Consider the following 132,287-nt stretch of genomic DNA (forward strand, 5'->3'; position numbering starts at 1 on the left):
AGAGAGACAACACTTGACAGGCATTTCAAAGTGCAAGAGGCTGACAAAATATTTATATGTGACAGGAATTTCAAATTAGGAACAAGTCACTGATCCTCAGTGGCAAAGGTTGGAGACTGGAGTCAGGTCACCTCACTTGAGTTATTTAACAAAGCTGTTGATGAGTCATCAGGACCAGATTGTTCACACAAACTTAGAAGGACAAAAAATATTAAACAGCAGTGGTTGCTGCCCCTGACTCCAGCTTCCCCCAAAATGGTCAACAGTTGAGTTAGAGTCTGCAAGAGCAGAGAGAAGATGTGAGGAATAGTCTACATCCATGTCAAGGCTCTTTGGAGCTTTTCCTGGGTTTTGAGATCTGGGACAATGCACAGGCCAGTGACTTTTAAAGTCTGATTTCACTCATTTTTTCTATAGTCTGCACTTCACACAAATCAGGACATATACAAGTCAGTTAATTATCACAGTTTTTAAGCCTCCAAAGACAATCTGTATGGCCAAAATGTGAGTAGTCTTTGAGACATGAAAGATTAAAAAAATAGCTTGAGTCACTGCTGTGTTTCTGTAAACAGCAACAAAAATTAAAAATCAAGAAAAAAAAGGTCTAAATTAAATATGCCTACAGTCCTGTACCTAGTGACAGGCAAATAATGGGAGTTGATAGGTGAGACTGCATGGAAGAAACATCTGAAAAGGAAAGAACTAACAGCTTTCAAACAGTGATTGAACCTTCTGCTTAACTAGTATTTTATCTGATCCTTTTGTAATTATTCAAATTACCACGTTTTTCAAACCACTCTGAGAAATAATTTGAAATACAAAAGTGGGAGCAGAAGAAGGAGGAAAGAACTGCAAAAAAAGAAAAAAAAATCAGAACTTTTTGTTTTATACAATCTGTCAGAGTCTACCCTGAAAAAACCACCTCAATTTAAATAAAGGTGTCAGTGATTTCACATAGGACAGATTTTATTTATTAAACAGGTTGGGGGTGGAAATGAGTGGGAAATAAATACACAAGGCATTAAATACAACAAAAATAACCAAGTCTTTCTTAAAATAAACACTATGTCCTGCTTGCTGGTGGAGCAGCTCAGACTACATCATTCTCCCAAGACAAATAAGGAACAGCCAGATTTCCCCTCTCCTCTCCAAAGGGCTTCTGATGCCTAATAGATCAGGCAAGAGCCAGAGTATTTATATTAGTACTAATTAAATGGCATTTTCCATATATGCTATGTTACCTAACAGCTTCTAAATACCAGAATCAACATTTCCAAATACAACACATTGTTAACATGTATTTCAGGCCATTCACACAGCACCTGTTGGGAAGCAGGTTGTTAATCTACAGAAAAAAAAAACCTGTATGGCTTTTTCCTCCTAGTACCCACAGTCACAAAATGGAAGTGTTCCTAAAATCTGTCCACTTGAGCCAGGAGAAATTCAGTCTCATATCCACAGCAAATGTTTCAAGTTGAGGCATATTTGGTAGAGCAATGATTGTAACCCAAATGCTTTCATCAATAGCCCTTAATGCACTCACCTAAATCTTCATGTCTATTCTCCCACCACTCAACAGCAGAGCACTCTCCCAAATCAAAAAAGAAAATAGGACATAGATATTAATGCTTAACATGTGAGTGGAAATACAATGGATACATTAATACAGCATGTAGATATTTTGTTCCTTCACTGATGTGTCAACTTACCAGAAAGCTGCACACATCCATTTTAATAAAACCAATCATTTTCAGAATCAAAGGTTGCCTGTCAAGAACTGGCCTATTGTAATTTAAAGCTGGTGCTTTCTATAGGGCAAGTAAGTGCTGAATCACTTTAAATATATGCCTTTTATTAAATAAAATGGTGTTTAACATGTTGCAGTTATATTTTTCCAGGCAATTTACTTGAAAAGGGGAAGGGAGTGACATTAATTTAAGAAACACACTGAGAACCTGAAACCTGTATACGAAACCCAATATTTTGCAATACTTGGCATCAGACCTGGGAATCCAACTTCAGAATTCAAGTCTCAGTTTCTAATTCAAGAAGACATCTGTATCAGAACCAGTAACTAATCAATCTTTCAGTGGAGAAAGGATCCATTCTCCGACCTCAATTCAGATCCAGGTTCTGGGACTGCCAAATATGCTCAAGCACAGTGTAAAGAGTCTTCCCTCATACCAGTTCCTTGAGCCATTGATCCAGTTTTTGGTCCATTTTGAGATTGAAGAAAGCAAAAGGGAAGTGAAAAGAACTATGTGCAAAAAGTGACATCTGCAAAAAGAAGACACTTCCATGGCAAAAGACTGGGGATCTGGGGTTACTGCCCATCTCAGTTCAACAGCAGACTGCTGGCAGTGGGAAAGGAAGTCATTCTCCCAATTTTTGTAAGGAAGTTTTCAGGTTATACATTGATTGTTCCTAATCTGTCCCAAACTAACATGGGTTCTTACATGAAAAACACTTTCTAACAGTCTGAACACCTACACAGGTAAATGTGGCCCAGAACAGTTGAGTTACCCTTCTCCAAGCCCTTCTTTAAGCAGCTGTTAATGATAAACTACACAGGGTGCATATGTTTCATACAGTGTTTGCGTTAGCTTCACTTTGCTGGTGTCCGTAAGCCCTTACCACTGATGGGCTGTTCCAGGCCTTGTGCAAACTGACCCTCATTCCCCTACAGAGAAATGAGCTTTGCAGAACTGAAAATCAAAGGTTTCATTCATGAGTACTTACTAATTCAGGATAAGAACTTGATTTTCCAGATAATATTCTTAGGAATTGATTTCCTTCTCGTTGCCATCTGTGTAAACAGCTATGCTAGAATTTTCAAAAGAAAAAAAACCCAACAGCCAATGTAGCCAAGTAGGGCAATCAGAAGTCCAAATCAAAGTACTGCTGCAGCACATACCTGAGATTACAAGGAACAGGAGTCAGCATGCTTAGCCACAAGCGTCCAGTGAGAAGGAACAGGAATTCTCAGCTCACTCATACCAAGGAAAAGACAAACACATCCTGTTCAGCTTTGAGCACTTACAGCAGAGACTGAGAGCAGGGGGAGGTAGTTCTGCATATTCATGTTGACAGCTGTCCCAGACAGGATGGATGACATACAATGTGTATATGCAGTAATCAAGATTTATTCCATACAACGTTGAGGTTTTAATTATTACGGACAAGAAGCATGAGTACAGTAAAACTGTAGGGAAACTGGGAGATAAGAACAGAAGAGCAGTTAGGATGCAAAGGGTATAATAGCAGTGAATTTACTACTTATAATTAAATCAAACAACAAATGTTACTTATTATCAAATCCCATACTAGGCCTAAAACATCAACCATCATTTTTAAAGGATCTTACAGTCTTAATAATGAAGATTACTTAATGTTCAGTTTGCTAATAAAGACAGAGAATGAGTATTTCTCACCCATGTCAGGCCACAGCTGGGTGTCCCTGGTTGGGCCACAACTCCTGAGAATCAGTCTCTCTGGCAGGCATCCCCACTAGAGGAGAGAAGGTCCAGCAACCTCCTGGAGAAAGTGTACAGAGATCATTTTTGATCAAAAATGGGACCAGGCTTTTATAGAATAAAGTGGATTGGCTGCTGTCATTTAACCATTAGCCATACCTCTGACATCTCTCATTGGACAATAAAACAGTAGGAAAAACCATGAAGGCCTTGTTCTCACCAAACAAGCTCTTGTTTATCTATTTGTTATTACTTTATTTCCGTTTTGGGCCTGGTTGAGGCTGGGCTGAGCTCTGTGTTCTTCAACACCAGAGAGCAGCTGGTGTTACGCACATCCCCTTGGCCCTCTGTTTATACCTTTCAAGGTTGTTACCAGCACGGAGTTTGCTAGGCCTTTTCCCTTCTCATGGGAACCTTTCACTGCAGGTCTGTGCCTGCAAAACTGAGAGACAAAAGCGCCTGAATCATAAAAGGGAGCTGAGGCAGGTATATTGAGAGATGGAGCACCTTGCTACAGTAGCCTTGCTCCTTGGCCACAAGGTTTTGCTTTAACCAGTTTCTTCTGGCTCTCCCAGCACTGCTCAGGGCAAGCACCATGAGGATACACAGACAGGGTTCCCCTCACAGTCCAAACCCAAGATATGGCCAGCTGCAGGATGTAGCTTGCACCTTGACCATCCCCAGCCAGCTGGACAGCAATGAGAGAGTCTAAATGTGTTAAATGTTGTCAGTCTAAAACAGAGCTTGGCCAGGAGTACCCAGTGTCAGCAGACCCCTGGGGCTTCAGGTCCAGTCACCACTGGAAATGCTTCCTCACGTCGCTTATGGTCACTAGTGTCATGCATTCACTGTAAAGAGCACAGAAATGGCAAAAACTCATCTAGGACCAGTTCCTGGACTTCCAATAGACCTGATCCACCTCTAGTAAATCTCCCAGCTACTGTAAATAACACTGGTATAGCTGACTGCAGAACTAGGTGCACCTACATATCTAGTCAGGGTTTCTCAGTGTCATAGCAAGGCCCAGGTCCCACCATCCCTCACCCAAAGTATGTATTAAGCTTTTATACACTTTCCACAGAGGAGAAAAACAGACCCAGAGGATAATTCCCTCCAAGGTCTAGACCACATATGCACTATGAACTTGAACCATTTGCATGGCTTGATGCAAGGACAATGAGACACAGTCTGGCACATGTACAGCACGACAGTCTGGCTATTCAGAGTGAACATGTCTATTAAACATCCCACAGTTTCCACCCCATTTCTGGTAGAGATGGTGCCAACACATCATCTGTTGGAGGACAAAACCACAACCTCAGCCTATTCCAGGAAACTCCACTTCCTTGCTCCAAGCACACTCTGTGCAAGAGGCCACAATCCAGCCAGCAGCCTCCAGCACTGGCCCAAAGTACACTTTACAGACTCAAACACCCTTCTGTCACCCTGTCACTGCCCTTCTGCCTGGACAAGAGCTAGCAAAGGACAACAGTTGCTTTCCAGCTCTCTGCTGCTACTTACCTGCTTAAGTCTCCATCAAACTCCCAATATGACTTTCTTCCATGCTTCCCAGTTCCCATCCAGTACTGCTGATGGTTGGCAGTGGAAGGACACAGAGCATTACTGCTGCCATGGGGTGCATCTCCCAGCTGTAGCAAAGACACTGGTGTGTGACAAATCTGAGCAATTCATTACATAATAAAACTTTGGTATCCAAAGGCAAGATTCTCTTCCAAGCATGCAATCTGTTCTGTTTTCTGTATATGAATTATCTATAAATTGCCAGCTCAGCCCACAGATGAGTAAAATTTAGCTTATACAATAGCAGATGCTAGGGCTTACATTCTTTTTTTTTAGGGATTTCACACCAGTACAGTGTAAGATAGAGACAAGTCCCTGTCATGCTGCATCTGCTTTCTGATCCCATCCCCCCACTGCACATTCCTCAAATAAGGTGGCACTTATTATGTCAGTAAAAGGGTGATGTTACATACGCCTCTGTGTACACAGTGGGATAAGAAATTTGAATTCTTTCTAGATGCTCTGATGCAGACAAATGTTTGAAAGTTAACTTTCACTCACCCTGAAGTTTTTCAATAAACTCCCAAGTTCACTGGGCAGTTGCACTTTCCTAAACCTGCCCACTGCCTTGTAAAGCTATTTATTGTATCAGAATCCAGGATGTAAATTACTTGTGCTTTCCTGCCATTTACCTTCCAGGCTTTCAAAGAAAGTCCACGGGAGAGCTGGTTTTCATCTGTAACCACCCGACCATCACTGTCCTAAGCCTCAGAGTGAGGCTACCCTGAAGCCTGTCATCTTTCAGGGAAAGCATAATACTGAACTCATCAGAACCTATCCAATTTTATATTTTTTTAAGTTGCACTTTTCTTTAATTCTACTCCCCCACACTGAAAACATGTATTTCCAGAGGTACTCCTTACAAATATCTATTTAATAGCCTCTAATTCTTCCATCCTTACTCTGTTTTGCTCATTCTTTTTGCTCTATGATGTTAAATTCATCTTTCCTCTCAAGTTAGACTGCAAAATAATGTTTTTCATCTGCAAATATGCATAGTTTCAACAGAAACAAGTGGCTAGTAACCCACAAATTGTGTTTTGTTCCTCTTGTCACTTTAGCATAGAACACGTGCTATCCCAGACAAACTACAGAAGGTACTTACTGAACAGTACATGTTTCAGCACCTCATAACAAATTTAATTGCTCATAACTCAAATTTTAGTATAGTTTTCTAATTTGACGTAATTAAAACAGTTTTGTTTACAGCAAGAGGAAACAAGGAATTCTTCCAAGCTATTTCCTAAAAACAAGCCTCAGGGCAGATTTTAACACACATTTAGATGCTGAAAAACACCTACTGGCATTATTTCACACTATTAAAACCCAGACAACGATTTGCTTTGTTGGGTAATTAAATGCCCCCAAACTCCCACCCTCCATCCTGCAGCACATATTAGCTTGGAGAAACTCCATCACCCAAATACTTGCACATAAATATGTTCCATAACAGCTGAACAACACCAGAAAACCCACTGAAGCAGCAGTTACATTTGGCAGTGACCTGCTGTGTGGGACTATCAGAACGAAGGAGGCACATACACAACACACTAATGGTTATGCCCAAACCCTGTACTGGCTGACAGGATGTTTTCTCATCACTGAGAGCACTTCTGCCACGTTAAATACTTCAAGAACATCTTACAGAAGTATCAGCTACATCACATTGTTTTGTTCTTCTGATTATTAAGTCGTCAGGCTCACAGTCAGGGCAGGAGGAGGTCTGACTCTGGTAGAATGTAATGTCACTGCCATAATATTTTATTTAATTAACATTTTGTATCAGGACAAATAGGTAGGACACAAGAATTACACAGATAACGCAGCACAAGAAACCAAGTCAAGTTTTGAATCATACAATCTCGCTTTACAAAAGCAAGATGTCAAAGACTTGTGGATAAACCTATATTGCAACAGAACATCCTGTCATGCCTCAATTCTGTAGCATCTCTGAAGACATCATGCTCTTACACAGAACCAGTTTTATGCTATTTAGGGACAGCAGAGAATTATTCAATGGAAGTTTCAGCCCCAAAGCAGATATTCTGATGTTGATGCTGGTTTACATTAGGCATAGTTTTGGAGATAAAAACAAAGGAAATAATTTTCAGAAGTTCTGATATTCTGTATGAGAAACCTGAGACCTGATTTTCAAAGTGATATGTATGTTCAACTCCAGGAAAATTGCTAAGAAGTACATGTACTCAGCAGCAATGAAATCAAAGCTTATGGTGTCTAAAACAGGTTTTTATGAACAGAAGCACCTAAAATATCCCTTTAAATTACTTTGGTTTATAGGCACACTTAAATTAAATAACCATTCTAGTATTCTCTGAACTTCTTGTCTCTATGTACACACATATGCAGCCCTGATGCTGCAGCATCTATAGGCAAAAGCTACAGAACTTTTGTTGAGGTATAAAACTGAATTACTGGTAGGTAAAGTTAAGCATGTCCATAAATAAGCATTTAAATTGCACAAAATGGTGCCTGCAAAAATCAGGCACTGAATTTGCTTGCTTTTGTAAGAGCCTTTAATATATTAATAGAGGTTTTCCATATTTTATACTCTCAGATATATACATATATTTTATCAGTAATGTGTGCTTACATACAAACATACATATGCACACATGCAAACATAGGTGTACGCATACTACACACACACACACTCACGTTCTCTTATTTACACACATTCAAGTCCTTTTTTTAAAAAGAAAATGCCACCATTTAATAAACACTGAAATTAGTTCCAGGTTTCTTCCAGGATTTCAGAATTATAGAAAAAGGTAACTTACATCTGTCATTGTATTTGAAAAAAAATTAAAATCTGGACTTTGCAACCAAATTAAAGATCACACACCCCCCTTGTGCTACCAGCTTTCCAATTAGGAATCAAGATATTGGAATGAATCTGGTATAAATGCAAGAAGCAATTTATATGACTGTTGTGGTTTTTTTTACAATAAATGTGAATCTTTTGGCAGATAAATGAATGCAAACTTATGGTGAGCAAAGAGCTCTGTCAATGCTGAGCCCCTTTCTTCTTCTGCTCCAGCTCCTGCAGGCGCTCCTCCCGGCACTGAGCGTGCTGTGTTCCCACCTTGTGGGCTGTCTCCGTAGCTGCAATGTCAATCTGTGCATATCGAGATGATCCACTCCCTGAAATACCAAATGGATTTATGTAAAACATTATACAGCTCAGATATTCCTAGGTAAAACTGACCCAGGGTTAAGATATTGAGACACTTCCACAGATGTCCCAGATGATCTTGGTTTGGTCTTATTGCAAGCTCTATCAAGGGAGTAAGCTGGCAATCACAACTGAAAACATCCTCAAAATCTGTATCTGCACAGTTTAGCTATTTGGTTTTCTTCAAATAAGCAAATTAACCACTTGTATTTCTGCCCCCAGCTTGAATCTCTATTCCCACTCCTCCCAGAACAGAAAATTGAACTCAGGTCTCCACTCTGGGAGGCCTCATCACCAGGCTACTAGTCAGGAAATTAAAAACGTTTGGTATTTGAAAAGAAAACACCATTGGTAGGACAGTTGGGAGGGATTCTTCTTTGTCTGCCTTAGACACTCTGTAAACATTTGCCAGATCAACCACCTTCAGCTTTAGACAGAATGACAATTTAGTCCAGTAATTGGCAGTAAGGGAGATAAAAGCTGCTCAGTCTGGGAGCAGAACAGTTCTGCAGAACTTCGGTAGTGCAGATATAAAACTCCAGAGACTAGGATAACTTTAGTATGAAAAAAACAAAACATTTATAGTTGTTAGAGGCACCTTGAAAGTTATACAAGTTGAGCATGGGTTGGTGGTTGACATTTAGGACTGTTTATATCAGTTTATGGAATTCTTACTGTCTTGGTTGACCATCTTAAAATAAAGATGAAACATCACTCCAGCATTTTAACAGAATGTTGTACAGAGAGCTACAATAAATTCTGGGAGACGCTTTGAATTACTTAACCAGAGCCATATAAATATTAAAAAAACCCCAAACCAACAACAAACCAAACAGCAGGTAAAGTGCTAGCATTTCAAAGTTAATAAACTTGCTGAAATGAAAAGAATAAAAACTAAAATCTCACTAGCCAAAAACTAGACAAACAAAATTCATCAACACCAAATGTGACCAATGAAATGACAGATCCTGATTAAAGGCTTCCTCTAAGAAAGAATACATTGCTAACTAACAATACATGGCAGCTGTAATGCATGCTTTTTGTGCTAATTGTCCAAGTTAAGCATTAGAAGTAAAACACCCAGATCCAGACAAATTAATTAAAAAAAATATTTAAAACAAATCAAGTACTTGAGCTGCCTTCCTTTCTGTAGCACTTCCACACATCTTCATAGAGAGCAGATAGAAGAACACTGTGTTCTATTCTGAAGTATTTGCTGCCTGGCTCCAGAGTATCTCCAGGAGCAAGCCCTGAACACTCACACCCACAGCCCTGTTTCTGAAGCCAAGCAAGACAAATTAGTTAAGTGTAGTCTTAATATGTGCAATGAAAATCTGGAGAACACGAAGCAAATTACTGTCTGTCAAACTCCACAGACACAGAAATGTTCATTTTAGGAGTGCATACACAATACACCTGTCAGAGGGATGCAACATCTTATAGAACCTCATTACTTAAAAATCTTTTCCAAAGAGGTGGCAGTGACAAGAACTGCCTCACAAACATACCAGGGTTCAGCTCCTCTGTTAGCAAGAGCCTATGGGTAGATGAGAAATTAAGATTCTCAATACAGTCTGCATTAACGCTTCCTTTGCTTTTTAAACAGTATTGTAGACTTCCTTACCTCTTATGCTTGTGCTAGGTTCTTGAAGTTCCAGTTCCATGTAATGAAGTTGTTTTTTGGAAGTGGGGCTGACAGGAATATTAACATAGGTGGCCATCTCGCTGTGGGGTTGGTCTGATGCAGGGACATCAGCAGAATAACCTACTGCTCCTTCTAAAATAAGCAACATGTTATTGTAGACACTGTTGGCAATGACCAATGATGCATTTCATAAAAACATGATGTTCTGTCAACGGTTCTGATAGTAATTGGCAGTGATTCTTGCCAAGCAGTACATTCCTCAGTTGTAGATGGAACATGAGAAGGCTAAGATTTCAACAGAAAAGATCCTCAGAGACTGATCAACTCAGGATCTGTGCAGAAGAACACAGGCCACAGCCAGTGATCCGATCTCACAGAAAGCAAACAGACAGAAAGCAAACATTATGCAGAAATTCTCAAGACAGAAGCCATGTATGCAACACAACCTCACAGGGCTTTCAGCTCTAACGAAGGTTAGTAAAGCCTTATATAAAGCAATCTGTTCTAGGAAGATGTAGACTATGATATCATTCACAGGAGACCAACCAAAATCACTAGAAGTTCAGAAAGTATGTCCCAAAAAAAGGACTGAAGAACATTTTAAAGCAAGGGAAGGGCAAGATTGAGGAGACAACATTGACATTTTCCCTGAACTGAGTTGAAAAAGACAGGAATGATGGCAAGGGGGGAGAGAAGAAGTAATAAAAAACTGCAGTTGCAGGAAAAAAGTAGAATATTAGACAGAGGGAAAACCTTTTTAATAATAGAGATCACAAGAACACTAGAGGAAATCCCACAGAGGCTGAAGAATTTCTAAAAATAAATAAATAAATAACTAAATAAAAGAAATTGACTAACACCTACTAGAAAACAATTTTCTATAAAGTTATTCTGACTTAAAAACAACTTTGCTGTCTACTGGATGAATTATCAAGATATCTTCTAGCCCTACTTTCAAATATCCTAATCTTACCAGAAATGAAACTGAGGGAGAAGGTAGAAGGTTCCATTCACTGGCCAACTAGGCATTTCATTTCTCACTGTTTTGCTCAGCAGGCTAGTAATCACCTGCTTCCCTGGTTCAGTTGGGGTTCTTACCCTCCAACACTTCCTGATGTTAAGTCAGTTTGGGACAAAGAAGTGCAGAGGAAAAATGGTATCACTGTCAGGTTCTCCCCTTCCCTGAAGTTCTCCCATTAAGCCCTTTCTTGTCCCCACCTAAAACTCTTACCCAAATTTTACTTGTCCAAATCACTGCTTTTCTTTTCTGCCCATTCAGCCACTGATGAGATATGAACATAAAGGCAGTAAGTGATCAAGTCTCTTTAGAGCCCAGGAGAGAATGACTTCTCATATCCAAACATCAAGGGGAACTTCTTCTTTGGTTGTATTATGAATAACAGATATAGCTCATCCAAAGTCAGGCAATGATAAGAGTTGTCAGAGCAGGTTCCAGGTTAATGGAGTGTCTCCAGAATTAAGCCATCTAAACTGAAGAGACTACTATGCAGTCCAAAACTTTAAAAGACTGGAAAGTTTTCCAGTTTTCTGACATATTTTCATAAAGAAAACACAGGAATATCCACAAAGTAACATAATGGTTTTCAGGTGGCCAGAGTTCAAGTTACTCTTCCAAAATCAGGTATTAGGAACAAAATGGAAATGTAAAAAAATAATAATAAATAAATAAAACACAAGAAATTTCTGGATGTTCATCAAACATAACTCTCAGAAATCATTCTTAATTCTTCTGTCTAAACTACAAAGTAATTGGGCCTGATTGTGCCAAAAGGGATTCAGCAGAACCACAGCATTGAACAGTCTTTCTATGCTGTTAAAGTGATGTAGCAGGAGTTTCAGTGAAGTGCCCTCAAAGGTAGATAGCAGAAAAATTAGCAAACTTCTCTACAGAGTAAAATAGTTGAATAGTTTCAGGAAGCTGAATGTGCCATCTGATGCACACAAGGCAAGTGATTCTCCTGAGAACTAGAAAAAACACTTATGGAGAAAAATGTATTAATTGATTGGGGGTTTGTGCAAGAAAAGCAAAAAAGAAACACACAAAACAAGGAAACCCCTGTCAACAATCAAATATTCTACTCAAAGGAAAGAAACAAACAAGAACAAAGTTGGGCAAACTGGAATGGAAGGAAAGGAAGAGCTTTCTGTTGTTTTGTCTGTGCTGTCTTAATAGAAACTGCTTTCCCTGTAAACAGGGAAATTCTTGGGTTTTCATTTTTCCTTTGAATTAAAATAAATAACAATAACAATAATAATAATAAAAACAAAAAAATGTCCCACGCCAACAACCCAAATAAAAAACCCAGACATTTTGGACACTTAAAACTGGCTTATATTTGAAAAGAAATATTAATTTGAAACGCACAAGACAGTCAAAAGCTCCTACTTAGAAAACAAGACACAGACAGGAAGCCATGGACAAAGACAGTCCTTTCAGCAACCTGCTCTGGGTGGAGAGAGGTACAAGATGCTTAAAAGAGAGGTCAGAGGACCAGTATTTGAGATAATTATGGAAGGAGAATTTGGAGGAAAAACAGAACAAAATGCATTATTTCAGCATTCTTAGATAATTGGTAGAAAAAGGGAAAGGCAGAAAGGATCAGAAATAGTTGAGCAAGTAACAGGAAAACAGTAAAAAGAGAAAATACAGTGGTACTGGAATGAAGAGGGAGAGTAAAGGTTAGTATAATTCAGGAGGGAAGAAGAAAATTATATGTGGAACAGCTGGTTTAGCTTTTATTTCAGCAAATGTTATATTCTCCAACCAATGCATACGCCGCTCTCAGAAACATGATAAATAGTGCAGAAAGAAAACCCCCACTATGAACACAGCCTTGAGATAAACATGTGTGAGAGCATGTAAAGCTGACATGTTCAAAGGGCACCATCTCAAAAAGAAACGTTTAGAAGAGATCACAACAAAAAAGGAAATGGAAAAAGCAACAGATGTTAGTGTCTTCTAATGCAACTGGCTGAAAAGATCTTACTCACCAAGTTCCTCAGGGCTAGTAGGAGTTCCTGATTCTGCAGGAAGTGTCAGCATCTCGTAACCACCTTTGGGAACTAGAATATAGCAACACCATCAACAGCTTTGAATTTAGGAATTTGCACAATGAAAACAAAGTGTATCATTTTTTGGGGTTGACTTGTAAACTTCTAATATGAATAATCATACTGGAAAATCCCACAAACAGGGGCTAATGTTGACTTTTCTGAAGTGGTGATGCCAGCATTTTCTAAGCAGTGCAACAGTAAGGAAATAAACATTAGGACACACTGAAGGCCACTGAAGTCAACAGCATGTTTTGCTGTACATCAACGGGGGAGCAAAGCTGTCTCAAATGCATCAATCAGGGAGACATGTGTGGGTGATCTTGGGAACATCTGGAAGACTATTATTAAAATTCCACCTCCAGCACAATGGATAACTTCTTGAATTCTGACAAATCACCACAGAAAATGCTTAAACTAGCCTTCCCAAAGGTAACTTTGCTTTCCAAGTGCAGATCATCATCTTTGCAAGAAGCCAGGTTGCACATCACCAGTGTTTCCAGAGCACTAAGCTGAAGAAAGATGCCCAGATTCTCCTCATGATCTCAGACTCCACTCCAGTTACAAGAAAGCAAGCTAAAAAGCTATGCCCATAGAACAAACATATTTGGGTTACACTTGTATGACAAACACTCAAAATATTATCTGCTGTTTTGGGTTTTTTTTCCTCCGTTATCATTAAGAAGTAACTTTAAATGTGGTGGGGTCTTTGTTCCCACCACATCATTCCCAGGGTTACAGGACTTCTCAAGGCCTGAGGTGGGTTAGTTTTTTTTGGTGGATGCTCTTTGTTAAAGTGCTGGCAGCATTCTGCTGCTGTGAGTGAGACTATTGCCTATGCTCTGACACTTATCTCATTTGTCACTCCCTCTTCTAAACTTATCCCAGCTGTCAAAGCCTTTCTAGCAAAAACCCTGCCAAGCAAAAAAAAACAAACAACAAAGAAATACATAAGTCTTACAAAAGGGAATCAAGCAATACGTTACCTTTAACATTTTCTGAAGTTTAAAGTAAGTTAATTTAAATATACATGCATACAAATACCTCATAACCACTTACACTTACCAGCTTGGAGGCTGTGCCCTCTATGGACTTTCAGAGACCCAGAAGCTGCCATCACAGAAGCACCACCTGTTTTCAAAGAGAGAGATTCACATTAAATCTAAATACCTGATGATATTATTAGACATCTGCACTGCATCAGCATTTTTAGTAGAAGTTCCTGAAACATCAAGAAAAAATTCAGTAAGAATTCTAAGTTACTGTTCTTCACTTAAGCAATGGTGGGTTTTATGGTCTTCTTTAATTTTTTGCTGAAGTTTTATCCTGAGATTGTGGCACTATAATATAATTTTGTCATTTTCTTCCTTTCAAAAGAAAGAATGCTTTCTATACAAGTTCAGGATACTGACCTCCCTATTTCTGGTGAGCACCACCTTACTCACAGAGACAGTTGTCTTGAACTGAGAAGTAAAATGCCAAGGAAAACTGAGTGGGGAGTTGCCTTTGTAATACCTAACATAGGTTTGGCAATGGCAGAATGTAAAGGGTTCATTAAAATCTCATCAGACTGGATCCAAAACCTATTAAAGTTATTGGGTAGAACCATCTCACACTTCAGAAATCCACCATCTAGTTTTAGACAGGCATAAACTGGGGCAGGGTGAAGGGCAGGTGAAGGATCTTCCACAGGGTTTGAATCCAGATCACAGCTGGTTCTTGTGAGGCACCATTCCAAGCGTTATGGCCCAAGGAGCTTTGCCAGGGGTGCATCTGAGGGCACAGCCAGTCCCCTTTCCCAGCACAACTCAGATCAGCAGGAAGCTGCCCCAGGTACAGTGACAGGTATGGAAGCTTGAGGAAACAAGAGCTAGCAACTCAGAAACCTAAAGAGTGGTAGGCATGGAGTGTGGTTTGTACACCCACACATCGCTTCTTTAATTAACCTGCAAACTAATTAGCATTATACCCACCTGTTGAGTTAGCATTATCATTACCCAGCCATGAAATTCTTGTCCCTGTGGGCACCTTAATCAAGATGAGTGGTATTTGCTTCCTCACATGAATAATTTTGGGAGAACTTGTGCCAGTAAATGGTATTTAACAGAAATCAGGTAGGAGGCTGTTTGTCAATAACCCTGCCACCGGTGACAGGGCAGCAGTGCCATGTGCTGCTGGGTGTTGGGCATCAGGTGTAAAATCAACACCGTCTTCTCTGAGCAGGTGAGACACTTCTCTGCAAATTGTTCTTAAAATACCATCCAAAAATTACCATAATTCTTATGCAACATGAAATTCCGTCAAATAAATACTAGTCTCAAACACCTAAGAAGTCTGCACAACCTAGGAACCTAAAGAAAGCGGTAATTTCTTCTTTCTCCCCCCATTTAAAGTATACATTAATGCAATTATTTTTCTAAGTCTAGTAATTTCCAAGCTTATAGAATTATTCCTACGCTTTTCTAAAATAAGCCTAAATAAAAACACAGATTATTTCAATTAATGAGGACAATGGATTAAAACAATAATAAACACCGATTTCAGAAGTGCCCATCTGAACTAAAACCTTTAGTTTTGCAGTCTTTGTGTACACAAAAGCATATACAGGGTAATCCAAGGCTGAAACAATAATTTTCAAGCATACCATACTGAGAAACTGATTTTGTATTTTAAAAATAAGACCAGATTGTAGAACCTTTACATGCTGTGGTGAGGACTTAAATCACTAGAACATTATTTGAAATCTTGTTTTTAACAAGACTGCTGATAAAAATAAATGGAAAAACAGGACAGCCCTGGACTAGCTGATTTAGTTATATTTTCACTGTAACTTATTTTTTCTCACCTCAGAGCATCCTGTCTCTGCATTATTAAGAATATCAGAGTATACTTTATGCAACTGAAAGCCTTACTGTACTTTGAAGAAAGACTACACAGCTTTATACTAATTGCAGCTTCATCCCAAAAAAAGAATTATTTTCTCCCTCAAAAACTTAATGTAATTCAGAAATTTAGATTTTTAAGTAACATTTTTAGCTTTTGTGAAAAGCATAAAGGCCAGGAAAGGAGATTTAAAACAAGAAGATATTCCAGTCCATTTCTGGTCAAGGTGAAGTTTTCTCATTCGGAGCTTGCTTCAAAGATCTGTGTTAATGCTTTAGGATTTGACTTGTTATGTTTTCCTGATTTTCAAATCTGGCAACTAACAAATATTTACACTGTCAAATGTCTCATGGAATTTTTCTGAAGCTTTGAACTGCATCATATAAACACATCAGCTGAGACTGACCAAGACATTTTCTTCCTTCGTCTTTACAGCTACCATATAAACTGGTCTGCTTGTCATTTATGAATCCCGGGATAACACTTGCAGGAATGGAAAAAGTGAGTTAGCAAAATAAAATTCTGAACATATAAAGCATCCAGCAGGAGACAGACACTCCCTTCCATCATTCTTTTCATTTTACAAGGAATTGTTAAGAATATTTTTTCAATTTCCCCTGGTATCCAGTTCCGTAAGGCTGCTCAAGTTAAAACTGAGTAACTCATCGAAAGAATACTTTCTGTTCTACTTTCCCCAATGTGTAAGAGGAAAAAGATATTCAAAATGTGCAAAAGTAAAATATAGTGCAGAGTATTTTGCATGCCTACATATGATTAGACTCAAACATCTGATGTAGCTCAATGAAGACAACTGGTATTTGAAACATCTTTCTAACTTCACAGTCATTTATTTATGCCCATTCGTCAACAATAAGCACAGTTCACAGCACATCTGCTACAAGAAACAGCCATGAAAAGAATTAACAAACAAGAGGGAAGCTGGAAAACACACTATGAACTGAGCCCAGACAGGTTATATTCTCAAACCCTGTCACCCATCCTCACATGGCCAGTGAGCAGACACAGACAGCACTACTCTGCATTTACCAGGACATCACTTCTTACTGCCCAGCCTCTGCTTTGCCTTCATGGAGCAGGTCACAAACTCTGGGCTAGCTCTGGACTGGTAAACTTGCTGACAAGGAGTCAAGACAAAGGAAAACCCTATGCTCTATGATAAATTCTTGCTTCTTCTTAAATTAAAACTACCTTTACTATGAAGTACTTTGATTTCCTCAGCCAAACAAAATTTCCATCTACTCCTTTGGAAAAAGATACCTTGCTTAAAGGGGCGTCCAAACCCCAAGGTTACTGATTGACAGGACAAATACTGCAAGTGCACCAGAAGGTTTTTTCATGTAAGTGTAATGAAATACTTCCCAGTGATGTATAATTGCACTATAAAACTTCCCTAAGTTTGTTACTCTTCAATTTTTTAAGTGATTAGTGTGTCCAAAAGAATCACAGAGGCTCTAATTACTTCTAGTCACTATTTATCTTCCCATGCTGTAGGGCCACTGCAGCCCAAAGTGTTGAGCTGGAGTCATTACCGTGTTCCTGTACCAGGAAACCCAGTGGGGATTTTTTTTAAAAATATACCTTCAGATATACTTTACAAACATTTGCTAAAACAATCTTCATGCATCTGAAGCTCAGGATCTACACTGGCCATGAATGAAGGTGGCAAAGTATGTTTCCTTAATAATAATAAAAAACAAATTAAAAAGAAAAAAAAGAAAAGAAAAAGCGGAAATAATCAGTATGTTTGCAAATAAAATTCCTCACCTTTGTGTTGTAAAAGGCTGGGATATGTCATTTCCCCTGATTTCAATGTCAGAGAAGGCATGGGGAAGCAAATCAGGAATACAGAATAGGCAGGACTAGAGGGTCACTGTGACATGAGTTTACCACCCTCTGACACCCCCAAAAGAGGAAACAGGAACCTGCTGAACCCGCTCAGCCACAAGGATGAAGCAGCAGCACTTGGATCCCAAGCATATGGTTTCACCACTGTGACTTTTTTTTCTCTTCCTGTCAGGGACCTAGTATTGCAGAGTCACTTAGGCCAAGGTTTAACTTGTAAATGCAACCTGTATTTTAATCATCTTACTTAAACCACTTTTTCTGAGTTCCTGCTTTTATTCCCCTACAGAATTATTCTGACTGCACTTATAAAATAAAGCACAATCAAGGAAGAGCATGTCATATTATAGCAGGGTTTTATTAATCAGTTTCTCATTATAATAATGCTCTTCTATTATAGTGTTTAGCCCCATGAGATACGGCATATTTATGGTGGACACTGTTCAGCACACAGTCCTTTATTGGCTCAATAGAAGTATCATAGTGCACTTTGTTTTCCTGCATCTGAAGAGCTGACAACACATTTCCTGGAAAAAAAAAATTGTGAATCATAAATTATTTTCAACCTAAGCAGCAACAACCAACACTGTATGGCCCAGATTCTTCTTTCTCACTGCTCTCGATTACTTCCTTGAAAGCCTATTCCTAAGCTTGGAACAGAAGTATCAGGCTGCATAGGTTTGCAATAAAATTTTTAAAAATGCATAAAAGAAAGCCTGTTTTGCCATCATAAAAGCTAAACTGTCAGACAGCTGAGTTCATTTTCAGCACCTCTCTTCTGCTACATAATTAATTTTATTCTTTCTTTTTATCTCCCTACCTTGACTCCCTATCTACCAAGAACAATTTAACAGGGATACAATGTTCATAACTAGCATTCAGCTGACATTTCAGCTGAATTCCAATCCACTGCATTGTTTTACTTTTATTCTTCAATTCATCCTCTCAGAACATTTCACATCAAGCATCATGTAGGTTTGGTGTTACAAGCAAAGAGGCTGTCAGATGGCAAGCGTGTCTGTTGCACTAAATTTGCTCCTGTGGAATATGGAAAAAATGAAACTGCACAGACAGAAGATAATTTGACAGTCACAAAACTTAAGACTATTAAAGTATGCTGCTTCCATGGAAGGGCATTTTTAACTTGTTTTCCCAGTCAGCTGTTGATTTTTGTAATGCCAAAGCCTGTGACACAGAAGCACAGGGAAATCCAGCCTTCCACTATAGAAGTTTAATTTGAGTGTTGAAATGGCCAAAGTTGGGTCTGGCTCCTGGGAATGCCAAGGCAATCAGCTTCCCTGTGGTTAATGGGAAGGGACATAAGTTTCTGAAATATGGTGCATAAAGTCTGCATGAAATGCCTTCTCCAGGGATCACAGAGGGTCCCTAAACACCGCAATCCCATTCCAGCTCTCAACTTACCCTCTCTAAATGGGAGTCCTGGAATTCAGACTGCTCAGTTCAGTTGGAAGAGCTGGCAACTAAGGACAGAAATAGTGGCATTTTTTCTCCCTCACAAAACAACTTCATGGTTTAAACATCATTCAGAAAACAAGAGAGCTGGGATGAAGTTATACTCAACTGAGGAAATCCAAATACTTTGAAGAAAAGCATGAAGACATTACAAGTGAAAGCTGGAGGTTGCTATCTGAGGTGTTGCAATGAGCTAGAAAGGAGAACAAGATTTAAATAACAAGCCTAAATCATAGTGACAAACACAACTGTTGGGAAATACATTCTAAATGGAAGAACAGCAAAGGGTGATTTGAGGTGGATTAAAGATTTTCACTGCAGACTGTGCTAAACACACATGTCAGACATACACACAGAAATACATCCTAACTTCAGGGCAGAGGCTTGAGCTAAACAACTCCTTCAGCTCTGTTTTTCCAGCACTACTCTGATTTATGGGACCAGAAAGATAATTAAGATAACAATGAGTTCTTCAGCCCACCCTTCTGTGAAGGAATGTGCTGTCCTTTGGTTCCACCTCTCAACAATGAATGTGCATCTCATTCATGGCCCCTTAGTTCAAAACACAAACAGCTCCCAAGGAAAGGACCTACACACGTATCTTTGAAATTGCATCCACTAGATCATGCTACAGAATTTCTTAAACATTCATGAGAAACTCTGTGTAGGTCTCATGAGAACTTCTTAGACCTTCATGATAACTTCTTCTAAACCTAAGTGCCTCCAGAATCCAGCAGTCTCAGAAATCAGGAAATCTGAATCATACTTTTGAACCTCTATCCTGTCATGGTATTTTAAGGTACATAATAACCATAAATACTCTATTATTCCTAAGAGCAGGCATTCCCACAGCACACAACTCCAAAGAATCCCTTTCCTTGATCTGTACTGCAAAGCTACGACAGCAATAGAAACAATTTCCTCCCACAAATGCAAGCCCTCTATTTCAGTCTCTCTTTCCAATCTTTCCAGAGTTATTTATAAAAAGGTAACCAAATTATTTAAACCAGAATTATATCATTCACCCCAACTTGTTGGGTTTTTTTTCCACCTAGTAATGCAATTCAGAATTGCTATTGCATTTATGAACACTTTAAAGCTTGCCATTAGAATTAGACACATTTTTCTGAAGTTATATACAACTAACAGTAGAAAGAGAATATAATCACTCACATGCTATCAATAAACTGAAAAATATTTAAACATTTGATCCTGACACTTTGACTCCATTTCTCACTACAGAACTGAGGCATTCAACTGCAAAAGGTTATGGTTGGTGGATTTAGGTTATGGCTGGACTTGATGATCTTCAAGGTCTTTTCCAACCAGGATGATTCTGTGAAAAATATTGTACAGAACATACAGGCACCTGTAGCACTGGCAGAAATGGGTTTGCATTCATACAGTGTATTTGAATGAAAATACAACACAATCCTTTCTGTGATAAAAGAAATGTGTTTATGACTAAGCCAACTGCTGCACTAGCAAACATTGTAACCATGTATCATGTCAGCGTTCAATCAGTCATGCTAGTAGAGGTATCTTGCCATGTACCTGCACAAGGCAGGTTTTGAAAGTAGTTCCTCACATTAGTGTGCCCATATGTTATCCTTGACAATGGATTAAAAAAAAAAATAAAATCACAATATAGAAACATAAAAAAGTTCTAATCCTTTTCTTTTAGCCCAGCACATCTGTCTGAATGATTGCCCAGCACCCAGGGATATTCAGTCAAGGGCTCGGGTTAAAGATGGTGGAAGGAAAACATTCAAAGCCTGCAGTATTACTTTGAAAGCTTTGCAATGCCAAGTTCCATTGTACTTGAACTGTTCACATATATAAAAGACAATAATGTAAAATTAAATATCTGAGGATAATGAAAATGCTACAAGACAGAGAAAACATGGGTTTCTTTTGCATTCTGAAAAATAGTGTAGTACTGAAGATTGAAGTTCCACAGGTACATAAATGAGAGTATTTGAGAGATGAAACCCCACAAAGATAGGTAAAAACTTCAGTCACTGGCTTTACATGTTGCATTTACACCTAATGTAACAAGTATTCAGTTCTTTTCTTAAGCAATATTTTTTCAGAGTACCAGACACAAAAACTCACCCACTCAATTTTCCTCAGTCTTGTGTCTTCCCTTCCTGTTGATCTAAAAATCTGTCCTGTATTTCTGCACTTCCAAATTGCTTAATGGAAGGTTTTATGAAAACAGCTAACTCCTTCACATCTGTATGAATAGTCTGAGAGGAAGTTTTTGTCAGCTTTGTTTCCATCCACAAATAATGTGCCACTGAAATTAATGCAGAAGTAATATTGTGCCCACCACATACAGCTTTAGACCCAAGTTCCTCTGTATTGACACACACTTTAATCATATGTGCTTGTTTCCTTGGGTTGATTAGAGAACTAGAAACCTGAGCACCAGAAAGAAAGATAAAATTAGAGTTAATGATCCAATTTTTGCTTTTGCTTACACCTCTATAAATCAAAAGTAGTTCCACTGACTCAAGTGGAATAACTAGGAACAAGATCTGCTAAATTCTTCTGGATTTTCTCCTGCTGAGACAGACAAAGGAATAGAGTTACTTGTGACCTCCAGAGACACCTCCTGATCCTAGGTATCTTACTGGATTCATTCACACAAGCATCAGTCAGCTACACTTCTTTATGTATTTGCCAAGGTTTTTAAAAGTCATAAGGAAACCCAACCACAAATTGCTGTTCTATGTCTATTGGAAGCAGGTAACCTGAGAAATTTAATGGATCTACTTTATATATTACGATGTAATTCATAATTGTCAGTCACAAATTGCATTAGCAGAATGAACCACAGACAGTATACCTCTCACTATAGTCTTTAGCTCTGCTTCCATAAATCTTCTGTCTGTCTCATCATAATTTTGGACTTAAACATTATTCCTTAACAAAGCAAATGACTAAATGGCTCCTACCTGGTATAGCTGGTAAGACTCCAGACTGTAATATTGCTGTTCCCTAAAGAAAACAGAAAATTTTAGAATGAAAAATCTTTACAGGGAACAGAAACTTCACAAAACAGAGGAGGAATTGCAGATAAATCATTCATAATCAGAAAAGCTTAATTCTTGGTTTTAAAATCCAGAACAGATAAAAAGGTGCTCAGATCTGAAGGTGTTCAAAACGTGTTAGTTACAAAACCTTTGTGTACCTTAGTAAAGGATAACTAACTTGGCTTGAGGTGCTTTGCAACAAATGTAACAGGCATGGTGAAGCTTAGCACTATTGAATCAGCCCTCAATTAAACAACAAAAAGCAAAAAAAAAATTATTTATACCCAGAGGAAGATGATATCACATCCAAACAACAGGATTAACACACATAAAATAAGGCAATGTCTGTATTTTCTAAAAATGGTAGGTGCTGCAAGCAGACCAAAGCCTGCTGTGCTTCTGACTCAGCCTTGTAAGACCAATATACTTGATTCTAGAGCTTAAACTGAATTTCAGAGTGCCTACAAATACCATCCGTGGCATCCAGGCCTTTCTAGAAAAGCTTTTTACCATGTCAGATGCTTCACATTGTTCATAGCATGGTGGTACAAGGACAGCTGGAGCACATCAAAGCAGTCAGGCATACCAGCACCCATTCACAAATAAGAGTGTTCCAAAACATTCCTGCACACCAGGATTCTCCTCAGCTATTCTGCTTATGTCATTCAAACCGACCTGGAGGACACTCTGGCAGTTCTAATATCAAGGGTGCTCCTGCCCAGCAGCATCAATGTAGAGCGTGAAGTCAGTCTGGTCTGTACTGCTGACCACCACCCTGCCAAAGAGAGCTCTCATTTCCGTGGTCTTGGTGAGAAGAAGAATTCATCATGACAATCCATTCTTTTTCATAAATAAATTTGTCTTCTGGACTTTGAAGTGGAAGAACACTATATAATTACTGGAGCTGAGTGATAACATTGCTTAAATCCAAAGCAACAAAATTCCATTTTATATTAATACCTGACAGTAATTTTCCCCACCAAAATGCACAGACTTGTGACCTGTGATAACTCTCAGTTTCCTATGCTTTCTTACAAAGTGGTGGCTTTACAGTTGCGATTAGAAGTTGACATCTACAGATACAGCACTGACTTCCTAAAATTACTCAATAGGAAAAAGAATGGATTATTTACTTATCCTCCATGTAGAAGTTCAAGTCATAGTAATTCCTAACCATACTAACATTTTCATAAGGCAAACATGTTAGGACACAGAGCTCATTCCATGTGAGCATCAGGAAAAACTCAGAGCTAGCAATTAGATCCAACTTTCTTTTTGGTTTTGATGAACCTTGCCATGAATAAGAAAAACATTAGAAAATATTACACTGCTTCTGTTTCAGCCAATAAAATATACATTAGAAGAGCTTAGTGGGACCAATGGGGGGGCGTAACTTTTTTTTTTTAAATACAGTTTTGAAATCTACAATACAGAACAACTTGGAACAGTGGAATAACACCTGCCACACAGGATGTTTCTGCCTGATGCTACTGCAAATGAAGAATCTAGAGCTTCAGTATTTACTTGAGCTTTTATGCTACTTGTATAGTATAATATATGAGACACTGGATTTGATCAACTGTTTAGAGTAGAAGGCAAGGGGAAGAAATCAGAAACCTGGCCAACATTTAATTAATTAATAGAAATAACGTACCACAGCATTTCAGAAAATGAACATCTTATTAATTTAACCATAGTGTCTGTTATTTGTTTCTATAGTTACCATGGGCCACCACAGAAGCTGCTGCTTTCATTTGGGTAATATGAAGAATTACCCCCACAGATAAAGGACAGAGGACTTTATTTAGATACAAATATTTTTCAGTTACAATGGAATTTCTATTAATTAGATACAAATATTTTTCAGTTACAATGGAATTTATATTAATTAGATACAAATATTTTTCAGTTACAATGGAATTTATATTAATTTTTTGTCACTATTATTTATAGCAGACTTTAAAAAATTGGGCTTTTTCCTGCCCCCAGTAATTTATTAGGGGTTTACTAGCACAGATATTAAAAAAAAATCATTTCCCTGACTTTGGTCATGTCTGTGCAGGGACAGCAGATGATGCTGCCTCTGAAGGCACTATCAGCTAGCTCACTTCACGGCACAGCAAGCAGCAGCCTGCAGTGCTGAAATGCATAGAAGTCAAATCTTGCTAATGAAAAAGGATCTCACAACTTTCTGGCAACTACTTTGCTTTTGAAAATGGAGCCTTTTTTTGTCACTTGTGGGATATGGATGGGATGGCTGCATGATACTTAGTTCACAAAGTCAATCAAAAAACTGTTTTGAGAAGGGAAAAAAAATAATTCTTTATCTTCCTCATCTTCACCTCTAGATTCATTAACCTGCACAGCCTTGCTGTCATTCAGGGCTTGGGCTTGATGCATGAAACTAGACAGCAAGTCAGAAAAATATTTTTAACCCTCTTTCCATAGATGCATTACACATCAGAATATCCTAAATGATGGCAAAAGCATGGATAGAAATCAAGTCTTGAAGGCAGAAAACCTGAACAGAGATTAAAGGCTCCTTGAAGAAAGAATGGCACTTTGGTTCCTTGTTTATACATAATCTCCCAGAGAGGAGTCCTCTTTCATCATTAAGGATGTTACAAGCAACAGTAATGCAAAGAAACCAAGAATAATCTAAATGTTATTATAGTGATTTGTTTTCTCCTCACCTTACTGTAAAGTTCTTACTGGCAAGGCAGCATACACTCTTACCTGCTGAACAGCTGCCCCTGCAAAGTCAAGTTGTAACTACTTGATGTACTTGCAAATTAAGTTGTGCTGTTTTCCCTCCTTAGTGTTGCACAAGTATAGCACTTCTGCAAGGATGGGGATTAAGAAGTCAGCAATGCCCAACTGTTAAAAACACTTCAGCTGCAGAAACTTTTTTTGGTGATTTGCTGGCTAATGTAAGTAAATATCAATCAGCAGGGCTTTCTGATCACTGAATGTGAGTGAGAATTCAAACCACCTTTTGCCTTTTATTTAAAAGGAAAACTAGGCTGATTAGGAGTCTGGAGAACAGGTCTTATGAGGAGAGGCTGAGGGAGCTGAGGCTGTTCAGCCTGGAGAAGAGGAGGCTGAGGGGAGACCTCATTGCTCTCTACAGCTACCTCAAAGGAGGTTGTAGTGAGTTGGCCTCTTCTCCCAAGTGGAAAACAATAGGACCAGAGGAAATGGCCTGAAGCTGTGGCAGGGGTAGTTCAGATTGATATTAGGAAGAATTGCTTCACAGAAAGACTGGTGAGGCATTGGAACAGGCTGCTCAGAGAGGTGATGGAGGCACCATCCCTGGAAGTGTTACAAAAGCAGGTGAACGTGGTGTTTTGGTGGTTTAGTGGTTAAGGGTTGTAGGGCAGAAGCTGGGACTTGATGATCTCGGAGGTTTTTTCCAACTTTGATGATTCTATGATTCTACACATTGTATATGACATAGAAATAACTGAAAAATTAAAGAGAGATCATTTTGTTAATATAAGCACAATTTGTTCAATGATGGAGCCTTATTTCATGCCTGGAACTCTTAGCCACCCTTAGAAAATAATTTCTAAGAAGTTTTTCATAAAAATGTACAAATTAGGTAAGATTAGAAAATTGAGAATAATATCAAAAATTGACAATAATATCAAACATATTTTCAAAGTCCTTATTAGAAGATTAGATTATATGTGATAAAGAAAAATGCAGAAAGTCAAATAAAAGTTAAATGTGTAAAATTACATTAGATGTGGGACACTGATAAAATACCATTGACATTATAATGAATAGATTAAAGACAACAAATAGCTAAAAGCATCAGATGTGATTAGATTAAAAAATGAGTCTGAGATCAAAGAATGTCAGGGGTTGGAATTATTCCAGACTATAAGATTGTTGTCTTCATTTCTATTGCAATGTATCATATTCTATTGTTTCTGCAACTCTGAGGCCTCCTGTTGCAACCTGTTGTAAGAGAGAGACTTCACAAAGTTACAGTGGCTACCACTAAGGCAACTTAGTAGAAATAATGGTATCAGAGACTGAAAATCTTTTTTAATTCTACAAAACTCAGACAAAACATGTTTTTGTCTGTAGGAGAAACTTTTTAAATTATTATGGCATAATGTACAAATGTAAATGCATGGGTTTCAAATGCAAAGTACATTACGTATCTCAACCTATCATATGATTGCACGGAAAAAAAGGGGTAAGTGACCTCACTCGAATAATATGCCTTTGTTATGCCTGCTATGATATTCAGACAATATTTAAATCCTGCATATTCCATGATATTACTCACAAATATAAGTCAACTATCTTTTCAACGTAGATTCTTTTATCTATGACCTAACAGCTGAGTGCTGAATTATATGATGCTTGGTTGTTAGTTCCAACAACCTCCCCACTACATCAACCCCAGTAAGGAAATATGCACCACTTGCATATCACACATCATGAACTACATACCCAGGGCTATTTTAACTCTGGTAGTGATCTGGCTGCTGCCAGATGACATTCGTTTTTTATGTTCTCCTTCCAAATATCTTGGGTAGGGTTCAACGACAGAGTTTAGAAGAACCCACTAGTTTGATATGCTGGATCATTATTCATAGATTAGGTCTGTTGCCCTAAGCAGCTAAACAGAACCTAAGCCCTGGTGTTTACTTCTGTGTGTGCAAATACTCACCACACCATAACCCTTTTTACAGCCAAAATGGGATTTCCCCCCCTGTGTATCTTTGTCTTTCCTTCCCCTTTATTTTTCTTTTAACATTTTGGTTTGTTTCATTCAAAGTTTCATTCATGTGAAGTTTCATTAAATGTATGATTGACCAGATCAGTTCATCTTTTAAAAAATTACCAGGCACAAATGCTATCCCACATAAAGAACAGTATGTCTGCTTTCTTTATATACTCAAATCACTACATACCCAATTCTGCTAACAGGACTTTCAGTTTTGGATATGAGATTAGCCCCAAAGTTCAGGTCTTTCACTAGAAGGTCCAAAGCACAGAGTAAAAATTACTGTACTGAACAATTTCCTTCTGTTTCCTTCATGTTCATAGTGACCAGAGGCATCACAACTGCTTTTTAAGCTCATCTCCATGGTGTAAAAAAGGAGCCAGGAGTCAGATAGACAGAAAAAAATAAATGAAAGAAAATACTGTCTTAAGACTAATACCTCCCATTGCTGGCTCTAAGGCTAGGAACTCATGGATAGCTGTTCCATACTAAGCAAATCTTTTCAAAGAAAAAATATTTTTGTTTCATATTTTTCCTCCTAAAAAGGAGGAAACCACACTTCCAAGAAAAAGGAGATCAGCTTCTGTAGATTGTAATGCTGAGCTGAGCACTGGCATGAGGAATGAAATGCCATTTGCCTGATAACTGTCAACATTTCAGACACACCCCATCAGTCACAGCTTATGTTATTCCCTTTGTGTGTCTTCTGAAATAAAGCTCTTCTTTCAGCTCATCTAAGTTTGGCAACTTCTTATAGGTCCATTATTCTGAACTTGGTAATAGTTACAGTTTTGTGTGCAGGAAAAACATGGATCTGTTGGAACTAGTACAAAGGAGGGCCACAAAATTGATCAGAGGAACGGAACTCCTATGAGGAATGGCTGAATGAGTTGGGGCTGTTCAGCCTGGAGAAAGGAAGGCTCTGGGAAGACCTTATTGCAGCCTTGCAATCCTGAAAGGAGGCTCATAAGAAAGACGGGGACAGACTTTTTAGTAGGGCCTGTTGCGATAGGGCAAGGGGAAAGGAAAAACTGTTTTTACAATGACAGTGGTGAAACACTGGCATAGGTTGCCCAGAGAGGTGGTAGATGCTTCACACCTGGAAACACTCAAGGTCAGGTTAGATGGGGCTCTGAGCAAGCTGGTCTGGATGAAAATGCCCCTGCTCATTGCTGGGGGGTTGGACTAGATGACCTTCAAAGGTCCCTTCCAAGCCAAACCATTCTATGATTTTTAGGTGCCATTTGCTTTAATCTAAGCACGTGTATGAATTTTTGCCCCAATCTGGGTCCTCAGACTGGAAGAAGAAAGGCTCTGCATAAATGAGAGGCTCCTAGATTCTTCTTGTTATGAAAGAGGAATTTATACTCAACAGTTATAAAAGCAGTTGTTTGGAATTTATACTCAACAGTAATAGAAGCAGTCGTTTGCACTGTGAGACTTTTATTCAGCATAAACCAAAAATTAACTCATAAAGAGAGGATGGATTGCAACATTGGTCAGCTGCTTAATTTTAACAGAGAATACAATCTAGATTTTTTTTCTCCTCTCTCTTCCTTTATTTTATAACTGTTGAGCAGTATCAAGACCATTAAAAATATTCAGCTTTTGAAGAGAAAAATATCAAAATCATGACTCAAAATGCAGCAGATGCTCCCTGAAAAGCAGAAACTGAAGCAAACTTCTCTAACAAAGAACTAACACTCTCATGCCTGCTGTCTATAGCTGGTGGCCCTTCAAGACAATCCCTCTTGATTGCTTCATATAGTTTGTAACTAGAGGGAGGCAGCACTTTACAGTTACATAGTTTATGACAATAATATCTTGAACTGTCAGCAACTTCACAAAGGAGCAAAGGACGCAATGAGAAAATTTTGAAATTAGCATAACAATTGGGAAAGTGTCAATTGCTTTTAGTAAATGGAAAAGTCTTGAACATGTTGGAAGTTCTGCAAAGTTCAGATATTTCAGCAAGAAGAAACCAGTCCCTAGAGAAACTGACAGTTTAAGTACTTTCCTCAGGAGGATTACGACTATGACTTATTCTTGGAGCAAATCACCAGACAACTTTAAAACCGGAATGCCTAGGCTGCCAAAGGAAAAAAATTTCCCAGGGAAGGTTAATAAATACAGACACGTGGAGCAACCTCTAAAGTTCATCTGATTTAATGGGCTGTTTCACAATGCCCAGCAGTTGATCAGGTTCTGAACAAAAGATTCAAAGTAATTGAATTCTAGGACCCTTCACTACAACTCCAAATGAAACAGAGACTGCTGTCCATGACATGCTTCAGGTTCAGGGCTCCAATTTCAGCCACAAACTTCTGATTACTCAGCTTCATCTGTCACAAGCCAACTGCTGGCTTACAGAAAGATTGCTGAAGTCAGTTCAGAAACATCTCGCTTTGCTCAGCCAAGCCCAAACATCAGCTATTTTCTGAAGCATGAAGCTGGCAATTTCAGTGGCACTGGCAAACCATGCTGTGTGTCACATTAAAATACACCTCCTAAAACCTGTGGGATAATCAGCTCAACTCATCTACAAGTAACAGGTGTTTAAATGACAAGAGATGAGGAAGAATATACAGTATTTTTTAGTTCTAGTCCAGATTGGCGAACCCATCCTTTCTCAGGTTTTTACAGAGGAACTCTTCAGCTGTGATTCTGATGTGCTTCTAATTAAAGAGGCCTTCTGCTTCTTGCTGTGAGCTTCCCAGCTACCTGCAACCATGAGTCATTTGTCACCCCATCCAGAATATGACCCTTGCCATCAGAACATGACCATTAGCTCCAAACATGACATGCCTTCCCCTTAGCACACCCTGAAACTGTTCACTCAAGGGAGAGAAAGAAAATCTGGCCTGAGTCCTCTGCCACTGTTACCACAAAAGCCAGTACCTGGATCCAGCTGCCCAGCTCCCACACTGAGATAAAAGCCATCGCCAGCTGAAATTCAGATGGTAGAAGTCTTGGTGTCAAAGCTGAAGGGTCAAATTTCAAGCTCTGCTACTGATAACGTATGTGCACGGGGAAGATGACACAGCAACAAGGAACATGATTTGCTCTCGTCTTTTGGTTTTCAAAAAAGGACCTAGAACTACTATATACCAAAGAGTCACACTAGGAGTGTGCTGAACAACTGGACTTTAACACAATTACATGGTCACATATCATTTTTTTCCATGGGACATCTGCCTTGTTCACTGCACAGGAGGGTCACATGTGGGCGTAAAATCAGGATGGCACAAGCAACTGTAAATCTGTCAATTCCTCAACAGTGAGGAGTTTAACTTTTCAACCTAAATAATAACCTTTTAACATCAATTACATACATATCTCATTACATACAAAAGCATTCAGACAGAATTCTAGAGGAAACAGCTGTGCAATACCATCCAAGGCATATAAAGTATCTGCTGTAAACACATCACTGAAGTTTGTGTCTGTTTCCAGGCACTACTACAAGTCAGCCTTGCATACTTGCTAGACAAAAAACAAAGTCAAGAGCATGTACAGCTGGCCCACAGCAATAACACTCACTCCAAGTAGACAGCAAAGTCTGAAGGCCCACAACACCAGACCCTCATAAATTGTCCTAACACCAGTATCAGCTTAGACAGCTTGTGGTTACAGAGAACTGCCCCAAACCACAACTCAGAAAACATAAATAAAATTAAGACATTCTGCCACCTCCCTCAAATACAGATTTTGGGTTTATCTTAACATTTTTAAACTAATTTCATTAGGTTTGAGTTTCTCACTGATCTTAAAGAAATGGCTATGACGGTTCCAGATCAAACAAGATTACTAAATATTGGTTTCTATAAAGGTGGAAGCACTTCATTATTTCATGGAGGTTTTGTGAGGACAGGGACAAGCTGCATAGAGAGAGACATGGCAGTAGCAAACACTCTAGGCAGATCTGTATAAGCTACTCAAATGAGAAGGTGGGCACTAATGATTATGAATATTGGTGAATAGATGTTCTCATCTAAGCTTCCTGACAGACCTCAAAGCACAGAAACACTGGAGCACCATGAGAAGACATTTCACCCCTAGTTCATGGTACAGGAGGACTTTCCTAGCAGGAGGCAGGACTAGGCTGAGAAATTCAGCCAGCCAGAAGTGGCTAAGCCGGATATAGCAAATTGCCTCTGCAACCAATTTTAATTCAATGTATTTGATAAACATGGCCATAATTGGTGCATGAGTTAGAAGGCAGGAACTAAAAACAATTCCTCATGAAAAATAAAACCACCATATGCAAATGTCATTGGGTATATTCATCAAACATGACAACTGGAGCATAGCATCTCCTGATTTCAGAGCACAGAATCCTGAACAAACACACCTGTGAATTGATGCTAGATACATAATAAAAGATACTAACAAAAGCCTCCACTGCCTCATCTTTCACCAGATGTATCTTATAACAATTATTCTGCCATTCAGGACACGAAAGACTCCTTGCAGTTGCCATTAAAATAGACCATTAAATACAATGAACTCAGAAATTATAACTTCTTTTTCTCTAAGCATGAGATTACACCTCAGAAATACGGAGGTCTAAGATCCAGAGCACAATCTAAGTTCAGTGTGTCCTATATTCCTAGGGCCAAAATACAGATAGACAATTCCTTCAGGTAATAAAAATCAGATACATTGCCTTCCCCCTAACTCCTCAGTTGAGCTGTCATGATTTACAGTAGCAGAAGTTCTGTTCTGGAGTTTTATAAAAATGAACAATTTTTAATTTAGATATAAGACAAGCAGCAGATTTTCTAATTCAAGATGGTGTTGTCAACTGTTTTTAGAGATGTTTTCATAGCAACATTACATTCCCTTTTCCCTTTTTTCAGAGCCTTGTTCAGCTAGGCTCTTGTTAATTAAACCACATTTCCAAAGACAAACAAACTCCACCTGTAATGCTTAAGCAGAAGAGTTCAGAGACACATTTGTCCTGACAGCTAAAGGCTCAGCAGGGCACCCACAGCATTGCTTTAACCATTCACATTTGCACAGGTGAATGTAAGTGCTGTTATTCATAATGCAGCACAACCATGCATACAACAGCTTTAGCCACACAGGAAGACGGAATGTGTTCCTCTTTTAGAAGCAGTAATAATAGAAAGATGTTTCTAAACAATAAAAATCAATAGTAAATATAAGTTGCATATATTTGTAGTCTTACAGAATGAGAGCAAAATTGCAGGCATCTGTGCCTACAGCTGTATTTCAACATGAAAAAAAGATTATTTTAAACTTAATTCAGTTCCATAGTAACTAGGGCAAAAAAACATCTGTTCTATTTATGCCAAAAAAAGTCTGTCTTCTTTTTTTTTTTTTAAATAAAGACTGGCACTTCTGAAGTCCTATCCAGTGTAACAGCAACAAAGTCACGTACACAAAGTCAAAAAGGCTTAAATTCCATGCATTCCTGTTTATATTCCATATATTCCAATTTCCAACAGGGGGTAGCATTACACTACTATAAGAACACTCAGTTTCCCCACATTTGCTAGTCTGAGCTTCCTTGTACAACAGATCTGTTCTTTTGAACTGATTCTGCACCAAGTGAAAACCACTCAAGGTAGAGACTCCAGCAAAACCACTGCACCACTGAACATAAGGCTTAGATTGGGCCCAAACATGTATGAATAACAGCAGACTTGCTCAGCATGTAAAAGAAGCAGAAGAGGTAAGAGGTGCACAGACTGGATGAAACATCTCATGTGATCCATTTCTTTTGTATTTTCTAGTTCACAAAACCAACTGTGCCACCACTGAACACCTCGGTACTCCAGAAATACCTGTGAAATTAGGAGGGCTTGACATAAGGGAAGTGTTGTTCTACATTTTCTTAGAATTGCACATCCCAGTAGAGACAACAGATTTCTGCTGCAATAGGAGCCTTAGCCCATGTCAAGACTTTAAAATTCAATACAAAGGTACAGTTTAGCAGGAAGCTTGGAGAGACTGAAAATAAATGGATAATCATTAAGATATACACATGCACACACGTATTCACACAGGGATTCAGATATACTTGCTCTCTTGATTGGCAAAGGAGTGATTTATGGCAAATTTACACCAGAAGAGACACGTAAAACAAAAGGACTAATAATCCATTAATTTCTTGACACTGAGTCATTCCTTCTTCCATGAGAAAAGGGGATGAGCTTCAACCAACATGCATAAGAGACATTATACAGTTTTCAATGACAAACAGCTCTTACGCTGCTCTACTGTAAGAAGAATCCTAACTTACCACAACTACTCTTACCAAAAACTTCCTGATTAATAGAAAATTAATTCCAGCAACTATAGAAAATTGCACAAAGTATCCCTTTTACTCAGGTTTTCTGCTTCAAACAAGACTTTAAATCCAAGTCATCTTTTCATGAAGGGAAAATTTTTGCTAATGCAGAACACCACAGTGAGAAACAGTAAAGGGCTCAAATGTGGAAATATTTCAAAAGCTGGCAAAGGGGAATCTCAGATGTTAGAGACAAATTAAACCTGCCTCTACAGATTCTTAGATATGTGGAAAGTTTATGTTAAGCTGTAATTACCATTTTGAAACCTTCACCTACAGACTGCCCTATGAAAAGTCTGTTCCTTCTCCTGCGTTGTTCTTCAGTGATAGCTTAGCTTGTCCTTGCACTAAAAATACACTTGGGCATGTTTTGCAGCTGATGAAGTTATGCCAATTTACATTAGACTAGTTATTTGATTCCTTCCTTCCAGCCCATTCCACACAAAGACATGAAGGAAAGAATCCTTGTTATAACCTATGCATCCTGCTCCACAGACAGAGAGAACTAGAGTGGGCTTAATTACGAGGCTGCGAAGAATAAAAATGAAAGCCTTGCAATATCATCTTCACATTCATTTTCCTTCTTTTTTTCAATCTCACATTTACAGCTAAGGTTAGTCAACTTCTCCCAGAAAAAGATTATTACACAAGGTAATCAGTGATCATCATTAGAAAGAAATAGATGGAACTAGAAGGACAAATAAGGGAGAGAGAGCTTAAAATAGTAAAATTAAGACAAGTATTTTCCTTGATCCCCAGCCCATCACTGAAATTATGGTTTGTCAAAGGTAATGAAACTATTATTAAGCTGCACAGCTTCAAAGGCTACAGATCCCTAACTATGCATGGGGGCTGCTCCCAGCCTTCTTCTGTATCAGAGAGAACTTCTATAAATTATTAGGTATAATTTCTTCTGTAGTTTTCCAAAGCTTTCTATTGCACTTATCTCCATAGCACATGTGTTCAGCTTGACTTTGTGTCTCAAGGAATGAGAAGAATTGGCAAACTTCATCTGGAAATGTTTTCCTCGTGCTACAGAGGATTCAAGTATACAGTTACTAGCCCTGATATAGCCCACTTAGCACTTCTCTGTCCTTGTAATAAACCAGATCTGGAAAAGGTTTATATTTCCTTAATATTTTCCACGCTCAAATTTCTTGTACATTCAAAATTGCTTCCAATCAGCATTGAATTAGCAGAGGATTCCACAGAATCCAGACTTCTGCAGAGGATGTGGCTAGTGGAGAGGGAACACAGCCAGAGTTCATGTCCCACTGATTCCCAGCTGTTGAAACAGTCATTTCAGTTGACTGACAGCTGGCTTCTGCAGTTTATACTGTGAATAGCCCGATATCCTCATGTGACAAGACTTAGGAACACAAAGTGAACTTTAAAGTCCCTTTTCTATCTATCCTTTGGACTCGTGGGATTGAGCTGCTTCAGAGAAAGTCTCAAGGAATGCTTTCTTCCACCTAGCCTGCTTTAGGGAAGGAAACATGAAAATACATGAAAGATGAGGCCAAGGAAGACATAGAAGCAGAGCTTGTATGCAGTAAAGGCACTTTACTGCAGCCTAGAACCTGTTTGTAAGACTCTGGTATTCACTCCCCCCATCCTGGCTGTCATTTATCACATGGATCACATTAACAGTCACTTGTTTTGATCTTAACATCCCCATCCCACCCCAGGAAGCTCAGTCTAACTTTTACACACGCACAAAAATTACATGTTGTTACAGATAATTGAAGCATCAAATTTTACTAGAGTTGGAGCAAAGCGGATGGAAAAGCAACAGTAGCTCCACATAACATTTTTCCTCACGTCTGTCCTACACCCATGGTTTGAATTACTCCTGAATCAAATAATATTTTTCAAGGGACCCTTCAACTGTCAGTATACTACTACACTAGCAGGGAGGCCCTTCCCTCCACAATGTCATTTAGGAATGGAGCGGTTACAGCTGTACACAACTAGTAAAAAGTGGGATAAAGGGCATTTTTTACACCATAAAAAAGATTTGTTCAGCTGCTCAGTCACAATAATTTCAAGCTTTGATTGTGATAACATGGTTCTGACCCAGAGCTCCTACATTTTCAGCTGAGTTTAGCCAGCACCAATTTAAGATGAACAACTGACTAGCTGAAATACTTAACTGCAAATCCTCAGCTTGAACTACTCCAGAAGTTCCCTGTGGTTATTAGCTGCTCTCACACCTCTTACTGGGAAGATCTCAGAGTTTTACACAAAATGGTTTTTTACCTCAAAAAAAAAAAAATTGCATTAAAAAAATCACAGAATTATATTTGATGCAATATGCCTCTCCATAAGAATTGAAGAATACCTGAAGAAAACATAATAAAATTATGTTTTTCTTTTGTTTCTCCATTATTATAACTAGGCTTGAATGTCAGTCATATCCTCAAACATGTTCTTGATGTTTTGGTTCTTTCTAAATGCTAAAAAATTCCTCAACCCTCCAGCTAATCCCATCCTTAGAAAGAACTGATTTGCAACTGCCATGTCCTCAGTTGTAGCCTTTCTGGATCTACTGTGTAAAGATTCCTACATTACTGACTTCTTTACAGGAACTGCAGTTCTAGAAATATACCATACTTCAAGGTCAACTTCACACCTAAAAAAAAAAAAATCTGTTGAAATAATGTATCCAGTGCCACTGCTCTGTGACCTTTCACTAAATAGGAAAAAGCATTGAAGTATTTCAAGTTATAAAAACTACTGATAGACTTCTCAGCATTTAAAAAAACATCAAAAAAACTCCCATAATTGTAGAGCAGCTACTCCACCCTGGCAAGTTGACTTTGTCCTTTAATAACTCTTGTTAATGTGTTCCCTTTCTGTCCACAGTTCACTTAAAAGGCAAACAACTTCCACTCACCGCAGTCTGGAAAACACCACATTTATCATCAGCTTTAGCACTTGGATAGAATTGTCCACACCCAAAGTACTGTAGAAACATCATTTTACCAACCCTGACAACAGGGTTAGGTAAACATTATCCAGATATAGATATTATACAACTTGGTAGCCTGAGGTAAGCTGGTCAGAGGCACAATAATAAAATCATGACACAAAGTTCCCAGATCAGTCCAAATCTCAAGCTTCTTACCTCTCTTGCACCCCCTGGGATTTGCCTCCTATTTAAAGTGACACCATGTCCAAAACACCATCATCTGCATTTTGCCATCACAAATTCCTGCCAGGAGCCTGCGTTAGACAACTAAAGTTTAGTACAGATTTCTGTATTTCCTGAGGTCCAGAACATCCAATCAACCCCACTCTTCTAGTCCCTACTGTGTGCAGAATTGCCCATCTTTTCTTCTCCAGACACATTTCCTACCATTTCAGCAGAAGCATTCAGACCTATGCATCAGAAAGCAATACATAAACTCGCAAGGCAATTTTGGAACAGCCCATCATGAAAACTGTTTGGCAAGCACTTCTATACCAGAATGGCTTACCCACATTTTCTAACCCTCCTGCCTATGGGAATTACTCATTCTGCTCTGAACACAGAAATATTCTCCAGTGATTTATTCCTCAAGTTGTTTTCAGTTTATTTTTTTGTCATGCAGGTAATAAACAATTTTCTATTCAGTGGATTTGTTGCCACATTTACCATTTTCTTGCTACCAAACACCAAAATTGTGTTACCTGTATGAAGCTGTTGTTACCATATTAAATTTACTAAGCCAATATTCAGAAAAAAGACATTTGCTTTTTATGCACCAAGTAATATAACCTGGCATATGTTTGTACAGTTGTTAGAAACTGTGAGAATTTGCCAACATCACAACCTCTACAAAACAGATAACGTTAAGGATCTAACCCAATTACAAATCCATACGGGATATTACCAACCAGACTGAAAGTATTTCCACAGATATCTTGAAGTAATAAGTACACTGGGCATCTTGAATTACCAAAACTAATTCCAGTCATATGTCTTGTCATGGGCTGCGGACAAATTTACGCAGTTTGTGCCATTTTGTTGGAACACACTTCATCCTCCTAACTTGCATACTCCCAGCTTTAAGTGGCTCTGTCAAAAAGGATTGCTAGGAAAGGTTGCACCCCTACTGAGCATCTATTTTCAGTCCTCTCATCTACTCACAGTGAGCTGCTGTCAACCCTCCAGACATCTCATGCAAATGATTGTTATCCTACTGACAGTCGCCAGTTCCTTCTGAGCTGCACAATTACTTTGCTACCAGTGAGTGTTAATCAAAGCAGAGTCTTTTCTGCATAGCCTTCTTTAATCCGTGATCTTAAAATTATGATGTTGGCAGACATTACAGACATTTTGCAGAAATAGAAGCCAAGGAATTGAGGGGTTTTTGTAAGTGACTTTATGATCTTGCAGGAAGAGATGAACCACATGGGAGTCAAACCTAGGAATCTTAATCCAGGGCTGCCACTAGAGCGACTTGCTTCCCTTGGAGTTCAGCTCAATGTAACCCATGCTTTCCTAATTTATTTTTGTTGTTTCTTCCTCTGCAGGTGAGTTCTACTTTTTCCCTTTCAGAAAATGAAGATAGACATTCTCTGCTAACACTTTATAGGATTCTGTAGATTTTTTTTTTCATAAAGAAATTGATTTCTATTTAGGGAAAAAAAAAAAAAAAAAGACAGGAAGAAACCTTCTATTTTTCCATTTTGACCACATTCCAAGCAATCTGATGAGTTTCTTTACAACTGGATCAAAACCAAAAACCCCACAAACCCTACATTCCAAAGGGAGTAATTTTTTCCAGCTTTTATTGTCAAGACGACTCCTCCTTCAAAACATTTCTTTCTCTCTCTCCAGAAGAGCCATTGCTCCCAACAGAGGAAGGAGTAGCCATCAGTAGTAGCAATCACAAAAGCTATTCTCCAGCTTGATTGGATGCAAGGGAGAAAGTAGTTTTTTCATTTGTTCATTCCAATGGGTATAAAAGGTCAATACTCTGGTTTATAAATATCTTCACTGGCTCTCTGACAGAAAAGCAACCCAGCAACATTTCTATTTAATACAGAAGAATTAATTCTGCTGAGCTACACTGCCTACATTCCCTCAGGTGGGAAAGATGTTCTCTCCTTGTGACATTATTATTATTTCACTTACCAGTGCTTCTGTGGCGAGCACTTCTTTCACCATTACAGACCATAGGCTATCTGTTCCACTCACTGCCCAATCCCAAAAGATGAGAGCTTAATTCTTATTATTCTGAACTCAGATTAGAACCCTTAATTTTAGCACAAACACCGTTGGGATTCTGTCGTGATAGATGGAGAGTGTCTTCAGTATTGTTTTTTAGATAAGAGGTAAGAGAGCTTTCTACAGTTCTCAAAGTCAGTCAGTTCTGAGCAGTTCTGGTAGGGTTGGCATGTCTTGTGTTTATTTTACTGTGATGTCTCAAATCCCAAATCAGAACTATTATGTGACCTCCAAGCAATACTTTGGAAGAGCCAGGTGACATACATGAGTCCCTACCAGCAACAGCAAAGTAACATGAAGCTGTGTAAGTTGATTATTTGGGGAGCGAAGCCTACTGTAAAGATGCATTATCATACTGTCCTAAATAACAGTGGTAAACTGAGAAGAAAAAAGTATTTTCATTGCCCTGTGAACTGCTGAAAAGCAACAACTCGACACAGGGCATAAGCAGATCCAACAGCACCTCAGTAAGAGAATGGAAGTTAATTCTGTGATAGACCTGGGGTCCTGGCTAAAACTACAAAAGAGGAAAACAGAACAAATCAAGCTCTAAGCCTGACACTACATCCATCTCTTTGATGTCCCTTTCCTTTGCCAATTTCAACTTTTGCTCCAATGTCCAATTTGCACAGTGCTCGGTGATTTTCTCAGCACAACCAGCTCCAGAAATGACTGCATTTCATTGTCAAGGACAGCAAAGATCATGGACTTACTTTATTTCAGAAAGACGTTGTGGGGAAATTGGTGTTTTTAAAGATTGTCATTGTCCTGCACAGTCACCTCATTTAGTGGTGATACAGATTATGGAAGATGCATCTCACCAAAGGTTAATCTATCACAGTCAAGACTTAAAGAAAAACCATTGGAATTAAATCTTAAAGTAAGAGATCACAAATGCAAATTTTATGATTCATGCCAAAAGTCAACAGTGCCCAGAATCCATGGTCATCAAAGCATACAAGAGCCTCACAAACACACTGGTTATTAATACTGATGACTGACTTCCAAGTTCCTCTGAGGTGCAAACTGTCCCTTGTTACAGTTTGGACAGTGTGTGTGTTGCCTAACTGCCCAGAGCTCTGAGATTAGAGAAGAAATACATGTAGAAATAACGCTGCAGAGGATGAAAAGTGCATCCTTCTCAAACACATCCTCCTCTAAATTTAGACAGCCTGTAGGTTTTTTGAAGGTGGGAGGAAGCATAAAAAGTTACAGCATCACATGTCAATAATGTAAAAAATTTTTTTTTTTAAATTCTTTTAAAAGAGATGTAAAAGGTGTGCAACTCCTAACAACCGTGTTCCTGTACTTTCAGAGAAAGCAAGAAAATAAACACACTACAAGATAAACACATAAGGTGTTCAGCCTCACTGAAAAAGAAGTAATGGCTCCAACAGAAAAAAAAAACAGCTGCATCAAATGTTGTATATAACTATATATTGTGATTTCTTTAGCATCTATTTCATTATGTTAGAAAATTGCCTGATTAAAAGAAAAAAAAAAAAAAGGAAACCATTATCAGTTATATGGATGTGACAATATAGTCTAAAACACTGTTTCTTAATTCTCACTGCACAAGTTTACACCTTACAGGCCTTCTCTTTTACCACTTTCAAAAGCAGTGTCTACAAGGAAAGAAGACACACCAGTTAAATCCAGGGCTAAGGATTTTGGACAGGATTTGGAAGACCAAGGCTATATTCCCAACCCAGGTTAAATCAGTCCAGGCAAGACCACAACACAGACCACAAGGCAAGTTTTTCTTTAAAGTTCAAGCCCCTTCTCTGCCTGAGGGCACACTAGCCTTGCTTCTCTCTAGGCTTGTCTCTCCCTGGTCTACAGAGCTCAATGGAAGCATGGATATGCATAGCAGCTCTCGATCTACCCAGAGGCTGCACTCCCAGAACATTGCATGTGATTAACAAGCCTTGCTGGGACATGGTGCTGCATGATTAAATACAGAGTCAAATGCCTGCGCAAGAGTCACAGCACAGACATGCACGTGCCTCCTCTTAAAGTTGTAATGCAAAATGAAGCAGTTTCTACAAAACAGACCAAAAGACATCAATTTCCTATCAGCCAATCAAAGCAACTCCCCACTTGAACAGAGATCCACGTCCCCCCAAAGCAGGTACCAAAGCTCACTAAATTGTGTCAGGATGGGTTCCTAGTCCTTCAGCACTGTGGATCCTGCTACCTGACAAAATCCTTAAACTCTTTTGTGCATCATGACCACAGCATTCCCTTATTTCTGCTTCCTACAGACATACAGATATGCTAGGAGATTCCAAGTTTGAGGCACTCAGTTACTGTGGTAGCAGGAACTATATAAATACCCCACAGAGAATTTGAGTAGACTGGCTCCTAATTTGGCACCATTGTCTCCAAGGAAGCTTTGGTATTTTTATATTATCAATTGAAATAGGCAGCTGAATACCAATACAAGATTGATGACAACAGCCACACACACAAATTGACACTTTCTTTTCTCATCATGCTCAGTTAACTACCCAAGCAGTAAGCAAGTCTGTATTTGTACATACATAAGAACTCCCACTCACATAAATATGAGTTTAGGGATAGCTAGAAATACATAAAAGTCATTCCTACTAATAGGCACATTTTGAGCTGTCAACAGTGATTTGAGTATAACACCGAGTAGTGTGAAGAGACAGCCATAATCATTCCATATTAATTTAGCTTGCAAGAAGATGAAGGTCAGGGGACAAAAAGAAAACCAAAACTAAAACCAGTACTTGTCAGATGGAAAAGGACAAAACCAGTTGGAAAATAATTTTATTTTTTCAGACTTCTAAGAAAATTTACAAACAACGGTGCTATAAATAAAAAAGACACCCTATAAAAAAGGTTGACAATTTTTCAAACTATAGCATCAAATGAAGTTACAGAGCAACAAGTGTACAGTGAAATTCTATTTGTCAAATTAGTATTAGCTAAATAGTTGAAAATGTAATAAATCTAATAATAAATCTCTACAGCTTACTGAGAAATCCCACAAGAATCCAGCATTCTGAGCTTAAAATATAATATACAAAGAATTCATCTTTGCAATCAACTATAGCACTGAAATCACCTACGCAAAAATCACATAGGAAAGGCACACCTGATGAAGTTTGTGAAGGACATCTTGAGCACACTGCAATAACATACAACACAGAGCAAAACACCCTGCACACTTGCTTATTAATCCCCAATGTCTAATGTGAAATACAATACAGAAATAATAGAAACAATATTTAGTGACTTTCTTCATGCTGGTTCTATTCTTCATCTGGAGTGAAACAGAATGACTTCCTTGCCCTATTTTCTGTTTGAACCTTGGCACCTTCTCAGGGTATGTTATTCCTATGTTCATCATCATCTTTGTCATTAGTGGAGTAGGTGTAATCCCAATCATAAACACCACCATGCCACCCACATATGCATGTCTTCATCCTGCAACCTGTCTCCAACTCTTGAAATGCTGAACTCCAGCAAACACAGACAACATGCACCAATCTAACCTCAATTGGCTAAAGTTTACATACAGGGCAGAAAACAAGTGAATGCTTATAACCTTTATTACTACTATGGACTTTCCTCTATTCAGGTCACTCACTCACTTAAAACAGTAGGCATTTAAAAACCATCAACACAATTTAATTAAGAGCTTAACTTTAAATGGCAGAGGAACTCCAAACACTGACACACTAAAGCTTTTTGAACATGAATTTGAATAAAAGTGAAAATCTGGTGTCTTCATTAATCCACAAATCAAACCCTCCTGGCCCTAACTGCATCTTGAACACATTCAGTTCAGAGCACAAAGAATAAGAGGGTTTTGGTTTTTAGTCACAGCACATGGATTTGTGCTTTCACTGTCTTCATCATGAGAAAAGCCAAAGATGGTGTCCATTAAATACTGCTGAAATAACGGTTCAACATAATGTATCAAAAGGTTATTTTCTTCTTTCAAAAGTAAAAACAAACCCATTAATAATTATATTTAATGAGACTTCTTTCCTGAATGCTTACAAATGTGTAGGGAAAAAAAAAGCGAATATGTGCACATCTCATGCTAAAGCAGGAGTTAGGAAGAGTATTGCCCTAGTGTTTCTCTCAATAAATTTGTTTAAATATTGACAATTCTTGAAATTCTTTCCAACTGATATTATTAGGGCAACTGGAAACACCATGAAGCCTGACAGCACTTTGCAATAAAAGATGTGTGTACGTTGTTGGAGTCAACAGCCAGTTAAAGAAGTGACAGAATTTAGCCTTTAATGGCTTTGAACACATACAATGGAATAATCACTTTTAGCTTCCCATCTGCCACAGATGTCCAGGGAAAATGAATGTCTAAAGTGACAATTCAGACCATCCAGAAATGTTTAGACCATGTGAGCTAACTACCTTAATTATTTCCTCACTGCCTAAACAAGGCCGTCTTGGAGCTTTCTGATGCCAGAGCAGAGCTCTTCTAGGAGCATTTTCCCTAACTTCTCTCCAAATACAGGCAGCAGACACAGGAAGCCAGGAGATACACTGCTGTGCACGCTGCTGCCTTCACTGCAGAAAGAAGTGGGAGGCTGAATTTCAGGCCCTTGCACCCAGCCAGGCTTTCAGAATTGGACCAGAGGGCTAATGAGGGCCTTTGGTGCTGACAGCTGTCAAGGACAGTCTTGGAAGAACACTGATCCTAATGATGAGTGTAGGTACAACCTTAGTCACACCAGTGCCTCCCTACCTCCTGGTTGCTGCAAGGACATGACAAAGCTACTACAGAGGCTGTACAAGCACCTCAGACAGACAACATCTTCTAATTTTCAGACACATGAAGGTAGTCAATGATGCACATGCATAAAATGCCTCTTGAGAAGAAAATAACCCCTCAAGTTTATAACATTTTAATTTTTCTTTCATAACTTACTATACACTCAAGCTCTTTTCATAGCACTTATTTATGTAAACCCACATGCTCAATTAAAACATGTACACTTCAGTGGCAATTCGTCAAACAAAAGGCTGTCTTGCTGAATCCCTACTTCACACCTTCCTTAATTTGAGCACTCCCTTTAACCTTCCCAGCCTTTCAACAGCTCACCAGCACGAGAGAGCTTTACCTTCTTCTAGTTCAGCAACCACATTCACCAAAAATGTTTTCTCCAGATTTGGTAAAACCAGAAATATTTTCTCCATGCAATGTACATTATTCAACTAAAGCTTGCTGCCATAAAAAGCCAAGAATTCAGAAGTGTTCAAAAAGAACTTCTGGGAATATCAGTCATAGCAACAGATATTGGGTATGTCTAGAAAGGCGTATGAATCTCCATGCATCAGTTTTTAGGTCTTTATGTGATTGGTGATTAAAAATATTTTTTCTTGCAAATACCTTGTCCTGGTAGCACATCACTAATGAGTTTTTGTGCACTTCCTATAAATCATCTGTTACTTGTCAGCTATAATACTGGATTAGATTATCTGCTCTAGATTGGCATGCTAACTTGAACATCTTCTCTTACCCCAGTGAGCCGCTTTGCTAATCTGGCTTCCTGTGCAAGACATGCTCAAACTACAATCATAAATAAAAGAAAAACAATAAAATAAAATTTTAAAATGTACTGTGGTCACCTCACGAGCAGCACATAAAATTTCGAGTCCCTTTCTTTCCTCTTTTGAAATACCAGCAGTAAGATACATCAATGTCCCTCATGCTAAACTACTGTTACATGACAAATTCAGTCCTCTGTCCTCATGTGCCTGTAAAGCTTCAGCCTCTGCCACTGTAAGTCACTCACATACATCCCAAACTGGCCAATTTAAAGCTAATGATTGATGCCGTATATTGTTCATTGTTTTCTTGATCAGGCACAGATTTTGAGGAGACTATGTGCTAAGCCTCTCAGCTTAAGCATTAAAAACAGAAAAGCTATTACCAAATCAAATTATAAAGGAAATAATAGTTTTTATGACTTGTAACTTAAGTAATTTTAAATTAAACATGCTACATTAAGTAAGCCTTCTTAGCATCTGCTCAGTGTTAAGTATTTACCTTTAGTCCACCACAGATTGGACAAGCTGAAAAAAGAGCTCTTTTCATCCCAAGGTGGGGGCTACATGAGTCATAGGGGTCAGCTGAGGCCCCACTAGATGGTGACAACTCACTACTTTTGGAGTCTGACACCCGTCCTTGTGGTTTTATGTCTGACCACCTCGAAACAAAATCCATGTATGTCTCATCACTTGAGTCCTTGCTGCTTTCTCTGAGTAAGGATGAAGGCCTTCCTCTGTCCTGGCTGTGCTCAGGTACCCTGCGTGCTTCCAAGTGTGGTAGTAGCAGTTTTGGGTCACTAGCACCTTGAGGTGGCAGGGCCTGGTCCTTGGGTAGCATGGAATCTGCACTCTTTGCTTGCACATCTTTAGAAGCTGCCTGTAACAAACTCCTGGGTGTATCATACACATGTCTGAGAGAGCTGGGAACCTGATATTCTGATCCCACACTTCTCTGGGACTCACTGTGAGGACAAGTACATAAACTCTGATCCGAAGGAAAGTTCAATGGCAAGCTTAGCAATGATCCAAACTCATCACCATGGCAAATGTCCAAGCTCCCAGCATAGGAAGAGAAGCTTCCAGAGTAAGAAGAGTGACTACCAGTAGCTATTCCACTGTCAGAAGAACTCTGACGACCTATTTCTTGTAGCTGTCTGGATCGGAGAGGCTTTGGAGGTGGTTTTGTGGTGCCACGTGCTCCTTCTGGAAGTGTTTTTTCTTCCCCAAGATGAATGCCCTTTGCAGCTGCCAGTCCATGACTCTCTTGAGAAGTGCTGACTGAAGACTGCTCAGGCCAAATTGTCAGTCTGCTCCCAACACTAACATCTGAGTGGCTGGTATCTGAAGATGAGCTTGAAAGACTTCTATCATCTCCTAGAAAAGAGAAAAATGCATCAAACTATGCTTAAAATACAATCAGGAGACTGAAGCATGGTAACTGTGCACCAACAGAAAGGACCCTGAGATTCCATCTGCTTCTTTTAAGTGCAACTTCTGTCAGAAAGCCAGAATTCCTGCAAAAACTCCTATCCCCATGCAAATACTATGTTACCTTATCATAACCCTATTGCCTTATGGAACATAATGCATTCAGGGCTAAATTTTTAGAGTTTATGCACCAAGTTCTCCCCTTTTTAACCATATTTTACTTGAGTGCAGTTAATCGGTTTTATTTTAGGTAATTCTATCTTACATCACAGGGAATAGTCACAAAGTCCCACGCTCAGAATAGCTGAGGATCCTCTGAAGAAAACCTAGTTACTGTAACCCAAAGCCATATAGGACATTCCCATGTTTCTATTTGAATTGAGTCAACCAAATGATTGTTATTTGTTCTTTTTTTTCTCTACTTCAATCTTATCTGAATGACATAAAAATGAGTGTTAAGAAACCACAAAAATCAAACTTCAGACTGTACTGTTCTCTCCTCCAAGCTCTCCTACACCTTACTTCTCCATAATTCCCATACCAAATGCAACCATGTATCACTGTAAAAAACAAAAATGGGAATGTTAGTATTACAAAAATGTTTACGTATCTATGTACAAAAAGATCTTCCGTGATACGTTTAAACCCAGATTGCAAGAATTTTTTGTTTTCCATTAATCTAGTCCAGGCTAGCAGTTATATGCTAAGAAAAACCCCAAGAAGTCTCTGTGGAATTTAGGCACAAACCACATTACTCAGCAGTGTCAAGATTAGAGTAGCCACAGACATGTATAGAGGCAGATAATTAAGCTCTTGAGTATCTTACAGAGCCAGTTTTAGGCTTGTAGACTTTAGCGTAAAGAGCAAAGCAGATGTTTTTAAGATCTAACTTCTGCTATTAAATAACTGAAATGGCAGTTCAGGACACAGGCCCTTTTACAAATCCAGTGCTAGATACCAACTCTACTTTTGACACATAACTCCAGAAGGAACATGCACTATGAAGATCAAGAATAACAACACTCATAACCAAAGCACAGGAGACTCAGGTTTTACTACAAAAATCTGCTTCCACCCTGATATGTGAGCTATACAGGTCAGTTCATCTCACAGGCTGGAGTGACTCAAGTACTTAAGATGTCAAAGTTGCTCTTTTGAAGTTGCACATGCACAAATGCAGCAGGATTCAGCATACAACAGAACTTTCCTGTGTTAATAGTGTTTCATCCAAAATTTACTCTGCTCACCTGAAAAACTCCACATCAATGGACTTCATACAATTCTGTCAAGGAACTGCCCCACAAGCAACAGGAGCCAAATTAAATCATGGAATCATAGAACGGTTAAGAGTTGGAAGGGACCTTAAAGATCACCTAGTTCCAACTCCTCTGCATGGGCAGGGACACCTCCCACTTAGATCAGGTTGCTCAGAGCCCCATCCAACCTGCCCTTAAATGCTTCCAGGGATGAAGCTTCCACAACTTCCCTGGGCAGCCTGTTCCAGTGTCTCACTACCTAACCTAAATCTCTCCTCTTTCAGTTTAAAACCATTACCCTCTTCTCACTACAAGCCCTTGTAAAAATTCCATCCCCGGCTTTCCTGTAGCCCCTTCAGATATTTGACTATTTCTCCAACCTTTTCTTTTAACCTCACAATCTTAAAATTATGTATGTATGCACATTTCAAAAGCCTGTGTAGGAAGGAACGTCATTTATTCTTATTTAATTAAAAATGTTTCTTACCTCCACTGCCCTGGCGACTTGTATGGGACAGCAAGCTCAAGCGCTTTTCTAACTGCAAAGCTTCATGAGCCAACCTTTCTTCTGAATAGGCTGGATTTGTACTTGGATCTTTAAAAAAGAACAGAAAATTAAAAAATAAATAAACATGAAGAAATGTGGGAAAACAGATGAAAAGAAGGGGGATTAAAAGACATAGTCTCGTGTTAGATATTCTGTTCTTATGTTTGATCTTCTACTACAGGAGAGTAAAAGAGCTGATCGGAAAGTGTCTGGGACAACCTGCCTTCAAACACATCCTGGAGAAATGCTACGTAGGAAGTTATCATTGTGTGACAAAACCCTTCAGAGATAACATCCAGTATCTGTATGAGTTAAAACCAGGGACAGAACCCTGAAGAGCACAGCACCAATGGCAACAGCTACAAAGACAAGTAGTATCCAGCAAGTCTTGAGGAGACAAAAATTAGTATGTGACCTGTAAAATGTGTCCTGTCTTCATTGGGAATTTGATCATGAACAGAGACCAAATGTTTCATCCTACAAATTTAAAAATCTACATCATGGGGTCACAGAGGTTAAACTATCTGACACCTTCCAAAGCAGATCACCTATTTATGAAGACATCAGTTTTAAGGTCAATGTCCAGTAGGTCATTAAGTGCAGAAATCAAAGAGTAAATAAGCAGCCTGGTGGCTCTCCATGTTTAATATAAGACAAGTTAGAATGGTAAAAACCACTGCTAAAATTTACTATGGGGTATTTTGCCCATACATGAGTTTGCCATTCCAGGTGAAATTCCTTCACTGAAGAAGGGTCCTTCCATTCCAATAGAAAGAACAAAAGTTACACAGAATGTAGAAGAACTTTCATGAGAAAATATAGGCCAGTTTTTTCTAAACCACTTTGTTTCCAACCAGGCACAACAAAACAAACAAAAAAAACCCCACAGATGTTGGAATTAACCATTACTTCAAGAGAAATCTTACAGATTTCTTCAAACAACACTGATAAGTGTGTCATGTTCAGCAGTTGCAAAAGATATGGTATGCTTACTTGTTCATCATCAGAAGTTTCAGTAGCTCTTACAAATTATATATGGAAAGGAATTAATGACAGAGAAAACAGATCAGCTTCCTCACAACTGCTGCTCTTGTATATCTGATCAACTGGCTAGTAGTAGCACACCACAAAAATGTGTAATAACTAAATCATTTAATAAGAGGAAAAAAGGATGAAAAGGGCTACATATTGCTGTGGTTGAGTTAGTAAGACAAAAAATAAAATTAAAAACAAAAAAAAAAAAAGCCACAACAAAAACCAGTAGAAAACCAGAAGGAAAAGTTTCATTTTCATTGCAAGTCTTTCAATCTTAACAGACTTTGGTTTGATGTCACCAAAGCAAACTCACACTTAGGAGCAGGAGCATTTCCAGGTGAGCTGAAGCTTTATGGGAGTCTCTACATTATTAACAACCTGAGAAAGAAGCTGCCTTATCTCTCCTCCCTAACTGCATTCACTTTCTGATCTGCCCTGGAGAGATCCGAGTGTGTTACAGGAGCAAAAGTGACAATGCTGAAGTTTTTTTCCCCCATCCAGGGGGCTTCCATCCTCAGTATGTGAAATCTGGATGAGATTAACAGAACAAACCAGACACACACAGAGCGCTTCCATAAGAGCATATGTTGGAAATCAAAGATGTTCTAACAGAAATAAGACAACAATGTCTGTGACAAACAGGGTCTGTGACCTCTGTGTCTCCCAGTTCAAACACTGCTTGATGTCAAACTTTAAGAATGGAAAAGAGGATTGTTGGGCATGGATTATTTTGTTAGGCCTCCATTCCTATTTCCCCTGCCATACAACTCATACTAAGCACTGACTTGTTCAAACCTGTGTAACTGATTACTCAAACAAAACCCCCAGTGCTTCCATATGGATCTCTGCCAAAGGAAAACACAAGATTTGGCCACCAGCACCTATGGTGCAACCCCGACAGGTCTATGCAAGGATCTACTCAGTGGCATACAGTGTTACAGGCTGCTGCCTGAATCTATTTTTGAATGTCCTCTGCTCCAGTTACTCTGCTGTATCTAGTTAAATGCCCTTATGTACAAAAAGGTTCAACAAAGATGTTCTACAAGCATTCTGAGTATAAAGTTGGCATAACAATCAGCAAATTAGTCAAACCAAGATGCAACGGACAGCAGCCCTTCCCATAGAAAAGAACTGTCCATGGGAAAGATAGTTCAACTTTTCTCAGAATATGTTTACTTGATAAATACAGATTTTTGCCATGTTGCTAAGCACATACACAACTAGCATTTTTTAGTAACTGATATCCCTCTTACACACAGCAAAAGATATAATTAAAAAAAAAAAACAAACAAACCCAAAAACCTGGTCAAACAGCTGATCTTATTAAAATGGCCTTTAAGAAAGTATAAGATGGGGAGGTAGGAGGGAAGTTGAAGCATATCAGGAAGTTTACATTTTGCATGTTGAGTTGCTTCTAGAAGCCCAATTCCCTATCAGCTACAGAACACAACAGGTATCACCCAACAAGATAAAATCTCCAGGCATGCTGCCTGTCCAACAGGACTGACAATTTTTTTGCGACACTTTCCCTTAAGGAGTCCCTATGTATAAAATGTGTGTATAAAACAGGGTCTATAGTTATGTGCTCTGACCTCTCATTGCCCAGTTTTCTGGAAGCTTAATTAGAATAATCCTTTCTTAGCAAGTACTAGGAAATATCTAGAGAAACAACTTCAAAACCTGCCAAATATATATAGACTTAAGCAGATATTTAAAAGTAATTGTCTCTCATACTTATTGAAGTTTTTTCTTTAATCTTCTCTGATAATATGATTTCCATGGAAAACACATACAATACTATTCTCCAGAAGCAGCAGTCTTATGCCAGTATTTTTGTTACAGACTACCAAACACTAATCAGGAGGTTTTGCTACAAGATCAGACTAAGGACTGAAGTCACTGGCAGCCATCTTTTAGAAACCAGTCCTTACTGGAGGGCATAACCTATGACCTCCTGGCATAAGAGTGTAGAAATATGGCCTAAAAATGGTAAAAAAAAGTGGAGTTTTCAACAGTAAAGTTGGATTTGTTGGCATCATCCTACACCTTGTGCATGCACAATACACAGCTTCTAAATAACTGTGTAGTACCAACTCAGGACAGAAGCAGTAGAACTGGTACTGAGACAGCTGTCCAAGGAAGTTGAGACAGCTTCTGCCCACACAACATCCTACAATAGCTCTAACAATTCTAAGAGCATTTAGTACCTTCCTTTCCCAAACTCTGAACAAAAACTCTAAACAAAATCTAGGCAGTTAGATACACTCAGGTCCCTCAGTTAGGAAAATTTACCATTTATCATTCAATTTTATCATTTTCCAAACAAAAAAGGATCCTTTGCTATCAAGAAAAATCTTTTGTGTGAGGCAATCATCAAAATCTTCTTAAATGCTCTTTGGGACAAAGGAGAAGAATGACATCAAATTTGGCTGGACTAAAAATGCCTCTGATGGAGATTTTATTTTTACTTTACGTTGGCGGATATTCATTAAAGCCACATCAGCTGTTCATCGTGGGAGATTTTGAATACTTTGGTAACATACAAATAAAGTGTCACAATAATTCAGACCTCCAGGGTTGTTTGTTCAGTAAGCACCTGTCAGGAAAAAAATGTCTTGCATCAAGTGAAGTCAGCAGCTGCCTAAGATATGCTGGTTGTATGCATCTTCAAAATGCAACTATGGTTAATTACACCATCAAACGTAAGTTAGGCTGAACATCTCTCCATTCTTTCTTCCTTCCTTTGTAACTGTAGGCACACTTGCAAATCAGGCCTGGACCCTCACCTTCATGCTAACAACTCCACACCTTGTAAGATGTCTGGAGGAATGAAAAGATGTCCTAAAAGTTTGAGGAGGATCCACTTGGTACAGATACTGCAGAAGGCAGCCACAGAGCTGTCTTGCAATGGCCAAAGGTGTATCAAGCTTCAACAAAAAGAAAGAGCATCAGATCCTCTGAAACCAGCACTGCACACTCTCCAGTCAGTCACAAAGCAGTCTGAAAAAGCTTCCAAAATTAAGAGCATCAAGACTATCAACATTACACGAGGGTCTTTCCAGCCTACAGGACTAGGCTATCCTGTAGCCTTAGCCAGATTTAAAGAATACTGATGTGCCCACTGATCACCTGTTGGGCCTTTGCTGTGTTTGTGTTTTGCATTCAAGATGAATTTTGCTAGTGAAAAGAAGGAATTCAATGCACACCTGATAAACAAACATTTCTCAAATAATATGCATGCAAAGTCAGTATAGATTCCAAATCATGCAATCAGTGATTTATTACTCTGTCAAGTACTTCTGTCAAGACAAGAACATAACATTGTCTGGTCTCTTTCTTCTCAAAAAACACAGTTGCAAGCAGCCAATTACAGCAATTATTTTCCAACTATTAGCTGAGGAACACAAGCCATCCAAAGCTAGCCTGTCAACTCACTTGAGTCCTTTATTTAAAATGCTACACTGCCTAAAATCATCTACATCTACCTACACTACCTTTGCATTTCCATTCAATGTCCCGTGTCTTAAACTTGAGACCTAATAATGCAGGCTTCAACAAATCAAAACCTCCAACCTGCTAACAGAGCTACTAATAGGAGAACTTTGCTACAACTTTGCAGAATTAATGCACTCCCAAAATAAGTACCACACAATAATAAATTCTAAAACATCTGATGCTCTTTTCCATTTTATTTTGTATGTGCAAATACTAGAATTCTGTTTCTCATTAAAATATTCACATTCATTTGATGCACTTTTCCACAAAGTCACAGAATAATTCAGGTTGGAAGGGATTTCAGGAGTTCTCTAGTCTAACCTGCTGCTCAAAGCAGGTCAGCTGTGAGAGACTGGACCAGATTTTGATATCTTGCATTGGTCAGTGCAGCTGATGAGTTCCACTGCACAGCTTTTTCATTGCATATTTTATAGATTACATTATCAAGTATACATAGTAATAATAAATCTATGTTGTAAGAACATTCAGCTTCTAAGGAATAAGGTATATTTTTTACAACTACAATCCTGAAAAGAAGATGTGAATATTTGAGCAAATACCCCTTGCACATGCAGTTTACAAACTCCTTTACTGGGCAGTTTATATATATTTAAAGAATCACTATGGGAAGTAAAAGTAAGAAAACTGGTAACTTTCCAGCCAGCTTCAAACCAGTCTCTATAATTACCTATTAATTTAATGTTAATACTTAAATATTTCAGCACTCCATTTAACCATATAGGTGAGCTGTTTGTACATTAAGCCTTTGTCTTCTTTCATTACCCTTTTTCCAAAGACAGACTAAGCAGATGTTGACTGCATGATGTCTCTAGATTATATTTGTACCATAATATTGGTGTCCAAGAATACTGCCAATGTGACCTTTTTTTTTTTTTTTTTTTTTTACCACATTACATTCTTTTCTATGCACAGCTGCCCCTTGTGTATTTTCCTTTCTTGAAAACACCTAAAAGTTATTCAGGCATTTTTCATGTTTAAATTGGAAAGGTACAGGCAACAGCAAGAAGCCAAATTCAAGTAACAAACTATGGAGAGAAGGCTGCTTCCTATAAAAGCTTTGAAATTACACAAAAGCAAAACAACCCACAGGTGAGGCTGGGTAGCACTGCTGTAAATACAAATTATGTTGACTACATTTTTCTTGGTAGAATCCCCAGTCTGGAAGTTTCGATCTACTTACCCAAGGTGTGCAGATGATTAAACTATTTAATCACTAACCCTCTCAAAAGATTGGATTAATTTCAATACTCTTGCCAATTACAAGAAACTTGACCTTTTCAAGCAATGCAGTACATTCTGTGTTACAGCACACTTAATAAGGAAAGTCAGTTTATGGATGAATCACCAGTGTTGCACATCTGCACGTGCTTTAAACAGGTCTGTGCAAGCTTCTGCACAGGATAATAAATGAAGGAGAACAGAAAAACAAAACTCTTCTAGAAAGTGATGTGTACATAGGGGGTAACAACCAGCTGGTAGAGACAAGGATAAGGATACCGGAAAATATAAGTTAGAGGGATCAAAATAGCTTGGAAAAGGACTGCAGAGGAATTTCCAAGAACATGAGCACAGTTCCCTAGAGAACATTGCTCCTGTACAGAGAAACAAGGTGAAATCAAGGGGCTGACTAAATCTTCACCTCATTTTAATGGCAAGTCCATCAAGCACAGAAGACAAATGAAAAAGACCTCAAAAAAAGAGGTCTTCCCTTACAGAAATCACCAAATCATACCCAGAATATTCTACATCCACTTCATGCACTTCAGTGAGGTTAGAGCTCTGGAAGGAGGGAATGTGTTATGTGGCTATGTGTAACAACCCATAAACGACAGTTTATAACTAAGATGCAAAAGCAGATGTATTCTATGTGCCTCTACAAAAAAAAATTATCAAAGTTTGTGCCATCTAAAATTACAATTAGAAAAAAATTATTTTTTTTTTAAAGGCAACAGAATAGTTGCTTGTAGGCTTAATTTTTCTGGACATAATTTTTTGTTATATGAAAGATTGAACAAGTTGCAGATGTGTAATACAGTTTTAGATATGCAGAAATATATGCATCAAATAGTAAAGCTTTAGGTATCAGCACTGGAGTTTGGGTTTCTGTTGGTGGGGTTTTTTATTGTTTTTTGTTGTGTTTTTTTTAACACTCCACTTAGTTGAACAGAATTACAGATCATCATATAAGAAGAATGAGGTTTTATTGCCTACTCTTCTGCTTGATTATTTCATTTCCTTCAGTGTTTCAGCTATAAGAAGAGATGAACTGAGCCTTGTGCCTATTGCATTTACCTTAATTAACTTTCCATAATTTCTTTTCACAAGTTCCCCATCCAGTTCTAATCTTTTCCATCACATTTCCTTCCTGCAATTATCTGAATTGCATAAAGCAATAAAGCTCTGTCAAACACTTATTAACTGCCTACCACTTATACAGAAACTAAGTATTTCCCACAAATCTCACCTCATCCTTCAGTATTCCTGCATCATTTTCCCACTATATCCCACTGCCAGTTCACAGATACTTTTCTGCAATCTCATTCCCACTCTTGCCCTGTTTGACACAGTCATTCGAACTCAACATTATATTCCCTCACCTGCTAAAGTCAAAAGGAAAGAGGGCTTGCTGTGATACCATCTAATTTCCCCCCTGAAAATTACAGTGCAATGCAGCATTTACTATGAAATAGGAAAAGGAATCCTTGAATATCAGAAAAGAAACTCAAGCTGCAAAACGGAAAGGTGATGCGGAGGCCTTAGTTAGGAAGAGCAGAGGAGTTAGTTTTCCATTAAATGACCAAAATAGCAATGCAGACATTAATCCAAAATGAACTGTATAAGTTTTAAAACTAAAAGCCAGGGTTCCTTTCAATGCAAATTTCCGTATTTTAGTACTGTTAAATGGGAAGGCCGAAGTTAGTGACATCACCAAAAATACGAATATGCCAGAGCAGCCCGGGAGAAACTGCGTACATTCAACTGATAAATCTGTCACATTTCAGAATGAACTTTGCACTTACTGCACCCTTAGAGTCTGCAAGGTGTTCTTACAATCACAGCAGTAAGTGCTAGACATAGCAAGATCCTACTTCGCTCAGTTACTCTATACTTCCTATATTAACCTGGTAGGACTGGACGCAAACCAAAAGGGCCTTTCGTCGGGGAGATGCCACGGACGATGCAGTCGAACAGAAAGCTGATCTGCTCTCCTTCAGCACAAGAAAGGAAAAACACACCAGCCCCTGCAAGAAAGTACAAGAGAAGTATGTGTTTTTCACCTGGATACATTAGAAATATATTCAGCTGAGGCTATTTATAAATTATTGATCAAAAGAGTATTAAGTGCAAGGCATGAAAAAAGAATCAACAAGACACGTTCTCCAGAGGGAAGAAATAAACAGAAAAAAATTCAGCTCAGCACACACACACACTGTATCACAAACATACACATAAATTCAAGAGCTACCTAATAGTTTATGCTCCTTTCCTGAGATTCAGACAATTAGAGCAATTCCAAAATACAAGCCATATGCTCAATAGTTGCCTGGGTCTTTTATTCTTATTTCCCCCTAAAATTTTGTAGATCCAGTCTTAGCTATGCAAGTGTCAGGAACACTTCAGTGTCATCATCAAAATGAACCAGGTTAATTCCACTTAGACCAAATTTTAACCAAGCACAGCTTTTTATATCCCAATGAATTAGGATTTGGTTATATTGCTGGATTACATCATACATTTTCCTAGACTAAGTCCTGTGTGGCTATTATTAACAGAACGTAACACAACTCCACAAGTTGTCATCAGATCTTTACCCTTTGCTCTATTCTGATATTTTGCTTTCCATTCATTTAGAATAGCCCCAAGCAAAATTAGAATGAGAATCACTAAACAAACAAACAAGTTCTGAGCTGTGTGATGTATGGCTACATAGACAACACACAAGACTAGAAGTGCTCCACAGAACATTTTGAGAATTGCCAGTCCAAATATTACTTACATAAGGAATAAAAAAAGTCTAGGTGACCTTTTGATGATCTTAAAACATCACACAAAAGACCAGCCCAGTAACCAGTGACTTCAGGAGGAAAAATACAATAACCAGATACAAAAATAAATGAAATCAGTATCTAGGCCCTAAAGAAGTGCTGCCAATTCACCAGAGCCACAATCAGTAGAAAACCACAATGCTAAACGTTAGACCTGCCACATCCAACAGGACATCCACATTTCACCTAAGCAATGGATACACTTTTGACTGGTTGACAAAGAACTAGAGGATTCAAACAAAGGTTATAATAAAAAGCGGACCACAAACCCAATTAACTATTTTAGTAAATTAAAATATAGCCAGAAAGCAATATAATCAATTACTCTAGGAAAAGCATATTCTGGTACACACTCTTTTGTCATTCCCAATTTATGGCACATCTAAGTGACTGCCTGCTTACTTAAACTTTTCAAGACAATATTGTTAGCAGATCAACTGGAATTAGAACTCACTTCCTGGAAAAAGTTAAATTTATACTTAAAGGCTGGCTTGCCAGTTATTTCTAGAGACAAGGTCTCAAACATATTGAGACTGAGGCTAGAGAAATATTAAAACAGTAAGGTATGTTTAAGCAACTGAATGGACACAAACTAGCTTGTGAAATATAAAGCAGAGTAAAGCCTACTCAGCTCCACACTTCAGTGGCATTGGTTTTTATTACTGTTTTTAAAAAGAAGATTGTCCCATGCTTCCTCATGGCATATATACACCTTGGCTTCAGTATACCACCACCTAGGCAATTACAGCACTAAGCATGCAGTCTGACATGTAGCAAAAGTTTCTGGTGGTGCCTCATTCACAGTCTTGTCCCATTTCCCCTCCCCAGGAGATGCCAGAGTCAGAGAGCTCTGTATTAAAAAGAGCTGGGAGCAAAGTCTGAATTCAGGAATTATTTGAAATTCAGCTCTTCCTCTGACCTGCCTTCTCCTCCCCACATGAAGTAAAGGGAACCCAGGGAAATCAGGTTACCTAATCTTAGATGGAATGACTCTTCACCCATGAACCACACTGATGCCAGATGACATGCCTGTCTTGAGGGAGGAGGGCAGCACAAGGCTTTGCTGGGCTCTGAACAGACAACTTTCCCATACACAATGAGTAAGCAGGATATGGAGACAACATAACAGGGCATTCATCTCTCAAGCACAGCAATACACTATATGGCTTGATAATTCATCAGAATCCTACACATCCGTGTTTCCATTTGGGAAAACATGATTCCTTGTTCTTTTATCATTATTGTCAAGAATTTTACTTAAATTCCTAAAGGCTCAGCAAGTCTTTGACTTTAATGGAAATTAAAAAGTAATGTGTGCATGTGAGCTGGATGCTTAACTCAAAGAATGATTTCTGCAAAGAATTATCACATATTTGGAAATCCCCCAAACAAATGTCAAAACAGTCTATGCACATGTGCACGTGGATACCAATCCAGAATACACATATGCATTAAATATTTCTTTGTAGATTCTGTTATCCACATAATCACCATAATCACTCTCACAGGGAATGTATTCTTTCTTGTTTTACTTGATAGAACCCGATTGTAAGGGAAGGAATGGCTCTGGGAGCCCTTGCAAAAGACATCAAGTAAGATGAATGGATAGGTAAGGCTTAACTAAGTTATTTTTTAAAAAGCATACATAAAAACAGCAATTAGATTTCTTTTCTGCTTTCTTGAGAAAGCCGAGACATTCACTACTAGAAATTACACATCTCAGTCATGTGTTGGAACAGATTGGGTGCACAAGCATTTGGAAGCCCAGGAATGAGGTATGCATCACTGTAATACCATGCAGCTGTTTACTAGACTGAAGAGCTCACTCACTCACTGACTCTCTTGGTGACTTGGTGAAAAGCAGCCTGCAACCACTTGCACAAAGCTGAAACACTAAGCCAGTCCTCTGTACAGTCTCCCAAACATTCAAGAGGAGTTGCCAATTTCATAAAACTTCCAAGTATTATTAAATCTTGCCATTTTATTTTAATTCATTCTATTAAAAAAGCTACGGGCAAACCCATCCTGAAAATGCACACTAACCAAAACTACTTAAATCTCTGTACTGCTTGTGTGAGAGAACTTCCTATTAATTACTCCTAACAGATGCCACACAATGCTGGAGCCTGAAGTCTTTAGCTACAGGAGAAGTATGATCCATAACAGTTCAGTTCATGGCAATCATCATGTTGTTCAACCAGTATGTCTCAATCCTGGCCTTGAGCAACCCCCTTTGAAAGGTATCTCAGGCTGCTTTTCTCTCCAGTGCAAATGACAACAGGTGTTCCCATTATTGCCAGCTAAGACAAGATAAGAATGTTTGTTGTCTGCAATACACCTAAGTAGGAGACAGCAAGAGAACAGTATCTGCACATAAACAGACATTTTAATCTACACAACCCAGAATCTTCCAAGAAATTCCAGATGTTGCTCCAGTTGAACCACCTTTACTGCTTCTAATTTTCAAATAAATTCCCATTTGTTATAGGGCTCTTCCTCTTCTCGTTTGGCCCTTCCAGATATGCTGGTAGCCACTTCCACTATTTCAGAATTATTTTAAGAGCCACTGGCAGAAGTCTTAGAAAGAAATAAAGGAAGAAGCACCTAATCTCACCAAAACAACAAAAAGATCACAGAAATACTTCCACGTATCATGCAACTAGCAGCAGTATCATTTATCCTTTCAAAGGGCACCAAGAGTCCTACAATTTCATCTCTTCTAGGAGATGCTGTTAGAAAACATGAGGTGGCTTCAAATTAGGCTCTGGAAGCTAATCCTCAAGTACTCGAACACTGGAGAGCCTGAATTCTCACAGCATTGACATGCCTTTTTATTACCCTACTTTTTTTACACCGGCCTCCAAGTCAAGATTCTCCTGGCAACTGGTTATTTTAATGAGTGAACACTAATTGAACTAGCAATTAGGAAAATGAGAGGCTCCTTTTTTCCAGCCTTTTCCTGTAAGTCAACCTCTCAGCTGACTCCTGAGCCCAGATGCCTTTTCTTTGCAAATGGTGTGTGAAATTTGAGCTTCAGGTACAGAGAGCCTGGGGGCAAGGGGAGCCAAATTTTGCCCCAGGAATGAAGCTTACTTGCAGCTGTCAGAAGCAGAAGAAAGGATTTTCTAATCTGTAGCAGTACCATTGTGATGTTAAGAGCAAGAGAAGTTCAAAATTTAAGTAATTTTTTTCCTGTTTAAGAATAAACTGGTGTTAGCTTGAAAATGCATCTACATTTAATGTTTGAAATCTCAGCATTATCTCAGATGGTCCCTCCACGCAGATTGAGCACCAAAGCCTTCAAAGTTGAAAAAAACCCTGTACTGAGCAACTAATTCAAAAATATAATTAAGTATTTTATATTTATGAAAAAATTTGAGATGAAGCAGGAACAGAAAGCTAAAACAGATTCAGACCCTTTTAGACCTCAGTTCTACCACAAAAATACCCAAAAGTCTGCCTCTGTTTGGGGCTTCATAGAATCATTAAGGTTGGAAAAGACCTTCATGGTTTTTTACTGAGAGAAAAGGCAATCTAACCACAAGATCATCAGTTTCTTTTAGTAAGGTATTTACTACAGTGCTAATTAAAAGTTAAATTCACTAACCTTCTGCTTCCAGAGCTTCACAAGAAGAATGGGAGTGAAGACATGGTTTAATCTATAGGCAAGTAACATTAGTTAACTAGTTACTTGGAAGAATCCCATGTGACAGACTTGGTCAGAAGTGGGATCCAGAAGAGCTGGCTGATTTTCAAGGATGGCCTCCTGCAAGTTCAAGCCAAGCAAATGTGGCAGGAATGCCTTTATGGATGAACATGGAAACCCATACAAACCTCAAACATTAAAAGAAAGCAAACATAGGGTAAAACTAGGGTGACAAAGATGACGCAAAAGAATACAGACACACTGTACAAGCACATAAAAATGAAGTTAGGACAGCCTAACTCTACCTGGAATCATATCTGAGAAGGAATGTGAAAGGCAATAAGAACTTTTGCAAGTATATCCAGCAGCAAAAAGAAAACTAGGGAAAACTTCAGCCTACTGATGAATAGGGATGATGGACCTGGTGACAAAGGACATGAAAAAGGCTGAGATACTCAAAGTCTTCTTCACCTTAGTTTTTACTGACAAGACTCAATTCCCCCACCAGGAATTCCTGGCTCTTGAGACTTGTGGGAAAATACAGAAAAATGACAACTTTCCCTTGGTGGAAGAAGACCAGGTTAAGCAGCTTTTAAACCAACTGAACATACTCAAGTCCAAGGGGCCTTATGGGATACATTCAGAGATAGTGACAGAGTTGCTTAATGTTATTGCAAGGACACTCTATTAAGGTCAGGGAGACTGGGGGGATGGAATGGTGTGCCTGAGGGCTGGGGGGGCGGAAAAAAAGCAGATAATATTTCTGTCTTCAAGAAGGATTCAAGGAACCACAGACCAAAGAAGGCGATTGTGCAAATAATCCTAGAAGCCATTTCCAAGATGTTGACTGGGAAAGTATGGATTTATAGAAGGGAAATAATGTCTAACGAATCTCATAGTCTTTGATAAAATTACTAGTTTGGTTGATGAAGTGGTAGATTATTGTTTGTTTTGACTTTAGCAAGTATTTCAGCACCATCTCCTATACTACATTCATTGAGAAACTGATTAAGTACAGACTAGGTAAGTGAATAGTGAGATGGATTGAAAACTGGCTCAACTGCCAGGCTGAAAGGCCACACAAAGTCCAGCTGGAGGCAGTCACTACTTGTGTATTCCAGAGGTCAATGCTGGGGCTAATGCTGTTCAACATCTTCATTAATTACCTAGATGTGTTTTTTTAAGGGGAACATAAATCCTGGCATTCATCATTTCCTGCTAGTCATTTGCACTTTCTGGTAGCCCTCAGAATATTTTGTGTCCTTCCATATTCTAATGAAAGTCGCATAAAACACACTCTTGGAATTCACAGGTACTCCATTTGCAATCAAGTATATACTCCAAAAATCAAGCCATTATTTGAAGCCCTTATTAGTCTTCCTTTGAGGTACCTGCATTAAGATTCAAAGGAAAAAACAAATCAAATATATCACAGTGCTGCTGCACTCAATAAAAATTATAGTGGCTCTGCTTCCCCAGAGAGCCTCAGGGCTATCAATCAAGCAAACAGGTAAGTCTTATATCCTCTCGTTTAAGGAATTATGTTGATAATTTATATAATCTGTGCAACCTACCTACCTAATGGCTGTTAATCTTTCTTAAATATTGCTTAGCATTTTGAATTCAGCTCTTTCTTTTTATATATATATAGGTTTCCACTGTTACATTATTTCAGCTTTCTTTAGTTCAGAAACTCCCAGAAAGAGCAGCAGGTTTTTAAAAGAGAAAAAACAGAGTGTAGTTCAACTTTGAGAAATTTTCTCCCTGTAAGCATTCCAAAGCGCTTACTTCAAAATTAAGTTTTCTATTTTCAGTTAATAATTCAAAAAGCAGTCCAAAATTATGTCAGCAGAGCAGTGCACACATTTATTAGAAGTCCAGCTTGCATTTAAAGTGGTGTTAGCATACCAAGACATGAATGAATCATTGCTTTATTCTGCATGGAAAAGAACCTCTTCAAACAGAAGCTGGAGCTGTTGGCAGCCCTGCATTAAGCTGTAGATTCAAGTTTTAGGCAGGGTCAATTGCACTATGTGCAAGAGAGGGGGAGAAGGTGTCTGTGCTGACTCCTGCTTACACCCTGTAAGCAGTTATCTATCTGACAGTGTAAACCACACCCCTAGGAAACAAGACACTAGTGTTGCAGTTCCCATACCAGTTTATTCACCTTAAAGGAACACTGATTTGTTTCCTCACATGCTACGCTTAAAACACATTCTTTCAGATAATGGAAACCCATCTTTAACCCAAACCTCTGAGTTAGGCAGGGAAAGATCTGAACCAGAATCTTCCACACTGAAAACAAGTCTCTTAAATCAGGAATCGGGATGTAAAAGTTGAGTCCACACTTCTTGTCTTTGTAACTTAGCTCTGTACTTTTCAATAGACAAAATTAAAACCCCTCACTCGAGTAAAACAGTCAAAGTAAATTCTTTCCCCTTTCTCTCCAAATTTGCCAAAAGTCCCAAGGAAGAATATCTTCAAATTTGGATCAACTCTGAAACCTGTTTTTCTGAGTTCGGTAATTGAAGACATCCATTATTTTCACATTTCATGGTCTCAGAAAGTGACAAAGCTACTAACAGGGAAAGGAACAGACAGAAGTTTCTAAATTTTTGAAGTCCTCTATGGGATTTGGACATTAGCATCTACAAAATGACAGCCTTGATGCTGCCTCTAACCTCAAAGCTCCATATTGTGTCCAGTTCTGGGCCCCTCAGTTCAGGAAGGACAGGGAACTGCTTGAAAGAGTCCAGCGCAGAGCCACAAAGATGATTAAGGGAGTGGAACATCTCCCTCATGAGGAAAGGCTGAGAGAGCTGGGTCTCTTTAGTTTGGAGAAAAGGAGACTGAGGGGTGACCTCATCAATGTTTACAAATATGTAAAGGGTGAGTGTCAAGAAGATGGAGTTAAGCTTTTTTCAGTGATGACCAGTGATAGGACAAGGAGTAATGGATGCAAATTGGAGCATAGGAGGTTTAACGTGAATATCAGAAATTTTTTTTTACTGTGAGAGTGACAGAGCACTGGAACAGGCTGCCCAGAGAGGTTGTTGAGTCTCCTTCACTGGAGACATTCAAAACCTGCCTGGACGCATTCCTGTGTGATGTACTCTAGGTGACCCTGCTCTGGCAGGGGGATTGGACTAGATGATCTTTCGAGGTCCCTTCCAACCCCTAGGATTCTATGATTCTATGATATCAAATTCCCCTCTGCAAACAACAAAATAATTATTCAGAATTTAATAATCAGTCCATTAAATCATTTTGTCTCATCTCTTGCATGACAAAAGCCATAAAATTTCATTATTTTTGTTCTGTGTCAAACAGCAACAGTTGACTAAACACCCTCTGGAGAGCTAAAGGACAACATTCAGTCAGGACTCCATACAGTCACATTTTTACTGAACACCAGGGTTAGAGCCTGAAGAAATCTACTCAGCAGAACAGACCCTCTAATATGAGGCTGCCTGTATGACAAAGCAGCACGGCTGGTTCTGCAGACTCCACGTTGAATGAGATGAGCATTTACATTTCTACAGAAGGTTTCAAACTCTTAGAAGACAGGTTACATTTGTACTTACAGAAGCCACACCTGGTACCCCCTTCAAAGATGAATCCATTTGGGACAGCTCCATACCGACGCAGATCTGACAGCTTCCATTGCCCCATGACACTAGGAGGAAGGTCTTTTACAAGGACGAGAATGTCATTGCAGAAATGTAGGGTAGCTGGCCCACTCTCTAGTTTAGTGCCAGGTGCTACAAAAACTTGAAATCTATGAACTATCAGATAAGGAAGAAAAAGCAAATTACTATAGAAAATAGAAGGTATAATGACCTGCATTACATAAATTATTCTGTTCAACTGGACCAACCCCATTTTCCCACCTTTGTGAATTTTTCAGGAATTGGTGATGTTAGATGCCCAGATATTTAAAAGGACTAAGAAATTAAGTAAACCATAGGTAATAAACTCTTAGATCTCAGTTAATTCTTTGTATTTCACAGACTAAAGTTAGAAAGAGTGGGGGGGGGGGGAAGAAAACACCATTCAAATTTACAAAATCCAGGTTCAAATCCCAACTCCAGGATCCCCTATATTGAAGAGTCTTTACCTAATGTAACAGCTGTTCTAGGCTGGTCTCCCATCTTCTCCTCCAGAGCTATTGCTTTCTGAATAATAAGCTATTTGGAACACTTCTAGGGCTCAAATCTCACAGTGCTTCAAAAAGAGCAATTGAAGTGAGCAAGCACCTAATTCTCAAGGTGTTTTGACCTCTACTCCTCTAGTTTCTTTCATCTTGTGACTAGACAAACACAAAAACTTCTGTTTTGGCACAGAGAAGCATCAGGACTGCCACATTCCTAGTCAGAGGTGTTTGGTGCAGCATTTCTGAAGAAGCACACAAGTTAAGCTTCTGGCTATCCATCACAGATCATATATAGCTATCTGCCTACGAAATCTGCAGTGTAACTTCCAGTCAATCTCAGTTCTTAAAATCCTTCTTCCATGTCTCCTGCCTATGCTTCCTCAAGCATCAGGAATTTCAGCTAGGCCCGAGCCTCGCTTCTCATCTAAATAACTTGCTATATTCTTAGTGACCATCTTAGCTGTAAGTCAACTCCCCATCTGTGATGTGCATTTGCTAAGTTCTCTAAGGCTCCAGCAGAATTAGCCACAAAGTCATTCAAGTGAAATGTGCAAGGAGACAGAGACAGATATAACTAACCACAGCTCTACTTACAGCTTTGCCAGTGGTGCTGCTAGGGAGCAAACCCATAGTCACACTATGTCTCTCTCTTTTTGGGCATGCATTTGTTATACAACCTGCTTAAACATAAACTAGGAAAAAAGACACCCAAACCACCTTGACGAATAACAGTCAGTAAGAAGTCTTTAATATTATTTGGACCCCTCTCCCAATTAACTCTGATCACTACTTTGCTGGCAATTAGACCACAGGATCAGAAGCATCAGGGTTCTTTCTGCCTCATAAATGAGGAATGGAGCACACTCTTGACACAATCAGTGGCAAGCTACAATAGCTGCTGAAAGCAAGGAGCTGTAGCTCAGATTCTAGAACACTGTTTAAAACAAAACACACTAAAAAACCCACAGCATATCCAAATCTGAACAAAGCTAAAGTTGAAGAAAAAAAACTACCAGCATTTGCCATATGCTGCTTTCCTGGCAAATTGTAATTATTTTTTTTCCAAATGCCTCCCAAGCCATCTAATTCTACTCTAAAATAAAATAATAATAATAAGCTGTATACATCCATGAATAAAAGGTTAAGTTTCTAATTTCCTTTAGTTCATCTTTTCCTCTTCAAAGCTACTCACTAACCTGGAGCATGCTAACTTCCTTAGAGCAAGCTGTGGGCTCAAGCACTCTTCTCACACCAGACTTATACATACTTCAAGTCACTTAATTCCACTGTTTTCTCTAATCCTGGTTCTTTTATTCCAGGAATCACATCCACTTCATCTGCTAAAAATGGAGAGAAAACACTAGGAAGTCCAGTGCAAATGCCTCCGTTCTGTAGTCCTCACTCAGGAACAGTATCAACTTCTTTAACTTTTTTTTTTATTTTGCTTCCCAGACTCTGAGGTCATCTGTCCTTACTCTATTTTTATCAAACAGCCACCTTACTCCCAAGGCACACAAAGGCATCCTTACAATGCTTTAAGTAAAAACTCTAGTCTCCATCCTCTCTTCACTGTTTTCTGTCTAGTCAAACTAGATTCAGTTTAATTTGGCTTTTCTCCTAACTAACCTGCACTGGAAGATAAAATGCTGAACAAATTTTCTATACTTTGGTCCAGCCACCTTCCCCTGAGCTTTTCTTTTTGCCATTAACGTTCTAGAAATTATTGTCAAGTCAATGAATGTACTTGTTCTCTTATTTCTTCACTTCTTCACCTCCACAGACACTCTCTCTTGCTCCATCTTTATGGCTAAATACATCTTCACCCAACAGGATCTGTTCTTACCTCACTCACATCTTTCTTTTAAAAAACTCTTTGCTCCTTCTGCATATCCTTCTATCATGACCACAACCCTCACATCCAGTTTGAGCTTAAACACTCTCTCCATCCCAGCACTGCACCAGGTGCAAGACAATGAAAACCACACCTACCCTGTCAAACTCAAACTATCTTTCAGGTTTTAGGACAAGCCCATGCTGTGCAGAGATCCCAAATCCAGTAAAGAAATAGAACCAAAACACAATACAGCTACATCAAAGTATACCAAACAGTCCAGCTACTCATGCCTCTATTGGTCAGAAACGCCCTCTAATCTTTCCTTTTATGCATATTTGATAGCTCCAACTGGCACATCCATACACATCCTTTGTGGCACATCCTTTTCTGACACTTCTGTATTACTGTAAAATTCCCAGGCCATTTTTCTATGTATGTACTGCAAACAAACTAGTTCATAAATGCAACAGATGGTAAAGCACATGTAACAAATTATTAAGATGGCTAACGTGTGTCTCCCACATACCTACCCTAGTCATGACTAAAAAAAACATGACAGATACTGTGGATTACCAATATCACTCTGTGTTCACCGCTGTATATTTTAGAGCTGCTAACCAAGAAAATGAAAGGATGTACATGAGTGAAGTTAGCTGGAAAGACTCTCTCTAATCACACTCCTTATTTCAAGAAGTCTCTTCCTGAAAAGCAGCAATAAGCAATATCAATGCAATACCTAGTAGGGAGCCTAGAAAACTGGGATTGAACTGGCCAAGTTCTATTCAGGATTCTGCTTGTCTTAACTCAGGCTCCTTCTGAATCCTGTTGCCAAAATCCCCAAGTAAATTGCAAGACCAGAAGTAGAGGTCTGATCGTTTTGTTTCAAAGCCACACACTTTCAGTGCCAGAACCGAAAACTAAGTTAAGGACTCTCAAAGTCAGCCCTCAGTTCTGGCCAGTGCTGTAATCAAAACCCATCATAAAGGTACAGCTGCTTTAAGATGTAAAGGAAGACCAGTCTCCTCATTCTCAAATGAGTGACGGTCTTTTCCTTAACCCTACTTTGTTATTTGCATTTCACCTGTGCTTCTCTTTGCTTTTCTTTTTTCCCCCATGAAGAAAAAAACCTGGTAAGGCAAAGGTTACCTTCCCCCAGACTGTAGCGGATCCGTACATCCCACGCATACATCGTTTCCTTGTTCTCAAATCCCAGCATCACAACTTGAGAGAGACAGATGATTGCAAGCGTGTGATTCGAGCCCTCATAGGACAGCCCAGGATCCAAGCCACAGATGTCTTCTAAGGTCACACTGCTCCTCTCCTTATGCCCTTTTGCTCGTTCAGATTTATCCTTGTACACCAGCATGAGCAAACAGTCTAAAAGAAGCAAAACTGTCAGAGATCATGAAACAGAATAGAACATAACACATTTCTCACTACTCTGCTTCAATAACAATGTGCTTTAGACAACTGCAAGGACAGTCTGATAAAGTCAGTGTAAGAATTCCATTTATTTTTTCCATCCCTAGGTCATTTGCAGGCCTTGTTTTCAGGGAGCAAACACTAAAGGCATGTTTCAAGGCTAACCTTGCAGGCTCAGAAATAAGGAGGCAAATAAAAAATCTTCCCTATTTTACTTTTCAAAAAGCCAGTATGGTTTCAGAAACTCTCCCACATCTGGAAGGGACTCACTCATTAATTCTGAGTATTAGGAGTTACTTATGATAGGTGTTCACATTACAGACACTAAAGACCAAGAAGCTATTGTCATCTGTATTTCCATTAGAACACACTGAACCACAAATGAAATTCTTACAGTAGTTCACAGATTACTCAACTACTAAATGGTGAGCAGAAGGCTCTGTCAGATTGTTAGTCAGCTCAGGTTTCCCAGTTAAATGTTACACAGTAGCTACTCCTAAATAATCATTATGTGCCACACCATTATTTTTTTCTAAATATTTGCTCGTGTCACCATTTGTTTTTAACCTCTTCCTAGGGGTATTTATTGCACGATAACTATGCAGCGAAAGAAAGTCATTCAAGTGCCACACAGTCCCATGGGAAAAGCACATTGCACAAGCAAAGGACTAGAGAAAGGGGAGAGCACCTTGTGCATTTCTAACTAGAGCTCTCTTCTTCCCACAGGTTCCCTTCCTATCACATAACTCTCAGCTGTAAACGAAGTTAATGGCCAATGTCAAAGCTGCAACATCCACAGCTTCAGCAGACCTACAGACCACAGAGGAGAAAGTCCCCTGTGCGCCATGTTATGAATGCTGGGGTGTGGTGCTCTGAGCCCTGGCAAGGTGCCCTGCAGCTCCCAGCTGGGCAAAGGGCTGGCACGTCTTCAAAAAGGTGAAAAATTACTGAAAGACTGAACTGTCTGCTAACTAAACAGGAGCTTCGCATGGGCTCCCAATTATTTTCAGGCACTTGTTAGCAAAAAAACAGCTGCAACTCCCATTTTCAAGCATTCTGCAATACAGTTGTGTGTCTGAAGAAAGAATAACTATGGTTTACAGACCAAGAAAAATAAATTACTGGGGGCTTTTCCTGGTAAACCTGGCTAATTTTGCTAGAATAAAAATGCATTAGGAACAATACGTTATCAGTGAGTAACTTTTCCAAGCAAGCTCCCTTATGTTCCCCCTTCCAACTTGCCTAACTCACATTAGAAATCCAGGCCCATATTCACATGTCTACTAGGATCAACAGCTGCCCAGTCACGCAAAGAAGTTTAACAGATTCAGCAGAGGAACAGGCACTGCAGTCACTAACTGTAACAACTCAATTAACAAAGTTAGGCCTGAAGAGTTTCAATTACCAAGAAACCTTCAGTCTACCAGCAACAAGCTAGAAAAGATGCTGCAATCCATTGTGCAGGAATGCAGATTCACGTTGTCTAAGCTTAGGCAACATTTAGCCCTGGAAAGGCAGATTTTCAGGCCCAAGATGTTTACTCCCTTAGGAAACAATGGGGAAACCTGAAACCTACTTCTTTTCCCTCTCCAGCAGTAAAACATCAGCTCTGAATAACGTTTTCAATTTCCCCTGCAGAACCATGGAAGTGATTTTTTATTTTTTTTCCAACACAAAATGTCATTTTATTTTTAAATTGAAGTGATATTTTATGTCAAAACACTGAGCAAAAATAACTGCCGGGCTTAAAATGCTATCTTTTTTTCTTCTTCTTCTTTTTTTTTTTTTTTTTACAGCCACCCATGGCTTTGAAGAAATAACAGTAATTTTCGGGGAGGGGGGGGGGGGGGGATAAAAAAAAGGAACAAATTGCGTTTTAAACGGGGACCAAAACGAAACAGCTGTGCCTTGAGAAGTCACCTTTCCAGAAGGCTTTACTCAGCGCCTGGTATTAAGATACTTAAACCCTCCGTTCAGAACCAGAGCCCGGGCAGGCTGGCGGGCCCGGCAGACAAAGGCCGCCCCCGGGACCGACCCGGGGGGCTCGGCGGGACCCGGGGCCGCCCCCGCCGGGGAAACTGCGGCCCGGGCTGAGGCCGTGAGGGGACGCGGAGCCCTGCCAGCCTTCCCGCCTCCGCGTTCGTTGCGCTCAGGGGGGCTCCAGCAGCAGCCGCCTGCTAGTTTTGGCCGCCTGGTCCGTTACCAGATAATTTATACTCCCCCCTCCCTCCCCACCCTCCTCCGCTTAAAAAGAAGAAAAAAAAAAAAATAAATAGATAAAAACAAGAGGAAATAGCAAAGATCGGCGTGAGGAGAGCCCCGCCGAGGGGGCAGCCAACTTCGAGGGGAGCCTCTGAACTCCCTGCCCCGCGTCCCCAAACCCTGTCGTCCCACCGCCGGGCCGCGGAGCGCGGGGCGGCCCCGGGCCTGCCCCCCTGCCCCCGGGGCCTCCTTCCCTGCCCTCCTTCCCTGCCCCCGGGGGCCTCCTTCCCTGCCCCCGGGGCCTGTCTCTCTCCCTGCCCCCGGGGCCTCCTTCCCTGCCCCCGGGGCCTGCCCCCCTGCCCCCGGGGCCTCCTTCCCTGCCCCCGGGGCCTGTCTCTCTCCCTGCCCCCGCAGGACGAGCCCCTCCGCCCTGCTCCGCTCTTACCTGCCACCGGGGAGGGCTTGCGCAGCACCAGCCACCTACTCTTCCACTGCAACGAGAGGCAAAAGGAGAGGGTTAGCCAGGGCCGGAGGAGGGGAGAGCGGGCTCTTTCCCCTCCTGAGGAGAGGGGGGCGTCGGTCGGGGACCCCCGGCCCGCCGCGGGGCCGGGCCGAAGGGGAGCTGGGCGCAGGGACCTTTTTTCCGTCTCTCAACTTGACGTGACCCTCCACCACCACGGAATCCGTCATCTTCAGTCATGATTCCGGACAGCTGCGCCCGGCTCGCTGCTCCCTCCCCGCGCTCTGGCCGAGGGGTCACTTTCAAAATAGCTTGATGAGGTCCCCGCACCAGGCACGGGCAGCGAGGCGGGCGAGCGGCCAGCGCGGCCCGGCCCTCCCCGGCGCCCCCCGCCCCAGCGGCCCGAGGGACGGGCAGGGGCCGGGCCGGGGCCGGCTGAGGGAAAAGGGGGTCCCGGGAAGCTTTATTGAAGATTTTTGGGTTTTGTGTGTGGTTTTTTTTGTGGTGTTGGGGTATTTTTACTTATTATTTTCTCTCCGGGGTTTCGGTAGCGGGAGGCACGACTAGGGGGGCACCCAGAGCCTGACAGCCTCACCGGGCCGCCTCGGCGACCCCGAGCCCCCCGCCCGGCTCTGGCTCCGGGCTCGGCGGCTTCCCGGGGCCTGCCGGGGCTTCCCGGGGCCTCCCGGGGCCTCCTGGGGCCTCCTGGGGCCTCCCGGGGCCCGGCGCCGGCGGCCGAGCCACTCCCGCACCGGCGGCGTCCTTCGGACGCCCCCATCTCGCCCTCCAGCGCTGCAATTAGCGCTGCCTGCGGCTCCCAGAAGACGGAGAGCCAAGCACCTCGGATAAGGAACGCGCCGGTTTTTAATCTTCGCGGTGCGACGGTGACGGGGTAACAGCCCGCTTACACCAAACCCAGGGCAGCTGCAATTAGTGGCGCAAGATTTGTTAACGATGTCCTCAGATTTATTTCAACTGGTAACGGACTAATTAGAGTCCATTATTCTAAAAATACTCCTACTGCATCTTATTTGATGGTAATTGGTTCTTCAGCCTTTTTTTAAAAAAAAAACCACATTTTTTTCTTTCAATCGCATAACAGAAGAAGGGGGTTAGATGTTTGCATTTATTTCTTCCCTCTGAATCGTTCAGTTTGCATGAAATAACATATAATTTAATAAAACCATCTCTAAGTGTCTTTCATAAAGGGAGGTCTTTGTTCGACTGGTTTTGCATTCTAATTCACTTTCAAGATAAATGTTAGGAAAAAATCTGGTAAGATTTCACTAGCAAATTTAAGTTGGATTTTCATTTTAATCCATGTGATAAGTACTTTTAGAGAGGAGAAAAATACAGAGTTTCAGAATGCTCAACAGAAAGGTAGGAAGCAGAAGGTGCTGGAGCATCCCATAGGATTATGACCCATGTCAGGGTTGTGAGAGGGTCAGACAAGGACCTCTCACTTAACTTGGACATTTCCTTTCCACACCTGGTCTAGGTTTGTGGGTTTAATACAGAGCCAGTCACGATACATCAGTTGCTCAAATGACAAAATTTAGTTCCACCAAATTAATACAATCATAGTGGACAAATAGGCTGCTTTGAAAGCCACAAATTAGGTTTTAATGCATTCAAAGTATGACAGCATTGGCCAAAGATTTGTCATTAAGACATTTGAGGGCAGAAAATACACTGTTTACTTGTGAACATTCCATATATTTTTCAATATACATTTATTGCATTGGTGTTTCTATATACTGATACATGCAGCACAGATTGTGAAAACAGGACAGCTAAAAAGCTCCATACAAATAACCAGGAACAAGTCTAACACCTTTCCTATCCAACAGGCACCTTCACAGCAAGATAAGACTGAGAGAATATATACATCACAAAACTACCAGATTAAAAGCATGCACATAGTAGATGGGTATTAATTTCAGAGTGAAGCTGAAGTCACAGAACTGATACGGATGTTCAGAGTGGCAGAGGCTTTCTGGCAACCTGTTCCGAAGGAATGCTTTCCAAAGAGGAGCAAATAGCTCTTTCATGCTGATTTAGTACTTGTCTTTCAGCAGCAGGTACAGTTGGTCTTGCTACACACTCCCATTCATTTCAGGGAGTTAAGCAGGCTAGACTTGTACTGCAAATGGCCAGGAAGGCAAAGCCAGACAGCAAACTTTCAGCTTGTTTTGGAATCAAGACCCCAGAGGTGAATCTCAGTTTTTCAAGCTAGTATTTACTGCATCAGAAAAACAAACAAAATACTTTTATCTTAGTATTTGCAGCACTCTTAGCTGAAAATTGCGTCTAAGTTCTTTTATCTGTCTACTGGAAATTCTGTGCGACACTTGCATAAAACTGAGAGCACCACCAGCTGAAACTGATCCCTTATGCTGAGCTTTTCAGATGCCTTCCAGCACAGAGAAGTGTTATTTCATTCTTCTACCAGCTCTTAACCTGTTGAACAACCCACAAAGGGATTCAAAGATTTGGTTGTAACTGTATACATAACAGACCAAGCCCAAGAAACAGAGGGTAAATATTTTTATTAAACAGGTTACATAATTTATCTAGATCAGCATTGTTACGTATTTGTACTTACTTACACAAATTCAGGTTTTGGTTATTACAACGTTTCTTTTGACTGCCAAAATTATTCACCCCAACTAAGAAACCCATGAAGACACTGCCAGTCCTATAAAACAAAACAAATACCAGAGTATCCAGGCACCACATTAAAATTCTATGTCTTAAAGTATAGCTTTGCTTGAAACACTTGAAAGAATTTTTTTAAAATTCACTATCAGGGAAGAAATACATTTCACATCAACATTTCCAAATGCACACATCTGACATGGCTAAAGGTTCCTTGTATTAAAAATAATAATAATAATAAAATAATGTGATTTTCCATTCTTTTTCAGACTAGGTTTTGTTTGTTGAATAATTTCTGCCTTTTTGCTTACACAGCTGAGTACACAGCCTCTAAACAGCTATATATTTTAATGATTTCTTGTATTGTTCCCATAACAATTTTGTAGACCATGACAGCAAAGCCTGTGGTTTATGATACCACCAAACTCCCAAGGAAAATGTCAAGCTGCTCCCTCAGCCATCCAGTTTAAAAATCTATTAACAGAAACCTTCTTCCTGAATTATCTAAACACTTGAACAACTTGTTACTACAAAATCTAAGACAACTTCAAAACACTGCCAAATTTAAGAGCCGTTCAGGCATTTATCATCAAGGTGAAGTATTTCCACTGCTATTCTCAGGGTGAGGAGCATCTCACAGTCTGCAAAAGGTCCTGAATGCATCAGCCCAAAATCAGGTGCTCTGACTTAAGACAACTTTTAGCAGGAGACTTTTGCTCTCAGGAGGTGTTGCATTAACCTCACTGCAAAATTGCACAGCAGAGCTCTGAAGCATGTGCCTGATTTTGCCAGTGGAACATAAAAATGTGCTTATGTGTTTGGTTGAATCAAAACTTAAACCCTCTGATTTTTCCTCAGAACTCTGTTTTTGCAGTGAGCTGAGGAGCAGCTTCACCTGCATTCACCTACAACCCTAACATTCTAGATCAAGGGTGCTGACATCAGATGGAGCAGACCTGCTTTTGGTGGTTTGGTTTGGAACTGCTAAGAATTACCATGACGGTTTTCATACTAGCTTATAATAAAATATTTATGCCACTTCAATGAAACTAAAAAAGACTCCTGAACTGCTTCAGATGTTTTCATGTTTAATCGTTCAACTAGCTTTTCGGGGGGCTATTTTCTCATTAATCCAGTTAATATAGTTTGTCACTCGCGTATATACTCCAGGTCTGTTGACTCTGCCACAGCCATCTCCCCAGCTGATAACTCCATAGAGGTAAGAGATGTCATTTTTCTCACAGGCCAGAGGTCCACCAGAATCTCCCTGTGTCAAAAGTAAGCAAAGATGATCTAATTTGACAGAAAGCAGCTAGAAATATATCCGTTTGGGAAAGTCCTAAATCAAGAATGTTTGCGTGTGAGATTTAAACTAAAAAATAATATGCTCTACTGAAGTTGCATTATAGAAAGATATTTAGTCATACTCACCTCTAATATAATGGTGTGGGGGGTTATTTCCACATTGAATATAAGTATAAAAATATCAGATTGTGTTTAAAAATCTGAATTAAATTCAGATTCAGACACTTACTGAAGAGCAGTGTTGTTTTGGGTCACTTTCAAAGGGAGTAAGCAAGTCTGAAGCACACACTAAGTTGTGGTATGAGCACTGCATGGATGGTTTACTTAAGGCAGCGAATTTTTGGAGTTTCTCTTACTGCAACTGTCAGACATCATGAAAGTTTTCAAAGGTGTTACATACACACTTTTCCATGTGACTGGGATGCTGTAATTTTATGTGGCATATGGGTTTTTTGCATCTGTTGAGTTTGATGCTATTGGGCATTGACCTTGTCATTAAAAACAAACTGAAAATAAGACTAACTAATTTTCTATGACACAGTACAGTAAGGATGAATTTGGAAGGCTTCTACCTATTTAAAAGATTGCAAGCATTCAGGAAATGTGTTTCTATTCTTATTACTCTTAGAATGTCTGTCTACAGAAATGAAAATACTAAAAATCAAAAGAAAATGTGACTTAGCAAACAGTACTGGTGCAATGAGTCACCACTCCAGTTGTTTGAGACTAAGAAGAAATATATTTTTTCCTATTTAAAAAGAAAACCCCTTGAGAGCCAAGTAGGCAGGAAAATTGTGTTGCCTTTATTTCTGAGAGACATGGAATGACGTCTTGCATCTCAGATAAATTTATTTCACAGAACTTTGCTTATTTCTCCACAACTTGCCTCATTGGTCACAATTTTTGTACCAGTGCATTGACTCACAAATAAAATAAAGTTTCCAAGAAAGTATTTTAAAAATAATCAAGCAGAACACATTGGTATTTCTTGGAATTGAATTTTTTTTATAAATAACAGGTAGTTTATAGTTTGATTTCCCAGGCATATAAACTACGAAAATTCAGATCAGCTTCATTTATTGTGACATTAAGAAGTCTCCACTATTTCTCCTTAGACCACACTATAAGTCTGCCAACAGGAAAAAGAACCTATTCATTAACTGATAATTATTTCATGCTGTGAGCACTGCTCTTTAGCAACATCTGTGACTCTAAATCACTAGTTCTCCAACTTTGCAACTCACTCTAGACCACTTGTCTTTGTGTAGCTTCTCTCTTTCTTCCCTCCGCTTTATTCTTTTTCCTTCTCGTTCCTGATTAACTCTGTTTTCCCAGCAAGATCTGGCTATAACTCTGTGTCTTGTGTTTGTGCTTTCTGGGTAAGGCAAAGAAAACTGAGCAAGCAAGGTAGTATCTAGTTCTCTGGCTGGTACAAACACTTGCAGCCAATAACTACAACTGGTTCTTAGCCCTGGCCTGGAAACCTCATGCCAAGGCTGACTGCTGCCATTTCACTCTTGACACTTTTCTTTGGACACTTTTATGATCTCTGTCAAGGTTCCAGCACACAAAATACATGGTACCTTTTGCTTTACTTAATCTTACTGCCAACTATCAGGTATGTGCTGCCTGTTCCCAAATATGCTACTAATGGAGCATAACCCTCCTCTTTCAAAATTAACTGAAGATATAATCTGAAGGTTTATGGGAGGAATAATCTGGTCCTTCATTTTTAAAATAGTCTCATCTATCACCACAAAAATTCTGCCTCCTTCTTCAGAGCCAAGGTGTGACATAATTCAAAAATAAAGGCAAAGCAGTAAGAGCATGGAGTCGTGAAACACAGTTTGCAATTCCACACCATTACATCCCCTCCACTATAGCAACCTCAGCTCCTTCTTCCTCCCAACCACTGCTCCCCACCTCCTGCACAGGTATCCTGATTCCCATTCAGGCAAGAGGCAGCAGCTTGGGTACTTGGCTCTGCACAGGTACATGCTGGTTGGCCTGCCAGCACATCCCTGCCAGCTGGCCAGCAAACCATTGCCATCCCACTGCACACTCCACCAGCAGCTAAAGCAACTCACCCTCCAGTGCAGAGGCACTGTCTTTTGTGCGGGTAGAAGGAATATACCATCCCAGAGGTTTTTTGCCCTTCTGTAGAACTTAATTGACTTTGAACAGGTTAAAAAAGAAAGGTAGAAGCAAACAGTGCATTCACCTAAGTTTCTTTTCTTTAGGACCATTTCTTTTGGAACATGGTCCAAAACACCCACCTGGATGCGTTCTTGTGTGATGTGCTCTAGGTGACCCTGCTCTAGCAGGGGGGGTTGGACTAGATGATCTTTCGAGGTCCCTTCCAACCCCTAAGATTCTATGATTCTATGAATCTATGATTCTATGATTCTATGAACATTTATTTTCTTTAGGAACACTGTAATGTCAAAAGTAAGCACTGTAGCACTGCAGCAATTCTGGCAATAATATACCTTTATATTCTCTGCCTAGAGATGACTCACAACATTACCTGACAAGCATCAGATTTGCTGTCGAAGTAGCCAGCACAGAACATATTTTCAGTGATTTCTGTTCCGTAAACTTCAGGACTTCTGCACTTCTCCTCAGAAATAATTGGAATCAGTGTTTCTTGCAGGATATCTGAATAACCAGATATATCTTTAAAAAATTCCCAGAGAAGAAAAGGAAGTCATTTTTATAGAACGTGAAGAGCGTAACATGCAAACACAGTGCAAAATACACCATATAAACACACTTGATAGATCTCAGTCATATTTGTGTTGTGGCTCTCCTTAAAAGATGACAATTTTTCTAGTGGTCATATCACTTTCTGCTCCACCTGTCAGACTCCATGTCCTTCAAAACAGTATGCCACATCCAGACATTAATCCACTTTGGGTTCTCTCATTTCCTAGAAAATCAGGAACAGTCCTCCTGCACTCCTCTCCTCTTTCCAGATGTTATATTCAATCATCAATTTATCAAAGGCTCCATCCTCTTTTTTGCCTTTAAACTACACATCTAGACCAGGACAACATTTGCTCATAGTTAAGTCTCTCACCAAAATGAGACAGCCTGCTCCCTGATACTTCTCATTTATCTTCATAGGTCTCTGCTATCTCCACATCCAGGCAGCATGGCTGAGCCTGATAATCCTAGAATTCTTCATCTGAAAGAATAGGATGGATTTTCCCACCTTTCTCAAGCTAGATGAAAGCCCTTCTTAGCCCAAATTCTATCTGGCCCTCTCCTGTAGGTGTTTCCAAAGTTTCTTGCTGGTGAAGGTAAGTATCTCCTCCATCACTAACTAATAAGCTGATTGTGTTTGGCTTTCAGTCTTTGATTTCTACCTTGAGAAACCAGAGGTAGGGTTCACTCAACTGAGGTGTCAAGTTGTTGGCACCTACAACTAAGCTCCCCTCCCAGTTCATGGAGATCTAGTTGGCTCACAGCTCTGCTCAGCCTAAAATAGATGCAAACATTTAGTCAAGGGAGCTACACTCCAAAGTCCAAGGACTATAAAGGATGACTATTTCAGATGTAAATGTTGTAAACATTTAAAGGTAAGTAAAAACAGTCCCAAGAGAAGTCCCTTGGAAAATATTTTACCGAACTATCAGTTGTACAGCACATACCTGAGCATCACATTTTAATTATCATCCTTTTTTAATACAGACACCAACTTTCATTTTACTCACTCTCATGCCTGTGTCCCCATCCAGAAATCTGACATTTGAACTGATCAGGAAAAACCATGTTACTTTCTGGCAAGCAGATGGGCTGAACAAACTGGGACTTGACAGCACAACGCTGGCCATTCTTCTTCAGCTTAATCAAAGCTGCAGAACAGAAAATACAGGAGGAATAAAGTGACTGTTCCCTTTCTTTAATGGGATTGGCAGCAATGGGTCTCAGTTATTACTTTAATTATCCCCTAAGCCTCTCTTAATTAAGATATTTCAATCAAAGACAGACAGGCTCATCTCAACAGCACCTGATTTCACAGCAAATTGAAGGCTGAAACATTCAGCTACTCCCCTTGTGGGAATATTTATTTTATGCTGCACTCACTGAGCAGATTTTGCTTCACTGCCTTTGCAGAGAAGTGAGAATAAAGAAAACACATATGTTTCCTCCCACCTTAATGTTAAATAACATTGACATATCCACAACTTTCAGCTGAAATAAGTGGGATGTGCAAGTGCTCACTGCTTCTGAAAGTCTGGCCACCTGCCTAATTCCAATTTGATTCAAAAAATTAATTACTGCAAGATCTGATGTATTTCATGCTCTATGTTATTGAGTTCAGCAAAATTCAGTATCTTGATAATTAAGGAATAAAATATTTTGATATTTCAAAACCAAGGTTCTGAAATCTACAAAGAATTACACAACCTACACAACCTTTATTATCCCCTCATGGGGCTAAAAACAGTGGAAATACAGAACTGTACAGCATCATGAGCTTGATACTGAAAGATGTCAAAAGTAGTAGAAACATTGGTTCCCGTGTAGCAAGCTCCTTGTGTTTGGCTGTAGAGCAACAGAGGAGGCTTTGTGCTGGGGGTAACAAGGGCAGCATGTTGGGTGTGGGCAGACTACTCAAAGAGGACAGAGTTAGGTAATGTGGACACATCTATTAAAGCCTCACATCAACACCTTTTGGAAGCTCCAGGGTTTCAAAGCCCAGCTGTGTGGCAAGCAAGAAATGCCAGTGGGTAATCTTACTTCTCTACTCACTGCATTTTTTTGCCTTTGTGGAACATGTAAAGAGTATCTCCCAGGTTTATAAGCCCACACAAACTGCACTCCAACATTCAGCGTCTTGCCTTTCCTCACCTCCCTCCTCTTCCCCACCAACTCTGCCTGTTTTTGAATGCCCTGAACTTCCCAGCTGTCCTGCGGTAGCCTGTTTCCTTTTGAAAAGCAGTTTCAGCAAGAAATAACTCTTCTGCTGCATCAGAAGTCACTGACAGGGCAGAATGTGCCCCCACATCTTGTGTGTGTCGTCCCCCCCCAGTTTCTGCCTGCTTCCTTGTTTTCAGTGGGGCACATCGTAGGAACTCCATGTTCAACTGACCCTTAATCTGGACATTGCATGTTGGTGAGGCATGCTGAATTTCAGAGTAATTCAGAAAGTCAGGAGATCTCCAAGTGCCCATGGTGGTTTACACCAGGATACTTCAGAGCAGAGTGAAGCCCCAAATCCACTTACTCTCCTGATATGCTTTGACAGAGCTCCCAACAACACCGAATCTGAATATTTTTTGCTACAGGGTGGAAAATATTCTCCATCTGGGAGCTAAAATGCCAGTACATGCCTGGCCTATGGTGTCCCTGATTTCAGGCTATTAAATAGTCTCACAGACAAAGTGCTCATAGCCTAGGATGATGTGCCACCTTCCACTAGAGCAGATCAGAAAATAAGCAGCGAGTTGCTGTTCCATTGTCATTCTGACTCATAAGGTCAATCAGAAGGGCATTTAACTTTTGACTGATAAGACAGCTGATTTTTAAACCTATCTCAGTGTAAAAAATGATTCTTAGTAACAGATTTTCAGAGCAGATGGGGCTATTATATTCATCTAGTCAGAACCTTTCTACAATGCAGACAATAGAATTTTACCAAGTAATTCCCGCATCAAGCCCACAGTTTCTGGTTCAGTTGAAAAAAATGCCTTATCCCACAAAGACTTGATGTGATGATGAATCTGCCATACACTTAGGTAAATTGTTCCAAAGGCTAATTATCATAATTATTTAAATTTTGCAATTTATTTCTCATCTGAATTTGTCTAGCTTCCAGATGCTGCTGTAACTCTGGCAGAACTAAGAACCCTCTGCTCTCAAAAGCATCTCCTAATGCCTGCATTTTTTCCACTGTAAAGGCAGTTTTTGACAACTTGAAACTAACTTGATTAAATAGAAAATAAAACTGTAAGAACAAAAATACTCACCAATATCATGTTCAATAGGGTTGAACACAGAATATTCAGGATGCAAGATGTATTTCTCTATTTCAAATGTTTGTGTTATATCAGTTGTTCTATTAAATATATGCTGACCCAGGACTACCTTAATAGTTGATTTGAGTGGACTGGAATAGAAGAGAGAACAAGCAATTCTATGATTAGCAGGTCAGATAAAACCTGATTTTCATTGGCTGTGTGTCTTATGAACCATAAGAATCTCAAACCCCCACCACATCCATTATTTACCCTCTCATCATGCCTGGTTTTCCAGGCTTCCCACCTATTGTGGGCCAGCAAAAAGATGACCAATGTCACAGTGAGTGCCAGGCTCTCCAGGTCCTGATTAGCTTAATTAAAGGCTGCTGCTCCTTGACAGAAATAAAAGCAAGCACTGCTGCCCAGCTGCTGTGTGGCTAACAAGCATCTTCAGGGGCTGCAATGAGTGCAAAAACTATTGAGGAAGAAATGGGGGGCCAAATATGAGTCAGTGGTGGATATCTCATTTCTCTTAGAAACCAGACTCTTGAAAATATTAAAGGTGTGGGTCAAGATTTCAAAGATGCTGGTAAACTGACAACTCAGGAACATCTAAGCAGCTTCCACCTAAGACCTATTGCCACTTCTGCTCTCAGATTACATTAATCTGTTGTCCAGAATCAAAAACACCTTGGTGGAGGGAGGTCCCAACAGCATACTGATCTAATGGGAAAAACCACATTCAGAGGAGAAGACAGTTTTTGTAATTCATGCCATCTTTTACAGCCACTGATTGTTTACTTTAAAAAGACCACAGTCCTCTCTTGTTTACATTTAAAAGACCACAGTCCTCTCATATCCCCTGTGCTAGGACAGAACACTAATAAGAACCAGTACAACAGTTGGAAAGAGAGGGACATTTGGGAATAATCAGGAAGTGTTTGAATAGACAGTGAATATCTAACTTTGAAAGTAACAGATACTTGAAACCAATTTGATCTGCATGTGCATAAGTCTACAGGGAACTCAGCTAGCAAGTGTCTTCCACGTGGAAGTATTCCTGTGTGTTGTTATCCAGGCAGGAGCAGAAAATACCTGCTGACACATATCATGCACAGATGCAGAGTGGTCAACATCATTGCAAAGTTTCCCTGTTGTGTTTCTGTGCATCAGTAGTGCCCATCAGATACAAAAGCACTGTGGAGTCTCCTCCAGTACTGAGCATGAAGCACCCATCAACAGAAATGTACTTATAAGAAAGAGATTCTGCCTAATTGCAGCACACAGAGACAGCAGCTACCCTGCAACAAAAACTGTGGTTATAATTAACAGAGGAAAGTGGAAGGTTTGTCTTTCTGTGACTGGAAAACAAGAAGACAATGAAATATTCTTTGGTTGTTATGCAAGGCCAGGATTTTCCCAGTGTTCTTAACAGTGGTAAAGCAACACCCCTGAAAATGAGATTTTGGGCCTGTTAAAACAGAGTGTAAATCTGCTTTCCAGGATTGTATTTAGAATAGATTTTAAAGGCACTGAATGGATCCATTAGACTTACAGGTGGTTCATTCAGGAAAAGGTGTAAAACAGGAGGGATTACAGAATAGGGGGAAAAAACTAATAACAAAAAACCCTCACCAAATTAGCTGCACAGGTATCTATTGTCTCCTAGTGGAAAACAGTTGAAATTGTGGCTAACTCAGAGGTACTAAACATATGGAAGAGAGCAAATTGCAATGCAGCAATTATGGAAATTCTGTATGTACCAAACCACCAGCTGGAAGTGGGTGGAAATGTCCTGAATAGCTGCCAAAGTTAGTAGCTATTTCACAACATTTGAAAAACAAATGTGCTGTGGCTCAAGCTCCAAATGCTTCAGTACAGCATTCACAATGGTATTATTAGCTCTACAAGTTATCAGGCTACGGATTCTGGCGTGAGGTTTTTTGTTTCTCTTGGCTTCTTTGCTATGCAAAGGAACAATGGGTATGAAATGATGTAATACTTTTCCTATCAATGTGATCAAACCAAAACCAGGGAAAGTGTTCAGTGTTTGTGGAAAAGGAAATAATTACAATAAAGTAAAAGCATCCCATAGTCAATATTTGATGCAGTGTCCCACAGCTGGAGGACAAGAATCTCCAAAAAAACCAAAACACCTCTTTCTCAAATCAGCCTCAAAAATTTAACTGTTCAGTTCAGCTCTTCCCTTTGCCTTCTTGTAAAGCTGAGCCCACTCTATTTGTGTTAACCAACAGTAATTTATTGTCTCTAATAAATAATTTTTTGGCTGTCTCAACTGTTTTGAACAAAACACAGCAATGAACACAGCCATCTGTGTTACACCTCAAAGCAGGCACAGATCTTCAAAAAGGTAAGAGAGAAGATAAATACTTATATCCCCCTGCAGATCCCTGCACAAACAAGCTCCCATTCAATGTCCTGCTCAGCACTACCCTGTTCCTTCAGTTGGTTTATTTACCTTCTTGAAGGCTCTCTAAGGAACCAGGTAAAGGTTTGTGAGATAATAGGACTCCAAGCTATTTGTTAGCTCATGAACTGCAACTCCTTTTGCAACACTGGCCTTTTATAATCTCATCTTCTTTCTCACTTGTCTCAGTTCAGGTCTGTTGTGAGTCCGAGGCAGACAGTGACTCTGAGGAGAGTCATCCTACTGTCATCCTACAGGGTGAGTTTACCTGTTAGCAAAGCAATGTGCTGCTGACAAAACCCAGCAAGTCTGAATAAGGCTTCCACCACAGAAGCTCTCTCCAATATATATAGCTGCTGTCCAGGGATGAGATCCAGGCAGAGATGAAGATCCCCCAACAATCCTGGGTCTCACAAAACTTCTTTTTTTGTGTCTTCTCCCACATGGTCTTCTGGCAACCGCAAAACTATCTACATTGTCTGGAGCTGGTGGCCTCCTTTCCCTGCTTGCTGAGATACAAAGGGGTATGGCATCAGAATATGAATTCTTGTGATTTCAATGGACTGGAACTTTCATAGGAGTACTTAAAAGAAAGGTTCAAATAATTACCATTAAACATTCACATACAACTGAATCACAACCAGTTCCTCAGGAGACTTGCAAGGCTGAAAGCTATGCCTCTTCCCAGCACTCTGGCTACACATGAACTACTGTAAATTAAATGCATCTCTGAGAATTCCCAGACACTGTTTCATTTAGCAGTACAAACATAACCTTCACTATGAGAGGAGGCACAACAGAGTGCATGATACCTCACACCTTCCTGTCTGGATTCTGGACTGAGTTTTTCTATTGCAATAGCATGAACTAGGATGCTTGTGTTAATAGCAGCTACCAAATGCATTGGAAGCATAAAAGAGAAATAAAAGGACCACTTTAAAAACTGACTTTTCAGATTACAACTCCATACTAATGGTCAGTTTCAAAATTAACAGCTGTTAAATTCAGCTGTTAAATTCAGGGGAAGAGCAGCATCTTAGGTTATGGAACTAAATACTATGTCTCATACATTTTCGGGATCCCATCCTCTATTTGCTCGCAGAGGCACATTCACTGCTCTAGGCCTGTAATTCCCTGAGTGATGACAATCTGTACCAAAGCTTCAATCATTTCTGACATCTTGCATGTTCTAGCAGAAAATTTTATTGTCTTGGGAGGATTTTGACTGGAAGCAGTAGTGTGACACTGCCGTTCTGCAGTACTTCAGGACAAAAATCACAGATCATATCACAACTCTAAAAAAAAGGCAGAAGAAGCTTGTTGTCATCTGATTGCAATCAGTAAAATATTCAGCACTCCTGGGAACACTCAAAATTATACAGTGAAAGCTTATTCTAGTATCAATAAATCTTCATTCATTCATTCATAACATGGATTTTAAGAGAGCTTTTACATACCACAAGATGGAAGGTCACAATATTCCCAAGACAAACTGTTGTCCTCCATGATGTAACACCATGGCTTGTCATCATCATCTGGATTTCTAATGAATTCAGGGAGAGAATGAATTACAAGCATTAGCCACAGTGTAGTTCCAAGCTTCCCAATGGTGTTTTGCTTTTCCCTCTGCACCATGCAGAGAACTGACAGGGCTCTCATGTTTCTAGCCACCTGACAAAGCACTGAAGCACCTGCTAACCCCTAAAAGGGTGAGCAGCCTCTCAGCAGCATTCTTCATGCTTACAGTCAGCCAAGCCTAATGTCCTCTAGGACCTGAAATACAGACACATGACTAAACACCTCTAAAAATTACCTACAAGTATTTGGATATATCAGCATGTTCACAGGGTTAAAATACAGCCCACACTGAAGTGCTTAAACAGATAACAGCTCAGCTATTTCCAGGACTAAATCCCATGGGAGAAATTCCTTTTTTAGATTTTTTTAATCATTATTATTTTTTAAGCAGGGAAGTTTCAATACAGATAGATTCATTTAAAAAAAAAAAAAATCCATAAAAAGAATAGCTAGCAAAAATTTTGTTCACATTCCCTGGAGAGTCTGAGGACATGAAAGTCCAGTTTACTCCTCCAAGAACACAAGAAAACTTTGAAAACCCAGAAAGGTCTCTGGCAGGCCGAAAAATAGACAAGGTAATTCAGGGCTTCAGATAAATAGCAGTTATTATTTCAGCTGAATTTATCAGAAGTGTTAGCTATTATTTAAAGGTTCTTCGATTTATTTATTTATTTTATTTTAAATCTGACTGCTCTTCAGAAAAAGATTGAAGCACTTTCAAATTCTGAGAACTGAAGAAGCAACACAGGTTGAGTCATCTTCCTCCAACAATGTTTCTAAATTAGACTATTTGGAGAAGCTATCTTCAGGATTATATAGTGTAGCAGAGATATCCCCAGAAATTGTAACAAGCTGACAAAAAAGTGGAAAGCTTTTTTTCTCAGTTTTATAGAACATGAACACATCAGCTCCTACACCGTTTTGTTCTTTGCATTTCAAATCTGCAAGTGAGTATTGTGCTTAAATGATGCAAATCAAAGGGATCAAGATTTATCCACGCACAAAATATGTGCCCAATAAATTGCCATGCTGTACCAGGACACCATAAATTTTGTATTTAAGTGCTTGGATGAGGACCAAGCCTTGGAAAGCAAGTTGACCTGGGTTACAGGTGGGTGTAGGAACTGTCTTAGTTTGTGTTAGATAGAAAAGAGCTACTTTCAGTGTGCATGTGTGCTTTTTATCACCAAACACCTGAGGAAGTACAGTACATTCTGATCTTCCTGAAATGCCTGTCTAACTTCCATTAAAAAACAAACAGACAAACAACAAAAAAAACACCACCAAAACATCAACCAGAAGTTTATAAAGAAGATACTGAAGTTTGCTGGATTTAGCTCATCTCCAGGGTTCTCTCTGAATGTAAAACCACAGGTTGCCCATGAAGGTTGTGGCTGCTCCCTCCCAGGAGGTGTTCAAGGCCAGGCTGGATGAGGCTTGTGCAACCTGGTCTAGTGTGGGGTGTCACATCTCATAGCAGGGAGGTTGGAACCTGATGATCTTTAAGGTCCCTTCCAACCTTAACCATTCTATAATTCTATGATTTATGGGTATTCACTCCTCTCATGAAGACCTCAGAGAGAGGGGGGAACATAATGTGACTGAGGAGAAGGCACAGACCTATATATCGGATTAGAGCTGAAAAGATAACTTCAGCAAAAATGTAGGGTTTCATGTGTGTGGCTCAACCAAAATGGAAACATTATGAAATCTTCTTTTCCAATAGAATCATAGAATCATTACTGTTGGAAAAGACCTCTAAGATCATTGGGGAGGGACTTTTTCCCAGGGTGTGTAGTGATAGGACAAGGGGTAATGGTATTAAGCTGGAAGAAGGTAGATTTAGGTTAGACGTTAGGAAGAAATTATTTAGTGTGAGGGTGGTGAGACACTGGCACAGGTTTCCCAGGGCGGTTGTGGATGCCCCTTCCTTGGAAGTGTTCAAGGCCAGGCTGGATGGGGCTTTGAGCAACCTGATCTAGTGGGAAGAGTCCCTGTCCTTGCAGGGGGGCTGGAACTAGATAATCTTTAAGGTTCCTTCCAACCCAAACAATTCTGTGATTCTAAGTCCAACACCACCCGACCCCACCCGGCCAGCTAAATCATGTCCCAAAATGTCATGTCTACATGTTTTTTTGAACACTTCCAGGGATGGTAACTCTACCACTTTCCTGAGCAGCCTGTTCCAATGGTTGACAACTCCTTCAGTAAGGATTTTTTTCCTAATATCCAATGTAATAATTTTGCTTTGGGAGAAATCAGTACAGAAATTACAGACCCTATTTCAAAATTATTGAAGGATATTACTTTGATTTTTCATTTTCAAATAACTTTTTACTTCTTAAAATATTTTCCTTTAGGTTACTTATTTCACCATTTCAGAATTAGAACTAAAAAGTTAACCATTACAATTTGGCTACTGCATTTCTTTCTCCTCTTGGATAGTCATTTATGAACAATTTCAAAAAAGACCTGGAATTTCCAATATTATTTTGTGTCTGAGCTTCTCTTGGCTGACCCAGCTATTGATCTAGCTTGTCTGCCAGATCTTTTCTTCTGTGCACTTACAACTGCCATGTCAGGCTGTGAAAGTCAGTTTAGCTTTTACGAGGCAGGGATAACACTTGCTTTGCCATTCCTGGCCCTTCTACATTCCACAGGACATCGATCCCTTCATTTGCAAATACAGGGCAAATGGGAACTGTTCTCACCTGCAGTAAGGGAAATGCCCCAAGCCAAGGTGCATTGCTTTTTCCACGATATCAACATGAAACTCTTGGTAAAGCAAATCTGAATCCCAAGGCAAGCAGCTGTGTCCAGAAATGGTCGTCTTTGCTGTACCTCTGTACTCTGTGCCATTCCCAACATAGCACCGATGGCTGGGAACTGGCAGAGCATAAGACACTGGTCAGAAATCAATGCCAATTACATGTTAAATACTTACTTCTCTCCTGAGGTCCCAAACAAAAGCCAGCAGTCTCAACTCCATATAGTATCTTTCGGGAACTTGTTGCATCAAATATGAACTTCATTTTTTTTTTTTTTTTAATAAAAAAACCCAAGCAGTTAAAACTTCTGTTTAAAAGCAGTAGTAAGTTAGCTTCAGTTTACACATGCACAAATAACTATTCAACAGGCAGTAGGGCCCTAAAATTTATACTACATATGGAAGATTTTAGTCAGCAATCTGCAGCAAAGTCAGCAATATGGCTGGGATTCCTCCTGTCTAATTTTAGACAAAACTGAGCTCATCACTGGAGCCTCCCTTTCCAGTCGATGAAGATAAACAGGCATTTCTAGTGCCGAACTGATCCAGCCTGTTTGAGGTGACTTTTTTAAGATGAGATGAATCTTCCCATATGCTCTTAACTGCATTGACTAAATCTCCATTGATAATAAAGGGAGCTCACATAGAGGTGCCTGTGTTGTAAAGTAGTGAAAATAATCCTGCCCCACCAGCAAGTGCTTAAAAGGCCTGATTTTGGAAAATAGTTCTTCTTATGGCTTCATATATACCTACAGAGATACAGACTATAAACCACGTATATTACAAACATGAAGCTACATATTGCAAATGTATTAATTTTGCAAAAATTGAACTAGTAGGTTGGATTTTCTTATTCAAAACCCATTTCTTTGTCACCTGCACATGGGTTATTCCTTCAGACTGGTCTGACCCATATATGTTCCATGACCTGTATACTCAGCTGCCAAGATCTATCAACAGCGCATACCAGCATTATGGCTGAAAAACATATGGGGATGCATTTGTATACAAATAGCTACACTGAGCAGAAAGTCTACACCTCAAAAGACAGTTCAGAGTATCCTAAAGGAAACACAAAACCATCTAATGTACAAAGAGGATTAATTGTGACCAAGCCTCAGAGGGTTCCTTTTCCCAGCCATGTCAGTGTGACTAATCTTTGACATCTGCAAGACTAGTGGAATCTTCTTCTGAACTTCTAAACATGCTTGAATATATAACATCACTATATTCCTTCCGTGTCAAAAAACACACTGTGTGGATGATCCATCACTCCACACAGTGTGGACAGCTATTGCCAAAGGTCTGTACATTTTGACAGAATAAGCTGCCACATGAAGTGGGGAGTATAACCAGCACGGAAACAGTGAATTGCAGCAAGGAACTGCTGATGTCAATTAACCTTCCAAGTCATCTGTGTAGCAACAGAGCTCAAAACCACAAGGAAGCATATGGCATAAATTTAGGATCTGGAGGTCAAAAAGTTTGGTGCAAGAACTTCATTGTGAATGAGCATACAAATAGTAAGCAAAACTGGTGTTCTGGCTTGGCCTGGAGGGCACTTCTATTGGTGACACGACATTTTCTCCCACCATCATGATAAATCAATTTCCCTTTATTTCAAGAACTATAACACTAAATCAAACTCATATTGTAAAAAACATAATCTGGGAGCTCACATAAAAGAATTGTCTGTCATTTGTATTGCTAGCAATAGTAACCATTTCTTGGCAGCCCTGCCATTTATTTTCTAGGCAAGTTGCAAGTGATGCTGCTTTGTTTGCCTGAAACAGTGTCATGAAAATATCATGCTGTATGCTGAATTCCTTTGTTTATTCAGGAAAGTGCCAGGTGCTGTCTTTATTTGTACTGTGATGGTTACGTTTAGAAATTATTTAGACCGCTTTTATGAGGATGAAACGAGATTCTGTTTCAGTGCAGAACCAGGGACACATTCTGCAATACCAATGGTTTGGACACCTCGCAGATGCTGTTTACAAGTTGTGCTCATCCTTGTCTGGCTTAAAATCCAATGCATTTCTGTTTCATTGGCTCTGCCAGTCATTGCTAAAGCTGCCAGAAGATTATAACTTGAAGAGTTTGGCCCCTTTCTAATCATCCTTTATGTTACCCTCCTGTAACTCAGAAGTTTGGATTACATATCGCTCTTGTTGAGAGGAGCAGTAATATCCCTCTGACAGTTTTTGTTTCTTTTTGGTTTTCTAAGGAGTATTTTGGGCACAGGAATAAAGTAACTTAATCTTGTATTTCATGGAGAAGCATCTAAGTTAGTCTTGAAGAAGGTTAACCTTGAAGAAGGTTAACACAGTTGTTTCATTAGTAGCTTTCCATCAGACTGTTCTCCACTCCAGCAAGCTTTATTTGTCTGGCTTGCAGTATCACCACAGTACCACCATCACTGCTCATTAACGTGCACTTCATTATGTACCTAGGGCCATTAAGAAGTATTTGCAAAGTCCAATACATTTTATCACCTATAATTCAGCACAGACAGTTTTCAAAAAAACCTCTGGAACTATTGGAGTTGTACAGATTTTTTTCTACTTACACTCTTTTTTGAACTGTTACAGCACTGGAAAAAACCCAGTTTTTCCTTCTTTGTCAGAAACAATGTGTAGGTGGTCTGATTTCAGCAGTTCATAATGGATTGCTCTGACTGGGAATTGTTCCTTCTCAATTCTTTATCACTTCTGCAACTTCTCATAAATATACTTATTTTCTTATGTGGAAGAAAGTGATAGAGGGTATATGTATTTTTCCTTGTTCATTCACTTCCCTGTGGTATTGGCAATCACTATGTTAAGAGTAGAAATGGCCTAAACTTTCAGATGATGAAAGTTTTAATGCTAGTTCAAGTTACTCTGCAGACAATGCCACTGCTATGACTGTTCATTTATTTAAAAACAAAAAAAAGAATCATTGAAATTTAAAACCACAGGTAGTTTCCTGTTACATTTTATTTTTAAAACCAAGAGGTTTAAATAGCTCACATAAAACATTCTAGTTGTGTTAGGATGGCCTATTTTATCAGGATTTCACACTAATTATTTGCCTTTTGATTTTTCAGTAAAAAGCTGTTTCAGATCTTAAAGTTAAAAGCAACCTGAAATTGCAGTTACCCAACCAGTTCTGATTACTAACTTCCTGAAAACATTTCAGAAGACTTTTTGTCACCAGATCTTACTTCAGGTTCTGTAATTACACACCTGAATTGTTTTATGAGTTTCTTTTGCAAGGCTTTCTGTAGAAAACAACGTATCTTTTAGATTTTCTTTTGCCCCTAATACCTCATCAGCAATTTTCCTAATGAATTTGAGCTTTGACTGTATATTCCTTCCAGGTATGCATACGCTGTTTCATTCTGTTAATAAAAGTACATTTCCTCCCCAAATAGTCTTAATCCTGAGACAGGATAGTTTTAAGTAACCCTTCCATTCAGTAATGCTTTGTTTTATCCCTGACCAACCCACAATAATTTTTTTAAATACAATGTTAAATTAATTTCTGTATCAACTGATGGCAGGAAGGGGGAGGAGGGAAGAGGAGAAGGACAAAAGTCCTCTCTCTGCTTACAAGTGCTTTTACAAGAGATCTTTTCCAGTGTCTTATTATCAGTTCCAGATGGAAAAGTTATTTAGAAAATCACAAACTAAAGCAAAACCTTGGTGGAATTAAGAGAAGATCCTCTGTCCAGAGCTTCTCTGGAGCACATGTCCACTCATGTTGCAGTACCTCAGGAAGCTCAGCATGCCCATTCTGCATCCCCCAAACTGGTCAGAGAGGGCACTTCAGCAGTCCCTGGATAGAAGATGGTTTGCAAGACAGTGCATTCATCTCTTTCTGAAGCCTTTCTAATGTGTCTGTGGATTTATATTTCCACCAGATTCTGCTTCATCTATTAAAAATGAAGATTAATAGCAATGAACAATGACTTTTTTTGCCTGTGCTTAAGCTTGTTCCTTACACTGCCTCAGCATTGCAGGGTGTGTTGCTCTCCAAGGCATCCTTTGCAAGGGTACCAGTCAAGTTTCCTTCCTCTTTGAGCTCAGATATGTCAGCTGCCTGCAGAAGGATCCATCTTTTCTCAACTCACCTAGAAGTTCCCTGGTCTCCTTTCTTGGGTAGCTGTGAGATCCCCTCAGAGATGGAAGGTGTGGAAGTCATTGATTTAAGTTGAGCTGCTCTTCCCCCACTGCACGGGCAGCTAACCACCACTCTGAGCTGGCAATAAATGTGTGACAGAAAGGAGTCCCCAGTATTCAAAGAGATTGCCCTTACAGACATCTCTACTTAGTCAGATAAAGCACTGAAACTCCCCCAGGTATTCTGAAAGCAATAAGGCAAATATTCTTGTGCAGAATGAAACAAACACCATTCAGAAAGCTTTGAAGGACTTCCACATTACTCAGCACAGCTCTCAAAGGAAGACCTGATTTATCTTTCAGTGGCTCCCTATGCTACTGAAAATCCATGTAAACATCTAGGAAGGTGACCAGGTGGGCACAGGCTGCACAGAAGAAAGCAGTTGCCACCTTTTTCACTCTTTAATGATGAGAATGTTAAATCTAATATATAGGGGCAGGTGACTGTTTGGCAGCAGCCCCAGGACTGAACTGTTCCTGGCTTGAAGCAGATTGCTTCACATTTTCCTCAGCTAATGCCTGTCTGTGAAGGTGAGAATAACAGCACCTGCTGTAGCTTTCAGAGTTTGCAAATTCATGAACATAAACCACAACCGAAGTATAAAAGAAGTTATATATCTATACAGCTATGTTTTTATATAATCCAACCATATATTTATAATACTTATCTAGATTTCAATATTTCTGTTTGGGTTTACAATTTAATACAACAGCAGACAATGCATGTCACTAATTTAAAACAAATAATTGATTCAAATACTTGTGCTGCTTTCTGGTTTGTTGAACAGCAGTAAAACCTCTGGACTGGCAGCACCTAACACTGAAATAAATCCCCACTGAAACTCTAGCCTGGTTATTAAACACAAACAATCTGTCTGAGACCAAAATCTAAGCAGAAATGTGGAAGAATTTGCACCCTTTTTGTTATTAATTAACTCTAATAGAAACTTACAAAGCACGGATTTAGGACTGGGAAAACAGTGACTTATACAGTACAAAAGATCTCTTTAAGTTGCATCCTAGCATAAAGATGGCACCCTACATTCACTGAAACTACACTCATTATTTAATATATTTATTCTTCAAAGTATCTTTGTACCTTTGTACTTGCAAATACTTACATCAACTGAGCTAAACTGAAGAGATTTATGTTTGTTATAAAAGCTAATGTTCAAATCTACCTTCTGAGTAAGTTGAATTCTGTCATATAAAGTTTTAAATCCAGAAATCTATTAACTCTGAAAGCATTTTCATATAGCTTAGAAGAGTTATATCCTAGATAAGACTGGTTCATTTCCATTTTATTTTTTTATTGATTTTCTTCAATTCTAGCGTAATAGTTACAATTTACAGAGTCATAATGGCAATCAAATAGGTAAGTATATAAAGCTAAAAAGAGCAAAATATTTAGGAAGTAGGCTGTCAATAGGCAGGGGAAAGAAATTCCAGCAGCAACAAGCAAATTTCAGTGCTTTATTACTTTGAAAGGGAAACAACCTGTTGCATGGACTACCTTACAGGATTTTCAAGAGTATCTGAGTGCCTAATTCATAGTGAAAGCTTTCACTCTCTTGAATACACCTGGAAGTCCTGATGTGTTAAGAGTATGACCCAAGATATATCTCTGGATAGTAAAGGAAACAGACTGTATAGCAATTAATGAAGGTCAGTGTATGAGCAGCTGCTCTGAAGAGTCAGTAATGAGAGGGGGGGGGGGTGTGTGTCTCTGGAGCACCTGAAGCACCCCACAAGGGTGGGTGGGAGAAAGCAGGCAATGGGAGAGAGAGTGATCCAAGGGGTGAGCTGAAAGCCTGTGAGCTGCTCTACCACGTCTAATGCATCTTCCCTTCAACCACCTTTCTAACTGGCAATTACACAGCAAAACAGATTGCATGGATTAAAAGATGTCAGTCCCTTCACATTTCAAGACATGTGCCCCCTGAAAACTATAATTAACTGACACCAGTGTCATGTCTCAAAAAAATAATACATAGGATTAAAAATTACTTTATGGCCTTGAATTAATCAGCACCCAATAACTAACACTGCTGCCAAGTCAGGCACCCTGTAATAAAAGTAAGGATTAAGCAGCTGCTTCATATTAACAGCTGCTAATATTAATTGTATTAACTTATACTAGGATTACAACAGACTTGTAACCTAAAAATGCACAACTGCAAGAACACAAAAGGCACCTCAGAAAACTTAGTGCCCCACAACACCTGAAAAAAAAACATTAAAAAAAAAAAAAGTCCTCTGTTGATCTCCAACTTACTCCTGTCTCTGACAGGATAAATTTTTGCCTGTCTCTCGGTATTTGCCTTATCACTCAATCCTTATAGAGTTTAACCTTGCTATGTGCTGTACTGCTGACAGTGTAGCTGATTAGCTCTCTCCACTCTAGCCCAGATTTGCCAAGATGCTAAGTGTAAAGGACTAATCCACAACCTCCATGCATGTGATGCTTCCTTTTTCATTTGCGTTTTGTTTTTTTTTTCTATATCTACCAAAATCTTTATTATAACTCCTAACTATATAAAGAAACCTGGGAGATAAGAGTAGCATCTCTATTATTGCTGACATCTATCACCTTCATAAATGGCACCTTATAATTTTTGTGGAGCCATAGTTATCACAATTCTCCTGTCCACCATCCCCTGTGTTGGCACTTAGTGCAATGAAGCAGAGGTGGGTTCTCAGTTGATAATGCCATGCTCACTCACCTCTTCATCTTCCAGTTCCTCTTTCCATATACCACGGCAGGTGATAGTCTACTAGACCTAGTTTTTCTCCAAGAAACTCCAGCATTATTTGAATTATCTTGACATAAATAGAAATCTGATAAAACTCCAACCTGCCCTCACTGTTTCTGCAACAGTGCCCCAGGCTTCTCTTCCTTAACCTTGCCTTATTAACACTTGCCCTGCCCTCATGCAACTTCTCAGGGGACCCAGAAAACTTTACCCCTGCAAACCATGTAATCACCTCTCCGTGCCATATTAAAACATAATTACACTTTTTTATCTGCTATTCCATCCATTCTCCCACAACCATGAAGGAGTACTAACCTTATTCTTTTCCATCCTAGTTTTATTACTAATTCCAGTGCTCCATACATGCAAATAATGAGCAGCATCTCAGTCCCACTTACAAATCTTAGCAGACCTACTTATCCAAGCTCAGTGAGGGACTGACTGGTTGAATACTCACTTATCATTGTCAGCCAACTGACCTTGTCTTTATACTTTACCCCATTTCTTTTTACCCCCCTGGGATCCTACAAAAAAACCAAAACAAAACAAAACAAAAAATTTAAACAATAATCCAAAAGCATTCTAGTAGATTATGCAATAACATTGGTCAATATAAACAAAAAAAGCTAGGACTCATTATCTTCTTCTCACTGTCTTCTTCAGAGGAAAAGTATGTAAAACTTTCCCTCCAGCCTCTAAAGCAGAATTTCTTTTACTGAAGTAACATCTTTAGTAGAAAACTGCAAACACCCCATTTCATTAAAACAACCAGTAAAAAAGTGGGTTTGCTGTCTTTTTTCTTCTTTTATTATCTCAAATTCCCCCGAGTTAACCCCCAAAGATGTGGCCAAGAGGGTTTTTTTCCTATGTAATTATATATTCAGCTACTCTATCATCTTCCTTTTCTAAAATTCTTCAACCTACTTCTGACACACAGCACATCCCCTTACATAACCATAAACCTTACACAATAAGCATTCCACCTCATACTTTCTTTAAAGCTATGGTAGCCCTCTAATTCTACTACCTATAGCCTGACTACAGGGAAAAAGAAAAAAAAAAAAAAAAGAAGGAAAAAAAAAAAAAAAGGAAAAAAAACCCACAAAACCAAAACCAAAAACCAACAAACACTAGAAAACATAAAGAGTTTTCAACAATACCTTCAACAACTTCATACTTCATCATGACCAAAATACCGGCAAAATCATAATTCCTACCTGAACTCTAACCTAAAGAAAATTCAAAACATGTAACTCTCTTTGCGGTCCTCCTGGTACTCTTAAAGTTACCATCCTCTGTAACTCACAACCACAGTGACACAAATCCAAACAGGCTTGCTTTCCACATGCTTGCTTTCTACCTCTTCAGTAGTCGAGCATGAAAAGCACTAAAATCTGCCACAATTTATCCATCCCACTGATTTACTTTGTTCCATGACTACCTTATTTTTAGAAATAGTTCCACCAGAACAGACCCTGAACTGTTGCTGAGTCCTCATTCAACAAACAGGCCTGAAATATACTCCAGTATATCCCACCAGGAACCTTGCACCACTCAATGATTATGGTAATTCTAATTACCTTAATCTGAGGTAGACCTATGCCTACCACCAATGCCTAAGGTAATTCTACAGCCTAAATATCCAGTTGAAGGCTGACAAACCATTGAAATACAGAATATCAAACTCCACCTCAGTTATCCCCATGTGATACCAGCTGTTCCTCTAACAACAGTAACACAACAAAGCCACCCATACAGACCAAATACTTCAGGAAAAAGCTTGGCACATCCTACTTTTCTCTTCTTCCTCATGTTTATCTCTGACACAGTGGCTGCGTCTGGGCCCTTTTTGTAACTTTGTACAATAAGACAACTACTGCAACTCATGCTTGGATAATTAGTTCTAAATTTTCACCTAAAGCCTGGATGCAAAGCTCTCACATCAAGATCTCTGTCTCCAGACTGAATGCAGCTACTCTCTTAACACAAAATCCTTATTTCTGAAAATAAGTGCAATTATTATGAATTACACTTAATTAAAAAATGATCCTTGCATAATTTTAAACAGCATCTGTTTGGGGTGGGATTTGTTGGTGATGCATCTCATTTCCTTTGAAATTAAACCTCACTGAAATCTGATGTGTATAAACTGTGTTAGGACATTTTTTAAAATGGCAGCTCTTTCTATAGTACTGAAGGTTTCTTTTTTAAGGGCTGAAAATAATACATTAACACAAAGAATAGAAATCTATATTAGAAAATGTCTTTTGTGTATTGATCTTCTTTGTTATAGATATCTCCTTTTTTACGTTTATCACCTCCCATACTTTTTAAAATCAGCTCATAATTCATCAGTAACTGCACAGCCATTATGATAATGATTTGGCAATATATATATATATATATATATATACACACGTACATATAACGAAAGTTTGCAAGAGAATTTTAAGAACAGTGAAAAGATTAATTTTGACTACTGACAGGGACCCCACAGTCCAAAAAAAGAAATAGCTGATGGACAGGTAAATAGGTATCTGTAAAATCACAAAAGTTATGATTATTCTCTGTTACTCACTGTTCAAGGGGAGGGAAGGAATTAAATTATCAGGCAGTAAGTTTTAAGCTGACAGTAGAAAATACTGTTTCTCGATCACGTCTATACTTGACACAGCACGTTGTGAAAGGCAAAAACATAAGAATTCTAGAGAGTTTAGATAAATTCACAGAAAACAGGCAAAGGTCTATTAAATATGATGGTCCAGCAGTCTGCTGAGAAAATCCTTGACTAGGAGTATTTCTCAGTAACTTTCTGCTACTGACATTACTCCTCAGCCATCCTCTACTTTGCCACTGCTCAGCTCCCAGTAGTCCTTAGACTCGTGATCTGACCCAGGATGGCACTTGGATTATTAATATTTGAGTGTGACTTCAAGATAAATTGGCTGGTTTCTCACTAGAAATGCATCACAGCCCTGTGACATTTTGGGATACCTACTGTTTATTAAACTGATTGTTTTCTTAAAAAGGAAAAAAAAAAAAAAAGCATCAGAGCTTGTGTTTAAGGTTGCCTCTATAAATGAATAACTAAGAATAAAGTGCATTTTGGAGACACTGTAAGTTTCTCTGAATCAGAACCATAAGCTATTCTGACTAAAGGGTAACCTCACAATTCGGTCCTGTTAGAGAAGGGAAATTGTACAAGATAGTAAAAAGGAAAACGATGGGGAAAAAAAGGCACCTCTGCGCCTAACATCAAACTGAAGTGCAGAAGAAAAAAATCTGTCCAACATATATTTTAAAATCAAATCTATGTGCTCTGAGAACACAAGCTGCTGAAACTTTCCCCAGAATGCCATTGCCCTTGTGTGACAATACTACCAGATCTATAGACCCCAGCACTAATTTATTTGCTCTAATTTAAATTAATAAATCCTAGCAAAGAGGTGTTTTCATTTTTAAACGTGTTTGCAAGGCCCTGACACATGAACACAATCCTTCAGTTCCCATTTTGTGTGGGGGTGTTAGACAGCCAAACCCAGATGGACTGGAGGCATCTAAAGCCATTTGTTTAGTAAACCAAATGTTTGCTTTTATTATTTTCAAGTAATCAAAGAGCACCTGCTGATTTCTTGTTCTAAGCTAGACAGAAACTGGTACCACAGCTATAACACCGTCATCCTGATATTTATAATCCAGGCCGTGCAGGCTGGATGTTTATGCACAGCATTGCTGCTTTGGGCAGGGGATGCTGATCTCAAAATGGGAATCTGAAAAGCAGTTTTATTTGAGGGTGAGCAGCCCACAGTCCTGCCAGGGATGCCAGGTTGTGTCTGGGCCCTGAACACGCAGCCTCTCACCCCAGTCATCACAGCAGTGTTCCCAAAACCTTGGACTGATCTCACCAGGGCAGCTAAAGGGCAAAACACCAGAACTACAGTATCACTCCTTGGGAAGGACTTAAAAGAGTCACAAGAATATTTTGCACACAATTAATTGGATACCTAATGAGTGAAGGTTCAGGACCAGCTCACATGGCATTCACTTTGCCATCCACTCCTGCTATTTGTTGTTCTAGCTGCACTGCTGTTCTCCCAAATGGATTATTTTCCAGCCTACATAAATGGCCACACCATTTTTTAACCACCAGAATAACAAGAAAGAGTCTTCACTACCACATTTATTTTTACCCCACCCCCCATTCAGACCAACTAGGTGCCCACTGTAGCTACCAGGAGTCTTGTCTTCATTTTTTATGAGCCCTGGGATTTATGCATTCAAAAAGACATAACCAGTATGTTGATGGGGCCACAGACTGAAAGTCTGTTATAATCTATGCCTAAAACCTGCAATATTTGCAAAGTAGCCACTGATGTAACCTGAGGATTTAGCATGCAGGTAAGCTTTACAAATAGATTGAAATCCCTGCAGTGAGAAATATTAAATCTTCTGGAGGAAAATTATACCAAATTCCGTAGTATCTAATAGGAAGCAACACAGAACTAACACATAGGCACCAAAGAGCAGATTTCTCTGCCCTGACCCACCAATGCGAGCAAGGATTTTTAGGTAAGCTACTCTGGGCTAAATGTGCTATTAAAGTACAAGGTAACCCAAACAAAAGTATGCATTTTATCTTTGTTTGCTTCCTACAACAATCTCGTGCTGCCAAATACAGTCAGCTGATAGATTTTGTCAGAGCACAAACTCTTACTCTGTGAGCAGACAGCAAAAGATACATGGATCTGTGGGAAGTGTTTGCACAGGGGCAGAACTCTGCAACTGATCCTGCAAAACTGAAGCATGCACTGTTTTTATGGGCATGAGTAACTGGATTAAATTTCTGTGCTTAATTTTCCATAGAGTTAAGAGCATGAACAAATATTTTTAGAATCAGAGTCTTGGTGGTGAAGAGTGTGCTATGTTTTACTCTGGAGGAACACATTAAGCACTTGTTCTCTGTTACTCTTCAGTTACTACAAGAAATGTCTGTGAAGGCAGAATACAACATAGAGGCAAAAAAACATCAGCTTCATGCCCAGATGAAACCTCCAAATTCTCTGCCCGCCAGTAGGTTCTTATACTTACCAATATTGCAATACTTTCCTGCATAATTTTCTTTGCAATCACACACTATTTCCCCAGTGAGGGCAACCATTTTACATTCTCCACCATTCATGCAAGGATCATGAATGCAACCTACAAGTAGAAACCAAAGATCAAACCAAAGGTACTAACTGTTCAAGAGAATCAGCCCATTTTAAGTTCCTGTAGTACACCTTCTCCATATATATACATTTTGGGGAAGTTTTTCCTTTTTTACTCATCTCAGACCTGCACTTGACGTAAACTGAAGACCAGGAAATTGTGTGGATTTTTTCTTCCTGAGGTCTGTCTCATTGTTTTTTTTACTTTTATTCAATAATGTCAGCCCAGCCTTTGAAGAAATATTACCAATGTACAATAGGTAAAAGAGGGGTGGTGATTACTATTACTAGTGGTGACATTGGTGGCATTAGCATTTCTTTCTGTACAGAGGGTTCTGCCAGTTCCAAGTTTGCCACTGAGCTACATTAAAATTTAAGATAGTATATCTAGCAGAGAGCTCAGTTAAACATTTAGGATCTGTGACTGGGAAGTATTAAGTCCTATTGAATTTCCCTATTCTTCTATGGACTCCCAGTGTCCTAGAAAGCCACTGACTCCATGCTTTAGTTTCCAGTTTTGTAACATGGGAATAAAAACACCTACTTGTTCCATAGGGCTCTTAGTACTGTAAGTCATTTGGGACTCAGAGCAGGGTAAAAGTCAGCCAGGCTGAATAACAGAATGGCCCTACCAGAGCACATATATATGTGAGGCACATGGGTTGCTTCTCATCATCTCGCCTTCCAAGAGGGAGGTGCTGTGCTTGCTTGGCCAGCCGTGTCAGGCACCTGGGACCCTCAAAACAAGGAGAAGGCTTCAAAAGCATAAGCACCCTGGCTAGGAATGGGTAAGTTAGGCAAAAAATCCTGGACACTCCAGGGTCAATGCAGGGCAAATGGCATCCTGGAGGTGGGTACAGTTTACATACTAGCAACTCAAGAGTAGGGTAGGCTTGGGAAGAAATCTCAGATGTGGAAGAGCCATACAGGGTGACTGTAGATGTGCAGGGGAAGAGTAGAGGAGGGTGTGCCTCTCTAGCATGTTACAGCTTTGGAAGAGAGCCCATAAGGTCTGCACTTTTACCACTTCTACTATAGAATCTCTTGCATATTCTTACATGCTGCAGTTCAGGCTTGAATCTCTGGTGCAGAAAGCACTGATCTGTGCCCCTAAAATTCAGCTTAATGCATATAATTTCTTCCACAAAAAAGGGTGGACACCTAGAAGTGTGGGTCAGCAGTGCTGCTCATACATGGAAAGACAAGGAGAGAGTACATGAGCTGTGAGAGCAGCATCACTGTGTGTAACAGCTCCCAGGCTTTGATCCTGCCCTTGATCCCCACTCAGTGCAGGCCCATAGCTGTAATACAAACAGCATCTTACGTCTGTGCTCAACATGCTTGCACTCGATCTGGCTGTTCACACACTTGCACTCCTCCACAGCTCCTTGTTGGACTCTTGACCAGCTCACGTCCACATCAAAGAACTGGTAGAGACTGTTGTCAAAACATTTCTCTGAAAGACAAAAAACAAGAGAAGCTTTCTAAGGTTGTTTCTTGTGAGGAATGGGACCACAGTCTCCATCACTGCCTGCTCATCTCTTTTTTCCCATTGAGCAGATAAATGTTTGTTGGCAGTTGGTGCTTCTCAAGCAAGTCAGCCTCTGCAGCATGGAGGCACTAAGCCACTACAGCAGCAGCTTTGAGGATCTCAAGGCAGAGATGGCTTTCTCCAAAAGCCTGAGAGCATGACAGAATCATCACTACTTAAGCCCTTCCAAACAGTCAATCAGCAAACACAAAAAACAAAATCAGTGGTGTGTACTTGTGTCTTTAGTGCATCATGCACAGATGATGGGCTGTGCTAGAGAGAGTGGAGCCCCAGGACTGAAAAGAGCTTCCTTGCTTACATTGGGAGAGAAGTCTAGAACTGCAGGGAAAAGCAAGAACTTAAGACCTTCAGTGTTTAAGCCAAATTCCTTGCCTGGTTTGCAGTAAATAGGGAGTGAGACCACCACAAAACTGGAAAAATAACTCAGGCAAAGCCTTCTGGCCTCTAGTGTTTTAGAAATTACTTCCTGAAGGTGGAGTAGCTGCCCAGGTGAATAGCTGGCATCACAGGAAAAACCATGATGGGCCAATTTGTGCATATACATAAGGGATAAAGCATCACCTGAAAGTCTGTTGTTTTCTCATGTTTCCCCGCCCTACCTACTGGATGGTATTATTAGTCACTTCCAACCATGTAAGTGACATTTAAATCTTAACAACAGCAAAGGGAGGTGAAAAGGTTATTTTTGTTTCCCATAGCTTAATACTTCACTGGCTCAGAGCATGCTTGGATTTATAACTATAATCAAGCTATTTTCAGCTGTCCTGTCAGTAAAGGATTGTCTGTCATAACCATTTGGAAATCTGCCTACACAAACATTCATGCTGCAGTGGTCTCCCCCATCACAACAGCACTACCTTTTCATTAAGCAAACATTAAGGAGCTCTACTTACTGCTGATGTTTCATGTTGCAGCACTCATGGAAGAAGTTGCTTACCTATCTGACAGTCCTCGCCAGTGAATTCCTCGGGACAGGTACAGTGGTATTTCCTATGTCCATGGGCCAGAGAACAGGTCCCTCCATTTTGGCAAGGGTTGTTTGCACAGTGATCTAGACAGACCACATCAGAAACTGCTGTTAATAGGTGCCAGATAAGCTGTGTTTTGTTGTGTTACACTTCATCTTGGTTCCATGAACCATTTTGGTTCAATGCACAGTGGTTTCAATAACACCTATTAATCTAAAAACAATGTTTATCCAAGCATTTTACATTGGCTTTGTTTCCAGCTGTGTAGCACCTACATTTATCCAGCTTTTAAAAACCACCTAGTAAATCACAGAGCCGAACCTTCTTCCCCAGAGCAACTTGTCCAAATGTGGTAGGTCCTGGCACCCATGTAGCTGTTGCAGCTGCTAGAGTGGTGGGGCAGAAGATGGAATAAATGCCCACGAGATGGAGCTGTGACTTTACACAGGGGAGGGAAGGGAAGGCTACAGCTCTGGCTGGACGGGGTCTTTCTACAGCAGCTCTCTTTCAAGTACACAAAGGGCAACCCGCGGCAGAAACATTTGCTATGGATTTTTGGATTTTTGTCTAAACCGAAAGGACAGTTGGAACAAAGGGAAAAAAAATATGGAAGCAAAACAAAGGCACCTCCAGGTAAATCAGGACAAGCAAAGTTAAATTGGACTAGTCTAATGTATCTCTGATTTTAAGGAATTATGGGAAAATAGGGTGGGAGAAAAGCATGTGTGCCAGGACAACTTCTCATCCCTACAATGGAAGCTTTACTTGGCACCAGGCAATGCAAAAGGTATAGAAGTCTAGCTGGCCAGCCGTTGTTCCTGATTCCAGGCAGTGTCAAGAGGTTTATCTCCCCTGAAGTCAACAAAAATCACTTTTAACACCCACTGCAGAGCTGGCCCAACAACCTGACCACATTCAAATTCTCTTTCTCATGCCAGTCAAACTCTGTGAGGGCAACTGTAGAACTACTCCATTCAGGTGCACCTTCAGCTAGACTGTGTGGTCCTAAACATGGGATGCAACATAATGATGAAACAAGTACACACATACAAGGCTGAAGTAAAGCATGAAAAAGGCACATCTGGAGCTTTGCTACAGCAGTGTAAATGCTGCACAGATCAAAATATTTACTTCAGAACAGAGCGGTGTAATTGATATCAGATAGCAGGCTTGGGTGGATTCACTGGTAGTTTCACTCCAGGATAACATCAAGGGAAAGCAAGTAAAGGCAGTGACATTCCTCCTTTCCTGCCATTTGATAGTTATGAAACTTTCAATGATGTAATGTTTCCTCAAAGGAAAATCATGTATTTCCTATTCCCATACAATCCAAACCATGCCTTGATCTCCAGGACATCTTCTGGTACATCAGAGCTCAAGTAATTTTTTTGTACCCTCATTAAATCTGCAAAGAGCACTTGCAGTCCTCCATTTCTTCCCCAGTCAGGGCCTCTCACTGCATTCTGCTCACCAATCCAGCCTGACTTCCCTGGGGTACTCTACATCCATCCCACCTCTCATGAAGTTCAGGAACAACTTATGAGCACATGCACACATCAGTTCCCTGCAGGGAATCCATTAATTACTCATTAACTGGGAAGTGCCAAGTCCCTGCTATCTCAGCCAATGTCTAAAGCCACCCAGCACTATCTCACCACCCTCATGGGTAAAACACTCCCTGCTTGCCAGCAATCACCTTGACTTCAGCTTCACCTCTCTGAGGCTGATGAGCAGTAGCCTTGTCTCCCCTTTCTGACTGTATCTTCCCACAAAAAATCTCTGTTTCTGCCACCTTTCCCAGAACCGGTGCTGCTCCTTCCCAGAGCTACTCCTGCCAGTGCAGCCCACACTGCTCTACTTCTTCTTTCCATATCAGTCCAAACATCTCTTAAAAAAAACACACAGTCTGGCACTTTACTCCCAAGACTGGGTCTCCCTGAGGTTTTGGTCATTTGTCCAAGATTCCCAGACTTTCAGAGCAGTACAGATGGCCCAGGATCTGGAAGACCTGCACAGAGAGGCATTGCACTTCTATACATATTTATCTGTAATCACAGCCCACTTGACCCCTGTGTGTGAAGGGGTCACATCAGGCAGATACCACACAAGTTCTCCATGGAGATTTCCTGGGCAGGAGTGGAGGATCCTCTGGAAACCTGAAGGCAATGATAAAGCTCCCACTGCTTTTGGGGAGAGCTGAATGAGCTCGCTGGGTTTTAAGATAAGCTCTGGCTCTGTACTCTGCAGTGCTCCCTCCAGCAGGGCTTTCATACCTGAGCTTCACTTCATCCTGAAGCTAAACACTGTTTGGTTAGACTCTCTGTAGAAGTTGGCAGATGTACTTTTCTGGATCAACTCCTCCAGCACTCGCTTAACACTAACTTCTTATCAGCTCCAGTGGTTTCAACTTGACTGCCTGCGTGCACATGGTATTCTTGGCCTGGAGAGAGTTTGTGTTTCAGCCTTTGCTTTCAAGCAGCTCCTTCTTCATCCCAGTTCACACACTCCTTACCAGTCTCTAGTGGCCAAAGAATACTTTCCCCCCCCAGACATCATTTTTTTTCTCTTTTTTCAAGTGCCTATAAAATGGTTGAGGGGTTTTTTTAAGATTTAATATTTTAGTGGATTTTTTTCACAACAAAATAATGTATTTTCCATGTGTATTTTAATGTATTTTAAAAATCAGCGTTACTTAGTTTGACTGCTTCTCTCTTCCCAGGCTTCTTCCCCAGCAGGTGAACTTTCCTCCCATTTGCTTGACATTCTCTTCAGCCATTATGCCATCATGACACTCCTTATTTTCAACTTCACCAGAAACCTTTTCTCTTTAAGCTATGGCTGGTGATCTGTTTAAACTTTTCCAAGCCCAAACATAATGCTAGCAGCTCAAAAACAAACAAACAAAAAAACCAAACAACAACAACAACAAAAAAAAAGAAAAAAATGAAAAAAAAAGATACTTACATTTATAAATAAATGAACAGCTAAACATTTGGTTTTAAATTTACAAAAAATCTAAATGTTTTCAGAAAAAGTCATTTCTTTGTAACAGCCAGCAGTGATCTCCTCCACCTACCCCATCCTTTTTTCTGTTTCCTTTCCTCTCTCCCACATATAACTCTTTTCTGGAGAAAAAAGAACAGCTGGGGCAAGCCCACACTGGTACTAGGGAAAATAGATGGTGATATCTCTCAGGGAGGGGCAGACAGTCAGAGTGGCTTTCTTGTTGCAAACCACCCTACCCAATGCTGCAGTGGGTAACAGACAAAAATGAGCCAGAAAGCCCAAAAAGGCTTGTGGACAGCCAGCTGAGTGCAGAGAAGGCTCCCAGCATGTGGGGCTGGCAGGACCAGGGTGATGGGCTAAAAGTGGGACCAAGGTGGCACAAGACACCTCCAGAAATTCAATGCTGGGCTTAAAGACCTCCTTCTTCAGCTACTGGAAAAGCCTCCTTGAGTCAGCCAGCCACCACCATGACAGTCAGTGTTTCAGTGGAGGATCAAAGCAGCCGTCAGTTACTGTTTCCAACATCTTAAGCACTGGGAGGGCACTCATGAATAGTGCAACCCTCATAAACTTCCTCTTGTGAGCATGAACAGTCTATAAAGTCTACATTCATGTCTGACACACTTGCATTACAAAGGCACATGCACTGCTGCTTGTTTTGGGGTTAGGTAATTTCTCTCTGATCTACTGTTAATCTGTTTTAAAGCCAGGCTGGAAAATAATTTCAAGTTGTTAACTTTAAAATGATGATGCTGTGCACTGCTTAATTTTAGACTCTCAGCATGATTCAGCTAACATTGGCCTTTCAAGCACTCTGGTAGATGGTAATCAGCTTGGCAATGAGTCTCCTGACGTTTCCTGACAGAGAACTCCTTGCAAGGGTCTGGTGGAAAATGCCCTTTGTTGCAGAGTGAGAAGCAAACATTTAAGGGTATCTGGTCATATCTCACAGACTAAGACAGGTCACATTTGAAGGCAACACAAAGGAGAATAGAGGATCTTGACCAGCATTTAGACACAGATCTTAACAAACCTCAGGGGCATCAAGTATGACGTGCAACACCAGATTTTCAGTGCTGGCCTGTTACCGTATACATTGAGAATTAGATTATACTTCCTTATAAAATAAGATTCCCCAGCATCTAGCTCATGAAACATCAAGCTGGGGAGACCATGACAAGCAAAGGCCAGCCATTGAGGTACTGAGGACACATAGGCATGTTCCCCACTGACTTGCTTGGGGCATGATGCTTTGACCCAGTGTATCAATCAAAGTGACTTATATAGAAAGGAGAGTTTGCTGCAGACCTTGGCTTCTCCTTTTAGAAAGATTTTTGCAATGAGGTACCTGTAGCACTGGTGTGTGGTGACCACATGAAGCCACAGCACTACTCAGCTGAGTCACCCTTCTGTTGTCCCTCAGTACTCCTGCAGTGAATGCATCTGTCCTCTTGTCTCCTCTGATGCTGCCCAAACCTAAGGAAATTTGGTTTTGAAGTTCTGCTCTTTACCCTGGGACCTCAAGGAAGGACAGCTGGAAGTGATGGCTGTGTTTTACAAGGTGTGAAATGTTTCTGTACCATCTAAAAAATTACCTGGTCAAACAGGCAGAAAATGCAGCTGATGAAATAAGAGGAAAGCTAAAAGGAACCTCCAAGCTGTGGGGGAGGAGAAGACGATAATCTCTGTGCTCCAGCAGGAGTTAAGATTGCTGTGCTGGTGGTACCATAATTTCTTTCCATGATTTCAAGTTAGTCAACAGAGAGTGAATTAAAGACTGTGATATTCACAGTCCAATGCTATGGTTATGCAGAGTCACAGAGAGATGCTGGAAGCAGCTAACTCAAAGGCTTGTTTTGCATACACCAAATAAAAGTGTCACTGGAGTCACCTCCCTCCTTACTGCAGGTGGCAAAGGAGGAGCCAGGTATTTGGAGCAACTCAGCAATGGCTCACCTTACCTGAGTGGTCTTTGGGCAACGAAGCACAGTGTCCCCACCTTCTGTCCCTGTCATAGTTATGTGTTGTAGAACACCTGAGAAGAATTAAAGGTGCAGTTTATTGTAGCTGTAAACAACTCACTGAAATTATATGGATTTCATTCTTTGGCAACCTGGAAATTTTTATATTTTTTTTTCTTAATTAGCATCCGTTTCATTCAAAATCTCAAGAGGAAATTTTTGTTCATCTGTGTTTTTGTTAAAGATGCTCTACCCCATTTCTCTCAAACAAAATACAGCTTAAGAATGAGATGTGGAAGCAGGACCTGAGATCTCCAGTGATTCCTCCAGTAAAACCAAACCTTTCTTTTTCAAAGATTAAAAAACAAAAGACAGAAATAAAAACCAAAACCAAAGCAAATAAATTATGTCTTTATTCTTTACCAAACAAGCGAAACAAGACCAAATCCATTTTTTATGCCTGTCAGTTACTTTAATAATCTGTGGAGACAGGAGACTGTCCACAGAGGGACTTTTTCCTGGCTTTCAGTGGCAAACATATTTTACACTCAGTTCCCTTAAAGGATTTCTATTTTTTAACTTGCCAGACAAAATGAGGAAATAACAGAGTGGGGGGGATTTCCAAATGCACGGATAAAACCTCTCTTTTTGCAGAGCAGTGGGCTGAATCCTGCCTAGACAGACTCTGACAACTCTTTTATCCACATAGGTTCCTTGCCCTCACCAGCCTGTTATCTCCAAGGCTCACAGCACTCCAAGGAGCATTAAGCTGCTCTTCTCCATTTGCAGAGATAGACTTACAGGCTTCCACACAGGGGGGTGTGACTGAACCAAGGCTGAACCTTGGAGGTCTACGTAAAACATCCTCCCTAACCAGTTCTAATTCTGCACGGTAAATATCAGCTGCCACTACACTGGAAAGCTACACAGCATTGGAAGAAATAAAAGCTTGCTTTATTTAACGTGCCTGATAATCTATTTTTATTGTGTGTGTTTTTATCACACCTTGAACAGCCTTGTAATCAAATATTTTTTCACCCTAAGATGTCACAAGCCAGCTAGATAAGAATGTTATTGTACAGCACATCAACCATTTTCACTGCCCTACTTTGCCTCATAATTAGATGCTGCGTGGTATTTAAAATGCTTTCATTCCTATGGAGCATCTGAATTGGCCACACATATTAAGTCTAGTGACCTCAATTACATAAAGTGCACAAAAAGAAAGGTGCTTGGTAATCTACTGGAGATTAACTTGACACATTCCTAAAGAGGCTGTTTTCTCACAGACATTAAGGCCCATGTGACACTGCTGGGAGTTCAGAGAAATTCCTCTGTGCTCCTTCACTGGGAAGGGGTTCATGCTTTTTTAAAGGATGGTCTACTATGGATGAGGATTAAGGTGAGGAGTAAGTTAAAGTGGTTCTCATAGAATCATAGAATGCCAGGTTGGAAGGGACCTCAGGGATCACCTGGTCCAACCTTTCTAGGTACTACTGTAGTTTATGTGAGATGGCTCAGCACTCTATCAAGCTGAGACTTAAAACTGTCCAATCTGGGGGAATCCACCACTTCCCTTGGGAGACTATTCCAATGTTTGACTGTCCTTACAGTGAAAAGTTAACCTCTTGTGTCCAATTGGAATCTCCCCAGGAGCAACTTGTGCTCATTACCCCTTGTCTTTTCCATGTGACTCCTTGTAAATAGGGAGTCTCCATCTTCTTGGTAGCCACCCTTTAAGTACTGGAACATGGTAATGAGGTCTCCCTGAAGCCTTCTCTTCTAAGGCTGAACAAACCCAGTTTTCTCAGCCTCTCCTCATATAGCAGGTCCTCCAGTCCTCTGATCATCTTTGTGGCCCTTCTCTTGACTCTCTCCAGACTGTCCACATCCTTTTTGTAGAGCTGGGACCAAAACTGAATGCAATACTCCAGGTGTGGTCTGACAAGTGCCAAGTAGAGCAGGAAGATGATGATTTCTTTATCTCTACTGGTGATGCCCCTGTTGATGCAGCCCAGCATCCTGGTGGCTTTCATTGCTGCTGCATCACACTGTTCACTCATGTTGAGTCTGTTATCCACCAAGACCCCCAGGTCCCTCTCCACAGGGCTGCTCTCCAGCCAGGTGGATCCCAGTCTGAACTGCGCTCTGGGGTTATGTGTTCCCAGGTGCAAGACCTTATACTTCTCCCAGTTGAACTTGATATGGCTCCTCCTAACCCACTCCTCCAGTCTGTCTAGGTCATCCTGGACAGTGGCTCTTCCTTCTGGACTGTCAATGTTTCCACTCATCTTGGTATCGTCAGCAAATTTCATCAGGATGCTCTTGATTCCAACATCCAGGTCACTTATGAAGATGTTAAACAGCACTGGTCCCGGTATCGATCCCTGGGGGACCCCACTTGTGACTGGTTGCCAGTTTGAGGAGGAACTATTTACTATCACCCTCTGGCTACGGTCTGTCAGCCAGTTCCCCACCCACTAAACAGACCGCTTGTCAAGGCCATAACAAGTCAGTTGCTCCATATCAGAAGTCTTGGAGAAGTCCAGGTAGACAATGTCCACTGCTCTCCCTGCATCAACCAAGCGGGTGACTTTGTTGTAGAAGGTGATCAGGTTTGTCAAGCATGATTTGCCCCTGGTAAACCCATGATGGCTTTTTCCAGTCATGTGCTTCAATTGACTTGTGACAGTCCCCAGGAGGATTAGCTTCATGACTTCCAGGGAGGCTAATGTGTCTGTAATTACCTGGGTTCCCTCCTTTGAGCCCTTCTTATAGATGGGGGTGGCACCGGCCTTCCTCCAGTCCTCAGGGACATCTCACAATCTCCACAACTTCTCAAAGATTATGGAAGGTGGCTTTGCAATGACATCAGCACCTCTCAGCACCCTAAGGTGGATGGCATCCAGGCTCATCAATTTGTACAGGTCAAGCTCCTGTTGTAGCTGACACACCAACTCTTCTTTCACTGACAGCAGGTTGGTGTCTGCATCAACCTGGACTTTTGTTCCTATGGCCTGGGACCCAACAGCACTGGTAAAGACAGAGGTGAAGAAGGTGTTGAGGACCTCTACCTTTTCAGCACTGTGACTAGTTCACCTCTCCTGTTTAATAGTGGGCCAATATTACTCCTCTGTTGCTGCTTGTTGTTAATGTATCTGAAAAACCTTTTACTGAAGTTTTTGACATCTCTGGCCAATGTCAGCTCAAGCTGAGCTTTTGCTTTCCTAACTGCATCTCTGCATACCCTGGCAATGCCCTTGTAATTTCTATCCAGTAATGTTCCACTTTTCCATCTCTGGTACATTTCCTTTATGGTTCTGAGCAGACCCAGAAGCTCACAGTTAAGCCAAGGGGGCCTCTTGCTCAGCCTACTTCCCTTGCCTTTAGAGGGGATGAACCAGTTTCTCAGTGGTGTGCTGCTGGTGTCAGCAAAACCATCCCAGACTGAACACCTTATCAATGCCAGCCATGAAGGGGAAGGAGAATCCAGACTTTTTTGACTGGACTAATTGGTTTAGCAGAGCAACATCACACAGAGCAGCATGGGGAAGGCAAGTGGAAAATGCCCTGTATAGTTCTAAAGAATTCAAGCAAACTCTCATCATTTGGAGGGAAAAACAATTTATATGCAAATTAATACTCTCTGGAGTCTGTCCAGTAGCAGCCAAATTCTAAGCAAATGGAGAATTCAGGTTTTCCTTTCTTAAATGTTTTTTATTATCAGAGAGCCTGACAGCGGCTTCTTCCATCAGTTTTCCTCAACCTGCTCGTTCTCCTACCTCTTTACAACCAGTCCCCTCCTTCTCTATCACTTCACAGTGTTTACAGAGAGTTTGGTCCTCCACAGGGATCCTGGGCTGGCTTCTCAGTGCTGAGCTTCTTGCACATTCACATAATCCTTTCATATTTTCTGCCACGCATTCTCACTCTTTGGGAGAAGATCAGAGAATCCTCAAAGCTACTTCATTAATCTCTGTCCTTTTCTTTTTAAATCTCTTCTTTGCTGGGAGGCTTACAAAAAATGTGATGACATTTTGATCTCACGACATGTCACCTCCAGCAGCCACACCAATCAAATGGTCCTGCTATCTCTTTGTGCTGCTTGTAAATGGCCCTACTCTCTAAACCGATTAGATAACCAATGTCTTTATATCAGCCTGTCACATAAAATTGTTAATAAAAAAGTGAAAACTTAGAGACACGAATATTGAATTAGCTACACCAGAAAAGTCTGCCATCATGTCTGGAGCTGTCACCATGTTTGAGAACTGGAGATTCCCTCAGACCTTTTCAGGTGTTGTCCTGACCATGAGAGATGCCCAGACAACACCAGAGTGATCACCACCAACACCAGCAAAATCCAGAGCTGATGCTTGGTGTCTCCTGGCTCACCTCTACGTTTTCCTTTCCAGGACTGCCAAAAACTCTCTAGTTTGCAGTCCAGATGGCCAAAAAGCTCTCTTCTGCACTGTTTTCAGTCTGTGGTGAAAGTATCAAATCTTCTTGTTTCCAGAGAAGATGGTAAGATCATGCTCTTCCTACACAGACCCAAGCCCACCCTTGCAACCTGGCACATCAGGGACCCACACATCCAGCACTCAAGCACAGGATAACACTTCTACAGAGTATGAGCCAACACCTTACAAGTCACAGACAAAATCAGAGCCAAAATCTTCTCCCACTGTTCTCCTTGAACAGGATCTCAAGGGAGCCATCTCACCATGGGATGGAGGGACAGGGTGCTGGCAGCATTCCTGCAGCCATAGTTGGGCTTCAGTTCAGACCAGCCTCCCCATTTGCTCTCTAGTGTGTCCATTGCACCTCCATTTTGACTCTCTCTCCACTGTTTTGTCTTTCTGGAGGTATCAATGAAGTTTAGCAACAGTTCCACCTCATTTTTTCTCTTCAAAACAAATGGCAAATTTACATGATATCTTTAGTACATGGTAAGACGCCTCTAAACAGGAATTCATCTATGAAAACAGATTATAATTAAAGGGAAATGCAATACAGGATGCTGCTAAAAGAAGTTTGTTATTTGAGTACTGCAATCATTTTGTCTTCTTTCCTGTGTTTTTGATAAATATTTATAAATATACAACTTGTTTGTTGCTCTCAGAGTAAACAGGGAGAAGTTTCTGCAGTCAGGACTCTGATTTATATTGAAATATTTAATGTTACAAATGGACAAGGTCATGACTGATTGTCTTCCACATTTACCCCTTCGAATCAACATAGCAGCTTTCACAAATGAGACAGCTTTGTATTAAGATAGACACCACTCTTAAATGCTTTCTGCAGGACGACTACCTTTTTTATTGAACTTAATATGACAGGCTAGCATACAGTATCTGGATCTTATGTAGTATGAAAAAACATATACTAAATATAAAGCGAATTGGAGCAGGTTTTGGCTCACTGTAGTCCTGCCCTAAAGCATGAATTGAGGACTATGGACATGGACTCAAGTGCATGATATAGCACTCTCCTGTTCTGGTTTTCTTGCATTTGCCCCCAAAGAGGCAGGTTGAAACCAGCCTCCCATCATCTCCATCCTTGCAGGCAGCTCTCAGGCAGGCAGGAAGGAAATGAGCCTTGCATCACCTCTGCCTGCCAGGTCTCCTGTGATCAGTTATTCAGCATCAGTCCAGCATGGGCTAGTGCCAAGTCACACTAAAATGCACAGAGCAGGTCTCCTAACTGCTATCAGGGCTCTTTTCCTGGCATCTCTGTGCCTCAAGTCTCACATTATGTTGCTTTTAGCTTATGAAAGAAGAGTAAACACTGACCAGAATGTCAGCCAAATGAAATGACCTGTCAAAACCAAACAGCTCCAGCTGTCCTCCTCCTCAACTCCCTGCTTGTAAATGGCTTTTTAAAAATCGGAAGCATAAGAGCGAGTTGTCCAAGGTCAGCTCTAAAGTGCACTCTAACTTTGGATCCTTGTCCATTCATGGGTTTTTCAATTTATTTCCATTTCTGTGGTCTGACTGGCTAAAAACAAATACACAGAGTTTAATCTATCAACTAGGTCCGTTTTAAGCACTGCATGAAATTAAGTGGGTCCGAAGGTCAGACTCTTTGTGGCTACAGTTCATCAAAGACAGGGTTCAAACTGGCAAATTATTTGAGTTCCCTTCCTTTAGTTAAATTATTCTCAAATTCTTTTTTCCTAGAGGTTTTTCTTACATGGATTTTTTTTCTACAAATGTTGGGGAAATTCAGAAGTGATCTCCTAGCCTGGAGCTCTAGGTCCATTTGTGTGAGAGTCAGTGGTGTGCTTACTACACCAGCATTTACACTTAAAACACCTGTGCCATGAGAAAGACGACACAGAATAAAAAATAACAGATCTGCCTTGCGTGGATGAGTAAAATAAACTCTATAGAATATTATTTCCACCCTGAAAATATACCTTCTGCCATAGCTCCTCTGTGCATATATTTTAACATTACTGGTACCTATATATTCCCTGTTCTGTTGCTTTTTATTTCTGCTAATACATCCTCATTATATAGATTCGTTGGCAAAATCAGTCTGGTCTATTCAGTGCCTGCTGCAGAAGGGTTTCCACCTGACTGCCCCTATCCCAAAATGAATAATGAATACTTTAAAGAACTTCTGCATATGTAAAAGAGTAACCTTTGCCCAGAAGAAGGACACCTGGCCTCTAACGCACTAGTAGAATAAATCATTACCAAACAAGCAGGAGTAATGAATCTCCTCTTAGTCCTGCACTGTCCAAAGGGGACTGGTGCCAATCTGGGTAAAAATTAGCCATATGGGGGGAAAATAAAATAAAATTCCTCAAAAATCAGATGATCTCTGCTGCACTACAGGTGTGACCCACACAAATCAAACAACTCTTGAAGCAAGTGTTATCTCTTAGAGGTGCCTGCATCTCTCTCCCTCAGCAGAGGGTTTCTATCAGGGCATTTAATCAGTCCCGCCCTTTCTGTACAAGCTCTTGTCACTCGTATAAATTGCTATTTCAACCTGAAGGCCAAGGAGGAAATGTTTCTGCAATTCGTGAGCTTTCTGAGGCCCCAGAGACCCCATGCCTGGGTTCCCTCCCTTTCAGCCACAAGGCTTGACCTGAGGGCCAGGGCTCTAAGCAGGAGAACTGCACGGCCCTCCTTGGGTACCACATCAAGCTCAAGTTAATTTATTCTGAAAACAAGATTAAAGCACTAAAAGGGTGACATTTTCCTTTGAATGTTGTCTTCATTTATGAGCAATGTTAACTTACCATTTCTTTTGGGAAAAGAGATTTGATAAACATGAATGATAAAACCTTCCACCATACCGGAAAGGAAATTTGCATAAATTTCCATCCTCTGTAAGCACTGAAATACAAGAATAAAAACCTCATCATGCAGCTGAAATCCAACCCACGTATATGTTATTATATGAAATTATGGAGACAGATCTTAAAGATTTTTAGCTGTACATTGGACTATGTGTCTCTGCAACTTCTAGTGCATAAGAAGAGGCTTAAAATCCTACGTAATGACAGAATCAACAAAGATTAATGGGCTCTGTGGTAAAATAAAGATCTCAGATCATTTCAGCTCAAAATACATTTCAATTTCTGGTACAGCAAATGCCAATTATATTCATTAATTGCAATTATCGTTTCTAATTACGTAGTATTGTAATAGCATATTAATTTATTTCTGAACTAGTATCCTTTCAGGCTCCATATCACGTTGTAACATCTGTTTAAAACAATTAAGGCATCAGACAGTACATACTGAAATAGAAACAGCCAGGAGAAAGGAGGTTTTAAAGGCTGGGGGAAGGCAGATGATTTTCATCATACCACCATCCCTTTGGGATAAGCAGATTCCTTACAACTAAATGGGGAGAAACTGATGGGACCAGTGTCTAAAAAGGGCAAGTTTTACATTCACTGCGTCAGTGGTGGGAGTCTAAGGAAGGGTGGTGGGAGGCTAGGAGACAAAAAATCCTTCGAGACGGGTCTTGAGAATGAGGAAGACTGAAGATAAAAAACACAATGAAAAACTGTCAGAGCTCATTTAACCATTGAACCAAAAGCAATCAGCTGTGAGAGCCGGGAGCATGAATGGGAAGCCAACCACTGCTGCAGGAGAGAAATGGGGCGTACAACAGAGCTGGCAGCACAGCACGTTTCCATTTCTCTGGACAATGTACAACTGCTCCTTGTCCTGAGCTTACCCCTTCAGTCACAGCTGAGGCTCCTGCACGCCCTTGTAATAGCTGTTAACCCTCATGAGCCCAGATTCATCATTTCAAAGAGCTCCTGAGGCCAATTATTAGCATTATGAAAAAAAAATAACTCTTCCTTGTGGTTCAAACCCTTCCTAAGCAGCTGGAATTATGGTCATGCTATCTGCCCTAACTGTCCTCCTGCCTGTCAATGCCAAACATCTTCTGCCAGCCCTCTGCTATCCCTTTTTTAAGCCTGGCTTTCATTGTCTGAAGTAGAAGTTCACATATTTACCTGCTCTGTTTGATGCCTCACGTTATAAGCAGTAAAGAGAGTTGTGAAAATACATCTCCATTCAGAAGACATATTGCACCCCAAAGGATGTAAAAGACTATTCTAAGTCATACAGGCACCATTAATGGCCCAGTTCATGGAATCCATAACAGCAAAAGCCCAGGACAACAAAAGCTCTAAAAACAGAAGCTGCAATGCCCACACACAAGCAGGATGTCTGTCTGCTTAGGTGCCATCAAAACAAATGCAACCCAGCAAATTGCATGGGGCTCAACCCCTTCTCCCACAGAGAGGTCAAGGGCTGGGGCAGAAATTGAACCTATACATATGACGAGCTTGTGTACTTCACAGTCAGAGGGCAGACACAGATCTGATTAAAATAAAGGGAGCTGCACCTCTGCAGCCACACCATGTTATGAGTGAATGTAAGCCACGCCAGCTCAGAGAAACTAAAATCCCATCAACACCTCCCCATTAATCTGCACCTGAAGGAAAATCACCTGAGATTCCTGAGTTAATCCCAAATTCCCCTCTACACAGAAATTAATATTGGCATAAGCATTCCATAATCCTTATTCATGTTGAAACAAAGACAGTCTTAGTATGGACTTGCACAGCATGGATACAGACAGGCAGATCTTTCATACTGTCATGAAACCTATTGGATTTGACTTTGTACCTTGTGGGTGAGTGAACTCATGTTTTGAGCCTCTTCCTGCCCCAGATTTGTAGTGCTACAAAGAGAAAAAAAGAATGTGGATTGGAGACACAAATTCACTCTGGGAATCATGCTATAGAGACAAATGTGCTTTACAGGATGCCCTGAAATCATGTTTCTTCCAGTGCTTCTGCAAACATCCTATTATTTGTGTGTGTGACTTTTGCTGGGGCACAGTCTGGTGAAGGAGAGAAGATAATCACTGGCTCTTGAGAGGTCTGTGTTAAACCAGGAAAATCCAGCACAGCACAAAAAAGAACAAAGCCCTGCTCCGTTATATCTTTCTATTGCCAAGGGACACATCTCCTATTTCACTCAGCAGGAAGCACATATGCATTCTGGGGCCAGTTCACAGTTACAAATAATATCCCAGCATTTTACTTTTCCTGCTATTTAGTTCTGTCCCCCTGGGCATTAGTTAAAAAAGCAACTCTGCTTCATTTGGGTTTGCCCATCAGCAAGCAAACAGCAGGAGCTGATTTTAAGCCATAGGAAATCATAAAAAATGGCAATATACAGAAAGTGCCTCTGCCACCAAAGGTTCAGACAGCTGAACTATAGCAAAATAAAAATATCACCAAAGCAGCCAAGGAAGCAGCACATCATGGATGCAGAACTGGATAGGGGGCTTAACAAGTAAGGGAGAAGACCGAGCTGTTGCTAGTGTATACAGGGAGGGCTTGGACAGTTCTGAGGAGTAAAGAGTTTTTGCACACTACACTGACTCTGCCAGCACTGAGCAGTCTCTAACAGCTTCACCCAGGGCTGGTCTTTTCCTAGGCACTGTGAATATTCCTCTCTGCTCCCTCCTGCAATGTCTAATGAGGTACCTCTGTATTTCACTGGAATAGTTAAGATTATAGTATCATTTAAGTATATCTGAGCTAGCTTTAATGTAGCTAGTGAAATAAGGCTAATCATAAAGCCACACAACTGGGGACCTAGCTAATGGTGAACTAGCTAATTAGCTGTGGTGGGGTTTAAGCAAACTACCAAAGTCAGCTGGTATGGCCATACTCAGCAGTGCTGCAGCTGTCTTGCAGACATACCCAAAAAAATATTCAAAGTGCCTGTAACACTGAACAACACGGCATGACAACAGTAATAGAGGTAGATGGCAACCTAAGCTGCCAAATTCAGTTACCAAGTAGCAGTAAAGTCTGGTGTGGTAAGATCTGGTTGCATGCTACTGCAGATCCCTGCTTGAGTCACTGTGTTTCTGAGTTTTATTTTCAAAATATTTCAAATTTTGTCATCCTTCCTCCCCTTCCATTCTTTCTCCCTAGCAGGGCAGAGATGTAAGCACTTTCTTTAAATGCAGCTACATATGGGACCAGCTATGCTACAGGCCCCCTGCTTAGACAGCACTGCTGTGAACCTTCACCTAGCAAATCCCTTTTGGTTTTCATTTGAAGAGCTCTGCCTTTAGTCTCATCGGCAGCTTCACTCATCCAACCCCAAGGCAACATTGTCCTGCCAGCCAACATGTAGGTGATCCACCACTCCAAAAGAGAAGAATCAGACTTACCATCCTTGCACAGTCACTGCTCAGAGTCAGAGCCAAGACAACAGTGAAAGGAGCACACACTTTCATCTTTGATCTCCTCTCACAAAGGTTTTGCCTGGCAGAGGGAAACTTCCAGGGCTGGGCTGAAGCAGGAGGGTGAATCAGCCACAAGCTTTTGCAAAGGGCTGTGATTTACTTGGCTTTAGGGTATTTTAGTTTTCTAAGTAAGCAGAGCTGTTATCATTGTTAATCATTAATGTTTTTGTGGGTAGATGGGAATGCCATGTATTGAGATACTCGCCCTAAACCACTGGGAGTGAAGAGTTTACGAAGTACCTGACCCTTGGAGATGATCACCAGCAGGTGTTTAAGGGCACCTCCAGAGGAGCTGATCCAATGTTGCTTGTGATCACAGACGATTTACCATCCAGACACTTCCTGTCTCTTTCCCTTCAGGAGCTAATGAAAAGCTTGGTGTAGCAATAACAAGGAGCTCCAAAGCAAGCCCACTCAGGAGATGACATTACATTGCAAAATCTGGACCAGATCAATGCCAATATCACACACAAGAGTTACTCATTAACAGATGGTTACCTGCCCAGCCATCACTTACAACAGCCCTTCAGCTACAGACTGAGAAAACTAAAAAGAAAGAAAACAGCCATTAAACAAAACCTTTAGTTACCAAAAAGCTCCTTCTGCAGCTGCCTGAGCAAAGCCATCTCTTGGAAGTGCTTGCCTGAAACAGCTGCACTGCAGCAGCATTTCTAATAAGGATGCAGAAGGTATTGCTAAAACTGAGATTTCACCAGTGGAGTCTGTTTCAGCCCCACCTTGCCCCACAACCAAACTCCACAGGTTTGGCTGGTACGACTGTGTCTGTGCTTGAGGCTTTTGCCAGCTGTGTCCTGTCAATCAGGGACCGCACCTCTTCACACCCTGAATCCCCACAGCCACAACAACAGAAGAAGAATACCATAACCCTTGCTTAAACTGTGCTCTACCCTTTGAAGTTTCACCAGCACAGCTATGGAAGGGATGTGCTTTTTATTTTTTCAACCCAAGAATGTCATGGCAGTAGGGCCAGTAGGGTCATAGCAGTGCAGCTATCCCAGCACCACTTTGCCATGGTGGTTCATAATGCTGGAGAGGGTTTCCACTGGCTAAGCTATCACACAGCTGTGTCTGTCACAATAACTGCCCTTGCATATATAGGCTTAGGGACAAAACCTTCTTTCTGTCAGAAAGTATTGGAACAGCAGGAACCAGGCAAATTTGAAATTTTCAAGCAAGGAGCAAACAAGCGAAAATAAAATTGTTTGCCTCTATGTGTTCTTTGTTGCCTGAAGAACTGAAGTAAATAAAGCTTCAGAATAGACTCATGGGATAGATGTCTTATTTTCATTCATTTAAAACATGGAAATAGAATGTACAGACAGTCTGATCTGCCTGAGAACAACCAGCAAAGCTGGAACATAGATTTCCACTTCCTTTCCTCATTCTTGACTTTGGCCAGTAGGCTTCAAGCTCATAATGCCTACACAATTCTCATAGACATCTGCTTGCCATCCAGGCTACTCACATTGCACAAAGAAAGCAAAACAAGGAAAAAAAAAAAAAAAAAGAAAAAAAAAAGCCATTAGCTGCTATTCCATCTAATGTTTCCTAAAAAATCTCTGTAGAAAGGGAGGAGCAGGGAAGCAAGGACTGGACAGTGAGGTGAGGAGAACGAGAATTCTGCAGAAAACTGCAGAAATACCTCATTACACCCATTTCCAGAATAAAATCCATCCATTTCAAGGACAACCAGAAACATTATATTTCTGTAGTCACCAAGGCTGTAAGAAATCATTTTCCACACCTGAATGTAAGAAAGCAGAAAAGCAAGTGTGGGGAACGGTCCATCTTCTCTCCCGCCACGACAGCAAGGATGCATCCTGTGTGCGTGGATGTGTGTGTCTGCTGCCAGGTACTGCAGCTCAAAGGCACTGAACTCCGAGCAAGAGTTGCAGAGTGTCTTTCTGGGCAGGCACAGCTCTAAGCTTTTAGCTCAAATCCATTCCTCAGCATAAGAAGAAGGAAGAAGCACCGACACCAGGAGCCACTTCAACTGATAGGACAGTGCTGGCACAAAGCAAAATTAAAAGACATCAAATCCACGAGCTGCAAGAGAATGTAATGGGAATTACCCCTGAGTAAGGTCTGAATAAAAACTAACAGTGATTCCAGGATTCAGACAGATATGAATCATGAAAAAACCCCAACTACTACATGTAGGCTTGCTGTGTTGGTTCAGAAGAGAAGTGCCTGAACAGGTCTTACAGCCATAGACAAAAAGCAGAATTTAATATGTGACATTTTTTATAAATTATTTTTAATGGTTAGTGACTCTGTCAGCTGTTCATAACCAGGAGTCTGCCTGCCTTCATCAGGCTTTTCCTAGAACTAGCAAATATGAAGTATGCTACTTTTTTTTTTTGAGAAATGATGTGTCTCATTGGCATGAAAATACTCAGAAAACTGAAGATTCAGTTTTGATACTGAATTCCTAAAAACCTCACAGATTTTTTGCACTTTAGAATTCATAAGGGTGAAGAACAAGGTCTGGGCTCCATATATTTGTGTGTCATCACGTGAAGCTTTTGGCCATGAGCAGCACAAGTGTGCATGGAGGGACAGCACTGGAACAAATTTGGGAAAAGAGATCTGAGATGCATTAATCCTTTACTCTGGTCCAGTTTTATGTCATTCCAGATAGGACCATGCAGCAGCATGGTCCTGGGTGAGCTGGGAATGACCCTAAAGGCAGAAGGACCAAGCAGGGAGGCCCATGCCTTCCCCTAACTCGTGTTCACATCTGACACCACAGCCTCTGCGTGAAAAATCCAGATGTACACAGCTTCCAATGTGAGGATAATAAAAGTGGGGGGAGAAATAACCAGCACAGAGCTTAGGGAGTTTCAGGAAGCATCAGCTTTTCTTATTTACTCACGTAGACCAGTGATGCAATCACTGGTGCTCAGTCAATTTGCATAAATCACTCCTGACCTCAGGAAGGGACTGACCAGAGATGAAGGCAGAGCTGGTGCACACAGCCAGCCACGCAAAGCGCTGAATGGCCCAGGCCACAGCAGCCTTCTGCCTCTGCCAAGGACCAGAGAGACACTCTCACAGTCTGATATCACCAGATTCCATGTTTTTAAGCCACTGGAGCTGCCGAACATGAGAAAAAAGTCTTCTGCTGCAGCAAGGAGGTGCTTTTGGGTTTGTATCCCTGCAGCCGAGAACACACCAGCCTGCAAGACCTGAGGCACTGTGCCAAAACCAAGGCCCCAGTGTGTCAGTCTGATGAGCCCACAGACCTGCTCTCCTTAACCTTCTCAAATCAGTGAATCTGTGCCTCATTATTTCCAGCCTACTGAAGGAAACTTCACACAAAGGGAGAAAATAGACAGCTGTGCATGGAGCAACAAGGAAACCAATGAAGACATGGAAACAATTTGTGGGGCATTCAAAATTAAATCCCTAGCATTAGATTTTAGACCTCATTTAGTGCCCATTTCAAAGGAGGCTCTGTAAAACACTATATAAATATATATAATGTAAACATATAATTAATATTTATATAAATAATATAAAATATAAACAAAATGTAAATACAGAAAGCATACGTATAAATACAAAATAAATATACAAATAAATGTGTGTTTATGAAAGAGAGGAAATCTGGAAATAGGAGGAAAGCTCTGCCTTTGGGGTGATATATTTGGAAGCTCTATGACCTGCAGCCTTTACTACAGGTCATCCCACCAAGGAGACTGCAGCTAGAGTCAGATTCTTGTTTTCTAAGAAAATTCCATTTTCCTTTTAAAGAAAGGCACATTCCAGTTCTTAACTTTGCTGCACATAATACTGAACATTTCCTGTGGAGGACACATAATCCAAACACATTTAGAGCCAGTTTCTTCTACCGCTGAAGTCAATGAATGGTTTCAAAATAAGACTACAAACTTTTTATTGTGTTCGCAGGCTGTAATCCTTCTGTATCAAAGGCTAAAATGCCTCCGTTTCAGCATTTTCCCTTAATATTGGCATAATTACAGGAAAATGAAAAGACAAATAAGCACACAATAAACAAGCATAAAGAGGCAGAACCCTTGCTGCAGGGGGTACAGCACATACTGATAATGCTGCCTCATACATCTGCCTTTTTCTCACTTCCCACATTGCGATGACTTGTATTTCTTTAAATTTAACAGTAATTAATAGAAACCCAGACTGAGCCCAGACTCTGAACTACGTAGTGATAATGAAACTATAGTAACAACCATCCTAAATCATTGAATAACAACAAGAACTACTTTAGCAGAGACAGCCACCAATACAAATTAATAAAACTGCTTTCTTATAACTCATCAGTTACTTCACTAGACATAAGCAGAAAAGACATATTTAAACACACACGGATGTGTTTGCATTCATCCCTGTGAACCCACCACCAAGCAGCCTGGGAAAGTGTTGTCATGGACTGCAAGTTCACCAGAGTTGTCCATTTTTTGCGTTATTTCTGACTATTGTAAATGTTTCTGAGAAATCTACTACTCAGCTACTGGAAAGTTGAAGAAACATAATAATCTTTTCTGATTACTAACTAATTCCCCCATGTATTTTTGCAAACTTCTATGCTTTTTCATAGTAAAAATGTTTTCTTCTGTCAAAGCCAGGTTCTTCATCCCTTGTGAAGGTAACATATGGCAGCCAACTAAGTGGGCAGTGTTGCCTCCAGAGATGATCTGCTGTCCAGGCTTTAGTTGACATTGCTGTTAGGAAGCCCAAAGCCAGCTTCCTTGATAAGGACACAGTTGTAGGCTACATCATTGTTGACACTAGCATCTAGTGCTGGATCTAAAGTCTCTGTGAGTGCGCTGTGTCCAAGATGTTTATACAACCTGATGAGTGAATTGGAAGAAATTACAAGTATTTCTAGCATAAAATATACAACTTTAAATTCATCTTTCAAGGAGAGTAGGATACAAGCAATCATGTGTGGCCATTCTGCTTCTGGTGTACCAGCAAGGGACTCTGTGCTGACATGAGACTGATGTATAAACCCTCCTGACTCTTTTCTTCTCCTCTGTGAGATCTACAAACCATGCTGCAGATCTTAGTGTCACTGTTGAATGGGATTCCCTTCTTCTCTGCTGCTTGAGATCATTCCCATCCACTGGTCCTAGGAACTGTTACAAAACTCAGCTGACCCCATTACCTTCATGAATATCCCAGTCATCAGACCTGAGGCTAAAGCTCACAGGCTCCAAGTCTAGTAAGTTTTAAAAGATTTTAGAACAAGGCAATGCAGCAACACTGAGAGAGCAGGAGGGAGCCTTCCCCTTTCCTCTAACACCTGCTGCTCAGGCTGCCCAATGTGGGTCAGATCTGTCTTGGGAAGTGGTGCAACTTCAATCTGGTTGCTCACATCCAAAACCAACATCTTCACCACTTCCCACTTCTCTGTTCTGGAGTGGTGCCTAGAGAGAAGATACCATATCACTATTGCTAACCCTACATGCAAAGGAAGAAAGCTGAAATAATTTCACTTGTTTGCTTATTTCAGCAAGAAAAAAGAAAATCTTTGGCTTAAACTAAATGGAAAAGTGTAATTATTCACATGGGTCTTAAGCAGTGGAGCACTGAGCTTTACTCATAAGCACACTGCAACTGCAAACACCTCTGGGTGTTGTCCCCTCCTCCCCCTGGGAGATGCAGAAATACTGGGGGAAAAAACTGACACAGTTTTGGCTGTCAAGGAGGATTGGAGTCCCAGTTCCTTCCCTCCTGCACCAACTTCGCTTTTCATACTCACAGTCCCCAAGCTGTGCATAACCTCTGCCACACTGCAACAGAGCAAACAAATCCCTCTGCAAACCACCCCCCCTCTCCTAGCAGCAGCCAGGCTGGTGCAGCACAGCTGCAAGGGCTGGGTGCTGGCACATGGGAGCCAGCAAACACGGGTTTGGCACTGCTGCACTTCAGCAGATCATCCTGGGACAGAAAGATACGCCTTCCCTCAAATGTTTACTCCTCCTCACTCCTCTCACCTCCCACTCTTCTCCAGCACCTCTAGCAGCTCTCCTGGCTTCCCTCAGCCGCCAGCTCATAGCTTTGGGGCTTTGTGCACCCATTTTCTTTCTCTTCTCTCCAGGGTCTGAAGCTGTTCTCAGATCTCTCATGCTATTTTTTTTCATCTCACTCCCTCACCACCCTCATCTCCCACTGACAGGCTGGCTATGAATATCCCATCCTGGACCACGACCTTGCCAGCAGCCTCCACTGCCTCCCCAGCACACAGCAGCAGAGTGAACATCTTTCTTCCATGCACAAGCCAGTCTCATAGCTTTACTGGGTCTTGTCTCACCTCTGCCTCCTGCAGGGCTTTGAGCTCTCCTTTGGCAGCTCTGCAGACCTTCACACTATCATCACAGCTCCCCGTGGAGGTGGATCTGCCCCCGAACTCCTGGATTTTCTCCCATGGTTCCTTCAGTTGGCCTTGGCATGTTTTTGTTAAACAACCCTCTTCACCAAAACACACATCCTGGTCCTTATTTGCCACTTCTAGCCCTTATCTCGCTGCTGTGCCTCAGACATGGCCTCTTTGGTCTGGCTCTCCACTAACACCTTCTCTTCCCACACTACTGGGTCAGTGCTCAGAGCTACGCCTTCAGCTAGAATCACAGAATCATCACAAAATCCTAGAATGGTTTGGGTTGGAAGGGATCTCACACATCGTCTAGTTCCAACCCCCATGCCATGGGTAGGGACACTGTCCTGTTCCATCCCCACCAGCTCAGGGAGGTTGTTTTTATTCTCTGTGGGGGACAAGGAGGGACCACAAACACCCTCAGGAGGTTTTAATAAACCAACATACAAGGAACACATCTGGCAAATGGTGCAGAACAACAACAATCTCAAGGAAACCTGTGGCAAAATTTCCCTCAGATAAACTGTAAATGATGAATAAATATACAGGCAAAACTTATAATGGTGTTATGTATAACCTGTGATAGCCCAGAGTGAAGCTGGAAAAGAGAGAACCAGGGGATGAGTGGGAAAGAGACAGAAAGAGAGAAAAAGATCACCACCCTCAGGATCTCACGCTGGTGGTTTCTAGTCTTTCTGGTTATGATCCTCAGGTGGTGGGTGAGAGTGTGAGAGGGAGAGAGGAGAGCTGAGAGAGGAGAGCAGAGAGAAGGAAGTTCATCTTCATAGGAGAGGTGCTCCAGCCCTCTGAACATCAGCAGCATGAGACCTTGTGAGTCTCTCTCCAGTCAGAGGGTTGTTGTACTCACCTCCTTTCCCAGCCTGTCATCACCAGTGTCTGGCAGGAGTGGGCACAGGCCCCTTGGCAGCGCAGCACCCAGAAGGTGCAGCCTTTCAAACAGGCCCTACAGCAGCAAACACTCGAGCCCTTCTCTCCTCTGGCTTCAGCATTCCTAGGAACACTCTCTCTTTTTTTTTCCCCACTCTCCCTGTGGCTGTAGCCCTGTTTCATCCATTCCCACACTGGACTTTCCTGCTAACTTTTACTTTCCCAAAGAGGCACATAACACACTGACCAGGCTGCAGCTCTGCCAGCACAACCTCCTGGATACTTCTTCCCCTTGGCATGGGTGGCTTTGCCTTGGCAAGACGCAGTATTAGACAGTGTTCTGCCTGAGATTTTTCTCTTTTCAATTGACCACCTTCGTGTGCACTGATCTTGTAATGGCTACATGCTTTCTTCTCTGTGAAATCACGTTTTTAGCCAGATTCAGCCACTGCAGTTGCACTTATATATTTAAAAAACTTTCACCTGCAGCTGTGCTTACAAATGTTTCTTTCATGAATGTAAAAAACTTCAGTTCTGATCTGAAAACATACATCATATAAAAGTAGCAATGGAAGAGCTGGGCTTCAGCTGCAGAAAGAAAACCAGACTGTGATTTTATACCCCTAATCACACAAATCTATGAGTGATTTAAGGCTTTGCTACAAGCCACAACATGCGGAACCTTCATTTATACACCCCAGACATGGATCTAGTTGCAAAAACTTGCCAATATTTTAGAAGTCCATTTCAAGGTTATACTTAATTCTATTCGTACACCCAGATGTTATGGCATGCCTAAAATACTATGCCTGCAACCAGTCTAGGATGTGTTTGCATGAAGAGACTTTTCCTCCTACTGTACATGAATAAGAGTGGAAAGGAGGTAACTGTATTTTTCAAGGACTTAGATACAAACCTTTCCCAATAACCCTGGCTGAAGCAGTGGGCCCATACGCAGAGGCGTATGGTGGTTTTTTTTAGCCATGTACTCACCGAAAACTGACAAGAAGAGGTGTAAAGGCACCCACCTTCCACTGATGCCAACCCATTTAGGTAACTTCAGCACAGGCTGATTTGCAATTGTTAGGCACATACATTTTTAGCTGTGCTCAAATCCCTGCTATTCCACCCACTTTCTTCATTAGCATATTAGACGCCCCCATGGCATACTTTAAAATGGTCTGTAAGTCAGGCATGTGTGAGGGAAGGTGGCTCCACTTCTGCAGCTGAAGGCAGCTGAAGTCTTCCCTTTCAAAGTGAGAAAGAGCAGTAAGGGGGTAGAGACAGCCCCATGGAAAGGAAGCCAGCCCCAAAGACTGCCTCAACTTTGTGGTTATTGCCCATGGTAGGGTGGAGAGCAGAGTTTACAAATAGTGTCCAAATTATTCTGTTTGCAGCACTAATAATATCCTGTATGGAAACCTGTATATATATGTGTACATATCTATTTTCCTTTTTTTTTTTTTTTTTGCATATATATATGAAAACCAGATGTATTATTAAACATTCACTTTCTGTTTTGCTGGTAACTCATATGCCAAGGGTTGAAGTACCAGGTGACACCCGCTGATCAGCCTTTTGGCTATGGTGACCAGGGGAAACCACACAATGAGGTGTCTGCTGCTAAACCTGCACCCTGTGCAGGGAGCACTCCTGTCACTCCATGTCACTGCAGCAGCTGCCCAGGGCCAGGAGGGCTTCCTGAACACTGGATAGTGCAATGTCATCATGAGGATACTCACCTTAGCTTGACAAATCTGTATTGGCAAGCTGTTAATCTAGCACAGTGTTTGCCTAGGCTTATCTCCGGGCTTTCTGCATCACAAACCTGGTAGCAAACCCCTAAGGGACTCCTCCAGCTTCTCCCCTCGTCCTCCTTTCTGCCAATCTCCAGTTCCTACACAGAAGCAGGACCCTTGGAACTCAGCCCCATGCCTCAGGGTATGTTTAGGAGAGCTGGTAACCTAATGGGTGTGCAGAGAGATAAGCTTGTCTGCTGGAGGGAGGGACATGGATGTCCCTTACCAGGGCTCCCCTCTCGCTGCATACAAAAGCCCCACTACCAATGGCCTCTGTGACCTCCCTCTACTCTCCCTTGTCTGCAGTCTCATCCTGTTGGAGATGGGTACACAGTTTTTTCACCAAATCAATAGGGATTCTGTCCCTGACAAAATCCAAAGGCCCTTTTTCCCACGCTCCCAAAAGTAGGACAGGCAGAGTTGTCCCAGAAAGGACCTGGGGTCCCTCCCAGTGAGCAGCTCTCTCCCCACTGCACAAATCCTGACTTCAGGGCCTCAAGAATAGGCTTAGGCTAAAGATTTCACAGTGTGGCAGATATTCCCACATATTTCCTTCTCTCTGTTTTTTCCCATCATTTCCCTGTACCTCCAGTGCCACTCCTTGTAATTGCTGCAGAAATGTGATTGCTGCTCTGTGTAATTGTGGCAGAAACAATCTGAGCTGTCATCCACTTATATTGTTCACACATCAGGAGAAACTGGCAGATGAGATTCACCCCACCTAGCTTCAGGGATCTCCTATATATGTGTTTACATCTGAGGTAGGTATCAAGGCTCCCAGTATAAGCAATGGACACCTAGAAAACATGGACAAGTGAAATTTAAGGTACAAGTCATCTGTCCAAAAGTATGCTTCAACTTGAAGATGAAACAAGCTATTTTTCATACCCATGGACACTATTAAACATAGCTCTTTATATCCACATACAGTATTAACTACCCTTCTAGCAAATGGATACAAAGGCAGCTTTGGGGCTAGACACCTAACGCTAGGCAAGAAGATTCCAACTGGGTTCTCCTAAAAGAGAAATCATTACTTTCAGGACAGCTCTGAAATCTATTTTGAATTAAACCATACGTTCTTTTCCTCACATAAGGCCCAATCCCATGAACTACACATCTGCCTAGCAAGGAAAATTACATCTTATGGCACCACACAGTGAGTTCTTCCATGGTTTAAGCTGATGTCATTGCAGGGAACAGCAGCAAAATCTCATTCCTCTGTAACTGTTCCTTTCCCACAAGAGCATGAAACAAACAGGAAAGATGCAAGGGGAGAACCAGCATTCTCCAGAAGACTGAGGTGTTTCAAGACCAGTGGAGGTCCCCATATAGCACCTTCCAACAGGAAGATGAACGTCTGCCTGTTTGTGCCCTCACCCTCTTGCCAAAGACTGAAGTTGCAACATGTGTTGTTCTGGATTTTCTAATTCACACATGAACACGTTTCACTCAAGGCTCAAATGACAAGATCAAAGAGATGTGGCCACCATCACCCTTTATCTCCTGGTTGCAAACAAGTTTCAGCTAACTGTTTGGCATACAGAGGGCTGATCTCAGCCAGACATTGCTTCATCCTGGCTGTAGTATTGACTCTGAAAATCTTAAAAGCAAGGAATAGGCTGAAGTTATCTAGATATTGTTGGTATTTGAGTTCCTGTTGTTGGTATATCAGCAAGTAGTTATTGAAAAGGATGCTTGATCAAGTCTATAAATGAGGGATAAGAGTAATTAAAGGGTTGTTTGCACTCATCACATGGTTTCATCTTTCCAGAAAAGACTCAAATCTTTAAGAAAGACCCCAGAAACGGGGAGAGGCATTAGTTTCATTTTTTGTGCCCCGATCTAAGATTATGCCATTCCAAAAGGATTAGGTTTAAATAGATTAAATTCTAGCTAGCCTTTTATTTCTTTATCAGCCTCCTCTGGAATTGAGGCCTGAAGCTGTACAATAACTAAATTAGATACTATTTTGAGATTGTGAGTAGATCTTTGCAGGCAGAGAAGGCAAACAAGGTACAGGCTGGCATGTCCTGGCAAAGTAGACACAAGGCATTTAAGAATAGACTTCCCAAACTTCAGGGCCTTCTCCAGTGAGAGCTGTTTATAGTACTCACCCTGACACTTGCTGGAGGCTTTGGGTGCTTGGAAACACTTTGGTGGCCTTGCAGCTCTGTGAACCTACCTGCAGGGGGGATGTTCAGCATCATCACGGGAAACCAGTACGAGGTGACCATGGGGAGCACGGACTTGGAAGAGTTATATTTCATCCCATTCCCACCAGTTGTTATTTTCTCCTGTTGATCCTCCAAATCCTGCATGTCCCCTTTCTGTGGCACAGAGCATTCAAAGGACAAATTAAGAGGATGGTGAATGAGAAGGGAGCCATGTAAGGACCGTTGTGTCACTGATTCAGGTTAGGGTACACAGACACTGAATCGCAGGTTTTTCCACTCTTGCTCTCTGGTAGGTCACGCATTTGTAGATTTTGGCAGTGCCTGCTGCAAGGACAGGGCAGTTCTGACACATTTGTCCACTCAAAAACTGCAGAGCTAGACAACCCACCACGACTACGTGGAAGGGAAACCAGAGGGGGATTGCTCTACCTGGAAAACATTCCACTACTGCCTTACCTCAGGTTTGCAATCCCTTGCTAGAATAGAGCCAAAGGAAATAATTAAAGGCTAAAAATCTAACCCACTATTATTAAATTCCAGAGGATGAGCTATTTTTAGGGTATATAAACATTTGGCAGAAATTCTTCACAATCTTCTTTTAAAGGAATTTCTTCATGCAAGCCAGGTTTAAGGTGACATCTTTGCAAAATCTAATAAAATGTAGTTCCATGTTGCCACATACTTCCATTGAAGCTGTGATGTCCAAATGAAAGCAGGTTCCAGAGTAACTGAAAAAACTTTTTTTCCACATCTTTTCCCTACATTGAAATTAGGTATCAATGAAACATTATCAGTTCCAGTGGTATAAATTATTTACTTACTACATACATACATAATAAGCATTTTAAATTAGTCTGACACACTGAAGATTCTATAAACATTATTGTGAGGTACAAGATTTCCCAATACTTTGGGGAGACAAGGCATGAGAAATAAATCCAATGTGCATTTTCATATTAGAAAGTCATTATATAGATGTTTAAAGACAAAACCACAAATAAAACAAGAATACAAATTTCTGTACAACAACATTTTAGACTGTATGACAGAATGATAACTTGGGAGCAAAAATATAAACAATTGTCTTTCCTTATCTTCCAGAAAAGAATTAAGAAAACATGTTGGTTCATGTGTAACATACCAGATTTGCTAACATTTTGTGTAGCACAGGCAAGATTTGCAGACACCTGATCATCCAGCACTTCTCAGCAGAAAAGGTCTTGTGAAAAAAAATCAAGAGTAACCCAGCTAAAAGTGACAATTGGCCTACAGGAAGGAAATATTCCACTAAGACCAATAAAAACTTTTCCAGTGTTTTAAATGGCATCCATTGGATTAGGGTTCACAAATGTCCCAGTTGTTTGGTACCCTACAATGATAACCCTGGGAAGCTGTTCCCAGAATACAGGCAGAGAGAAGCACTTGGATGTAGCACTTGTTTTTGCTGCAGGGTAAACACCCACACTATCCACAGAGCAACACTGTTGTCGCACAGGTTTGCTACAGTCCCAAAAACCCTGGGAAGCTGCCAGTACATGCAGAAAATATGGTCGTTTCTAAACCCAAAACAAAGAGCTGCAGTTGAGAGTTGGGTGGAGTGCCTTGGACCTTGGTTTTGGCTTCTCATACCTCTGGATAAGGACCTGCTGCTGGGCCAAGGCCCTTATCTCACTGAGCCTTCGGAACTTTTCAAAAGCTTTGAGAAGTTGTGAAAAGCTGGCTGTGGGTGTTTGCACTAGGGAAGCTGTGGTGCCCCACTGCACACTCGCCCAGTCTCCTGGCTACCAAATACCACAGGAGAGGCCATTTTAAACAACATCAACCCTCAATACTGCGTCAGCAAGCCCTGGGGTGAGCAGCAGCACCACTACTGAGAAACAGCTACTGGCAAGGATTTCAGTTTTGTGGCAAACATCAGGATACTTCCGAAACATCAGATAAGCTCTTAAGTCCTGATTTTCTCTGCTACTACAAGATAAGGAGGCTACTGGCTGAGCCACATCTTTTAAGTTTTCTGGCAAGAACAGTAAATTCCAGCTTCAGAAGAGAAGAAGGAATAAAGCAACACACTCAACAGCAAAGGCAAGGAAAGAGGCCAAAACTTTGAGGTGGAGAAGTAGTGCACGAAGGACCCAGCATCCTTGAAAGACATTAGATTGTCCCAGAAGATGTTCAGGAGCATGAGAAGGGACATGGTACAGCCAGGTACTGGCTCCTTCCCACAGAGCAGTAAATCTCTTGTGAAGTCACTTTGCAAAGCCTGTTCATGTGCCTTCAAAAACCATCAGTTCTTTGCCATGGAGTCCTCCAGAGCTAAATTGTGCAGTGGTTTATTTTGCATGCGTGTTATATCACAAAATTGTTGACAAGGCTCACTGCTATAGTCATCCTAACAGGCAATTCTCTTTGCAAGTTTACCTATATGTGTATTTTCTATTCTTCACTGAGCCTTTAAAACAAACAAACAAAAAAACAACAAAACTACCATTGAAAATCTGATAGCATGACAAGTAAAATATAAGACAACTGGTATATTTAATAAGATTTAGAAAGCTGCAGGATTTTCTAAGTATTGGGTTGTTTTTTTTATACCACTGTTTGCTACACTTTGAAGTTTGAGTACTGATATACATCAGTGGATCTTCCTCTTCCATGTGAGAGAACAGGGAGACTATATTTCCCTTTTATTTATCATTGTGGGATCAAGGAGACATAAGAGTAACTCTCTGTACAAGCAGGGTTTCAAAGGGAGAAAAACTGAGAAAAGTAAAAGAGAAATAAAACCACACAAAATCTGGCTATCTTTAGGAACTAGCTGGGAAGATAAAGGATTAAGCTATCTAGAAGCACTTCAGTTGGGCTGCTTTTTTAATTGCAAATAGATTGCTTTAGTAGTGGAAATCACAGTATAATGAGGCAACTTAAAATCATACTATAATGTTGAAGTCACACAGGAATTAAAACCGGACAATATCCTTAGTAAAATCTTGGAAAACATCAGCCAGAGACAGTCTGTCCACATTCATTTTTATTAACTCCCTGATCTGTGACAACTGATACCAGCAGGTTTAGCTTTTATATATACTGACAGATACTGAATAGGAGAGTTAACATTATTTATAAGTCTAAGGAATGAAGTAATGAGTTCTAGCTAAGAATTCATTCTTTTAAACAATATGCCACTAACTGGCATAACAGCACAGCAGGGGGAGAAACAGGTTTTCCCATATCCCTTTGCCTATAGGATTTCCAGGCATTGTGCCAAGATTTTTCCCTATGTTAAAGAAAACTCCATTCTTTCACATCTTTCATTTTCCTGCACACAGCTTGGTTCTCCCATCCTGTCAAGTTCCCTTTGAATCCTTCATACCTTCTAATCCAGTTTGCTTCACTCAAATTTTAAAATGTGGCTGTTGGTTGTTGCTGGTATTTTTTCTGAGGACATCAGCTTTTGAAAGGAAAACAGGAGAAAGTGAAGAACCAGCTCTTTGATTTAAACCTGGCATCTACAAGCTTCACCTGATGGCCCCTAATTCTTGCATTAGAAAAGACTGTGACAGTTAATCCCTATCCACCCCTTCCATGGCACTCACAGTTTTTCAGACCTTATTATACCTCCCCTCAGCTGTGTTTTTCTTCCAGCTGAAGAAATCCCTACTGCTCACTAAGTCACTCAAGTGCACTTGCACAACAGAAGACAAGCAACCTTGCTTCATCTAGAATACTGATCAGAGATAAATAAAGACTGCAATGATTGTCTCTGAATTTCAAGCTTTACCTGTATGATGTGAGGATTTTGTTTTCCAAATCACACAAAAAGTGCAAAGCACATCACAGCTCAAAAAGCCCTCTCTTGAGTTTGACTGCTGTCATCACAGAATGATCAGTCATGTTGGTCTTGGTTAGAACAAAGCTATTAATTTCATGGAAGACAGGAAAAAAATGTGGCCATTTCCTTGTGCAAAGAAGTGTCCTCTCATGGGCAATTCTTAGCCAAGTTCTACCAAGGACTTAATAAACATGGAAAAAACATTTTAAAGATACACAGATATGTAAATGTTTTCACATCATTGGGCTACGACTGCTTTGTTGTTCCCCCATGGGTGATTTATGGTACAATACAAACCGACATAACCCATGGATCAGTCCAGAAGCTTTCCCCCTTTCTCCTCAGCACAGGTATAGTCAGACCACTTGCAAAGTCAGCTGATGCACAGTGCTCTGGCTGTATTTTAAGAACAGAGTTCATTGCAGCGTGGTACCCAGCTACATCAGCCTCCAAACCTGTTCCCTCACTCCTAGTCCTGGTCTCCATTCCTGCCCAGG

At 40.4% G+C, this 132,287-nt stretch overlaps 2 protein-coding genes across 5 annotated transcripts; both read right to left on the reverse strand.

The window, feature by feature from the left end:
- Window positions 1-6,794: 6,794 nt before the first annotated feature.
- DOK7 (docking protein 7) lies at window positions 6,795-69,932 on the reverse strand. Of its 3 annotated transcripts, none has more exons than XM_051616727.1 (12): window positions 69,771-69,931; window positions 69,580-69,625; window positions 66,657-66,887; window positions 63,108-63,308; window positions 54,954-55,073; window positions 47,221-47,328; window positions 44,549-45,423; window positions 22,144-22,186; window positions 14,030-14,095; window positions 12,905-12,976; window positions 9,872-10,024; window positions 6,795-8,216 (listed from the first exon to the last, which is right to left on the reverse strand). In XM_051616727.1, the coding sequence occupies exons 1-12, from the start codon at window positions 69,822-69,824 to the stop codon at window positions 8,080-8,082; spliced, it is 2,106 nt and encodes a 701-aa protein (XP_051472687.1). In that variant the 5' UTR covers window positions 69,825-69,931; the 3' UTR covers window positions 6,795-8,079. The 3 variants fall into 3 exon arrangements, with proteins under 3 accessions (XP_051472687.1, XP_051472686.1, XP_051472688.1); XM_051616726.1 differs by having other exon boundaries at window positions 66,657-66,902; XM_051616728.1 differs by lacking the exon at window positions 54,954-55,073 and having other exon boundaries at window positions 66,657-66,902; window positions 69,771-69,932.
- Window positions 69,933-72,123: 2,191 nt separating this feature from the next.
- HGFAC (HGF activator) lies at window positions 72,124-116,809 on the reverse strand. Of its 2 annotated transcripts, XM_051618431.1 has the most exons (14): window positions 116,641-116,809; window positions 115,074-115,128; window positions 113,159-113,255; window positions 105,907-105,980; window positions 100,909-101,022; window positions 99,744-99,875; window positions 98,301-98,411; window positions 86,241-86,415; window positions 83,409-83,494; window positions 82,220-82,460; window positions 79,533-79,672; window positions 77,274-77,414; window positions 76,085-76,233; window positions 72,124-73,519 (listed from the first exon to the last, which is right to left on the reverse strand). In XM_051618431.1, the coding sequence occupies exons 1-14, from the start codon at window positions 116,704-116,706 to the stop codon at window positions 73,349-73,351; spliced, it is 1,752 nt and encodes a 583-aa protein (XP_051474391.1). In that variant the 5' UTR covers window positions 116,707-116,809; the 3' UTR covers window positions 72,124-73,348. The 2 variants fall into 2 exon arrangements, with proteins under 2 accessions (XP_051474391.1, XP_051474390.1); XM_051618430.1 differs by lacking the exons at window positions 105,907-105,980; window positions 113,159-113,255 and having other exon boundaries at window positions 116,641-116,795.
- Between the last annotated feature and the right edge of the window lie 15,478 nt (window positions 116,810-132,287).

The sequence above is a fragment of the Apus apus genome, chromosome 4 (assembly GCF_020740795.1).
Source record: "Apus apus isolate bApuApu2 chromosome 4, bApuApu2.pri.cur, whole genome shotgun sequence".
NCBI lineage: Eukaryota > Metazoa > Chordata > Aves > Apodiformes > Apodidae > Apus > Apus apus.

What these genes read in the sequence shown, in the direction of transcription:
- DOK7 (XM_051616726.1), bottom strand. Translation starts at nt 69,824, where the DNA reads ATGACGGATTCCGTGGTGGTGGAGGGTCACGTCAAGTTGAGAGACGGA. An exon ending in CAAGCCCTCCCCGGTGGCAG is followed by an intron (nt 66,903 to 69,579) that starts GTAAGAGCGGAG and finishes GATCTCTGACAG; the next exon opens with TTTTGCTTCTTTTAGACTGT. An exon ending in ACCTAGCACAAGCATAAGAG is followed by an intron (nt 8,217 to 9,871) that starts GTAAGGAAGTCT and finishes TTGGTATTTCAG; the next exon opens with GGAGTGGATCATCTCGATAT.
- HGFAC (XM_051618431.1), bottom strand. Translation starts at nt 116,706, where the DNA reads ATGAAAGTGTGTGCTCCTTTCACTGTTGTCTTGGCTCTGACTCTGAGC. An exon ending in TGAGTTCACTCACCCACAAG is followed by an intron (nt 113,256 to 115,073) that starts GTACAAAGTCAA and finishes CTTGTATTTCAG; the next exon opens with TGCTTACAGAGGATGGAAAT. An exon ending in TTGTGACCTTCCATCTTGTG is followed by an intron (nt 82,461 to 83,408) that starts GTATGTAAAAGC and finishes TTTGTATCTCAG; the next exon opens with CAAGCAGGGAAAGGAGGCCA.